This window comes from Hemiscyllium ocellatum, chromosome 5 (assembly GCF_020745735.1).
Source record: "Hemiscyllium ocellatum isolate sHemOce1 chromosome 5, sHemOce1.pat.X.cur, whole genome shotgun sequence".
In the NCBI taxonomy this organism is placed as follows: domain Eukaryota; kingdom Metazoa; phylum Chordata; class Chondrichthyes; order Orectolobiformes; family Hemiscylliidae; genus Hemiscyllium; species Hemiscyllium ocellatum.
In genome coordinates, this window is record NC_083405.1 from 63,283,748 (window position 1) to 63,427,926 (window position 144,179).

At 41.9% G+C, this 144,179-nt stretch overlaps 2 protein-coding genes across 2 annotated transcripts; one reads left to right on the forward strand and one right to left on the reverse strand.

Annotated features, from left to right (window-relative positions):
* Positions 1-25,064: 25,064 nt before the first annotated feature.
* sec61b (SEC61 translocon subunit beta) lies at positions 25,065-51,923 on the reverse strand. Its single transcript, XM_060824818.1, has 4 exons — positions 51,806-51,923; positions 45,541-45,644; positions 34,752-34,853; positions 25,065-25,438 (listed from the first exon to the last, which is right to left on the reverse strand). The coding sequence occupies exons 1-4, from the start codon at positions 51,806-51,808 to the stop codon at positions 25,351-25,353; spliced, it is 297 nt and encodes a 98-aa protein (XP_060680801.1). The 5' UTR covers positions 51,809-51,923; the 3' UTR covers positions 25,065-25,350.
* A 200-nt stretch (positions 51,924-52,123) lies between these two features.
* alg2 (ALG2 alpha-1,3/1,6-mannosyltransferase) lies at positions 52,124-61,121 on the forward strand. Its single transcript, XM_060824817.1, has one exon. The coding sequence runs from the start codon at positions 52,247-52,249 to the stop codon at positions 53,489-53,491; it is 1,245 nt and encodes a 414-aa protein (XP_060680800.1). The 5' UTR covers positions 52,124-52,246; the 3' UTR covers positions 53,492-61,121.
* Positions 61,122-144,179: the final 83,058 nt, after the last annotated feature.

Sequence of the window (144,179 nt, forward strand, 5' to 3'; positions counted from 1 at the left end):
GTTTAATGAGTTTCAGCTGGGCAGCTGCATTCAGAGCTTCCAACAGTATCGGTACAAGATTCATGGAGCTGACAAATTCTATCTTCAGGAGGAGCAGTGGGGAAAGATAATATATTCATCGTCATTGGAGCATCCTGAAGCACCAATGCCATTGCCAGTGTAGCTGTGATTACATTGGCATTCTACACCTAAACCATTGGTTTCGTTTCTGCAAGTGGCATTGGGGTGACAAGTGAGACCCATTAGTGTTCTCATGGTATTAAGGGTAGTGTTCAGAATTGCAATAGGGGTAGCAAAATGAATATGGTTAGCAGAGAGAGTGTTGTTAATTTCTGCTGTTTCGTGGTAATCGGGATTGTCTTATCATGAGTGGTAGTAAAACCATCAATGATACTGATGGTGGTAAATGATGACATGGTTGTCAGTGTAGGGGGAAGAATCATTGATGGGTATCTAACAGTCTCATTGTTTCAGCATGTGGCATCCTCTGAAGTATTGCTTCGATTGATAAAATTAATTCCTGTGACATTGTTCATATCAACAAATGCACATACTACCTTAGTCATTTCTCCATTTGATTCATTAGCATTGACACAAATTTCATTCATACAGTCACATTGGAGGTTTAGCCTGTCAGAGATATTACAGATGAGCAGATTACATCTGGGTACATGTACTTGGGTTGGGTTTTCATCGGATGATTGCACTTGTACTAATACTAGGATTGTGAGGGTAATACAAGCTTTCAATGTCCTTTGTAGAATCATGTTGAATATCCTTCTACTTTTACTGCAGTTACATTGTCAGAAGAACTTGATAAGGACCTTTCCAGCGAGGGCCCAATTTTTACTGATTAAAATCTTTCAATAGTATGTTGATGTCTTTAAACGTTGGAGCTTTTTCTTCTTCCTTCCCTGGTACCCAATAGGCTTCTTTGACCTGTTGATGATAAGACTGCAATGCTTTGGTTAGCTTAATCAGGTACCTGTGCATCTCTTCTGCCATGATATGCACATCAACAGGATGTTGGGCCATCCATGGTGCAGACCAGGGAGTCCTCACAGGCTTTCCATATATAGTACAGCTGCCGAGAATTCAATCTTTTTTCTGTTTCATGGTTCTCATATTAAAAGGACCAATTGAGAGTACTTGCAGCCAATTAAGACCTGTTTTCTCTTCCAACTTGTTTAGCTGGCCTTTCAAAGTACCATTGGCTCTTTCTACAATCCCCGTTGCTTGGGGATGGTTGGAACAATGGAATTTTTGACTCACATTCAAACTCTTACAGAAGTGGGGGCCATTATCAGAAAAGACCATTACTGGTATTCCAAACTTGGGTATGATTTCCCTCAGTAGAATTTTACAGGTAGTTTTTGCTGTGCAGTCAGTGCAGGGATAAGCTTCAGTCCATCTACTAAATACATCAATTATCACTAAGCAATACTTATAACAATGGCATCGAGGTAATTCTATAAAATCTAACTAGTTAGTATCAAAAAGAGCATTTAGCAGGGAGTTTCACCTGGTGGACACTTTACTCCTTTCCCAGAATTATACTTTTGGCAAATTAGGCAATTTTGTTTGTTTTGCTTTTTCTTGCAGGTGGGGATTCCATTAAGTCTGGAGAATTCTGTCCACCATTCTCTCCTTACTCCCATGTGTATGCGTATGAACATAATCAATTAGAATAGGCAAAAGCAAATTGGGCAGACATGTCTGTCCTACCAGCATAGCCCAACATTCAGTATAACTATTTACATAACAACTATGATTCGTCCATTTTTGTTTTTCCTCATCAGAGGTGTACCCTTGATGAGTCCGTATTTGCGCTAGGTCAGGCATGGTCGGGGTATCAGAAGAGGAAAAAGGAGGATCTTTCTTTCGTTTCCTGTTCATCATTTGAGTGACCATATCTCTTTGTTCAAAAGCTGCCTTCTTAACAGCTGTGTCAGCGGCATGGTGACCTTTAGTGACATCAGAAGCAACGGAGGAATGAGCGGAACATTTGATGATTGGCAATTGAGAGGCAAGTTGAATCTTGCAGGGGAGGTTGGCAATGTCGACAGCATTGAGGATATGGGTTCCTGATGAGGTAAGAAAGCCAAGCTGTTGCTAGAGTTGACCAAAATCATGGGTACATCCAAAGGCATAGTGGGAGTCAGTGTAAATATTAGCTGACTTCCCTTCAGCAAGTATGCGGGTACGGATGAGAGCAATGAGCTTGGCTTGTTGGGCAGAACTGGGTGGATCAATGGAATAAGATTCTATTGTTTGACAATTGCATATCCTGACATGTGTTTGCATAACAATTAGAGGAACCATCAAAACCTTGTAGGGCTTCAACATCATCTGAGATTTGAATGTCAAAGACATTTACAAGATTTGCGGGAAGCGATGAAACAGTGGCTCCAGTGTCGACCATGAATTCAATATCATGCCCATTAACGTTAAAGGCTATCATAGGTTCATCCTCAGGGCTAGCAGTAACCATGGGAAGATTCAAGGGAAAATGATGACCTACATCAGGGAGTCAGGTTCGGAAAGGGTTCTGTGCAGTAAAAGTGGCAATCTTCTGGGGTCCCTGGGGAGGGGGATCGGAAGGTTGCTGGCTCCTTCCATTCCAATGATCAACAGGGGGCTATCTCGGGAAAGAGCAGTTCTTGGACCAATGTCCTGGTTGATTACAATTGAAGCAAATGTCTAGTTTTTTGGGGGCTCTAGAAGGTGGAAGAGACAGAGAGGAATAGTAAAAGGATGTATGGGGGGTAAGGAGTATCATGGACTGTTGGGAAGGGTACATAGGAGAACCCCAAGGTCCATTGGGATGTTGTTGATATACGGTGCCAGTCCTATTGTCTTGCCAGACAGTAAGACAGTATGAGGGTTCCATTCAATAGCCTGGCTGGCCTTGCAGATGGGAAGATCTATTTGGAGTTCTGGCTTTAGGTCTAGCAGTTTGGACAAATTTGGTCTTGACCTTAACTGTTGAGGCCTTACTGTTGGGGTCCTTTAGTTCCCAGAAGTAACATACTGCTCGGCTGAATTGGTCAACATTGGCATCCTGCCAGTGCGTATTATGGATTTTAATAGCTTTCTGTACCTGGTCAGGAAGGACAGTCAATCATAAGGTATTAAATTGGGGTGATTGTCCTTGTGGGTACTGAGTGTCACCAGAGTAAGCACCATAACAGCCCTTAAAACGGACAAGGGAATCCTCAGCTCCTTCGCTTTAGCGAGGTTTACAGGGGAGGACCTTACTCATGTGGATTGCAAGGCACACTGCTTGATGGACGCAGGTAATAATCCAGTCTGACCTATTAAGTTCACCTGGATGCATAATCATGAGCTGGTATGATTATTACTTTGTAAAATCTCTAAGAACTTCGTCCATTCTATGAGGTTAAGTAAGTCTTGGGAGACTGCATTGTAAATGATCCTAGTCCTATTAACATAATTAACGAATCCTTCAGGATTCTTTCCATAGTCTGGAACCTTATTGATGATGCTAGAGAGTTCATGAGGCTTCCAATGTTGATAAAGATTAACAAGTGGATTTTGTCCCAGATTCTGGGCAAGTGGGTCGGGGACTCTTCTAGTCTGGAATTTTCCCCTTGGCCATTTCATATCAGGGTGACTGCGAGGACTAACATTAAGGTCCCTAAACTTTGACTGTCATTCATCAATGTCTTCAGGACTCATTTCTGGTGGGGCAGTGGCACTCAAAGATGCCTTCTTAGGATTCCCTTCATGTCCTAATCTCTGTTGATTCCTAGTGGGGGTGGTAATGGGATTATGGTAACCTCAATCATCCGAATTCTCATTATGCTGGACAGAAGAGGCCAATGAGGAGAAAAGGGTATGGGCCTTGGCACGTTCGTCCCCAGAATAGGAAGGGGGGTTCCAGCGCTTTCGTTTCATAGCACGTCTTTGCTTTGGTCCTACTATGTGTGGCTTTCAAGGAAGTCCCTGTTGGGGAATCGGAAAGGGTCGGTTAACAGGAGGGGGGGTGTGCATAATAAAAGATCTCCTCCTCCGAACTGATACAAATTCCTCGCTTTCAGGAGAATCAATGTCCTCTAATAATGGGTCTTTGGGATAGGTGGGGTCTAAGGAGTTGTCTTTGTTGCCTGTCTGGTCCTGTGCGGCTGCAGCTGCAGTCTGGTTTTTATTTACTGGTTTCTCTTTTCTTTGCGGCCTCTGAAGTTTCAGGTTGGGTTGGGGTTCTCTGCCTTCTTTGTTTTTTGCTATTTCTTTTCTCTAGCTAATTCTAATTCTGTTTTTTTAAATCATGTGCTTTACATTTGCCTTTTAGTTCTAATTCAAATCCGGTCTCAATTAATGGACTGATATTCCTTTTTAATACAGTTTAGTCTCCATGATGACTGGATGGATTTTTCCCATTTTTCTTTAGCTACATTTTTTCACACTGATATGGCTTCTTTCTTTTTACTCCCACACCTTTTTTCCGTATCTCTTGTTCAACTTCCATCAGTAGATTTAGATCATGTGTACCTCCCAGAGGCCAGTCCTTATTCTGTTTAGCAGCTGCACCCAATATTCCCCTTAATTGTTTCTCATTATTAGGATGCATACTCACTATCTCTGTTGAGGGACATTTGCCCTCTGTCTTATTGAGGGTCACACCCATATTTATCCTGTTTATTGTATACCTTCACAATATTCTTACCATTGTCTCTTACCTCCGCAAGGTCTCTATTTTTAGTGCCTATTTAAAAGGTCTCATTCAGGGTTTGGTCAGGGTATGTGTGAAATGGGGGAAGCGGCACACAAAACTGCAGACAGACAGCAACCAAGGTATAACCTTACCTTGTGGGCTCCTTGGTCTTGAGTACAACCTTCAAATGAAGCTCCTCTTTTCTAGTTTCACTCACATGTATCCTTTGTTGGAAGTCTGCTCACAGTTCCAAATTGTTAAAGAACCTATTCGAGATGGCTCAGGGAATTCCCGATGGACTTGACCTGTCAGCCTCTCTTGGTTAATTCCAGAGATTGTACTCTTTGGTAGCCTGGAGTATAAAACTCTTACAGACAGTTTAGTTTAAATTATTAGGTTAGACCAGGGAAACCCACGGATGTGGTCAATTTAGATTTCCAAAAGGTCTATGATAAGGTGCCACACGGGAGGCTGCTGAGCAAGGTGAGGGCCCATGGTGTTCGAGGTGAGCTACTGGGATGGATTGAGGATTGGCTGTCTGACAGAAGGCAGAGAGTTGGGATAAAAGGTTCTTTTTTGGAATGGCAGCCAGTGACAAGCGGTGTCCCGCAGGGTTCAGTGTTGGGGCCGCATCTATTCACGTTATACATTAATGATCTGGATGAAGGGATTGGGGGCATTCTAGCGAAGTTTGCCGATGATACAAAGTTAGGTGGACAGGCAGGTAGTACTGAGGAAGTGGGGAGGCTGCAGAAGGATCTAGACAGTTTGGGAGAGTGATCCAGGAAATGGCTGATGGAATTCAATGTGAGCAAATGTAAGGTCTTGCACTTTGGCAAAAAGAATAAAAGCATAGTCTACTTTCTAAACGGTGAGTAAATTCGTAAAGCCAAAGTACAAAGGGATCTAGGAGTGCTAGCCGAGAATTCTCTAAAGGTAAACATGCAGGTTGAGTCCATGATTAAGAAAGCGAATGAAATGTTGTCACTTATCTCAAGAGGGTTGGAATATAAAAGCACCGTTGTGCTACTGAGACTTTATAAAACTCTGGTTAGGCCCCATTTGGAGTACTGTGTCCAGTTTTGGTCCCCACACCTCAGAAAGGACATACTGGCACTGGAGCGTGTCCAGCGGAGATTCACACGGATGATCCCTGGAATGGTTGGTCTAACATACAAGGAACGGCTGAGGATCCTGGGATTGTATTCATTGGAGTTTAGAAGATTAAGGGGAGATTTAATAGAAACTTACAAGGTAATACATGGCTTGGAAAGGGTGGATGCTAGGAAATTGTTTCCGTTAGGCGAGGAGACTAGGACCCGTGGACACAGCCTTAGAATTAGAGGGGGTCTATTCAGAACAGAAATGCGGATATATTTCTTCAGCCAGAGAGTGGTGGGCCTGTGGAATTCATTGCCGCAGAGTGCAGTGGAGGCCGGGACGCTGAATGTCTTTAAGGCAGAGATTGATAAATTCTTGATGTCACAAGGAATTAAGGGCTACAGGGAGAATGTGGGTAAGTGGAGTTGAAATGCCCATCAGCCATGATTGAATGGCGGAGTGGACTCGATGGGCCGAATGGCCTTACTTCCACTCCTATGTCTTATGGTCTTATGGTCTTATTACCCTTATTTACCAAAAGCATCAATGTTACACTTTGACATACATACCTACAAGCCAGGCTTGAGCTAAGGTTCTAAAACCATTAGCAAAGTAGCGACGCCAGCACTTACCCCACAAGCTCTCTCAGGCTCCACACCTTATTGCTGCAAACAAGCTGCCTTTATACAGAAATTGCTATTACAATTACAAAAAGCCGCATGTCCTTAATCAGATAAGCAGCAATAAAATGGCAAAAGTGTGTAGAGGAAGAGAAACTAATTGCCAGGTCTGAGTACGCTGGACTAATTAACTACATACACATCAAAATGGGAAAACTTGCTCAAACCAGGCCAAATGGTCAATTGCTTTAGCTAGTACATCATAACGAGGGACTCGTCTAAACTATGTGGAAAAGGTCATGGGGTCACCTCCCTCAGCTAACATACCCAGTATCACTATCCTACAAAATGGTTCTTTCTTTTAAAATCATCTTAGATTCCCAGAACGCAAATTATATTCATAACATTCCCGGATCTTGAGCTCCAGAGAACAACACACAAACATTCAATCCATGACAAGCCTGCGTTCACTCAAATCAACCTACAAAGAGTTAACCTTTCCACCATCTTCCATTCTCTCTCTCTCCCTGTATCCCTTGAACCCTTTGATCAGTGAATGTAACTTACAGAACAATGTTTTCTCTCTCACACTCACACATGAACATCTTCCAACTTTCTTACTATGTCAGTTTCAGCCTTTGTGTTTTCCTAGCTTGTAAGATAAGATAATGAGACATTCACATTCCAGAACAGTCGAGATTAGGAAACTGAGCTTCCTAAATTCAAAATGTATCAGGGTTGTTGTGGTTCTGTTTGCCGAGCTGGAAGTTTTTGCTGCAAACGTTTCGTTCCCTGGCTAGGGAACATTATCAGTGCTATTGGAGCCTCCTGTGAAGTGCTGCTTTGATGTTTCTTCCGGTATTTATAGTGGTTTGTTCTTGCCGCTTCCGGGTGTCAGTTTCAGCTGTAGTAGTTTGTATGTGGGGTCCAGGTTGATGTGTCTGTTGATGGATCTTCTTGCCGTTTCCGGGTGTCAGTTTCAGCTGTAGTGGTTTGTATATGGGGTCCAGGTCTATGTGTCTGTTAATGGAGTTTGTGGATGAATGCCATGCCTCTAGGAATTCCCTGGCTGTTCTCTGTCTGGCTTGTCCTATGATGGTAGTGTTTTCCCAGTCAAATTCATGTTCCTGGTTGTCTGAGTGTATGGCTACTAGGGATAGCTGGTCGTGTCGTTTTGTGGCTAGCTGATGTTCATGGATGCGGATTGTTAGCTGTCTTCCTGTTTGTCCTATATAGTGTTTTGTGCAGTCCTTGCATGGTATTTTGTAAACTACGTTAGTTTGGCTCGTGCTGGTTATTGGGTCCTTTGTTCTAGTGAGTTGTTGTCTGAGTGTGGAAGTTGGCTTGTGTGCTGTTATGAGTCCTAAGGGTCGCAGTAGTCTGGCTGTCAGTTCTGAGACGCTCCTGACATATGGTAGTGTGGCTAGTCCTTTTGGTTGTGGCATGTCCTCGTTCCGTGGTCTATCTCTTAGGCATCTGGTGATAAAGTTGCGTGGGTATCCGTTTTTGGCGAATACCTTGTATAGGTGTTCCTCTTCCTCTTTTCGCAGTTCTGGTGTACTGCAGTGTCTTGTGGCTCTTTTGAATAGTGTCCTGATGCAGCTTCGTTTGTGTGTGTTGGTAGTATCACTACCAGGGACACCAGCATACAAACTGGCCAAAGAACTACAACAAAAACTGAAACACCTAGTCAGCGGATCCAAACACTCCATACAATCAACACAGGAATTCTTGGACATCATCAGGAATACACACATAGACAAAGAAGAAACCATGGTATCATTCGACGTGACAGCACTGTTCACATCAATTGACAGAAAAACAATAGCCAACCTACTGGACATACATTACAGAACACAGGAGGCCGAACCTATCAACAAGGACGGCATACTTAAACTACTAGACCTGTGCCTCACCACACACTTTACATTCAACAATCAGATATACGAACAAATCAACGGAACACCCATGGGATCACCAATCTCGGGACTCATAGCAGAGGCAGTTGTGCAAAGGTTAGAACATACAGCCCTACCACAAATCCAACCCAAACTCTGGATCAGATACGTCGATGACACCTTTGTAATCATCAAAAACACAGAAATAGAAAAAACACACCGAATCATCAACGCCACACTCACAGGAATACGATTCACGAGAGAAGAGGAAAAGGATAGCCAACTCCCATGCCTAGACGTGTTAGTAGAGAGAACACCCAACGGAGAATTCACCACAAGGGTACACAGGAAACCAACACACACAGACCAAGTCCTAAACTATGAAAGTAACCACCCCAACACACACAAATGAAGCTGCATCAGGACACTATTCAAAAGAGCCACAACACACTGCAGTACACCAGAACTGCGAAAAGAGGAAGAGGAACACCTATACAAGGTATTCGCCAAAAACGGATACCCACGCAACTGTATCACCAGATGCCTAAGAGATAGACCACGGAACGAGGACATGCCACAACCAAAAGGACTAGCCACACTACCATACGTCAGGAGCGTCTCAGAACTGACAGCCAGACTACTGCGACCCTTAGGACTCATAACAGCACACAAGCCAACTTCCACATTCAGACAACAACTCACTAGAACAAAGGACCCAATAGCCAGGACGAGCCAAACTAACGTAGTTTACAAAATACCATGCAAGGACTGCACAAAACACTATATAGGACAAACAGGAAGACAGCTAACAATCCGCATCCATGAACATCAGCTAGCCACAAAACGACACGACCAGCTATCCCTAGTAGCCATACACTCAGACAACCAGGAACATGAATTTGACTGGGAAAACACTACCATCATAGGACAAGCCAGACAGAGAACAGCCAGGGAATTCCTAGAGGCATGGCATTCATCCACAAACTCCATTAACAGACACATAGACCTGGACCCCATATACAAACCACTACAGCTGAAACTGACACCCGGAAACGGCAAGAAGATCCATCAACAGACACATCAACCTGGACCCCACATACAAACTACTACAGCTGAAACTGACACCCGGAAGCGGCAAGAACAAACCACTATAAATACCGGAAGAAACATCAAAGCAGTGCTTCACAGGAGGCTCCAATAGCACTGATGATGTTCCCTAGCCAGGGAACGAAACGTTTGCAGCAAAAACTTCCAGCTCGGCGAACAGAACCAAAACAAGGGACACCCGAGCTACAAATCTTCAACCAGACTGTATCAGGGTTGTTCTAGTATGTGCATATTCCACTCAGTTTAATAAATTCCAAGTTCTTTTCCTATTGAGTATGAGTTTTGTTACGAGTCCTTAATGTAACCAGTTAGCTGACATCCCACTGTGAAATATGTCTGCCTCCAGCTCCCAGCGTGAGAAGGAAGTATTGCTACACGTTCCACAAGTGAACAAATGTTATCACCTTATTTATATCGATTTATTGACACTAAGAACAGATGCCCCCAATTCTTCTGAACAAATGGGCCCCTCCATAGTCAAGCACTTTACCGCATTTACTGAGCAGGTGTGTAACATCTAAGGCTACAAGCTTTCTCACTTTTTTTAAGAACCTAAATCTTCCAGGCCCAACCTCCAAACAGGCATCTCTCCTAATGCCCCATTAACAGTGCAAAAGATACAGGAGGTGAAGCAACTTCAAAGTGGAAGGCACCTGGCCCTGATGATCTTTCTAGCGAATTTTACAAAGAATTTATAAATATATTGTCAGGGCCAATGTTGGGCATGTACAACTACTAGTACGGTTATGATTGCCTCCTGCCATCCTTGAGAGAGGCTAATATTTCTCTTATCCTGAAGAATGTTACTGTAATCCAATAATTATTAATACTGTCAAAGCATGGAAGGCAATACGGCAGAGCGAAGGTAACATGCCCAAAACATCTTTTCTTACGCCTATAGTTGGTATGTTGGGTTTCCAGCCTGGGACAACGGATCCTGGGTTTAAACTCTGGGCAGCTAGGGGAGTTTCCTGTTTGGGTTATTTGAGTGAAACATAATGATGCCCTTTGACCAAATAATCCATAAGTATGGACTATCTAGCAGAGACCTTTCTTGTTTCTTCCAGATTAGAGATTTTATCCAAAAAGAAACAATGCTTTTGACTGACTGAGAATCATAGAGATGTACAGCATGGAAATAGACCCTTCGGTCCAACTCATCAACCTAATCTAATCCCACCTGCCAGCACCCGGCCCATATTCCTCCAAACCCTTCCTATTCATATAGCCAACTGCTTTCTATAGACCTGATGTAGAGGAGAGGGTGCTTCATGCCAAGAGCACTCATCTGTTGAGGGCTGGCCCCTTAGATGATATTGAGTGACTACGTGAGGTTTGGGAGAGCAGGTTAGGAGTTGAGATTTCCTCTGAGGCATGGGAGGATATTTATGAGAATGTGAAAAAGATTTTGATTTGTGATAAGAACCAAGCCATGCAATTGCAGATTCTTCATAGGGTACATCTGGCCCCAGATCATCTCTTGAAATTTAAGTTGGGAGTATCTTCAATGTGTCCCTAGTGTAATGTAAGTACTGGTATTCTCACTCATTGTATGTGGTCCTGTCACAAGCTTTGTACATACTGGAGTGTTGTAGCAAGAATAATACGCAGGGTCTTGGTGGCCAAACCTAAGGTGGACCTAGTCTCCTTTCTCCTGGGCCTGCCCAATTTATCTTCTTAAGATACACAAGGAAGAAAACTTTTTAATATTCTTACTTTTTGCGCGAGGAAGGACATTTTGATGTGCTTGGTGTTTGAAAAACTCCCCAAGTCCGACGGGTTGGCGCAAGCTAATCATGGAATATATTCCCCTGGACTTTCTCACAAATATGGTGCACCAAAAACCTGAAAACATTTATAAGACACGGCAGCCCTTTTTGGGTTACCTGGAAGCAGATTTGTCTGCCATTTTAATTAGGGCCTTTGTATGGCCATGATGGTTTGGTTTGGCAAACTTGGTCTCCCAAGAGAAAGAATTTCGAATAAATGTGGGTGTAATATTGAATGCTCTTGAAGGTCAGGAGCTATTGTTTTGTGGTGCTGAGCTGTATTATTTATTTATTACTTTGACTGATTTATTGATCTTGTATATGTGTAGTTTCATTCTGTTTGTGTTTTTTTATATAGCATGTTTGTTGATTTATTGTTGTTATAATTTATAATTTTATGAAAAATAAATCTTCTTTTCAATAAAATATTTTTTAAAAGACATTGCACACACTACTGCCATGGAACATCAATAGAGGAGAGGTGATAGATTTATCCTAAGATGGTGTCAAACTTCTTGAGTGTTGTTGGAGTCTCAATCACACAGGCAAGTGCAGCATGTCCCATCATATACAAATGCAGAAAATGCTGAAGAAATTCAGCAGGCCTGAACAGCATCTGTACAGAGAGAAACAGAATTAATGTTTCAAGTCCAATATGATTCTTCTTCAAAAGTTCTGAAAACTTCACACCAGATTTAAAATATTAACTCTCTTTCTCCCTCCACAGATCCTGCTAGACTTGCTGAGTTTCTCCAATGCTGTTTCAGATCTCAAACATCTGCAAGATTTTGCTTTTATGTGAGTAGTCCCTCACAATCCTGACTTGCATCTTGTGAATAGTGGATAGGGTTTAGGGATTCTGGAGGTGTGTTACCTGCCAGAGACACCTAGGAGCTGATCTGCTTTTGATGACACGTTATTTATCATGCTCACAGACATGGAATGCTTCAGTATGAAGATTGTCAATGGTACTGGACATTGCTCATGAGTAAACATTCTCACTTCTGACCTTATAATGTAGGGAAAGTCATTGATGAAGCAGCTGCTGATGGTTGGGCCGAGGACACTCCTCTGAGGAATTCCTGCAGAGACGTCGTGGCGTTCAGAGGATTGACCTCCAACAAATTTATTTTAAGTATGAGTCAAAATAATGGGGAAGCCTTGCCCCAAATTCCACTGACTCTAAATTTGCTAGGGCTCCCTGATCCAAAACTTAGTCAAATGTTAGCTTGACGTTTAAGGGCGGTCACTTTCACCTCTCTCTCAAGTTCATCTCTTTTGCCCATATTTGTTTTGGAATAATGGGCAAAGGAAATGGGATGGGCTTGAATCCTGAATGTGGTGGAAGAGAGGTTCAGAACAGTTAGTCAAAATGAGGAAATAGCAGAGGGAAGGGAAGAGGCCCTCAAGACGGCATCAGTCTAATCATCTCTAAGTGTTGGCTGGTAGAAAACTCACTGGCTTTGAGTTCACCTAACACAGCTCAATTATTCCTTGTCCGATTACTCTCGGATAACGTCCAAAACAATGCATAGGGAACTCTGCTGAGACTACAAGTTCCACAGAATTGCGAATTGAACACTAGATGTTAATTTGATAAATCAATAAGATGTGAAGAAAATAAGGATATTGCTCCTTCCACAGTGGAGGAAATGCCCCTAACTCCCTGTCACGATCAACGCATGAAACATTCTGATATGTTTAGTTAGCTGATTAAGCTAGTCTCAATAAATAATGCAATAGATTAGATTAGACTTACAGTGTGGAAACAGGCCCTTCGGCCCAACAAGTCCACACCGACCCGCCGAAACGAAACCCACCCATACCCCTACACTTACCCCCCACCTAACACTACGGGCAATTTAGCATGGCCAATTCACCTGACCCACACATCTTTGGACTGTGGGAGGAAACCGGAGCACCTGGAGGAAACCCACGCTGACACGGGGAGAACGTGCAAACTCCACACAGTCAGTCGCCTGAGTCGGGAATTGAACCCGGGTCTCAGGCGCTGTGAGGCAGCAGTGCTAACCACTGTGCCACCGTGCACAGTGAAATTTAATTTTGAAAAACCTACAATATTTTTTCAGGTTCGACGTTATGGTTATATAGTCAGACAGGAAAGTTGTGTCTGTGATGTAGAGCCTCCCAGTTTGACCAGGAGGCTTTTCAATATGCTGTCCAGGGATGTAGCATTATCTGCTAATGTCAGGTCTCACCAATGAAAAGCCTCCTCTGGCACTAAATTGAATAGGTTTGGCACACCCCTGACACTTCAAATTTTAATTATAAATCATATGGGAACTGACAAAAAGAAAGCAGAATTAGAGCACAGATCTGTTACAATTTCAGTAATAACACAGTCGACAAAATTCCTCCTATTAATTGTTTTACTCCACAGATGCTGCCTAAACTACTGGGTATTTCGAGCATTTTTTTGCTTTTTCCTATTCATCTTTCACACTTGCTATATTCCAAATAATTTAAACATCAGCTCTGAGATGATTGAAACCGGTTTCTTAAAGGATTGGGACAAAATCATTACTTAAATGAGAAAATTAGACCTCAGTTGAATTAATATGCGCATTAAAATGACAAGGGAAGCCATCTCATTATCAGTCCCTTGAGGATATCCGGTATCAGTCTCTCTTCAAGGATGAGACAAAATTCATCAGTTTAATGATCAAGTATTTCAATGAGAATGAAATGCAATCTGTGCAGATCTGTTTTCTATCAGAGGTTCAAGTTGTTTATCAGGCTTCTAACATTGGATTGGTATTTACAAAAACTGCACACAATGTAGAAGAAGATTTCACAAGATTGAAATCTGATACAGGAGAAAACAGTTTTCATGGTTTTGCCCCATTAAAACTTAAGTGTCATTCACAAACTGGCTTTGAATCCAATGCATCATCACTTAAACTAACCAAGCAACATCATTCGTTGCTAATTATACAGCAACATTTAGGATACTTTCATTTTGCTTTCAGTGAGTAATTCTCAAACAAGGGCTGATTGTAGATATCGCAGACAACAGAAAATTGCAGGTTTTGCTCATGAAATCAAATAATTTGTGCTTAAGTGATAACCTCACTTTAGTTCCAAGAGATAAACATATAGCTATCATCATGGCTTAGTAATATATAAAAAAAGAATTGTTGGTGCTGGAGATTTGAAAGAAAAATAGAAATTGCGAGTAAAACTCAACAGGTCTGGCAGCATTTGTGGGGAGAAGGCAGAGTTAACGTTTCAGATCTGGTTATGCTTCATTAGAACTTCATCAGTGTCTTGGGGGGGGTCTATCTTTTTCCAATACTTGCCCAGAATTTCATTGCCCAGGAAGGTAAGTTTCCAACTTGCTTACGAGTCCATGATGATATTTAAAAGTTACTGATATGTTTTCAAGCTAAATTCTAAACAACGTAAAAACATCCTTAAGACGTCCCAAGACTTTCAACATCTCATCTATATCCAGCATTTCCTGCCCTTGGTTTGAGGTGGGGGATGTTTGGTGAATGGTTGGACAACTGACACATGGCCCCACAGACAGAGATCAGGGGGCTTCAATTTTACTGTGTCTAATTCTTTATTCATCAAACATCAACACTTGCATTTCCTCTTTCAGATTGAAGTTAATTAATTACGTGCCAAACCATTGTTAGTTTTCTTCTCCCTTACCCATAATATTTCATTGTTTTTAGTTGTTGCTGAACTTTAACTTTTCATCCACTGCAGGAGTAATATAGAGGTCATTCCTTTTGAACATTCTGCATGACTTAGATGCAGAAAGATGTAGCTATGAGGGGCAATGTAAACACTAGTGTGTATATGAACTTTCAAGGTATGTTGCTTAAAGCAGCAAATTCTCCCTGCAAAAAGGGTTAATACGCACAGTATCACTCTGGGTGGTGTTTGATTTTTGTGAAGCAGGGTGAGTTCACCAGTTGAAGATCCAAAAGCAACCCAGTGAAGGCCATTCTAACCCCCAGTCCTGGACTTGATAAAGCCCCAGTTAGCTAATTGTCTGTTTGCTGCAAGGATTGTTGGAGACTTCAGGGCAGGTCACGGGTAATGTCACTAGGCCAGTAATCAGACCTGTCGCTTAATGCTGTGAGGATATGGGCTCAAATTCCACCACAGCAGATGGTGAAATATGAATTTCTCATCGCCACACTATCAGAAGAATGTGGAGGCATTTGGAGAGGGTACGGAAAAGGTTTACCAGGATGTTGCCTGGTTTAGAGGGTTTGTTTTCACTTGAAAGTCTGAAGCTGAGGTGTGACCTGCTAGAGGTTTACAAAATTATGAAAGCTATGGATAGAATGGATACTCAGAATCTGGACCCTGGGTAGAAATGCCAATTACCAGGGGATATAACAGATATAAAGGAGATGTGAGAAGCAGATTTTTTTTTACACAGAGGGTGGTAAGTGCCTGAAGTGTGCACCCAGAGGTGGTGGAGGCAGATACAATAGCAATGTTTAGATGCATCTTGACAGACAGATGAATAGGTAGGGAATTGAGAGATAGGGATACCACAGAGGCAAAGGTTTTTAGTTTAGAAAGGTATTATGTGTTGGTGCTGGCTTGGGAGGCCACAGGGCCTGTTCCTGTTCTGTACTGTTCTTTATTCTCTTTGACTTCAAGAGCTGCCTGTACTGGCAGTGCCACCCACTGTGGTAGCTACTGCCTGCTGTTCTGTTCATAGGATGATGCTGTTAAACAGATTTGTACACATATATCCAGTATACCACTGCACTTACTAGTGTAAGATAGTCTGTGTACCAAAGCAACAATGTGTATCTTTCTGCAGCACATAACGAGATCTGAAAACTACATTCAACGTCAGCTCCTAAATCTTGTAAAATAGTGTGAACTTCTGGGAATCACAAGACATTATTCAAACGGACCTAGGAGCAGAACCATAGCTGGAGACCTGGAGAAAAGTAACTGAAGTCACCCTGACTGGTGTGGGCAAGGGGAACTGGTGCGAGTAAGGGGAACTGGTGTAATCGTGTCATCACTGAGCCCCATCAGTTAATCTGATGCTGCATTTGCAAACTTAGATCATTTAGATCTAATCGATGTTTTCACTTCTCACTCTGTGAAAAACATCCATGCATTGTAAGGACCCAGCACCCTTGTACTTAAAGGGTTAGATAACAACTTGCAGTGAGATGCTTTTGACTTTTTTCTGCTCTATGTGAATTTTTGAAAATAGTCTGCCGTGTTTCTGGAGATTCCTTTTTGCAGGCTGGAGTCTAAAATCATGGAGGATGCTGTAATCATTGGATCAGCATCTCACCCACAAACTTCAACAGGGTCCCTCCATTACTTATGCACAGCAGCACTGGGTGTACCATCTATAACATGCACTGTAGTTACCTTCCGTAGCACCTTCTAAACATGTGTGCTCTACAAACTAAAAATAGGAGAACAGATATACAAAAGCACCACAACCTGACAGGTCCCCTCTAGGTTTTATATCATCCTTCACTGTCACTGGATCCAAATCCTGGAACCCAATTCCATCCCCACCATAAAATGCAGTCATTCAAGAGAGTGGCTTACAACCATCTTCTTGTGGTCAACTAGGGATGAGCAGCAAACGCTGGCCTACCGAATGACATCAACATCCTACAAATTAAAAAGAAAACTGAAATGGAGTAAAGGCTGTAGGGAGGGGAAATACTTAACAAGTAGTACAAAGGACCCAATACCCAGCATGAGCCAAACTAACGTAGTTTACAAAATACCATGCAAGGACTGCACAAAACACAATATAGGACAAACAGGAAGACAGCTAACAATCCGCATCCATGAACATCAGCTAGCCACAAAACGACACGACCAGCTATCTCTAGTAGCCATACACTCAGACAACCAGCAACATGAATTTGACTGGGAAAACACCACTATCATAGGACAAGCCAGACAGAGAACAGCCAGAGAATTCCTAGAAGCATGGCATTCATCCCCAAACTCCATCAACAGACACATTGACCTGGACACCATATACAAACCACTACAGCTGAAACTGACACCCGGAAGCGGCAAGAACATCCATCAACAGACACATCGACCTGGACCCCACATACAAATCACTGCAGCTGAAACTGACACCCGGAAGCGGCAAGAACAAACCAATATAAATACCGGAAGAAACATCAAAGCAGCGCTTCACACGAGGCTCCAACAGCACTGATGATGTTCCCTAGCCAGGGAACGAAACGTTTGCAGCAAAAACTTCCAGCTCGGCGAGCAGAACCACAACAGGGGAAATACTCCCAAAGACCTTATTTGAAGTTGTTCTCCTACCTCCACAGTCACTAAGGCAGCTCAGGTTCAACAAAGAGGTTACTGAACTAAACCATTTCCTTCAAACTGGGAAATCGTGGAAGCCATTTAATCCGTACAAGGATGGTCTGTTATCTTCTCACTCGGAAGAGAAGCAAGATTAAAGGGCATGTGACCTCGGCAGGACAATTGGATTCCTAGTACAGCAGGGGGCCATTGGTTCTTTGCTGGTGGGTGTGCAAGCCCCAACCCACTCCCCTTTCCCCAAAGGTGAGGTACAGGAACCACAAAGGGTTCCAGTTCAGTGTAGGATAGCATTGTGGTTCAGTGGTTAGCAGTGCTGCCTCAAAATGCCAGGAACCCTGTATCTGTGTGGGTTTCCACCCAGTCTATGGATGTGCAGATTAGGTGGATTAGCCATGGTAAATTAACCATAGTGTTCAGGGATATGTAGGTAAATTTGCCACGAGTAATGAAGGGTTATAGGGATAAGGTAGGTGTGTGGATCTGGGTGGGATGCTGTTCGAAGGGTCAATGTTACTTCATGGGCCAAATGGCCTGTTTCCACCCTGTAGGGATTCTATGATTCAGTTGTGTGACAGTGCCAATGTCACATCATTAATGTTCAGCAACCTGGCAGCAGTGACATCTGCACATTGCTGATTAGCTACTCTGCAAGGTAGTTTCACAATAACAGTGATTAGATTAGATTAGACTTACAGTGTGGAAACAGGCCCTTCGGCCCAACAAGTCCACACCGACCCGCCGAAGCGCAACCCACCCATACCCCTACATTTACCCCTTACCTAACACTACGGGCAATTTAGCTTGGCCAATTCACCTGACCCGCACATCTTTGGACTGTGGGAGGAAACCGGAGCACCCGGAGGAAACCCACGCAGACACGGGGAGAACGTGCAAACTCCACACAGTCAGTCGCCTGAGTCGGGAATTGAACCCGGGTCTACAGGCGCTGTGAGGCAGCAGTGCTAACCACTGTGCCACCGTGCCGCTCAGTGCTGGCATTATATCAGGGTTACACATTTCCAATCAATCAGAATGGAAGCACTTAGAGTCATACAGCACAGAAACAGACCCTTCAGTCCATGCCGAACAAAATCCCAAACTAAACTGCCTTCACGTGGCCCATATCTCTCCAAACTTCTCCTATTCATGCATCTATCCAAATGTCTTTTAAAATGTCATAATTGTACCTGCATCCACCATTTTCTCAGGAAGTTCATTCCACACGTGAACCACACTATAAATGATTTATCCCTCGTGTCTTATTTAAATCCCTCTCCTCTCACCTTAAAAATGTGCCCCCGAGTCTTGATATCCCCCATCCTAGAGAAAAGACAACTATCATTTACTCTATCTATACCTCTCAAATTTTATAAACTTCTATCAGGTCGCCTCTCAACCATCTATGCCCCAGTGAAAAAAGTCCCAGCCTATCTAGTCTTTCTTTATAACTCAAACCTTCTAGACTCGGCAACATCCTGGTAAATCTCTTCTGATCCCTCTCCAACTTGATAATATCCTTCCTATAACTGGGCAACCAGAACTGGACTCAGTACTCCAGAAGAGGCCTCACTAATGCCCTAGACAATCTCAAAATGATTTCCCAACTCCTATACTCAAAACAGCTGAGCAAGGAAGGCAAGCATGCCAAACCATCCGGTCTATATGTGATGCAAACTTCAAAGAATTATGTATCTGCATCCTTAGGTCCCTCTGTTCTATAACACTATCCAAGGCCCTACCATTAATTTTATAAGCCTGTTTATTGTACCAAAAAGGAAAACGATCTGCCTTTTTTCAGCTCATTGACCCATTTTATTGAGATCCCTTTGTAATCTTAGAAAACCTTCTTCACGATCTACAATGCCACCAATTTTGGTGGCGACTGCAAACTTACTAACGATGTTGTGATACAAAAACCTGAAAACAGCTCCAAAAACATTGAACTTGCTTGGGGAAAAAAACCAGCTACATCAAGGTGCTTAATGCCAGAAATGCAGTGGGTTTATTTGGAAATTGAGACAATTTCTTCACAGGATTGGTATTGGGCTTTCAAATGTTTCTACCTTATATTCACAACTCGCATTCATAAACAATGAAAGTTGACAAAGTTCACTGAAATCAAAACTTCGGAATTATTGAATCAGCATCAGTTGTCCATAACCTAACGAGTTAAACAAAATAAGTAGTGGGAAGAACAGTGGACAGCGTAATTTAATATGACAATAAAGTAATATTTCACTTTTGGTTGATTAAAATTATGAAGCAATGGTTTATTTAGGATTGAAGGTTAAACTCCAATAAAAGTACAGGTTCTAGTTTCAAGGATGAAGGTTGCCAACCAACTTAATGCTGGCAACCAAAGCCCTCAAGTAAGTGCACATGGGCATCAGAAACAAGGTGGCGACTGTATAATTCCTGATGAGTACCATAAAGAAAGCAAGCAAAGAGATATAAAGTTAAAATTATCTCCTGGACCCCAAATCTGGTTGAAACTCTCACTCTCTTTTGACCAGGGCCTCATGGTGTCAGGAACAGGCCAAGAGGCAGCAGGGATGATGAGAGCAGTACTCCAATTCAGGCTTTCAGGCCCTCTCACTCTACATTGGTGACACAGCAGCCACAGTCCAGTCAATTTTAGTTATTTTCTTTTACAAGTTACTCAGACAGTGTCTCAGGTTGGAGGCTCCTTCATTCTCCCTTATCGCCACTGGCAGGCTAAACAGCCTCCTATTGGTGCTGCAGTCTCGACAGTCTCCCTGCCATCCATAACTAATGGCAAGATCATCAGCTGACCACCACTAACTGGCCTATTCAGGGGTGATCACTACTGAATACATATTGGGGGCACCTTACTAACCAATATCTGGGGGTAAATTATAGTGAAATTCTGAAAGCATAATGATATAACAAACTCAACATAACTGAGAGCTTTTGTTACACAGGCAACAGAGCAATAAGTGGTTTTATTTATTTAAAGTACTTGATTGAACAGTAACTATAAGACCATGAAAAATACATCACTGCACTTTCGAAAAGTATTGACTAGTAAGGATATTACTTCCTAAATATAGACTTTCAACAGACATTGTGTAGCCTGAATTTTGTTTAGATCCCATACTATGCTCGCACAAAACTTAAGACACATCTCTTCCATTTTTGACTGGAAGACCAAAAATGTAATGTTGAGCAATAGGTATGACTTAACATAATCTATGTTTTATTGAGTTATCGATAAACAGTAATATGTGGCATTTATATAGTGCTTTTAGCAGTTAAAATATCCCAAGATGCTTTACAGGATTAAACAAATAACTTTTAACATCAAGTTGCACAAGATAATATTAGAACATGACAAAATATTTTGTCAACAACATATTTTAAGGAATATCTTGAAGACACAACAGATGCTCAGAGTAGGGAGGGAACTTGAGAACAAGACAGCCGAAGGCACAGCCACCAAGCTGGAGTCAATTAAAACTGGAGACACCTTAAGAGATCAAAACTGGACAAGTGCAGTGATCTCTGAGCATAGTAGAACCGGAGAAACTTAGATAACACAGTGAGGCCAGGTCATGGATGGACTAAATAAATAAGGATAAGACTTAAAATCAAAGTGTTGTTAAAATCGGAATCAATGGCGATCAGTGAGTGAAGGCTGCTAGGTGAACATCTATAGACAGCAGAGTTTATAGAATAAGCTAAAGTTTATGGCCGGAGTCTAAGATGTGACATCAGTCAGAGTAGACTACAGTCAGAGCCCCGATCTTCTTAAAGGTGTCAAACCCATTAGCTAAATAGAACCAATCTAGTACATAATTCTTTAATCTGAAAATAGGGAGTTTATGTTTATCGCTGAAAATGTGTTGCTGGAAAAGCGCAGCAGGTCAGGTAGCATCCAAGGAGCAGGAGAATCGACGTTTCGGGCATGAGCCCTTCTTCAGGAATCCCGAAACGTCAATTCTCCTGCTCCTTGGATGCTGCCTGACCTGCTGCGCTTTTCCAGCAACACGTTTTCAGCTCTGATCTCCAGCATCTGCAGTCCTCACTTTCTCCTAGAAGAGTTTATGTTTATTATTAATTACCGAAAGATTACGGCTTAAACTTTCTGAATAGATCTACATCAGGGCAAGGCTTGTCTCAACCATTGAGATGCATGCTGACACTGGGAGAATTTACACGCAGTTTTTAGAAACTTAACAATGAAGCATACAGTGTGACCAAACTCTTAACAAAAAACATAAGGCCTTCTCCAGAGGCACCAGAACTTGGATTTCAGAGCAACACAAGCAATCTTGGATAGAGGCTGAATGGACAATAGGAAATAAATATAATCCAATTTGCATATGTATAATGTATTGGCATATCTTTATTCCATCACATCTGCTATTTGGAAAAAGGGATGGAGGAAACAAGATATGGTGGTGCATTTGTAAGCACATATCAAATCCTATTTGAAGACTAGCAGGGCACATTCATAAAGCCTACACTCATGAAATGAGAAAAAAACCCCACAGCTTTATGGAAGAGACCCACCTGAAATGTCACTGCTCCCTGTCAGATGCTATGTATTTTCCAGTATTTTGTGTACTGAAGTTGAATCCCAGCATTCACAATTTTTTTTGAGTGGAATAGGGAACTTCCCTTGAATTGCCTAATCTGAAAATCTATCACCATCTCTGAATGCCATTAACTACTGGTTTAATATTTATATTCCACATCTTAAAAGAACAAATACAAAACGAACATTCAGTTTTTCATTCTAACCTTCAGAGGGGTTCAGAACCAAGTGCAAATTAAAACATCATTTAGAATAGTTTGATGACTTTAAGGGAACCCCCAAAGATAACAATTATTCAATAATGATAATGATATGTCATTTCTCTATGGGCCAACAGTTCCCACAGGCATCATTATAGACTGTGGTTATTAATACCTTATAAGTTGGTGAGTTCACCTTCCTACCTGTTGCGAACCCTTTGAGGCAGTTCCATTTTCAGCACATGATTTTCTTTAAAACTGAAAGATTTCCTTTCCAGAAATCCAGTAGTTGAGAACTCATCGTTGTGGCTGAAAACCTAGTTATAAAGCCCAAATGTACAATGACAAAGAATACAAATGATATAGCTGAAAACCCAATTCTAAAATTATAGCACGATTTTTGTCTTATCTGAAGCCACTTGACGAACAATGACCGAGGTCAGTGAAGTAAAAATCTTGGGATCCAACTTAGCAAAACTGTATTACTGAAAATCAAAGCCACCTACAGATTACTTCCGATTGAAACAGCTACAGGAAAAAGGTAAATCGGTGCAACCATATTTGTAGTTAATCACGTTTACCTAAAGTGATTAATTTTAGACTTTTAAAAAATGTTAATAAAAACTGCTGGTCTCTAACCTATTTTGTACACTGTAATATGAAGGTGGAGTTTTCAGAAAGTACATTTTTTCAGTAATGTTCCAACAAAGTGAAGAAATGAGAGATTCTGGCACTATGCCAATAGACATGGAGGACTGGAAAATAATGACCAGAGAACTTGACTGTTAACATGGTACCATTGTTTAAAAAAAAAATGGATAGACCAAATAACAATAGACCAATTAAATTAGGGTTAGGATGGATAAATTACAGAAACATTTCTAAGGTACATTTTTAATTGTTATTTAGAAAGACACAAACTAATCAATGCCCTAATGAAGGGCTTTTGCCCAAAATGTTGATGTTCCTGTTCCTCAGATGCTGCCTGACCTGCTGTGCTTTTCCAGCACCATTCTAATGTTGACAAACTAATCAATGACAATTCGTTAAACCATTTGTGCTTGCTAGGAGATTCAGGAATCCTAGCAGTGCCACTAAAAAATACATCAACCCAAGAATATTCCTATAGTCATAGGTTTGTTTGCAGGGTGAATTGAGACCTTGCTATGCACATACACAAAACCACAAAGCTAGGAGCACAGGTTTAAAAAGAAAAGTTTAGTCTAATGTCAGCCTTTCATCTCAAATGTGATTGACATGCAAAAGCAAATAATCAATAATTTGCTTGTACATCTGGAGCCAACTTTATTTTTTTAACCTAAATATATTTCTGTGCCTATTCCCTTAAAGGTTAAAATGAGAACAGTGTGCATAAATGTATTTTGTACTCCCTTGAGTTCAGAAGATAGACGATGACTAATCAAGGTCTTAGGTGAGGGTATCCATAATGGGAGGTACATAATTTTAAAATTTACAATTAGGCCATTTAGAAGTCAAAGTAGGAAGAACATTTACACCCAAGAGGGTAATGGAATATCTTTCCTCCTAAATGCAGTGTCAAAGCATATATTGAACACAAAGATTAACAGATTTTTCTTCAAGTATGTGTGTCCACAGATATGCTGAGTATTTCCAGTATTTTCTGTTTTCATTTCAGGTTTTCTACATTTACAGTATACTTCCATTGCTAGAATTTAAATAGTGCTATCTTGAAAGTCTGTGAGCACAGGTCAGAGCAAATTTGAAGGCAGAAGATGTTGGATGGGGCATCATTTAAGAAAACAAATTGGATTCCTGGATTTGTTTATTTTATACAATGACAACATTTACAAAGTTTTACATAAACTTTAACAAATCACTGGTTAGGTGTCAGCCAAGGCCTTGAGTACAAGTCTGAATGCCAAGGCCTGGCAAAAGATTACAAAGGGCAGTATACCAGGGTGACATCAAGGACGAAGGGCTTGTTATGTGCAGAAATCACAGAAAATAATATTGCTCTCCTTAAAGCAGAGGAGATCTAATAAATGCATTCAACATTATAATAAGTTTTGACAGAGCAAGTACGGAGTATTTAATTCGTTTGAAGAATGGGTTGGGCTGGCAAGAAAATTGAAAGGAATTAGAATAACTACTATTTCAAAACTTAAAAGATCTTGAATACTCAAAACAATAGAAGGCACAACAATAAAAAAAGGCGACTGAGGATTTTATTCAAGAGGACTAGTGTGCAGTTACTATAGGAAACTAGATCTGGGACATAATTAGGCAGCTCTTGATCAAGCTTGACAGGCCAAATGATGCCCTTCTTCTCTGTTTAGAAATTCCAGGACTGTTACTTTTATTGAATTGAGACCTTACCATTTCTGCCAGATTAAGTGCAGAACTAATGAAATCAGTCCACATTCTCCAACAATATGCCTGAAACTGAGAAGGGCATTTCAAGCTGACGTATTCCAGTTGCCTCTCTTAAGGTTTGGTTAGACCTATGGCAACTTCATCTTTATAGGAAACTAAACAGGCAATAGATAAAAAGGTTATTTTCACTCCAGTAGCCTCGACTGGATTTAAACCCACATTTCAAGGATGAAATATCACTAGATCACACTGTCAACTACTTCAAGATAATTTTCAAAAGGAACCTTACCAAGAACAGGTTCTTTCCAATAATTATTTCAGATTGATGGAGAGTAAAAAATTTGCATTTTCAAACACTATAATGTCCAGCTGAACATTCAAAAGTGCTTCACATGCCACAATGTAGAGAGCACATTGTGTCAGAAATATGTTTATACTGATAAAACACAACATGAAATCAAGTAACAATTATTTTTATTGTTGAACATTAGTGTGTTGTTTTACAAAATAAAAGGTAAAACAAAGATAAGAAAGACCTTTCAAATATTTCAGAAATCTAACACATGGACTCTTTGTGAAAACTGGGAAAAAGGAGCGAGCTGTTACATTCTGCTCTTGAGAGAATCATCACATCAATTTTCATCAACGAAAGGCGAGATTTAATGTGTCAAAATTCAGTTCCCATAAAAACAGGCATTTGGTCCAGGACAAACGAGTGCGTTAAGTTGAAGCTGAAGTCTTATCTATGATCGGGTGTACTTGCCCCAGATGTGCAGCATAAATACTGAAGCGATGAACAGTAGGCTCATAACAAGCACTGGTACAGGCCCACTGAGGAGAGAGGAAAAGAAAATCAATAGAAGCACATTTAGCAGTACGTTCACCACTGCTTGCTTTTATAGTTTCAATGTCAATGCAAAGGCAGCAATACAAGGGACAAAAGGGACACCTAGTGGTACAGCAAGGGCACCCACACAATACCAATTTTGCTAGCACTGTTGGAGAAAAAGCATAATAAATATCCAGCAGAGTTATTGCTATTTCCTTGTTTTAGGAAGGATTTTGTTGTCAGAGTTGTATAGCATATATCATTCTATTCACTCAGTATAGATTCAGAAAAGCTACATAATACAACTATATTTGAAAAGATTTTAAATCCAAGTGAAAAATATCAGAAAATAAATCAGGCTTTCACAATTACAACCTTAGAGTGGAAAACTAAATTTCCTTGTTATTTTCATTTCTTCCTTCACCAAGTGAAGAAAAAAACAATGTACCAATCTGAATTGCACACAAGCTTCAGACATCAGGACCTATACCAGTTCTTCATCTTAATTGTGAAACTCCAACGCTACTTTAAGCTATCCACACAAAATGGTAGCTTAGATTACAACTTAATAACAAAGACAGTTACCATAACATCACACATTCTACACTATAGACACAAAACGAGAAGACTTGTTCACATTCCTGTCATAAGCAGAACTGTTCACAGCTGATTCTCAGTTTATGGAGAATTTGCATTTACACTAATTAAGCTAATTGTGAAAATTTGGAACCATTCTCTCACTGGCTAGTAATGGCCAGTAGCTCAGAACCAGAACATTTTTTTGAAAAACATCAAATTATTCCTGTAGCAAAACTAATTTGTCTTTTAGAAAACTTAACCCAAACAGCAATAAACATAAGGGCGCCTAGAGTAATATTTAAGTAGCATTAGCTTTGGTTTTAGTAAAGCTAAAATGCATTATTGTGCACTGCATAACCAACTTTTTCTTTTATTATAATGCACTCACACTAACCTTACCTCAAAGTGAGGGGCTAAAAATCAGACAGAAGCCTTTACCCCAACTCAGTTTAAAACCCAAAACGTTAAATACTTGAATTCAGAATCTTACAGCACAGGAAAAGACCATTCAGCTCATTTTATCTGTGAAAGAGCTACTGAATTATTCCCACTCCTCTGCTCTTCCCCATAGCTTTGTCATTTTCTTTTTTTTCCTGGTAATTTATTCAATTCCCAATTAGATGGCTATTAATGTCAGTATAAATTGGACATAGTGTGATCTCTTTAAATGTTCTCTATCATCACAACAATATTACTTGTATTGATCTAGGCAAGAATAATTTGCAACAGACATTTGCAAGTCCTAGTCTGCGACTATTAACTTAGAATTACGAAGACATTAAAGAAATTAGTAAATATACATTTAAACAACTCAGCTATATGAAGCCAAATAGACTGTGCACTTAAAGTCCAGGCTGTTTCCACACTGCAGGGATTCTATTCTCTGTTCAATTAACCAAAGAAGGATAGATTAAAAAGTAATTGATTGGCTTTTGTTTTCCTTTCAAAAGTTGAATTCTTTGGTTGAATTAGGAGCCTAAAAATATTCTGGATCTTAAAACAAAAGCAGTCAAATTGTTTTGATTACTGAATAATCCTTCAAATCCTAAACTCATCTATTTCACTGTAGTTATTGGATGAAGAATGGACTCTGACATAAAGCTCCAGTTTCATTTCCCATGTGTAAAATGAACACAAAGTATTGAAAGCCTCAGATCAATGTGTGCATATACGTTGAAACACAGTCAAAGCTGATAAACGCATCTACCACTGACATACATATCCAAAGTACTTTTTGACCTTCAAAAGAAACATGGGTGGAAATACCTGAGAAACATAATTTTTTACTCCAATTGCCAACTCATGCCATCTAAGCAAATTATTTAAAAGACAAAGCATGGAAAGAAACAACTCTTGAGAATTAACACGATGGTTGTTACTCTCTCAAACAGACAATATCAATAAAGCAGATAATTAGAGTACGTCTTTAAAACCAGACACACTGAGGATAAAATTCACATTTTTAATCATTTCAGCTAGAATGAACAAATAAAAAATGTGAACAAATAAAAAATGTGACAGAACACTACATCTATTTTTCCCCGAATGTGTTTGCCCCTTTCGTCATGTACAAAGATTTGTTGAAGATCTTGTATTTAAACAAAGGTTTGGAGAAGGTCTTCAATTTTCCTATACTCTCAAGAAAGGCACTTTCCCACATCCTGATGCAGCCTGATAATTTTAACAGATGTACACAATTGCAGGGTACAACTCTTTAATTTTCACATTAGCCTTTCGATAAAGAATACAAACACATTCCTCAATGAGGCACAATGAAAATTGGGTTTAACAGATTTGGATAACATACTCCTAAAATATTCCTAATTAACCTGATTTCACGTGCATAATATTGCCTGTCTCTGCACCTGCCTCAGTTCACTTGCTACCAAAGTCAACTGTGCTTTTGTTATCTTTACACTTCATTAAATCAATGCACTCCTGGCTGGCCTTCCACATTTCAACCTTCATAAATGTGTGGTCATCTAAAACTCTGCAGTCCCTGTCCTCACGTTCCGAGTTACACTGGCACTTGGTTAAGCAACATGTTGGTTTTAAGCTTCTCGTGCTTGTTTCAAATCCCACAAAGGATACTGCTCTCTGATCACATCAAGCCTCACAAACCTTGCAGATATTTGCATTCATCCAATTCTCGCCATTCAGCATCCCTGATTTTATCTGTTCTACACAAGGTTCTCAATACTTCAGTTACCCGAGACCAAAGTCCTGGACCTCCCTACTTTGACCTTGCTCTCTCTCTATACCTCACTTTTCTCATTTAAGATGCTCCTAAAAACACTGCTTTGACCAAGTCTTTGGCAGAACACACCAGTATTGCCTTATGTGGTTAGGTAATGATATTTTTTGATACTGTTCCTGCGAAGCACGTTGGGAAATTGTGTCGTGTAAAAGAAACTATACACAATCTTTTTATGGAAATTTAATGAATTAAGAAATTTAGTCCAATCTGTATGCCTTCTTCCATCCTCTTGTCACCTATGGATTCAAATTTAGTAAATAAATTCTAATCACAAAACAAAGCCATTCAATCTCAAGTTACAACATAAACCACAGTTAGAAATTTAGAATTTGGACAAGTTAATATCTAAACTTTCGTTACAAGAAACCCCTTTCCTTCTCCCCCAGTCAAGGCAGCATGACATGGTTAAAGGTCAGTAAAATGTCAAGTTTTACTTGAATTAAACTATTTTTTCTTGCTAAACTATAAAAATGGAAGAGTCACATTTACCGAAGTATTTCTTCTTGGCAACTTAACTCCTTCATACCAATAAATGAAACTGAGTCAAGAGTTAAATGGAAGCCCAATAAACAATATTCCCACCAGTCATTACTGTCAAAGAAATTTATTATTAAGTACAGTCATGTCTTATGATACAAAGCAGTAGTGGTGGCCTAAGTTTGATTATGTAGACACGAAGGTGATTTTCGTCCAGTTAAAAGAATTGATGGGTCACATGCATTTAGTTTTCTTTATTGTTTTGAATTCTCACCTCTGTAGCCCAACTCCCTAAAGACATGGCGTGGGATGTGATTTAATCAGATTATCACAGTGCATCTTATCTCACAGAACCTGAGGCAGGCATCACGTAGGAGATAATTTGCTTTAAAGCAAAGATAAAAAAGACCAAATTTAAAAGGTCACTAAATGTGGGAGTTAAGAGACAGTTGTCATTTTTTTTTCCCTGATCATCAAAAAGACTGCATTCTAAATTTCAGCTTGCAAAGCATCCTACTTTTCATCGTTTGAAACACAAGAGCCTGCATTTAGCAGGTTACTGCCCCAATCATAACCTGCTGCATAGTTACAAAGTTCAAAATGCAAAATAATAACTCAATTTATTTGTAATTATGCTGCAATTTAGTTGTCAAGTTAAAAGGTAGGATGCTTATGCAATTCTACTTTGCATACATTTAATACTGCAATGCTGATCATTTAATTATAAATTAATTCAACCTGTATAATATCTCCATTTAGTATCCAGTATGGTAAACTTGCAACAATGTACTAGGTTAATCAAAGGGCCAAGAGGCTGTTAAAAGTAGGAACGTGACTGATTGGACTTTTATCCAGCTAACTGTTAAATATGCCAGCATGTCAAACCATCCAACAGAATTAGACAGTCAACAAAAATCAACAGGATATTCATGATTAATTTAGTTGATGGGCACTACCTTACACAAAGTAAGGGAGGCATTTGTCACCTAATTTGAAATTGTCTCTGCACAAAGCACTCAAGGCAGTAACTAAAGTGGGCTGCCCACAGTAATGTCTCATGCTAAAGTAGTAAAGGCTTGAAACTATACATTTGTTCTTTCATTTAGTGATGTTATTTGAAAGTCATGAAGAACATTGCATAGAAATACTTAACAAATTACTCCATAACAGCAGTGTAATCAGAAAAACTTAAATCACAAGCTACTTGGAGTGCAAGTATCAAACGAAAATGAGAGAAAAGGGAAAACAAAACTAGAAGTTTTAGTGAAGTGAAAGCTTTGTCAACATCTATAAGAAGAAAACAAATGCTAACTGCCCGTTGCACTTTACAGAAAGTGACCTGCTGTGTACTTGCAGCATTTCCTGTTTTTATTTATGCTGGCAACAATTAAGCTATGAGCAGTTAAAGGTCAAAAGGTAGGATAAGAATAATTTAATATTTTCTTTTCAGCAAAGCCTGTCTTGCAAGATAAAATGTTTAAAATAGTCTTACTCTAGGATAGCTTCCTTTACAAAGCAAAAAGCAACAATCAATTAGACATGTTTTTCTCCTCCCTTTGTTGCTTAAACAGTCAATCCTGAGGACATCAAGACAGAGCTTGAAAGTGTACTTTTATAAGGAAATGAAGTCACTTATTAAAACAGGCCCAGAATTCCACCAGGGAAATAATGCTAAACCACTTCATTGCAAATTAAATCACAAGCAAAACTATACAATGTATTAGGGGTTAATTTTAAATATTAGAAGCATAGTTCCATCAAGGTCTCATAATTGTAGCAAGACTTACTTAATATTTAGTTTAACTAGCCTGTTCCGTGTTCACCCTCCCTACTTCCTTGAATGGTAGCGTTACATTCACTAACTTCACCAGTCATTGCCTGGTGTGTGTGGCAGGAATGCAGCGTGTAAATGGAACAGGGTTCCTGTGAAGCTTTGTTCTTCTCACATAATAAAGAAATAGGAACAGGATTTGACCATATGGCTCCTCAAGCCTACTCTGCCATTGGACTGATTCAGGCTTCAACTCCACTTTCCTTCCTTTTTCCATATCCTTTGATTCTCAGGGAGACCAAAGGACCTGTCTATTCCAGCCCCCACCCAAAACTCTGTCTCCAATATATTGATAATATCACCAGTGCTTCTTCTCTCTCAATTTGGAATTGCAAAGTTCATCGAATTCGATTTGAAGTTCCACCCTGCCCTCACTTTCGCCTGGTCTGACACCTCCTTTCCTGTCGTTGACATCTCGGTTTCCATTTTTGGGAAGAATCTGGCCTCAATGTCCACTATAAATCTACAGACTCCCACCTGGACTATACATCCTCACACCCTGCTTCCTGTAAAGACTTTATTCCATTCTCCCAGTTCCTCCATCCCTGTTGCATGTGTTCCAACGAGGCTAACTTCGACAAGGGAGCCTCCGAAATGTCCACTTTCTTCCACAACTGACGATTCCCCAACACCAGTATCAAAAGGGCCCTCAACCATGTTTGGCCCATCGCCTGCACTTCCACCCTCACCCCCTCTCCTCCCTCCCACAACAGCAATAGGGTTCCCCTTGTCTAGCATTTCACCAGTATCCACATCCAAAAGATCATCATCCACCATTTCCATTACCTCCAGCAAGATGTCACCAGCAGACATATCTCCTGCCTCTCCTTTGTCCACCTTCTGCAGGGGCCACTCCCTCCAGGACACCCTGGTTCACTCTTCCTTCACTCCTAACACCCCCCCACAGCACCTTCCCCTGCAACCACCGAAGTTGCAACATCTGTCCATTTACCTCTTCCCTCCTCAGTATCCAAGGGCCAAAACATACCATCCACGTGAAGCAGTGCTTTACCTTCTCACAATCCAGTCTAATGCAATCGCTGCTTACCATGTAGTCTCCTAAAAATTGGGGAAACGAAGCACAGCTGGGTGAACGCTTCGTAGAACATGAATGTCATGCCTGCAAAAAAGACCCTGACCTTCCGGTTGCCTGCCACTTTAACACAGTACTATGTTCCCTGGCCAACACATCTGTCTCAGGTTTGTGCAGTGTTCAAGCAAAGCTGGAAGAATAACACCTCATTTGCCGTTTGGGGTCCCTGCAGCCCTCCAAACTCAATATTGAGTTCAATAATTTTAGGGCCTGTACTCTCCCATGTCTATTCCCCTATCCCACACCAGGTCTTGTTATCACATAGTGCATATTGGCAGACTATCTATTGTTAGCTACTAACAGTCTCCCTTAACAGCTATTCACTCTCCTAGCCAGATCATTGTCCACTCCTTTGCCAGCCCAACTGTCTTCTCTCTCTTTGGGCTCTATTCCCACCTATCATTTACTACTTACCCTCTTACCCCCCACTCTATCTTCTGCATAAAATAATACATTTTCCTAACTACCATCAGTTCTCAGGAAGGGTCACCCGACTCAAAATAGTAAGTCTGATTTCTCTTCATAGTTTTTCCAGTTACTTCTAATTTTGTTTGATTTACAGCTTCTGCAGTTCTTTCGTTTTCTTTTCAAGATTCCCCAGCTAGGTGAAGGAACCTTCCAGTCTGTATCTTGTCAAGTTCCTTCAAACTTCATATATTTTAAATGAGAACATTCCTATTCTTCTTTAGTCCAGAATGCATAAGTGCGCAGCCTCTCATCAGAGGAAAGATTTCTTACCTCAGGAACCAATCTAGTGAACCTCAAGGTACTGCCTCTGATACAAATATTCTTCCTTAAACACGAGACTAAAAGTTGCGTGGTGTACTCCAGGTGCGATTGCAAAATCCTATTTAATTGTAGTAAGACTTCTGTAATAAGTTTAACTAATCTTTTGTCTCCTGCGTTCATGCTCCCTCCTTTCTTAAACGGTTGTGTTACATTTGCTAATTTCAATGGTCATTGGCTGGCACTTCCGCGACAGGAAAGCAACTTGCCATTTATCAGTGTAACATTTAAAACATTTCAACTGCTGGAGGTGCTGCAGATATAAATCCAGGAGTATGTCCCAAAGCAAGTCTGGTACGACTTTGGCTTTTCAACTCAAATTAAAAAACTGAGACAGAATCTCTAAGCACAGAGGATAGTGAAATGATGGAAGAGGTAAATTGAGCACTTCAATGTAACTCAACAGAAGGACAAGGGATTTACACATGCAAAACAATGCCAGATAACATCATTTCATTTTGTTTTGAAAAAGTGATCAAACGCAAATAATGGACTTCCAGGTTGGATACTGGAGGTAAAAACAAGTGAGTTTTGTCATTAAACAAGGGTAACAGAAGATTGTCAGATATGACTAAGATAGGAAAACTGACTGCTCTCCTTATCTATAAATATCTTGTGATAACTAGTCTTAGTAGTCAGAGGGAGCAGACTTTATAGCTCCTGATGCAACCTCTGCAAGGTTTCTTGCACATCAGCTTATGCAATAACATGTACAGGGACAATGTATTCTGGACCACAAAGTTGGCATACCAAAATAACAAATATAAAAATAGAAATTGCTGGAAAAGCTCAACAGGTCTGGCAGCATCTCAGAATCTTATAGAATCCCTACAGTGTGGATATAGGCAGTTTGGCCCAACAAGTCCACACTGACCCTCTGAAGAGTAACCCACCCAGACAACTGCACCAACCTGAACACTATGGGGAATTTAGCATGACCAATTCACCTAAACTGCACATCTTTAGATTGTGGGAGGAAACTGGAGTACCCAAAGGAAACCACGCAGACATGGGAGAGTATGCAAATTTCATACAGACAGTCACCAGAGGCTGGAATCAAATCCAGGTCCCTGGTGCTGTGAGGCAGCAGTGCCAACCACTGAGCAACCATGCCTCCCTGTGGAGACAAATCAGAGTTAATGTTTCAGGTCGAGTGACTCTTCCGCAGAACCTCAAACTGTTAGAAATGGTCACCAAGGCCACACAAATGACAGTGTAGCTTGCTACTTACCAGTTCAAGCCTGAAGTTGCCTAGGTTTTGCTGCAAATGGACATAGGAAATATTTGGGTTAGTAGCTTAACGGCAACAAAAGATGTAGTTGGAATTGGCTGGAATTGGCAGGATTGTAGAGATTACATCTGATTTGTTGGTCATGATATTGCTCAGCTCTGTCTATCACATACTATTTATGCTGTCTAACATGTAAGTAATCACGCTGATGCCTCTTTTTTTTAAGATACGCCTTGACTCGTCCACTTCAAGGAACCAGGATTGATCCCTTGGCTTGATAGCAATGATAGAGTGGGGCTACAAGCTTACGGATTGCAATTAAATACAATTCTACTCTTCTGAAAGTCCAAAGGTCCTCATGGTATACCCAGTTGTGAATTGCCAGACTGATTCGAAGTCTAAACCATTTAGCATGATGGTAGCACCACACAACAAGATGGAGGATACCCTCAATATGAAGACAGAACTTTGTCTCCACAAAAGCTGTGCTGTAGCCACTTTAGCCAATACGGTCATAGACAGATGCAATTATGAGAGATAGAATTAGGGAGGATAAGGTCAAGGAAGTTTTGCCCTCTTGCTAGCTCCTTCACCTACCACAGATCTATTCTAGTACCTTGAGATCTCAATCAGCTCAGTCTGTAGTGGTTCCCCTGAACCACTACTGGTGATGGTCACTGAAGAACCATCCAGAGAATTTTCTGTGCTCTTGTCACCCTCAGTGCAACAGAAGACATAAAATTGAAGCATTATGTAAATTGCATGATTAACATAAAACAACAATATGATGGATGTGAAGAGATTCACTCATTATCCTGGATACCTTTAGTATCAAAATGGATCAGTACAACTCCATCATACAGGTTCAAAACTATTCCTAGGTAGTTTGCACAATAATGTCATCAGCAAATCACCATTTAATAAATAAACAAAATTAAATGAATACTAAAACATAAAGAGAATGTTACAAACATTAAGACATGAATAACACATAAGCTGATTGTACAGCTACTCAATTGCAGCTAAAAGATTGCAACTCAGTTTCCACAGAAAATACTTACACTTTAAGCCCAGGAGAATCCTCTGTGTAGAACCGCCACATACCCCCAGTGCCTGTTGAGGTGGTTCGACCAGCACGGCTCACTGCACTACTGGTAGCTTTTCTGAAACAGAAGAGTAAAAGATGAATAAATATTAATATTAAAGGGCTGCAACTTGGAACAGCATGCTGTTAGCAGGAATCTACTTAACCCAAGATTAATCTTGGTTCAATTAAAACCATGTCAGACACAAAACAATGGATTTCTTGACTGGGTTTTCAGAATTCTTATCCTCACAATTCTTTTTTGTTTGCTTTTCTCCCTAACTGACAAGGTGTAGAAGAAAATATTAGATATTGTGAACAGCACTTCACTAAAACATACCTCTTCATTCTAGATTTTTAAAAAGCTGCATGAGAAATAATATTTTAACCAAGTGATTTGGTAGCAAAGTTCAAACCGCTTAACTGAAAGTTAAGAATGTGCAAGGAGAAAAACAGATGGCAGCAGTATTCTCACATTCAGTGTGTGGGAAGGAAAGAAGTAACAGATCGGGGTAGCTTTCACCCCCTTCTGTCATATAGGGGACAAGAGGAGAAGTGTAGCTCTATCAGGTCACCACTTAACTGGCTATTTGGTGACGTTAGTCAAAATCGGGAATTAAATTATAGCAGAGGACTGTGTGCGATGTTACCAAATTCTGTTTTAATGAGAATAATTGGTGTTGAAAGATATCAAATGCTTGACTATATTTAAGTTCGCTATTTTACCTATTTAAACAACATGAAAACGTTACAGACATTTCTTGAAATCTTTAGATAATGAGGTATTATATCAAAATATTAATTAGTTTAAGACCTAGGAAAGAGATTATTGAGTACTGAATGCAAATACAATATATTAACTACTGCTATTACAGTGGTTAGTAACATTAATTTTAATGCAGATTAGTGTTGAAAACATTTCCAAGGTTGTCTTTTTTAAAAATTAATTTTTATATGTAAGAGAATCCACACTTTGACTTCCTTTTTGTTTTAAATTTGAATTGTCCAACAGATAGATACACAAATTTTTATACATTTTGATTGTATGAAGCTTGCAGAAAGATCACATTTATAGATTTAGTTTCTGGAACTGACTATTGTAGAAGTAATGTAAATCACAGGCAGCCAGTTTTGGCCAGCTTCCACACGTTAATTCAAGGTGTGGATGGATCATAAGGGTAGGTAAGAAGAAACGGTCATTCGGCTAATGGAGTCTGTTCTGTTATTCGAGGAGATCAGGCTGATCTGATAAACCTCAACTCTACTTTCCTGCCTTTCTCCCCTTAACCCACCACTACTTTTCTGTATCTTTCTCAAAATCAGTATGTTGGTCTTGAAAATTCTGAACAATCCAATCCCTGTGGAGAATAAATTCAGCTCGGTCTTAAAATGAAAAACGCCTTATTCTGAAGTTATGCCCTCTGGTCCAAGACTCTTCGGAAGAGGAAACAAGCTTCCTCCATTGACCCTGTCATGCCCCCAAAGAATCTTACACATTTCAATAAGGTCACCGCTCATTCTTCTAAACTCTTCATGAGTACAAGCCAAACCTTCTCGATTTCTCATCATAAAGAAATCCTACCAAGGTCAAGATCAATCTGCTGAATTTTCTCTGGACTGTCTTCACTGTCAGTATATTTTCTTTGGATAAAGGGACCAAAATTGTTCACAGCATTCTAAGTATGGTCTAACTGGTGCTTTATATAGTTTTAAGAAGACTTCCCTGTTTTTATATTTTCTTTCTTTTTAAATAACAGCCAGTATCCCATTTGCCTTCCCTATTACCTGAACTTGCATGCAAGCTTTTTGTGATTCATGCAAGAGGACCTCCAAAGCCCCATACTGGAGCCTTCTCTATTTAAACAAATCAGTTCCTATTTTCTTCCTGTCAAAGTGAAAAGCCTCAATTCCCCCACATTACATTCCATTCTGTCAAGTTTTTGCTCACTCACCTATCCTGACGTTACTCCTCTATAGACTCTTTTTTCCACCCTCACCCTCCCACCTAAATTTGGTAGTCATTCTAGCTGTAATTACTACCTTGATATGGGGAAAGCTCAAATCTAAGTAACTGTAGCCTTGGCCCTAACCATCAAGTAAAGCATAAGGTTGGGAAAGTAATCCCTATAAATTACGTTAGATAGCATACCACTCACGTTAAACCAAAATAAAATGGATCATCGGATTATGCAAGTTTTCTAGGGAGAGCTATACTTTTCTTTCTACTATCCAGATGACCAAGACCAGCTTTCCCAGTATGGACAATATCACTAATGACAAATGAAGTGGCATCTCTCAAACTCTAATTCTTTTTCTAACAGTCATCCTCCTGGGACACATCGTCCATTCTCTAACAGTCACTTCAATCAGGATTTGTTCCTGTTCAGTAATTTACACCAGAAACAACTGGAAGTGCACTGACTTAAAAATAAATAGAATACCCATACTTGAACTCTGTCTAATGCACCATGCATTTGCCCAGCATATAAAATTTATATAAATAGCACGCCAAAGTAGTCCTGCATCAGTTGTTGTGGCTGCTTGTGTTTTAGCCAATAATGGAGGAAACAGTGCAACAAAGAACTCAACAGATACAACGCAACATTCCCTGTAACATGACAGACATTACAAGAGCCAACTGTATTTAAACTATTCAGATAGCAATTTACTTCACGTTATCCTGTGGGGTTGCATGGTATATTTCTTGATCAAGATTTACTGACATTACAGAATTCATGCTCTCAGCTGGACTTCATTATTGTTATGTAGAAATTGCACTTGTTTAATTCTCCATCATAAAAGGCTTAGATCTTCAAGTAATAAAAGACGAAGCACAAACTATGACCAATTTTCAACAATACTCTATGTAGGTAGAAGGTACAACTTTATCATGAAGAATAATTATACTGAAGACAGTGACAGTAGCTCAATTTGGGGTGGTATTGGGCAGAAAGAAAAAAAAATCAAAAAAGGAAACTAGGAAACCAGGTCATTGTCAAGCTACTCAAACACCTCCTAGTGGTTAGGATTGGCATCGATGGTGGTTGCACTGCAATGTCAAGGGCAAATCACTTAGAATCTCACTCAGCAGTCAAGCCAACTGTGTCAAAGCAGACTGTGGAGGAGGGGGTAAGACAAAACAAAGTTTCAGACTAAGTTCCCAAGAGGGACTTAATCACTCGGAGAGAGTGAGAGAGAGAGTGAGAGAGAGAGTGAGAGAGAAAAAAAAGGAGCGAGCACTATACTGCCCAGGTTTAATATAAACTGCAACCCAAATATCACATTCACCAAAATTCAGAATAGATTCACTGAAATTAAGGATTTCAATAGCTCTTTCCATAAGATTATAACAAATGCATGAGAAAATTACTCCACTCCTTAAGCCTGCATTGCCATTCAAAAATATCAGGTGATCTGATTGTAGCCACTATACCACTTTCCTACCTATTCCCCATAATCCTCAATTTCCTTGTTGATCAAATCAAACTCAGTTTTCAATAAATTCAATAACCAAACCTCCACTGCTCTCAGTGGACAAGATTTGATCAGAAATACTAACAAGCAGATCAGCCATGATCTTACTGAATGGCGGAGTAGACTCAAGGGCTGAATCCTGTTTCATTTCGTATGTACACAACCCATCATGAGAAGAAATTCCTCTTCACCTTCATACCAAATGGTAGAACCCTTATTTTAAACTGTGCCCCCTAGTACTAGGTTCCACTCCCCACCATCTAAGATGAAATAGCATCCCATCATCCACTTTGTCAAGCCTCTCAAAATCTTATCTTCCAATTAAATCACCTCTCACTTTTCTAAACTGCTACTTCCCAGGAATCAGTCTGGTGAAGCTTCTCTAGACAGCTTTTATAAAATTATGTACCTCCTTAACAATGTGACAAAAAATGTATAGAGTACTCCAGTATTTACATCATCCTCCGTCATTTCTGCCACCTACAAATGGACCCCCACCACCAGACATATATTTCCTTCCCCACTCCGATCTGTAAAGACAATTCCCTTCGCGACTCCCTTATCAGGTCCACGCCCCCCACCCTCCCCTCCCTGCCCAGCACCTTGCCCTGCCAGCGCAGGATTTGCAAAACCTGCTCCCACACCTTCCCCGTTCAAGGCCCCAAAGGAGCTTTCCACATCCATTGGAGTTTTACCTGCTCTTCCACACATCATTTACTGTATTCGTGGATCCCGATGTGGTCACCTCTACATTGGGGAGACTGGACGCCTACTCACAGAGCGCTTTAGAGAACATCTCCAGGACACCTGCACCAACAACCCCACCACCACGTGGCCAAACACTTCAACTTCCCCTCCCACTCCGCCAAGGATTTGCAGGTCCTGGGTCTCTTCTATCGCCACTCCCTAACCATCCGATGTCTGGAAGAAGGATGCCTCATCTTCTGCCTCAGGACCCTCCAACCCCACGGCATCAATGTGGATTTCACCCCTCCCCCCACCTTATCCCAGATCCAACCTTCCAACTCATCACCAGCCTCATGACCTGTTCCACCTGTACTTCTTCCTTCCTACCTATCCACTCCACTCCACCCTCCTCTCCGACCTATCACTATCACTCCGATCTCCATCTACCTATCGCATTCTCAGCTACTTTCCCCCAGCCCCACTCACCTCTCATTTATCTCACCACCTCCTTGGCTCACAGTCTCATTCCTGATGAAGGGCTTTTGCCCAAAATGTCGATTCTCCTGCTCCTCGGATGCTGCCTGACCTTTTGCAGCACCACACTCTCGACTGTAGTCTCCAGCATCGGCAGTCCACACTTTCTCCTAAAGTACTTTAGGTGTTGTATCATCAATGCCCAATATAGTTGCAATAAGACTTTTCTACTTCCAGCTCCCTTGCAATAATGACTTTCATTCTATTTGCCTTGAAACAATAACCAAAACTGGTGAAACTCAGCAGGTCTGGCAGCATCTATAAAGAGGTAGTGGAATTAGTGTCTCGAATCCTGTACATATGCCAATTCAACCCAAGACCCTTTGCAGACTCTTTGTACCCTTGTAATGACTTGCTTTCCTACCTATCTTTGCATTGTCAACAAATTTGGCAGCAGTCTGTCTCTTCATCTACATTAATATAAATGGTCAGTATTTGAAACCCCAGCACTAATCCCCTGTAACATTCCACTAAGTAGTTTTCAAACCTGAATTTGACCCATTTATCCCAACTGCCTGTTTCCTGCTAGTTAGTCAATCTATGCTAATATATCACAACGAACATGAACTCTTATTGTGTGTAATAACTTTTTATGTGGCACCTTATTGAATACCTTTTGGAAATCTAAAACATATTTACTGATCTCCCTCAATTTCAAAAGAACTCCAATAGATTTGACATGCACAATACCTTTTTCAGAAAACCATTTTGAATTTGCCTGATTTATAAGATCCTAATACAAAATCTTATTACGACCACGTTAGCCATGGACTGAGACATTTTCCTATGGTAGATGTCAGAAAAACTGACTTTTACTTTCACATTTACTGTCTCCGTCAATTCTTGAATAATGATGCTAAATTGGTATTATCCCAATCTACTGGGAACTTACTAAAATCTAGGGAATTTTGAAAAGTTACAACAAGTGTATTCACTATCTTTGCAGCCATTGTTTTTAGATATCTAGGACATCTGGTCATAAAACCTCAAACAGATGTAGAAATTCTCTCCATACACAAATTGAAACTGGGATTTTTTTTTCCCATTACCAGATATGCTAATTGAATTTACACTGATAGTTCTATACAATCACACAAAAATGAACTGTGCCAGAAATGGCCTTTTATTACATATCATTGGGCATTTATGCAAGTCAAAGTTTACTGAAAATCAGTATTTGCTTCATTCAATTTTTGAACAACCATTTTGTTGAAATGAGTGAAATGTGGACTGATCAGATAATTTTTTTAAAATTCTAATTACCTTATTTTGACACTGAAGCATCTACAAGCCACGATCAACATTCTTTACAGAATAGTTTGTTTTGCTTCTAAGGTTAATAACAGCTGCCTTGAAATGCACAACTTCTGACAATGCAATGTTAACAGCAATGAAAAAAGTAACAGCTAATCACATGGTGCAGTATTAATTATCCTTTAACACTTTACAAGCAGCTAACTAGTCAATTAACCAACGTCAAATGTTGAAACTTGTTAATCCAGTCATAGCTAAAATGGCTAAATGTCAACACAACAAAGCATGACTCAATTAAGAGTCTGTGATCAATGGAAACTCTCATACACTAAACTAATAACATTCTCTTTAGTCATGGACAGCCTTTAAAAATGTAAAGACAACTCCAAAGTATGGCAATACGAAAAGAAAGATATAATGCTTTAAAAATTTATTTTACTTAAAGGAATGGAAAATCAGCTGTGAAACATCTGTGTGTCATGAAATATTGACTAAAGTTATACCATGAAATATTTTAAATTAAAAATTACAAAAGCAATGCATGTTCTATTATCGATAGGATAGAAAAAATATAATGCAGGAAGGAAAGTGTCTGGGAAAATCACTGTTGCCCTCTCACAGTCCTACTGATCAAATGTGTGGTGCTGGAAAAGCACAGCAGGTCAGGCAGTATCCGAGGGGCAGGAGAGTTGATGTTTTGGGCAAAAGCCCTTCATCAGCAATGAGGCTGTGCGCCAAGGGGATGGTGAGATAAATGGGAGGGTGATGGGGCTGGGGGGAAAGGTAGCTGAGAGTGCAATGGACGGATGGAGGTGGGGGCAAAGTGATAGGTCGGAGGGGAGGGTGGAGCAGATAGGTGGGAAGGAAGATGGAGAGGTAGGACAGGTCATGAGGGCGGTGCCGAGTTGGAAGGTTGGAGGCAGCACGATGGCTCAGTGGTTAGTACTGCTGCCTCACAGCGCCAGGTACTCAGGTTCAATTTCACCTCGAGTGACTGTCTGTGTGGAGTTTGCACATTCTCCACGTCTGCGTGGGTTTCCTCCGGATGTTCCGGTTTCCTCCCACTGTCCAAAGATGTGTAGGTCAGGTGAACTGATCATGTTAAATTGCCCAGTATTAGGTGCATTACTCAGGGGTAAATATAGGGTAGGGGAATGGGTCTGGGTGGGTTACTCTTCGAAGGGTTGGTGGGGACTTGTTGGGCCAAAATAGCCTGTTTCCATACTGTAGGGAATCTAATCTAATCTGGGATAAGGTGAGAGGAGGGGAAATGAGGAAACTGGTGAAATCCACATTAATGCCATGGGGTTTGAAGGTTCTGAGGCAGAAGGTGAAGCATTTTTCCTCCAGGAGTCAGGTGGTAAGGGTTTGGCGATGGAGGAGGCCCAGGACCTGCATGCCCTTTACAGATTGGGAGGGGCAGATGAAGTGTTCAGCCACGGGGCGGTGGGGTTGGTTGGTGCGGGTGTACTGGAGATGTTCTCTGAAGCTGACAAATAGGCATCCTGTCTCCCCAGTGTATCAGATGCCTACTCTACATTGGGGACACAGGACACCTCCTCGCAGAGCGCTTCAGAGAATATCTCCGGGACATCCGCACCAACCAACCCCATAACCCTGTGGCCGAACAGTTCAACTCCCCCAACTTGGCCAAGGGCATGCAGGTCCTCCTCCTCCTCCGTCGCCACTCCCTAACCACCCAACAGTGGAGGAAGAACGCTATCCAATCCCATGGCATCAATGGGAATTTCACCAGTTTCCTCATTTCCTTCCACCCACTTTATCCCAGATCCAACCTTCCAACTTGGCACCGACCTCATGACCTGTCCCACCTATCTGCTCCACCTTCCTCTTTGACCGATCACCATTACCCCCATCTCCACCTACCTATTGCACTCTCAGCTACCTGCCCCCCAGCTCCAACCCCCCTCGGCTCAAGCCTCATTCCTGATGATGGGCTTTTGTCCGGAACGTCGACTCTCCTGCTCCTCGGATGCTGCCTGACCTGCTGCGCTTTTCCAGCACCACACTCTCGAATCTAATCGCCAGCATCTGCAGTCCTCACTTTCGCCTATGATCAAATGCCATTGGTGGACCTAATGATCTTAACTCAACTCATTCCATGAGGGAGTCATCATGGGATTTGTTGGGGAAGGTTATGTTCAAGACATTTGGTATATGGAGAACTGAGGGGAATGCAGAACTAATAGAGGTGGTGGAAGTGCATCAGTGGGATGGGAAATGATTGAGCAAATTCAAGAGCTTTTGGGAGAGAATTCTGAATTGTATGCTAATGATGGTTGAAGACACCAAGGGCAGAAACAATAGGATTCGAGTAGGGGTATAGGCTGAAAATCAGATGCGAGCTGAAACAATGTCAATAGGGGACTGAAAATATTGATGAAAACTTTTGAGAATTAACATGTTCAATGGGGCACAAGGAACATTGAGCAAGAAAGCACTATTAAGTACAGCAGAACAGAATGCTATATAAATTCAATAATAATTGTTCTAATCAGAAAAGATGTGATCTTTTCTCACTATTCTCTTTAGCTCCTACCAGTACTGAGAGACATGAATCACTACATTAGCATTTTTCACTTCCCACACACTACATGACTTGTCACAGAACAGTTTCAACAAAATGAACAGAGGAAGGAAAGTAATTGATTTTCTCTTATTTTTACACGGAATAGGAAACAGAACAGATTTTTATGAATACTTAATAGTTCTAAAATGTGATTTTCAAATTTGTATTTCAGATAACTAATTACTAAACATCACAACTTAGACAATTTCAGACATAACTGTTCAAATAAACTGCACTCTTTTTCATTAAAACAAGCAGTATTTGTTGATATGCCAACATTTTGCCATTTCACAATGCCATCCTCTATAAGTCAATAGCTTATTGAGACTGATTTTCCTCAAAGCCAAATACTTTAACATAACGTATTAAACATTTTCACTCATCTACTAAAGAACTGAGTTAGCACTTTAGAACACTAATTATCAAATAGTGGAGAGGTTCTATAATAGCAATGTTACTAGACTAGTAATCCGCAGGCTCAGACGAATGCACTGGGGGCATGAATTCAAATCCTACCATCACAGCAATTGGAGTTTGAATTTGATTAATTAAAATCTGGGAATATAAAGCTTGTCTTAGTAATGGTGTTTATGAAATTATCATTGACTTTTATAAAAAATGGTTGTCCTTTAGGGAAGTGAATCTGACAGAATCATAGTAATGTGGTTGTTTTAAAGAGTCCTCTGAAAGGACCCAAAAGTAAATCAGTTCAAGGGCAGTTAGGTTAGGGTTACAAATATTAGCCTTGCTAGTGACACCCACACTCAAAAGGATAAAAAATAAAGCAACTGAATTAAAACTTCAGTCAATAAAGATCTACATATTTTTTCACAATTTACCATCTCTTCTATAATATGGAAACTAGTCTTCTGAACGATCCACCTCACATAATTGTAATATGATCAGTACATATTGCTACATCCAATAGGTCTCCCTAAAGATGTTAAACATTACGCAAATTAACTATCTCTATGAAGCAATCATTTTCTAAGAATGCGAAAATCTAACTTTTTTTGTTTCTCCTAAAGCTAATGATTCTCTATGTGGTATTGTTCCTATCTACCCAGAAACCTTAATTGCTTACCACAAATATACGTCACCCAGGAATGGCAAGATAATTATGTGTTAGATTGTGGAAGTATCAAAATCATGAGAAATCTTTTCCTCATAATGATTTAGAGGTGCTGCTGTTTACCTCAATACCAGTTTAAAGTCGAACAGGTTTACTTGGAAACACTAGCTTTCGGAGTGCTGCTGCTTCATCAGGTGGTTGAAGGAGCAGCGTCCCGAAAGTTAATGCTCCCTAATAAACCCGTGGACTATAATCTGGTGTTGTGTGATTTTTAACTTTTCCTCATCAGGCATCCAAATGCATGATCCCACTATGGTCTCATTTACAATTGTAAACAAAACCCCCATTTCAACAATGTAACAATGACCAGAATCAAAGAACATTGGTTTAAGTAATGGTTCTATAGTCGGAACAGTACAGACCAAGACTCAATGAATGACTTTCTGTTTGGAATGACTTGTTTCTGTGTCAAGCAATGTGTTTATTCCTTATGCAATCAAAGAACTCAATGCTTTTACATATAAAAGCATTTGGCCTGAACAGTTCCCTCATAACATACAACATATTGCTCACTGCCATTAAATATATTTTTAATATTAGTATCATATACATTTCACTGCTACAAAAAAAATGACAAATGCTCATTAGAATAATTACATTTATTTAAAATTAACACAAACTGATGCAGTTATATTCAAACTTAATATTTTGTCATTAATTGTGTCTTGCAAAAGCTCAATTTGATTTTTAATTTCATTTCTAAATTGCAAACAGATATAGTATAGATGACTGAAATTAAATCCCTTTATAATACTCACCTTACAAATTCCTTAATGTTCACACACGCCTTAAAATTAATCAGCAAAATGAGTTCAATTCACCTCAAGTGCAAACGTTTGGGATTATTTATGTATGTGTATCTCAAGTATAAATCTTCAAAGTTCAAAGTGTTTTTAAGGGGATCTTTTAATAGACATTGGTAGACTTAGTACCTAAAGACTGCTGACTTTTCCAAGAACATTTTAAATAACATTACCAACAATCAAATCAAGATAAAAAGATTAACCACAGCCAATTTCCAATCCATTGTCATGTTGCATCTTACTGAAAACAAATGCGAGCTCACATGTAGTACGTCATTTTTATGTTACTTACCTCTGCCTCACTGTGGAACCACCACCAGCATTCCGAGGTGTGACAGCTTTGCTGGGTGATCGGCTAGAGGCACCGACATTTGTTGCACTTGCAGCAGGTCCAGGCTAAACAATGCAAATCAAAATGTTAGCATTGAGAGAATAAAATACTCTTATTATACAAAATGTACAGTGATTCAACCTACCAATACAATTGGCACTGATCATTTTGACTCAAACAGTTTTTTGATCTTGTGTGTTAAGGCTTAAAAACAGTGAAGTAAAATGTAGTAGCACCATATAGTACATTGATTTATACTTTAATGTCACCCTGAACCCAAATGGTTTCAACGCTCAAGTTTCTCAACACACTGAATTTGTTTTAAGGGATTAATATGGAGTTTGTGCCATATCTGCAATGTAATCTTAGTTTGTGTCAAGATAAATGCATAGAAATAGACCCAAATAACAGAAATAGCTGGAAATATTTCCGAGGACAGAAAAATGATTAATGTTTGAGATTGATTACCTATTATCAGAACCACCATTATTCATTTTCACAGACAAACGAATATACAGGTTTCACTTCCAGAAACTTAAATGAAAAGCACACTATGTGTCAATTTAACATTTCACATCAGAGAGCATGCCCAATATATAACATACTGCATTGAAGTGTTAACCTAAATTTAGTGACAAGAGTGGTTTTGGAATCCTCACTGTTAGGGAAAAAATAAAAGTCAATATGACAATGGACTTACATATCTCTCCCTTATATGCTCTCATGAAGTCTTCTAAAGCATTAAGAAACTGGGGTAGCTATTTACGATTTTGGAGATGATGTTTAGCTCAGATTGTGGATCAGATTGTACGTTTGCTCACTGTGCTGGTATATTTGTTCTCAGACGTTTTGTCATCATGCTCGGTAACATCATGAGTGAGTCTCCGATGAAGCGCTAGCGTTTTGTCCCACTTGCTATGTGTGTCTTAGTCTGTTATGGTGGGTGATATCACTTCTGGTTCTTTTTCTGAGAGATTGATAAATCAATATATTTATTAATGAAGTCCTGGTTTAAATGCCAGGCCTCTAGGAATTCCCATGCATTGTTTAGCCTGTCGCAGGATAGATGTATTGTCCTAGTTGAACTAATTTCCCTCTTCCTCTGTGTGTATGGATACTAGTGATAGCTGATCATGTCTTTGGGTAGCATGTATTCTGGTGGCTAGTTTCATGCCCGTTTGTCCAATGCAATGTTTGTTGCAGTCCTTGCAGGGTATTTTGTATATGACATTCGTTCTGCTGATTGTTGGTATGGGTCCTAGAAATTCATCAGGGGGTGTTTCAGCGTGGTGGTAGGTTTGTGGGCTACCATGATGTCTAGGGACCAGAAGTAGTCTGGTCATCATCTCAGAGATATCTTTATGTATGGCTGAGTGGCTACAATTTCTGGGCAAGTTGTGTCTTCTTGTTTAGGTTTGTTTTGTAGGAATCGGTGGATTGCGCTTATCGGGTAGTCATTGCTCCTGAATACATTGTACAGGCATTTTTCCTCAGCTTCTCTTAGTTCCTGGGTGCTGCAGTGTGTTGGGGCTTGTTTAAATAATGTCCTGATGCAGCTCCAGTTGGGATGATTGTTCCTGTAGTTGAGTATCTAGTCAGCATGTACAACTTTCCTGTAGATGCTATGTAGCTCTCCATTGGCTTTGCGTTCTACCATGATGTCTAGAAAGGGGAGTCTGTTGTTGTTCTCTTCCTCTTTGGTGAACTTTATACCGGTAAGGATGTTGTTTATGTGTTTGTGAGTTTCTTCCAATTTGTTGCATTTCACGATGAAAAAGTGTCATCCACATAGTGGACCCAAAGTTGGATCATGGGAAGGGCTGTCCGTTCTAACCTCTGCTAAGAGTCCTAGTATTGGTGATCCTAGAGGGATCCCAATGATTTGTGTGTAGGCCTTGTCGCTGAAGGTGAAGTGGGTTGTGGGCTGTCACATGGAAGGAAACCATGACCTCGTTATCCTCTACCTTGGTTCTTTGATGATTCTAAGAAATTCCTGGATGGAGTGGCTTGAGTCTTCTATTAGTTCCTTTGCTAGTCTGTATATTGGTGTACTGGGAAGTGAGACTATAGGTCTGAGAGGGGTACCTTCTTTACATACCTTTGGTAATCCATCGAAACGGGGTGTGTTGGATCCTTCAGGTTTCATTGTTTGGAGGTCTGTCTTGTTAATTTAACCTGTCTTGTGAAGTTTCCTCAAGGATGCTGTAATACAGTTTTCTAGCTGTGGAGTCAGGTCCATTGTCACCTGGTGGTCAGAATTGGTATCTGCGAGTATTGCGTTTGCTTTTTCAATGTACCAAGGAACCTTGATTATCCAAAGGACGCAGATGGAGAGTATTTCATTTGGTTAATTGAATTCCGGATAATCAGATGCCGGACAACACTGTTGAGCCAAGCACTGGCACCTTGTGATCTTGCTGGATAATCCGATGTTCAGATAATCAAATGCCAGATAATTGAGGTGTTCCTCTACATTGTGTTCTATTCAGAATGACGGCCATGTGCCCTTTGTCTGCCGGTAGGATTATGATATTTCGGTCTTTTCTGAGTCCTTCCAAGGCTTTTCCAGGGTAGCTAACCTTACATAAGTTATGAAGTACAGAACAGGATTCAAACTTTCCTACCTCTCACCAATCTTTTTGCAATGAGTCATTTTATTTCCATAGTTCTAATGTGAAGATAATAAAAGCCATTGCAATAAACAAGTTAGCACAAAAAAAAATTGCATTGGGTGAAATCAAAATTCGGAGAATGAAAACTACCTAAACCAGTTCATATTTACACCAATCCACCAAGTTATAACAATTATGTTGTAAACCTGTTCCATTTTATTCAATTAGAAAACATTTCAGAAAGTCAAAGATTTTGCAGCACAGAAAAGGGCACTTCAACCCAAAATCTTTTCCCTCACAGCTTTGTTTACCTCGATCAGGTCCCCTGTCTAGCCTTCCCTGTTCCAAGGAAAAAAACTTCAGCATATCTAGTCTCTTTTTGTACCAGGATTGCTACAGCCCAGGCAATATTCTGGTGAATCTTCTTAATACTCTCTCTAATCACATCCTTCCTATCATGTGACAATAACTGCACACAATAGAAGATATAAAATATAGGGAAACAGGTGGTGACATCTTGAAAAATGTCCATATTAGAGAAGAGGAAGTGCTCGATGTCTAGAAACGCATAAAAGTAGATAAACTCCCAGGATCTGATCAAGTGTACCCTAGAACTCTGTGGGAAGCGAGGGAAGTGATTGCTGGGCCTCTTGCTGAGACAGTTGTATCATCGATAGTCACAGGTGAGGTGCTAGAAGACTGTTTAAGAAGGGTGGTAAAGAAAAGCCAGGGAACTATAGACCAGTGAGTCTGACGTCAGTGGGGGACAAGTTGTTGGAGGAATCCTGAGGGACAGGATGTACATGTATTTGGAAAGGCAAGGACTGTTTAGGGATAGTCAACATGGCTTTGTGCGTGGAAAATCGTGTCTCACAAACATGATTGTGTTTTCTGAAGTAACAAAGAGGATTGATGAGGGCAGAGTAGTAGATGCGACCTCTATGGGGTTCAGTAGGGTATTCGACAAGGTTCCCCTTGGGAGACTGGTTAGCAAGGTTAGATTTCATGGAATACAGGGAGATCTAGCCATTTGAATACAGGACCGGTTTAAAGGTGGAAGACAGAGGGTGGTGGTGGAGGGTTGTTTTTCAGACTGGAGACCTGTGACCAGTGGAGTGCCACAAGGATCGGTGCTGGTCCACTACTTTTCATCATTTATATAAACGATTTGGATATGAGCATAAGTTTGCAGACGACACCAAAATTGAACATGTAGTGGATACTGAAAGCTACCTCGGATTACAATGGGATCCTGATCAGATGGGCCAATGGGCTGAGGAGTGGCGGATGGAGTTTAATTTAGATAAATGCGAGGTGCTGCATTTTGGGAAAGCAAATCTTAGCAGGACTTATACACTTAATGGTGAAGTCTTAGGGAGTGTACTGAACAGAGACATGTTGGAGTGCAGGTTTACAGTTTCTTGAAAGTAAAGTCGCAGTTAGGTAGGTTAGTGGAGAAGGCTTTTGGTATGCTTTCCTTTATTGATCAGAGTATTGAGTACAGGAGCTGGGAGTCATGTTGCGGCTGTACCAGACATTGGTTAGGCCACTTTTGGAATATTGCATGCAATTTGGTCTCCTTCTTACTGGAAGAATGTTGTGAAACTTGAAAGGTTCAGAAAAAATTTACAAACATGTTGCAAGGGTTGGAGGATTTGAGCTATAGGGAGAGGCTGACTAGGCTGGGGCTGTTTTTCCTGGAGTATTGGAGGCTGAGGTGTGACCTTATTGAGGTTTATAAATTCATGAAGTGCACAGATAGGGTAAATAGTCAAGGTCTTTTCCCTGGGGTGGGGGAGTCCAGAACTAGAGGGTATAGGTTTAGGTTGAGAGGAGAAAGATCTAAAAGAGACCTAAGGGACAACTTTTTCAAGCAGAGGGTGGTACATGTATGGAATGAGCTGCCAGAAGAAGTGGTAGAGACAAGTATAATTGCAACATTTAAAAGGCATCTGGATGGGTATATGAATAGAAAGGCTTTGGATTTGTACACCTTGTGTCTCTCACTGTGTCTCACACCTGCAGACACACAACATGGGTGCTGGGGAAAAAATAAGCACTACCGCAGTTAGGCGGTAGTGTGGGGGTTAGCAGTAAAAACAAAGAAAAAAAAACAGGAGATTTGGAAAAAAAAAGAAAGGCTTTGGAAGGATATGGGCCAGGTGCTGGCAGGTGGAACTAGATTGGGTTGGGATATTTTGTTGGACCAAAGGGTCTGTTTCCATACTGTACATCTGACTATGTGACCCAACTAAAATTACATATACCTCCTTACATTTGTGTTCAACCTCTTGAAAAATAAACTCAAGTATCCGAAATGCCCTTTTATCCATCTATATAATATGCTGTCTTCCAGGATCTACAGATACACACATTAAGGTCCCTTTAATTCCCTGTACTTTGAGCTTCCTACCATTCAACATGTACTCCCTTGCTTTGTTAGTCCTCCCAAAATGCATCACTCCACACATTTCAGGATTACATTTAATTTTTCACTCTCCAGTCCATCGATATTGCAGTATAAGACCTTTCTCACTATTTAACATACCACTATTCTTCATGGCATGTGAACTTACTGATTATTTGTCCTACAGTCATGTCTATATCATTAATGTACACCACAAACCCTATGGTACAACATCGGACATGGTTCCAGTCACAAAAACACTCCAACCACACTCTGCTTTCTGCCACTAATCTACTTTTGGATCCAATTTGCCAAATTGCCCTGGATTCCATGGGTTCTTAACGAACCTATCATGGAAGACCTTGAGGCATCCAGACTACATCAACTGCACTACCCTCACTCACACAGCCAGTCACTGCCTCGAAAAATAGAAATTTGTTAAATTTGATCCCTGCTGAAAATGTGTTACTGGAAAAGCGCAGCAGGTCATGCAGCATCCAAGGAGCAGGAGAATCAACGTTTTGGTCATGAGCCCTTCTTCAGGAAATGAAGATTTGATCCCTCCCAAACAAAGCCATGCTGTCTAGCTCTGATTCATCCTTGTGGATGCTAGAAATCTGAAACAAATACATAAAATGATAGAAAAACTCAGCAGGTCTGGCAGCATCAGTGGAGGAACAGAACTGACGTTGCAAGTCAGTACGACCAGAGCTGAGCAGACTCGAAGCTGAGTTCCTCCAGCGATGATTAGCCCAAGTGGATATTAAATCCGCCCCAAAGAACATTTGTTCCAGTACTTTCCCGACCATGTTTGATTCACTGGGGTGTAATTTCATTACTACAAACGCATTTAGCTCAGTTCGAGGCATCCGGGTTTTGAACACTGCTGACGTGGCGTTGTTGTTAGTCAGAAACCCTGCGATGAGTTCAAACAAACAAACAAACTCAAACACTGGAGCACGGACGTGTGCCATCCACGAGAAGAGAGATCAGGGACAGGATGGATGTATTTTCTCCTGCCTTGGGAGATATTGAACGTGCGGCAGTCAGAGAAGTTGAAGGCCTTGGTGGGCCCTACCACCTCTCCATTGCTTTGTAACCGTCTCCAAGCTGCACGCTCCCCCTCGCACTGCCCTGCTCTGGAACCCCCGCCTAGCGGCATAGCGCCTGCCGGGAGGTGCTCGCGCTGTGGACAATGGGTTATTACCATATTGTTCTGCGACACCGGGCCCCTCTGCTTCACTTCACTCCGCTCGAGCCGTCGCCCTCTCCTAATGTGGCCACGACACTCAACTCAGGACCCCGCCCCCAACTGCTGTTTTGGTGTCCTTACACCGCCTGACAAAAGAAACACAGCGCAACGAAGGTAAAACACTTCGCGAAATTCTAAAGAGGAAGAAAAAAAAAATAAATGAAAACCCCGCAGCGATTACAACATTAACTCGCTGTATGATATCAATAACTGACACGACTGGGCGGATAGCGAGGGGTGGGGGGGGCTTTTAGACATTCAGGCTTGAGTGAGGACAGCCTGCCTGTTCCGGGGAGGAGGAGAGGAGTGTCTGCTCACTGACACTGTGGACACGGTAAACCCAGAGAGCGGTGAAGGCCTAAACGCGTGAGTGTTTGTGACTGCGAGAGAGAGACGATGGTGGAGGTGGTATTCCTCCACCCGGACCTGGGGATCGGCGGCGCCGAGCGGCTGGTGGTGGACGCGGCGCTGGCCCTGCGCAGGCGCGGTTGCGGTGTACAAATCTGGACGGCTCACTTTGATCATGCGCACTGCTTCTCGGAGTGCCGGCGGCCGGCGCTGCCTGTTCACTGTGTTGGGGACTGGTTGCCCCGGACGTTGCTAGGCCGCTGCTCGGCCCTGTGCGCCTACCTGCGGATGCTGTACGTGGCCTGGTACCTGGTCTTCCTCAGCGGCGTGGAGTTCGACGTGGTTTTCTGCGACCAGGTGTCGGCCTGTATCCCCGTGCTCAGGTTGTGCCGGCGAGCCAAGCGGGTCCTCTTCTACTGCCACTTCCCGGACCGGCTGCTGCAGAGCGGCAAGCCTGGCCCCCTGCAGCGGCTCTACCGCCTCCCCATTGACTGGCTGGAGGAGTACACGACAGGCCTGGCCGACCTGGTGCTGGTTAACAGCAAGTTCACAGCCGGAGTCTTCAGGCGCACCTTCCGCTCCCTGTCCCACCTGGAGCCCGATGTCCTGTACCCGTCGCTCAGCTTCGCCGAGCCGGCGGGCGGCCAGGAGCAGGGCCAGGGCCAGGAGCAGGAGCTGCTGCCGCTGTCCCCGCCGCCGATCGGGCCCGGCCGGGATTTCATCTTCCTTTCCATCAACCGCTTCGAGAGGAAGAAGAACCTGGGCCTGGCCCTGCGGGCCCTGCACTGCCTCCGGGACCTGTTAGGCCAGGAGGACTGGCAGCGGGTTCACCTGGTGCTGGCCGGGGGCTACGACCCGAGGGTGCTGGAGAACGTCGAGCATTACCGGGAGTTGCAGGAGATGGCGACCCAGCTGCAGCTGGCCGATAAGGTGACTTTCCTCCGCTCGTTCTCCGACCAGCAGAAGGTCTCTCTCCTCCGCCGCTGTCGCTGTGTCTTGTACACTCCCAGCAACGAACATTTCGGCATCGTGCCCCTGGAGGCCATGTACAGTCGGCGGCCGGTCATCGCCGTGAACTCGGGCGGACCCCTGGAGTCGGTGGTCGACCAAGTCACCGGCTTTCTACGGCAGCCGTCGCCCAGCTCCTTCGCTGAAGCCATGGAAAAGCTCGTCAGGAGTCCCGATTTGGGAACAAAAATGGGAGAGGCTGGAAAAAGTAGAGTCCTTCAAACATTTTCTGTGGATGCCTTTACAGAGCAATTGTATCAGTATATCTGCAAGCTCACACAATGAATGTAGAATAACAGCTGCAGTGTTAAAAATGAAGATTAATTTTGCATTGCACAAAATGAAATTTGACACTCCCTACTTCAAGGAATGCATAGTTATTTTGTTTTGCGAATATGGGTTGGGGTATATGTCTCTTAAGGTATACGCACTGAGTGGAGAGAAGTTTGGGACCCAGAATAACGTTGAGCGTTGGTGTATTAATCAGCTGTTTAGGAAGACGTGAGAAAAAAGACAGCTCAACCTCGAGCTGGGAATAATGAATCGGGCTGTCACACACAGCAGTGGTCGTCTGCTGGTTAGATTGTGTAATAGTGACACACATGAAATATTATCCAGCAGCAATTCTTACAAATTCTTAATTAAAAATTCTTATTATTTCAATGCAAATTGCAAACAAAAAATTTTGGCCTGAAAATTCCAGATTGGTAATCTAATGGTTCCAGCGAGATGCCAGATTGGCATTCAGTAGAAACTCCAATGACTTTTAGAAATAATTTTGAGGAAACAGATTTGCAAGAGTGAGGGCTAAATAAACTGGAATTACAACAGTTAGATGTCATGAGGTGGAAGGAGAATCATTTGGTACACAAACAGTGAATTTGGTCAGTCAACTACATAGTCTGTTTCTATTGTTTTTAACCATTGACCAGGAAATTCCCTGGTGGAGTGCTGAACCAAAAACAAGTCAAACAGTTTTTGGAAACATATCAAAATTAAGTTAAAACCTGATTTCTGGAGGGGTAATGACAGGCTCCAGCTTTTCCAGAGGTTTCCAGATAGGTTGTTCCTATGTTGTGCAACATTGGAAGTTGACCAGCTTTGAATATTGTATAATATTCATGTGAGGTTTCTTGGTTACTAATCCATTTGGAAACAGATCCTTCAACCAAAAGTTTGGTTATCACTGCTTAATACATAGTGCTACACTTTCTCTGGTACGATATGCTTCAAATGTGTGATCTACTTATGTTTGATCTCTGACTAATGTCAGAACACTGCAAACATATAGATTGTGATCACATGCATTAAACAGCAAGGTGGCTCAGTGGTTAGCACTGCTCCTTCACAGCATCAGTGACCCAGGTTTGATTTCAGCCTTGAGTGTCTGTCTGTGTGGAGTTTGAAGATTCTCCCCATATCTGTGTGGGTTTCTGTCAGGTGGTCTGGTTTCCTCCTACATTCCAAAGATGTGGATTTTCTGTGCTACATTGCCCTTAGCATCTGTGGATGTGCAGGCTAGGTGGATTAGCCATGGTAAATGCAGAGTTTTGGGGATAGGCTAGGTTGAGGTGTGATGTTCTTCAGTGGGTTGATACAGCCCTGACGGGCCAAATGCCCTCTTTCTGCACTGTAGGGATTCTATGATAATGTTAACAAGTCATGTTTTTTGTATGTGTAGAGCCATTTCAACTTTCATTTTGGATGTGAAATTATCTAAAGCAATTAGGCAAGAAATGAGTCTTTTCTGCTGGAGATAATCTCTTATTACTTCAGTTGTAATATGGCCACAATGCAATTGCCATTGCTGTAAAGTAGAATTTCACAAGGTCCAAGGTAGCAATTTTTAAAACATTTTGAATTCATTTCATGTAAGCAGGGTCAAAAGATCAATTTAACTGCTCTAGTAAAACTTAACAGACTTTCCCAGGACAAATGAGGAATGTGCTACTGAAAATATAACTGTCCATCTATTTTGTTATAAACATACCAATACCTAAAATGATGATAAATGGGCCTACAAAAATACATCAGCGCAAGAAATACTACTGAATATTTTTCTATTGATATTTTATAGAGAATAAGTCAATCTTGGAGTGTTGGAAAATTTGTACAAATAAAGAGGCAATGTTATAGAACAAATCAACTTCCATTTTCATTTTCTGATGAAGTGTCTGTCCTGTATTTTTAAATTCGTCCATGGCTCAATGCGTAGTTGCATGTTTGTATCAATTTAGTCCTTACAAAGTAATCTGAATCACAAGGTTCTGGGTCTAAGTTGCTCATTGGGGCTTGAGCAGAAAAGTCAAGGTTGACAATCCAGTAGTACTGAGCGAGTTCTGTATCCTAAGGTCCTGTCTTTCAGATGAGACATCAAACCAAATCTGCCTGCTCAGATTATACAGTATTATATGGGTAAAGAGCAGACAATGGAGTATTTTCTGAAGTACAGTCACTGTTGTAATGTAGAAATTACAACAGCTAATTTGAGCTCAGGAAACTCAAACAGTAATATGATAATGACTAGATAATCTGTTTGTTCTGATATTCATTGTGGAATAGATATTGGTCAGAATACTGGATTAACTCCCTAGATCATTACTGAAATCAAACCATGAGATCTTTGGCATCAACACTTGTAGGCAGATGGGGCTTTAGGTTTAATATCTCGTTTGAAAATACTGCACTTCTGATGGGGCAGTGCTCCTTTAGTATACTTGACACCAAGGTTTTTGTGTTCAAGAGCTGAAATGGGACTTGAACCTGAACCCTTCTGCTTCTGAGGCGGTGAACTACTAACTGAGTACCAGCTGATACATCAATAAAGCTTGGTACTTGTTGCAATTATACCACAGCTGGTGAAATGCTGATTTGACATGATCCTCCTTCCCTCAAGTATCATTTTGTTTTGTCGTCATCCAAGCTAAAGCCACTTTGAATTAAGAGACTGAAGGATCTGTTTCCATGCTATACATCAGACTCTAAAAGTTGTAGCACAATTAGCCTATTGCCAAATAAATGTCAAACAGTGGAGGCAGAAGAAAGAGAACAGAAAGTTCCCGAAGTATAGAGCATTGAGGTATTGCTTCAGGGAATCCTTTACTGAAGGTGAATGGAAATGTCTGCTAAATATTTTCAAATTAGAATTAACATCTCTTTTCACAATTCAGTAAACATTATGCAATTTCATGTAAATTTCAGTAGGAGAGAGGGAGTCAGGAAACTGAGCAGACTTGGGATCTGTTGGGATTTATAAACAATTTCAATTGCAACTTACATTTATTAGTGTAATAAAAAGCAATAAGTCCCAAGGTGCTCCATAGGTGGATTCTGTGAAATTTGATAGTGACATGTCACACAGTGACATGAAATGACCAAAAGCTTTACTCACTAGCCAATTTTAAGGACTGTCTCAAAGAGAGACAGATGCAAAATAATTTAGGGCATTCTAAAGATGCAAAAGTTCAAGACACCTGAAGGCACAACTGACTATTCTGTACGATTAAACGTGATAATAGAATTGTGACAGTGGAGATAAATATTAGTGGGCGGCACGGTGGCACAGTGGTTAGCACTGCTGCCTCACAGCGCTTGAGACCTGGGTTCAATTCCCGACTCAGGCGACAGACTGTGTGGAGTTTGCAAGTTCTCCCCGTGTGTGTGTGGGTTTCCTCCGGGTGCTCCGGTTTCCTCCCACAATCCAAAGATGTGCGGGTCAGGTGAATTGGCTATGCTAAATTGCCCGTTGTGTTAGGTAAGGGGTAAATGTAAGGGTATGGATGGGTTGCGCTTTGGCGGGTCGGTGTGGACTTGTTGGGCCGAAGGGCCTGTTTCCACACTGTAAGTAGTCTAATCTAAAAAAAAAAACGTCATCATTTGGCCCAACGTGTCTGCACCAGCTCAGCATCAAATTGAGATGCTTGAGTTTCAGTTGGAGAAGGGTTGTCGGAATGGTGGAAGTCATGGGGCAAGGCAATGCAGAGATATAAAGATAAATATTAAACTTTTGATGTTGCTATACTGGAGGTTATGTAGGTCAACAAGCATAGTGATAATGAGCAAATTGGACTTGGTGTGATTTCAGTACAAGCATCAGAGTTTTTAAAATGAGCACCCTTTTATGGAGGATTGAAGGTGATGGATAGTATTGGAATAATTGGGTCTATAGGTTAAAAAAGGTATAACTGAGAGCTTCAGCAGCAGATAAGCTGGGCCAAAAATACATGATGTTATGGAGGTGGAGATAGACCAACATGGTGATAAGATTGCTGAAAGTTTGGAGCTCCTCCCTGAGCCAATTATAAGAATCAAGGGAGGGGATGATCTCAAAGAAATAAAAATTTCTGCAAGAAATCTGAAAATAAAACGGTAGTGCTGGAAATACTCAGCACGTCTTGCAACAAAATGTTAATTCTGTTTTCCTCTCAATCTGTGAAGTTCAGTCAACAAACTGGGAGAGTGATTATATCAGTGACTAGGCAACGGGTCATAGACAATAATTACCTAATACTTAGCGCAATATGCAGCAGCAGTAGATTGAAGTGTACTATCTAGTCACATATCCGAGTGCCTTGAAGGTTTAGGAAACTTGTCTAGTTGAACTAGTGTGTTGTGAACAGACAGAGATTCCATTCTGACTTAAAGTGAATACTTCAATATTGCAATCATTTGCCAGTTTGATGAGTGTTTAATTGTATGTGCTGTAACTGGAAAAGAAACAGACCAGTTTCATTAAGTTTTAAAATGGAGAATTATATGTATTTATACTTTAATTTAAAAATAAAAAAGTGCTCCCACGTACATGAGCAAATGCATTCTGGTTCATATACAAAATTAGGGTACAAAGTGGGATAAAATATTATTAATAATTTTAAAAGTCCAGTGAAGATTAAAGTGATATGAGTTCTTCGAGTTTGATGTTTTGGGATGAATCCAAGCTGGGAGTGGTGGATCTTCTACTTTCGCCTTTTGAGGCAGTGTAGAGGTGTCTGTCCTTCTGGGACAATGCAGTTGCTGTGTTAAAGTAAAAACAGAAATGCTGGGGAAACTCAGCAGATGAGGCAGCATCTGTGGAGAGATGAAATAAATAAAGAGAGTCTGGTATGACTCTTCAGAGTTGTCTTCCTTTGGATATTTTTCTGCCTAGTAAGTATACAGCATCATTCTTCGAAAACATTGCTTCATAACAGTAGTCACGAAAACAAATGCAAACATTTAAAGTCATTGGAAAAATGAACTGATATTGATGGGAGTTCAATGAGTCAAATTACCTCCAATGCATTTTCAACAGATTGAGTAGCTTCCAACTGGCCCTCTGAGCGCTGGAGTACAATTTGAGCCAATCTAGTCTCTAAGGAGACCAAAACTCTACACTCTACTCTAGGTGCAGTCTCAACAATGTCCTATACAATTGGAGCAAGATGCCCTTACTTTTATATTCTTTTCACTCCCATTTCCATTCATGCCCTCTTTAAGCTTATCTTGCTCATGAAATGTATCTCTTTGTCTCTTGACCCTATTAACAATCCAACTTCCTTTCCTGCCTCTGTCAGTGGATAGGGCTTTCTACTCATGCGCTGATCCCCTCTCCTTGGAGAGTCAACCCTTGACTCCTCCATCCTTGGAAACTGACCTCCATCTCCAATTTCCCTTTCCTATCAAAGGACCTTGAGCATGTTGGCCTTTACATTGATGCTCATCTTCCTCCATGTTTGAATGTCTACAATCAGGTTCCCAGTTCTTGACTCATCCTTAAACAATTTTTAAAAAAAGAGGTCACAATGGGATCCTGTATCACTGTGACAATGGTGAATTACTCATCTTTATACTTCTCAACCTATGTGTGACTTTTGACACAGTTGATCACTGTCTCTGACTATGACTGAATATCTATGGTCATCCTTCTCCAATATAAATTCACTGTAATTCTGCTGAGTGGGACTAGTTCCTGTCTTATTTAATTCTCACTGGACACTCTTAATCAATGGTTTCTGTTGCAGCACTACTTGTGGTGTCCTCCAAGGATCCATTGTTGGTTCCCATGTATTTCTCAACTCTTGCTGCCCTCTATAACATCATTTGAAAACACATTATATTTCAAAGTAAATTGACAGCACTCAGTTTTGCCTCACAATCACCTCTCTTGATTCGGCCCATTAATGCTTTCTGTGGCTACGTAGTATGCAATGTTTATCTGTCTTGCCCTACCCTTACACATCCACATACACCTCTGAAACCATTCTCTAATATTGTCATCCAGCTATGTCAGGGTCAACTTCTCTTTTCACTGCCCTCCACTTTGATCTCTAGAATAGATCACTGTAGTTTTTCAGCTCTGATGATCAACTTAGAAGTAACTTCTCATTTTTCTGTACTTCCAAAGTTTCGTCCAGGTTTTTGAGTCATCAGGGAGATTGATAGAATGTAGCATTGTATAAATTGCTTGCTGTTAACATATTCTGCATCTTTGCAAAATTTCTCTGGATATCTCCATCATCAGCCTATACCAACTGGCAAATATTAGGCTAGAAAAGGGATACCAGATGTCTTTCAAGTGAAAGGAGGAGTATGTCAACTACTGTCACCAAAGTTATTTAATTTGTACAATGGAACATAATTAGATGTGCTTCTATAGGTAAAATTGGAGGCAAGAACAGACTGTTCATTTGACATCTAGTTCTGGGTGAGCAAACATTTCCTCAAATTTATATTGGGAAGATTGGAGTCACGTCTTTGGTTCACAATACAAACACAGTACAGACCCAGCTACCATTTCCATCCTTCTCTCTTGCATTTATCTAAAGGTGGCCAGAATGTTTGACCCCAATACAAGCTTCCAAACAGATATCCATGTGATCACTAAGACCTCATATTTCCATCAATGTAACAACACCCCCATGTCAGCCCCTGCCTCATTTTGTCTGCTGCTGAAATCCTCGCTCATGCTTTTGTTACGTCCAGACTTGACATCCCTCATTCTTTCTTCTTTAAATTTCCAAACCTTGTCCATGTCCTACCTTGCACTAGATCCTATTTACCCATCACCACTCACTGACCTATGTTAGCTTCCACTTAAGCAGTGCACTGGTCTTTGTATTCCTTTCTATTTTCTTCTAATTTTCTAGGCTATGATCTCTCCCTCTGTATTCTCCAATCCCACGTCCCTCCCATTCCTTCATTTGTGTAAGACTGGCATTTGAATATCACTGATTTTAACATATTGATAGTTGTGCTTTCAGCTGCCTGAGACCCAAACTCTGGAATTCACTTCCTAAACCCCTGAATCTCGCATTCTTTCTTTAATATATTCCAAAATACCTAAGCTTTTGGTTATCTGTCTTACTATCATTTTTTGTTACTTAGTATCATTTTGTTTCATAATGCCTCTGAGAAGAACCTTAGATCAGTTATTATGTTACATTTGTTATAAAAATACAGGTCTGTGGGATTGATTTTAAAATAACGAGTTTAAACTGAAATATTAAATTTATCATGATGCAAACATGCAGGGACTATCTCTTTTAAATCCGTATACATGGTGCATTTCATCTTGTGAATTACATTAGGATTAGAAATTGTATGACAGGGACCAGGGCAAGAATTATTTTGCTTTGTTTAATTTATGTAAATGAGCCCTGTCATATTCCATGGGTGACATGCTTTCTGAATACAACCAGGTGCCTTTGTTTTTAATTCATGTAGATAAGTCAGAATGTATTCAGCAGGCAGTGTGTTTTTTTCCTTCTTGGCAAATGAAATATGAGATGAGATTCTTCATTCGTTCGCAGCTTGTCTGCTGACTGGAAAAGTTGTGTTTCACAGCCTCTGGAGATGACTTTCATTTAATGTTCCATTAAAAATATTAATAGAAAAAGTAGATTTGAGAGTTTTAGGATTTTTTTGTTGTGTACTATGTAACAGGAAATGTTGCAACATGCAAATAAGGTAATTCTTGGCATATGTACATTTTTATTAAATGTATTGGCTGTCCGGATGTATGAATACTAGATAAATAACTGTCACATTTGTACCAATTTGCATTTGTCTGTTATTTGAAGGAAGGTCTTAATCTGGTTAAAATATTCACCAGAGATGTTCCTGAATGTAGCTAAATGCATGTGTATGATTATGTCACACAGCATGTTTTCCAGACATTAGAGTCAATTTTCCAAGATTTTTTTGCTGGGTTAGTTTCACTTGACAGGATTGTCCGTCAGGAGGGGCAGGTGGTGTTATGATGAGAATCTCACTGGACCAGTAGTTCAGAGCTCTAGACTGTTGCTATGTGGACATCCAAATAATTCAATTAATAAACAATGGCAAACCTAGCCTTGAAATCCACCTCATTAAATTTTGGGGCTAATGCCAACATTAGGAAAGCTATTATACAGATTAGTCAAGCAAAAACCTGAGGTACCCATGGGATCATACCATACACAATGTCCCAGACACTGCCATCATCATCCAGGATGTGTCCTGTCCCACCTGCAGGACAGACTCCAAAGACATGGCAGAATGTTGGTATATAGTTGAGATAGAGTTGTCCTGAGAGTCTTTAATGTTGACTCCAGATCCTATGAAATGCGATTAACCATGGGCAAGGAAATTTCCTACTGATAAACTCATTACATCAATCTCATTCCCACTCCACATACATGTATTACCTCAGCTGAAGAATCACTACTCCATGTTGAATACCAATTGGAGGATACACCGAGTGATCCATTCACAAGAGTGGCTCAATAGCACCACTACTGATTCCTAAAGGACAAAGTCACATGATATCAGGTTATAGTCCAACAGCATTATTTGAAATCACAAGCTTTCGAAGCGCTGCCCCTTTGTTAGGTGAAGTAAAGAAAAGCATACCAGCACAAAATTTATAGACTGAGAGAACAAAAGATCTCACAAATTGAATTGCAGATCTTCCCCTTTATTTGCTATTCAGCTGTTGACAGTTTGCTCGCCCTATCTGGCACTTTTGGTCACCTGCAGAGACTTAATTATTCAGCCTATGGACACTGCTCTCTCATCATTTGTATGACCTTTCGATCTCTATGCCCATTGATCCCTCTGCCTATAAATTCTGTGCTTGTATGCTTTTCTTCACTTCATCTGATGCAGGGACAGTGCTTCAAAAGCTTGTGATTTCAAATAAACCTGTTGGATAATAACCTGGTATAGTGTGACTCCCGACTGTCCACCTGCATATCATGGATCCCAAAGGACCTAGCTGCTAGAATGAATCTGCAGGAAACTCAAGAGGAAAAAATGTGCTTGATCTCCTGCTCACCAATTTATCTGCAGACACATCGGGCTGTGGCAGTTTTGGGAGGAGTGGCCATTACACAGTTCTTATTGGAGACAAAATCATGTCTTCACATTGAAAATAGTTTCCACCACACTGTGTGGCACAACCACCATATTAAGTAGAATCAATTACAAAGAGATTATAATACCTTAAAACTGGGCATCTATGAAATACTGCAGGACATCAGCAGCAGAACTGTATTCAGTTGTAATCCTCACAGCCGATATCCTCATTGGCTAACAGATTCAACTTCCCATGTTCAGGATTGCATTGCCCTAGCGTCAAAATAGCTAACAGAAAGGGTAGTTGTTTAATCCAGTAGCTACGTAGAGAGGTGAAACTCAGAGAATCTTGTTAAAGATACAAATGTGCTATGAAAGCAGAACACAGTACACAGATGGTGTACAAAATACATCAAAGCTGAGAAAAATAGGAATGGGACAAATGATGCCACTGGGAAGTCTTAAAGAAGGAATAAATATAATCCTTTTAGAGGAATATTTATTACATTATTCATTACTGAAAACTTGCTGGGAAATAAAATAAAATTATTCAGTTGCTGGTGTCTCCATTTTACTGCTGTTATATCTGTACTGCTGTAGATCATTACTAGCCAAACTTTCTATAGTGAATGAATGTAAACTTTTATAGCAGCTATAAAGCATTTTAATTCTTTAGTGTATTGTTAAGCTTCAATATTCCCACAAATAGAGGAAACTAGTCACTAATAAGTTGATTATAATTGAAATAATTCATTTGATTTTACTTTAATGCCACAGAGATAAGATTCAATTTTTCTTAAATGAATCAATTAATGATAGAAAATGACATTGCATTTTTAAGAGTATTTATTACCATTTTGTGATGTTGATTTTGAATGAATTTGTATGTATAAATGTTCTTCCATTTACAATGGGAAAGATGTGAAATTATCATCTTAGAGGAAGTTGTCTCAGTAGCAGTGTGATATTAATGTGTACCACATGAACTGAGTAGCATAAGAACATGTAAGATCATGGCTGGTCTACAATCTGACTCCATCTATCTACCTTTTGTTTTGTTTCTTTGTAGGGGCTGTTGGCTTCGCTGACATTTAATCTCACTCCTAATTGTCTTTGAGAAAGTGGTGTTGATTTGCAATCTGCAATCATTGCAGTCATGTGGTGCTGGAACAACTATAGCACTGTTTGGAAGAGAGTTTCAGGTTTTGAATGCAGTGTCTGTGAAGTGGTGCTGATGAAGTTCCAAGTCAGGATCATGTGTGGCTTGAAACAGAACTTGTAGGTGGTGCTGTTCCCAGGCTGGTCTTGGCCTCCTAGATGGTAGAGGTTGCACATTTAAAAGGAGTTATAATAGTGGTCTTGGAGGAGAAAGTGAGGATTGCAGATGCTGGAGATCAGAGCTGAAAAATGTGTTGCTGGAAAAGTGCAGAAGATCAGGCAGCATCCCAGGAGCAGGAGCATCGATGTTTCGGTCAACTGTAATCACTAGAATGTTGAAAGTGGAGATTTAGCAATGGAAATGCCATTAAATGTCAAGGGAGATAGTTAGATTTTCCGTTGTTAGAGATGGTAATAATGTGGCATGAATCTTCCCACTTATCAGATCAAGTGTGAATGTTGTACAGACCTTGCTGCACATGGACATGGAGACAGCTTCAGTATCTGAAGATTCATGAATAGTTCTGAACAGTATGTTGTCATCAGACATCATCCCCACTTCTGACCTTATGATGGAGGGAAGGTTGTGTTAATGAAGCATAGTCGATTGAATCTCAGATGGTGACAAAACAGACTACATGCGGAGGTGGAAGATCTGGAAAAATGGTGCACTGAGAACAACCTAGCTTGCAATGTCGGCAAAACCAAGGAACACATTATTGATTTTTGGCAGGATGTTACTCATGCTCCCCCCCCCCCCCCCCCCCCCCCCCCCCCCCACACACACATATATATACACACACACACACACATTAACAGCACAGAGTGGAACAAGTGGAGAGTGTAAAGCTCCTGGGAATGGTCACCCATACCAAGCTTTCTTGGACTCTTCATGTGGACACACTAGTTACAAAGGCACAACAATGTCTCCTCTTCCTCAGGCAGCCGAGGAAATTTGGCATGACGGCGAATACCCTTGCCAATGTTTATAGTTGCGCCATCGCGAGCATTCTGTCTGGATGTATCACTAGCTGGTATGGCAACTGTAACATTCAAGATTGGAGACAGTTACAGAGAGTGGTGAACTTGGCCCTGACAATCACAAAGGTCAACCTTTCATCTATAGAATCCATCTACCAAGCCTGCTGTCAAGGAAAGGCCTCTAGCATTCTCAAAGATCCATCCCACCCTGGCAATATTTTTCTACACCCTCCACCATTGGGGAGAAGGTACAGAAGCCTGAAAACATGCACCAGCTGGCTTCAAAACAGTTTTTACCCTACTGTTGTTGGAATACTGAATGGATTCGCAAACTCTTAACCTTCGCCTGAGCCCTTGTTTTTGTTTTTGCTGCTGTTTACCTATCATTTACTTATCTATGCTACTTAACTCTGATCTGCCTTATTGCTCGCAAGACAAAGCTTTTCACTGTGCCTTCGTACATGTGACAATAAATTCAGTTCAGTTCAATTCAATTCAATTCAAGCAGAAAGATGATGGTTGGGTCGAGGACACTGACCTGAGGAAGTTCTGCAAAACTGAACTCTCACTGAGATGACTGACCTCCAACAATAACAACCATCTTCCTACGTACTAGGCATGACTCCAACCAGTGAAGAATTATTCTTCGATTCCCATTGGCTTGAGTTTTGCTCCTCCATATTCCTTAATACCTTCAGATAATACAAGTATATCAATCACAAACTTAAAAATAGTAATGGACCCAGCATCATGTGCCATCTATAGAAGAGTTCCAAACTTTTGCCACCAATTAGGTATAGGTGTCTTTCCTGACTTCATTCCTGAAACGGCAGTCTCTAATCTTCAGGCTCTGTCCTTAATTCTAAATCCCCCAACAGAAATTAATGCTCTCAATTTACTCTCTGTTCCCCTTAATACCTCAAACTTTCATCAAATTACTCTTTAATTTTATAAATTCCAGGGAATACTATCTTTGTTTGTTTCATTCCCCTCTTCACCACCTCCCCCCCCATCCCCCCACTTTTAATTTAAACTTTGAGGTCCAGAATCTAGTACTTCACTTTCTTTCTAACCTGTCATGCCCAGAACAGCTTACAGTGCTCCAGGTTCAGATTAATCAGGTCTTCATAAGCTGTAACATATGGGTTCTTACTCTGCTGTATTCTGGACCTTTTTGTACAGTCCAGCATTCCACGAGCACTGTTGGTTGACAAAGGGTGTTTTCACTTATCATCATTAAACTCTCAAAATGACTCCAACATATTATAAACACAAAGATAAAATTTAAAAATCCATTCATAAAACCAATCTTCTTTTATTCCAATCATACCAATCTGTATAATTGCCAAATTCAGTTCCTTCCCTGTGGGGACTCTCTTCTTCCAAAAAATTGTTGAGACTAGGTCACTTGAAAATTTCAAAATAGATTTTTGTTATAAGAGGAGGAAGGGGTAAGGAATAAAAGCAGATAGATGGAATTAAGGTGCAGATCAACCAGGATCAAATTAAAAGGTACAAGAGGCTTGGGACTCTGAATGGCCTGCTCCAATTTCTGTATTTCAATGCACCATACAACTCAGTATTAACTTTTCTGCTAAGTTAAGGACAGTGAAGATGGATCTATTACAACATGCTCAACAATTTGTATCTGGGTCATGTAATTTAACATCTGGGTGGCTATCAAGTACGAGCATTTTTCCATACTTGACTCCTCTTCCAGCTTATAAATCACTGCTTCCTCCTCCAAATCCAAATTGCTATTTTTAGGATCAATGGAAAGAACACACCTGAGTTAACTGGTAAGCATCAAAAGTGAGACGAACGCAAGCAAAAATACTGAGGTGAAAAAATGTAACTTTTCTGCTGGTCAGAGTTTTGAGTCCAAACCAGTACAAAATACACAAGTGTCAGTAAGAGCATAGCTTATCTGAACTGATAAGAGTTCTCCAATGAATGGACTGCAACCCTACAAAATTCAATACTGGGACTAAATCGCATGCTAATATAATATTCCAGTGCATGGTGAGGCTGCAATTGTATATTGTGCAGAATTATGAAAGACCAATTTCCATTCTATGGAAATCAGAGCTCAGTCTCTCGTGTGCAGCAGTCCATCCTCCCAAATCCCCAATCAGAGATCAAAGATACACTATAAACCCAGTGTCTGGCAGATGCACAAATGTCAGAAAGGTTTATTTCTTAATTAATAAATATTCTGGTGACTGTATGATCTACTGCCATGAAAGCTTCATGGATATATCAGAGGAGAAAATTGCTTAAAACCAACGCCTGAACTTTTGTTAGTTTGTCCCCTTTCAATAATGTTAAACAAATAAGGGAGAACAGAATGAATTCATTCATCGATTGATCAATGACAAATGGACGATAGGGACAAAATGTTTTTTTATTAAAGGTTTGAGAATACAAGGACACAGATATAAGATAATTTGCAAAAGAAGCTCTCGTGATGTGATGATCAAGTAGTTAGGGTCTAGAATGTTCTGCCTGGAAGCGTAGTGGAGGCAAGTTTAATTCAGGCATTCATGTGGGCATTAGAGATTATTTAAATAGAAACATTATCCAGGATTATAGAGAAAAGGCGGAAGAATGGCACTGAGTTGTGCTGCTCATTCAGACAGCCAATACAGGCCGAATGGCTTCTTCATTATAATAATTCTGTGAAGAAAAATGGAAGGATATTTGTCTGTTTTGTGATCTGACATTAACAGAATATTTTTGTCCTTAATATGTCTGTAGTTTTAGTCATTGCATGTCACAAAGCCTTTATATATTTCTACAACCTTGTATCGTGCATTGTTTTGCTTTTCAGATTGAAGTCAAATGTTTGTATCTTTCTTTCTCCAGGATCATTATACTAATATAATGACGTGAGTTCCTTGTTAGATATGGTGACAGGTAATTTATGTTCACATTGTGCTGTGCATTAGGCTGTCAGTCAAGTGCTTAGTTGATGCTTGGTTGTGTGGAAGAAAATGAAAAATAGAGTCATCAGGTAAACTTTAAACCCTGGTTCCTAGGGTTACTTGAAAGGTGTTGACAGGACACCCAGACACCATTAATGTGGCAAGCTTTTCAAAGGAATAACATGAATGTCTCATCAATGATCCACAAAGTTTTCATTTCCACTTCAGTTTCAGACAGAGCCTTTGCTTTAATTGTGATACCTCAAATTGTTATCTTTGAGTCAAAAAAGAAAACTATTACATTGATGTAGTGCCTTCCATGTCCAAAAATGCTTTACAGCCATCAAAGTAGTCTTGAAGTGTATATATTTGTTTAATGAGATCCTGCGGCAGAGCTGAAAATGTGTTGCTGGAAAAGCGCAGCAGGTCAGGCAGCATCCAAGGAACAGGAAATTCGATGTTTCGGGCCGGAGCCCTTCATCAGGAATGAGGAAAGTGTGTCCAGCAGGCTAAGATAAAAGGTAGGGAGGAGGGACTTGGGGGAGGGGGCGATGGAGATGTGATATGTGGAAGGAGGTCAAGGTGAGGGTGATAGGCCGGAGTGGGGTGGTCAGAAAGAAGATTGCAGGTTAGGAAGGCGGTGCTGAGTTCAAGGGATTTGACTGAGACAAGGTGGGGGGAGGGGAAATGAGGAAACTGGAGAAATCTGAGTTCATCCCTTGTGGTTGGAGGGTTCCCAGGCGGAAGATGAGGCGTTCTTCCTCCAACTGTCGTGTTGTTATGGTCTGGCGATGAAGGAGTCCAAGGACCTGCATGTCCTTGGTGGAGTGGGAGGGAGAGTTAAAGTGTTGAGCCACGGGGTGGTTGGGTTGGTTGGTCCGGGTGTCCCAGAGGTGTTCTCTGAAACGTTCCGCAAGTAAGCGGCCTGTCTCCCCAATATAGAGGAGGCCACATTGGGTACAGCGGATGCAATAGATGATGTGTATGGAGGTGCAGGTGAATTTGTGGCGGATATGGAAGGATCCTTTGGGGCCTTGGAGAGAAGTAAGGGAGGAGGTGTGGGCGCAAGTTTTGCATTTCTTGCGGTTGCAGGGGAAGGTGCCTGGAGTGAAGGTTGGGTTGGTGGGGGGTGTGGACCTGACGAGGGAGTCACGGAGGGAGTGGTCTTTTCGGAACACTGAGAGGGGAGGGGAGGGAAATATATCCCTTGTGGTGGGGTCCGTTTGCAGGTGGCGGAAATGACGGCGGATGATACGCTGTATATGGAGGTTGGTGGGGTGGTAGGTGAGAACCAGTGGGGTTCTGAACTGGTGGCGGTTGGAGGGGCGGGGCTCAAGGGCGGAGGAGCGGGAAGCGGAGGAGATGCAGTGGAGGGCATCGTCGATCACGTCTGGGGGGAGTCTGCGGTCCTTGAAGCAGGAGGCCATCTGGGCTGTACGGTAGTGGAACTGGTCCTCCAGGGAGCAGATGCGGTGGAGACGAAGGAATAGGGAATATGGGATGGCGTTTTTACAGGGGGCAGGGTGGGAGGAGGTATAGTCTAGGTAGCTGTGGGAGTCAGTCGGTTTATAGTAGATGTCCGTGTTGACTCGGTCGCCCGAGATAGAAATGGAAAGGTCTAGGAAGGGGAGGGAGGAGTATGAGACGGTCCTGGTGAATTCGAGGTCGGGGTGGAAGGTGTTGGTAAAGTGGATGAACTGTTCAACTTCCTCGTGGGAGCACGAGGCAGCGCCGATACAGTCATCGATGTGGCGGAGGAAAAGGTGGGGGTTGGTGCCAGTGTAGTTGCGGAAGATGGACTGTTCCACATATCCTACGAAGAGGCAGGCGTAGCTGGGGCCCATGCGGGTGCCCATGGCAACTCCTTTGGTTTGGAGTAAGTGGGAGCACTGGAAAGAGAAGCTGTTCAGTGTGAGGACCAGTTCAGTCAGTTGAAGGATGGTGTCAGTGGAAGGGTACTGGTTGGTACAGCGGGAAAGGAAGAAGCAGAGGGCTTTGAGTCCTTTGTGATGGGGGATGGAGGTGTACAGCGACTGATGTCCATCGTGAAGATAAGGCGTTGGGGACCGGGGAAGCGAAAGTCATAGAGGAGGTGAGGGCGTGGATGGTGTCCCGAACGTAGGTGGGGAGTTCTTGGACTAAGGGGGACAGGACCGTGTCGAGGTATGCAGAGATGAGTTCGGTGGGGCAGGAGCAGGCTGAGACAATGGGTCGGCCTGGGCAGTCAGGTTTGTGGATTTTGGGCAGGAGGTAGAAACGGGCAGTGCGGGGTTGTGGGACTATGAGGTTGGAGGCGGTGGATGGGCGATCCCCTGACTTGGACTAAGGGGGACAGGACCGTGTCGAGGTATGCAGAGACTTGGACTAAGGGGGACAGGACCTGCCAGTTTGTGCACAGTAACCGCCCAAACAGTGATGTGATAATGACCAGCATTCCCGCTTTTGTGATGTCGACTGAGAGGTAAGTGTTAGCTCAATTATGTCAGGGATTGGCTCAAACATCAGAATGAAATTAATTAAGCATATAACTGCAGCATAAGAACAGGCCTTTCTGCCCACTACATCTGCGCTGACCTCAATGCCAATCCAACTTAATCCCATCTGCATGCCTCTATTCCTTGCCCATACACATGTCTGATGAAATGCCTCTTAAGTTTTGTTATTGCACCTGCTTCGACCACCCCCCCGGCAGTACGTTCCAGGTACCTATAACCCTCTGCAGAAAAAACTTGCCTTTCACATTTCCTTTAAACTTTTCCCCTCTCACCTTAAATTTATGCCTTTGTAGTATTTGACATTTCCATCCTGGGAAAAAAAGCTCTGAATATCCACCCTATCCAGGTTGCTCATACATTTACATACTTCTGTCAAGTCACCCTTCGGTCTCTGATGTTCTAACAATTCAACTCAAGTTTGTTCAACTTCATAGCCAATACACTCCAATCCAGGAAACATCCTGGTAAACCTCTTTTGTATTGTTTCCTTCCTAAAGTTTTGCAACCAGAACTGCACACAATACTGAAACTAAAGTTTTATACAGCTATGACATGTCAACTTTTATACTCTATGTCCCAACTGATGAAGGCAAGTGTGCCATATGTCTTTTTTTAATCACCTTTTCCACTCATGTTGCCACTTTCAGGAAGCTATGGATTTGCACCCCAAGATTTCTTTATATATCAATGCTCTTAAATATCATAGAGTCATAGAGATGTACAGCATGGAAACAGACCCTTCGGTCCAACTCGTCCATGCCAACCAGATATCTCAACCCAATCTAGTCCCAACTGCCAGCACCTGGACCAAATCCCTCCAAACCCTTCCTATTCATATACCCATCCAAATGCCTTTTAAATGTTGCAATTCTACTAGCCTCCACCACTTCCTCTAGCAGCTCATTCAATACATGTACCACTCTCTGCATGAAAAAGTTGCCCCTTAGGTCTCTTTTATATCTTTCCCCTCTCACCCTAAACTTAGGCCCTCTAGTTCTGGATTCCCGCACCCCAGGGAAAAAAAATTGTCTATTTATCCTATCCATGATTTTGTAAATCTCTACAAGATCACCCCTCAGCCTCCGACGCTCCAGGGAAACAGCCCCAGCCTGTTCAGCCTCTCCCTATAGTTCAAATCCTCCAACCTTGGTAACATTCTTGTAAATCTTTTCTGAACCCTTTCAAGTTTCACAGCATCCACTCATTTGATTTTTTTTTCTTAATTTGCAAAACAAACCTATTTTGTGATTAGTGCTTATATTTCAGTGACAGACCACTTCACTAAATTAAACTAAACAAAATATAAGCTATCATGCTAGATTTCAGAATGGGATTTGACTTGTCCAGTATTAGCATCAGACGTGGTCATAATAAGAACAGGAATAATCTACTGGTGGAAGTGTCCTGCCATTTACTGTCTACTTTCCTTTTGCATTGACCGCCCAAAATGCATCAACTCACATTTGTCCAGACTAAACTCCATCTGCCATTTCTCTGCCCAACTTTCCAACTGATGTATATTCTGCTCTATCCTTCAACAAATTCCCTCATTATCCACAGTTCCACCAATTTTCCTATCATCTGCAAAATTACTAATCAGACCACCTACGTTTTCATCCAAATTATTTATATATATATATATATATATATATATATAATATTACAGACAACAAAGGTCCCAGCATTGATCCTTGCAGAACATCTCTGGTCACAGAAAAGTGACCACAACTATCTTCTGTCTTCTATGACCAAGCCAATTTTGGATCTAACTTACCAACTCACTGTGGATCCCATGTGACTTAATCTTCTGGACCAGGAGGAACCTTATAAGATGCTTTAGTAAAGTCCATGTAGACAAAATTCACTGCCCTACCCTCCTCAATCTTCTCTCACTTCCTCAGAACAACTCAATCAAATTTGTGAGACAAAACCTCCTCCCACAAAGCCAAACTGACTATCCTAATAAGTCCATTTTTTTCCAAATGCAAGTAGATCCTGTCTGTAAGAATCTTCTCCAATAATTTCCCTATCTCTGATGTAAGGCTCAGCAGCCTATAATTTCCTGATTATCCCTGTTGCTTTTCTTCAACAAAGGAATGACATTAGCTATTCTCCAGTCTTCTGGATCCTCACTTGTGGTTAAAAAGGATACAAAAATCTCTGTCAAAGCTGCAACAGTCTCTTCCTTTGTCTCCTTCAGTGTCCATCAGATTCATTCAGATGTTGGGGATTTATTTAACTTAATGTTTTTCAGGACATCAAACACCACCTCTTTCTTAATATTGACATTCCCTAGGATAAAAACATACCCCTCCCTGATCTTGCCATTACCCATGCGCTTTTCCTTGTTGAATGCCAATATGGAGTTCATTGTAGGTAAGTGTGAAGTGATTCACTTTGGTAAGAGTAACAAGAAGATGGCGTACTGGGCTAATGGTTGGATACTTGGTAGTGTGGATGAGCAGAGGGATCTTGGTGTCCATGTACACAGATCTCTGAAAGTTGCCACCCAGGTAAATAGTGCTGTGAAGAAGGGACATGGTGTACTGGCTTTTATTGGTAGAGGAATTGAGTTCCGGAGTCCTGAGGTCATGTTGCAGTTGTATAAGACTCTGGTGCGGTCGCATCTGGAGTATTGTGTGCAGTTTTGGTCGCCATAATATGGGAAGGATGTGAAAGCACTGGAACGGGTGCAGAGGAGGTTTACCAGGATGTTGCCTGGTATGATAGGAAGATCGTATGAGGAAAGGCTGAGGCACTTGGGGCTGTTTTCATTGGAGAAAAGAAGGTTTAGGGGTGACTTGATAAAGGTGAACAAGATGATTAGGGGTTTAGATAGGGTTGACAATGAGAACCTTTTTTCACTTATGGAGTCAGCTATTACGAGGGGGCATAGCTTTAAATTAAGGGATGGTAGGTATAGGACAAATGTTAGGGGTAGATTCATTACTCAGCGAGTCGTGAGTTCATGGAATGCCCTGCCAGTAGCAGTGGTGGACTCTCCCTCTTTATGGGCATTTAAACGGGCATTGGATAGGCATATGGAGGATAGTGGGCTAGTGTAGGTTAGGTGGGCTTGGATCGGCGCAACATCGAGGGCCGAAGGGCCTGTACTGTGCTGTATTTTTCTATGTTCTATGTTCTATGAAGTACTCATTAAGGACCTCAACAACTTTCTTTGGAGAAATGTTCACACAAGAGAACATCATCATTTCTCAGATGTCATGCATCTAGCTATTACATAATACATAATTAACCTATTTACCATTCATCAAAATTGATCCTACCTTCTGCCTAAGGCATTGTGTGGTTATCCTTCTCCACAAAGTAGCAGAAGCTTAGACTAATTACCAATAAGAAAGATTGGTGATGGCGAATCTACTCTAATATCCAGATGGTGATCCTGCCAATATGGGTTTACTATTTTACATTTCCTCCCCACAAATAACATATCCAGCAGGGGCACGTCATATTCAGTCCTCAGAGTTGTAAAGGACTTTGGTTAGATTTCTGTTCAACTCATTCTGTCTGGAGGCAGATCAGTTCCTATTCCTTGTGAATGAAGTACTTTCTCTGTTAGGAATGATTGTAGTGTATCAAATTTTCCAGTATGTATCAATATTGCTATGTAACTAAAATGCCAGAATTTGTTTTTTTTATTTTCCAACAATTTCAACTCAGTTGTTCATCAAATAATCTTGGGCCAAATTTAAAAAAACTTTATTCAGGTAAATTTTTCAATACAAAGGTTTTCTAAATGGAATGTCTTTGATTATTGAAATGGAGAGAGAGAAGTAAACAAAGTGTACCTGTTGTTTGATGATCTCTAAACATCATAGAGAGTATAAAAGGAGAGAGCAAAGCAGGAGTAATTAAATTCTGTCAATTATCACAGAGTCATAGAGATGTACAGCATGGAAACAGACCCTTCCAGTCCAACTTGTTCATGCCGACCAGATATCCCAACCCAATCTAGTCCGACCTGCCAGCACCTGGCCCATATCCCTCCAAACCCTTCCTATTCATATAGCCATCCAGTATGCCTTTTAAATGTTGTAATTGTACTAGCCTCCACCACCTCATCTGATAGCTCATGCCATACACGTACTACCCTCTGCATGAAAAAGTTGCTCCTTAGGTCTCTTTTATATCTTTCCCCTCTCACCCTAAACCTATGCCCTCTAGTTCTGGACTCCCCCACCCCAGGGAAGAGACTTTGTCTTTTTATCTTAACTATGCCCCTCATGATTTTTTAATTCAACAGCACCATTGAAAATATGGCACAACAGGACTTCTGCACACCAATCTGATGCCATCATAAGCTTCCCACTCATGGCCTTTGACATCAAGGCTATATGAGTGAGACATGACTCAATGGGAAACAGGGAAAATGCATTGCTTGTTGGAGTCATACCTGACACACTGGAAGATGGTTATGGTTGTTGGGGTATAATGTGGGAAAGTGTGAGGTTGACCATTTTAGAAGGTAGAACATGAGTGCCATAGATAAGGTGAATAACAAAGGACTTTTCCCTAGGGTTGGGAAGTTCAAAACTAGAGAGCACAATTTTAAGGTCAGAGTAGAAAGATTTAAAAAAGAACTGACAGATAACTTTTTCAGACAGAGAGTGGTTCATATATGCAATCAACTGCCAGAGGAAATGATAGATGCAGGCACAGTTACAACATTTAAAGGTTATTTGGACAGGACACAAATAGGAAAGCCTTAGAAGGTTTTGGGCCAAATACAAGCGAATGGGACTAGTTTAGTTTGGGACACTTGGTCGGCGTGAATGGGTTCGACTGAAGGGTCCGTTTCTTTGCTTTTGACTCTATAACAGTATTATTTAAATGGAGAAAAGCTGCAACACAGGATTTTTGTGTACATGTGCAAAAAACACAATAAGCTAACAGACAGGTGCAGCAGGTAATCAGGAAGGCTAAAGGAATGCTAGTCCTTATTTCAAGGGCATTGAACTATAAGAGTAGGGAATTCTCACTGCAATTGTACAAGGTGCTGGTGAGACCACATCTGTAGAGGTTTTGATCTCCCTATTTAAGAAAGATATTATTTCGTTGGATGCAGTTTAGAGAAGATTCATAAGGATGATCTCTGAAATGGAGGGATTGTCTTATGAGCAAAGGTTAAACAGGTTGGGACTGTGCTGTTGAAATCTAGAACAATGAGAGGGGATTTCATTGAAACATATAGGATTCTTAAGGGGTTTGACAGGGCAAATGCTGAGAGTCTAGGAGGATGATCTTAGGCATAATCTCAGAATAAAGGGGCACCAATTTAATACTGAGATAAGGAGGAATTTCATCTCTCAGAGGGTTGTGATCTTTCAAACTCCTTGCCACAGAGAGCTGTAAGATTTAAGCATTGTGTATTTTTAAGGCTGAGATAGATAGATTCTTCGACAGTTGTGGAATCAAGAGTTGTGGGGAAAAGGTAAGAAAGTGGTGGTAAAGAATGTTCAATCACTCAAGGGGCCGAACAGGCTTAAGGGGCTGAGCAACCTACTCCTGTTATGGGTCAGCTTCAATTCTTAAGGGTCAGCTCCAAGATATCTCTGCAGGAGTTCCTCAGGGTAGTGTCCTAGGCCCAACTATCTTCAGCTGCTACATCAACAACCTTTCCTCCATCATAAGATCAAATGTGGATGTTTGTTGATGATTGTACAATATTCAGCATCATTTGCAACTCAGATACTGAAGCAGTCCATGTTCAAATGCAACAAGATCTGGACAATATCCAGCCTTCTGCTGACAAATGGGAAGTGATATTTGTGCCACACAAATGCCAGACAATAACCATCTCCAACAAGAAAGAATATAACCATTAGCACTGACATTCAATGGTGGTACCATCACCAAATTCCCTTGGTGGGGGTTACCATTGACAAGGAGCTGAACTGGATTCATCATCTAAACACAATGGCTACAAAAGCAGGTCAGATTCTAGGAATACTGCAAGAAGTAACTCAATTCCTGATGTCCCAAAGCCTGCCCACCATCTACAGGGCACAAAGCAAAAGTGTGATGGAATGCTTCCCACGTGCCTGGATGGGTGCAGGTCCAACAACAAGCTTTACACCATCCAGGATGAAGCAGTCCATTTGATTGATACCATCTGGATGTCCCTAAGATCAGAGACTTTTCTTTCCACTGGCATCGGATTATTTGAACCATGAAGGGAAATTCAGTTTAAGCAAGGAATTATTTAAAATATGGCCACGTAATGAAGCCTGTGAATTACATTAGGTTGGAGAATCCCTTGTCTGAATGCTCCCTTTTCCCATGAGCGATCCTTCCACCAAAGGCATCTTGTTTTCCCAGCGAGTGTCCACTTAACTCCTCTATCTGCCTTCCCTCATAGTTACCACTTGCTAGTGGAGGTCCTTACACAACAGCCCGATTGAATACTGTTGTAAGATGTGACTTCACTGATTACTAACATATTGTATGGGCTATCTGGCAAATTTGTTGCTACCATCTTCTTTCATGGTAGAGATCAATAGGGCTTATGAGGACTAGAGTAGAACATATATCATACAACATTGAACATAGAACAATAGAGGGCAGATCAAGCCCTTCGGCGCTCAATGTTGCGCTGACTTGTGAACTAATCTAAGCACATCCCCCTACTCTATCCATACATCATCCATGTGCTTATCCAAGGATTGTTTAAATTTCACTAAAGTTGCTGAGTGAACCTGCCTCTGACATCTACCTTGAATCTATCATCCCTCAATTTGTAGCTATGCCCCCTTGTACAAGCTGATGTCAACAGCCTAAGAAAAAGACTTTTACTGTCTACCCTATCTAATATTCTGATCATCTTGTATGTCTCTATCAAATCTCCTCTTAGCCTGTTTCTTTCCAATGAGAACAGATGCAAGTCTCTCAACCTTTCCTCATAAAACCTTCCCTCCGGACTAGGCAACATCCTGGTAAAGCACCTCTGCATCTTTTCCAATTCTTCCACATCCTTCCTGTATTGGGGCAACCAGAACTGTACACAATATTCCAAGTGCGGCTGCACTAACGTTTTGTATAGTTGCAGCATGACATTACGGCTCCGGAACTCAATTCTTCTACCAATAAAATCTAATGTACTGTATGCCTTCTTAACAGCACTATCAACCTGGGTGGCAACTTTCAGGGAATTATGTACACGGACTCGAAGGTCCCTCTGCACATCCAAACTACCAAGAATCTTTCTATTGACCCAGTATTCTGCCTTCCTATTATTCTTCCCAAAGTGAATCACGGTGGCACAGTGGTTAGCACTGCTGCCTCACAGCGCTCAGACCCGGGTTCAATTCCCGACTCAGGCGACTGACTGTGTGGAGTTTGCACGTTCTCCCCATGCCTGCGTGGGTTTCCTCCGGGTGCTCCGGTTTCCTCCCACAGTCCAAAGATGTGTGGGTCAGGTGAATTGGCCGTGCTAAATTGCCCGTAGTGTTAGGTAAGGGGTAAATGTATGGGTGGGTTGCGCTTCGGCGGGTCGGTGTGGACTTGTTGGGCCGAAGGGCCTGTTTCCACACTGTAAGTAATCTAATTGAAAAAAAAATTGACTTCACATTTCTCTGCATGGGCAGCACAGTGGCTCAGTGGTTAGCACTGCTGCCTCACAGCGCCAGGGACCTGGGTTTGATTCCAGCCTCGGGTGACTGTGTGGAGTTTGCATGTTCTCCCTGTGTCTGTATGGGTTTCCTCCTGGTGCTCCGGTTTCCTCCCACAATCCAAAGATGTGCAGGTTTGGTGAATTGGCCATGTTAAATTGCCCAAAGTGTTAGGTACATTAGTCATGGATAAACGTAGGGTCTGGGTGGGTTAACTCTTCGGAGAGTCAGTGTGGACTTGTTGGGCCAAAGGGCCTGTTACCATACTGTGGGGAATCTAATCTAATCTATAAACTCCATTTGCCAACTCTCAGCCCAATTCTGCAGTTTATCCAAGTCCCCCTGCAACCTGTAACATTCTTCCACACTGTCCACTACTCCACCGACTTTAGTGTTATCTGCAAACTTACTAACCCATCCACCTCTGCCTGCGTCTAAGTCATTTATAAAAATGACAAACAGCAGTGGTCTCAAAACAGATCCTTGTGGCACACCACTAGTAACCAGACTCCAGGCTGAATATTTTCCACCAACCACTACTTGCTGCCTTCTTACAGAGAGGCAGTTTCTAATCCAAACTGCTAAATCACCCTCAATCCCATGCCTCTCCATTTTCTTAGCTTACCATGTAGAACCTTATCAAAGGCCTTACTGAAATCCATGCATACCACGTCAACTGCCTACCCTCATTTACATGTTTGGTCACCTTCTCAAAAAACTCAATGAGGTTTGTGAGATATGACCTGCTCTTGACGACAGGCTTCGTGATGAAGGGCTTTTGCAGAAATGTTGATTTTCCTGCTCCTTGTATGCTGCTTGACCTTCTCCCTAGCTTCCCAGAGAATCCTCGGATAAATGCCATCCAGCTCAGGGATCTTGCCTACTTTCACGCCTTCTAGAATTGATAATACGTCTTCCTTACTGACCTTGATCCTTTCTAGTTTAATATCTCATATCTCATTCTTCTCCTTGACAATATTCTCCTTTTCCTGAGTGAAAACCGATGAGAAATATTCATTTAGCACCTCTCCGATCTCCACAGGGTCCACACACAACTTCCCATTTTTGTCTTTGATTGGCCCTATTTTCCTACCCTTGTCATCCTTTTATTCGTCACATACCGATAGAAAGCTTTAGGGTTCTCCTTTATTCTACCCAGTAAAGACTACTCATGTCCTCTTCGCTCTTCTCAACTCTCTCTTAAAATCCTTCCTAGCTGATCTGTAACTCTCCCGTCACCTCATCTGAGCTATCTTGTCTCATCAGCACATAAGCCTCCTTCTTCCACTTAACAAGAGATGCAATTTTGATAGTAAACCACGATTCCTTACCTTATCACTTCCTCCCTGCCAGAAAGGGACATATCTATCAAGGCAATATCTGTTCCTTAAACCAGCTCCACATTTCAACTGTCCCCATCCCCTGCATTTTGCTACCCCATTCTATGCATCCTAAGTCTTACCTAATCACATTATAGTTGCCTTTCCCTCATCGATAATTCTTGTCCTGTGGCATGTACTTATCCCTTTCCATCACTAAATTAAATGTAATCCAATTATGATCACTTTCTCCAAAGTGCTCACCTACCACTAAATCAAACACCTGGCCTGGTTCATTACCAAGCACCAGATCCAGTGTGGCCTCCCCTCTTGTCGGCCCTTCGACCTACTCTGTCAGAAAACCCTCCTGCACACATTGAACAAAAACTGATCTATCCAACGTACTAGAGTTATAGCATTTTCAGTCAATATTGGAGAAGTTAAAGTCCCCCATAATGACCACCCTGTTCCTTTCACTCCTACCCAGAATTGTTTTGCCAATCCTCTCCTCCACATCCCTGGAACTCTGCGGAGGCCTAAAAAAAATTCCCAGCAATGTACCTCTCCTCCTGTTTCTAACTTCAGCCCTTGCTATCTCAGTAGACGAGTCCTCGTCAAAAGTTCTTTCAGCCATCGTTATACTATCCTTGATCAACAAAGCCACACTTCCTTCTCTTTTTCCACCTTCCCTGTTCTTAATGAAAGATCTAAACCCTGGAACCTGCAACATCCATTCCTGACCATGCTCTATCCATGTCTCCGAAATGGCCACAACATCGAAGTACCAGGTACCTATCCATGCTGCAAGCTCACCTATCTTATTTCAGATACTTCTGGCATTGGAATAAACACACTTCAAACCAGCTTGTTGTCTGCCAGCACATTCCTGTGACTGTGAAAGCCTGTCCATGCCCTCCCTACTCTCTTCCTCTTGTGCACTCGAACTTCACCACAGGTTCCCATTCCCCTGCTGTGTTAGTTGAAACCTACCCGGATAGAACCAGCAAATTTCCTACCTAGGATATTAGTAACCCTCTGGTTCAAGTGAAGATCATCCTGTTTGTAGATGTCCCACCTTCCCCAGAATGAGCCTCAATTATCCATATACCTGAAATCCTCCCACCTGCATCATCCTTGCGGTCAAATGTTCAGCTGATATCTCTCCCTGTTCTTCGCCTCGCTATCACGTGGCACGGGTAACAAACCAGAGATAAAAACTCTGTTTGTTCTAGCTCTCAGCTTCCACCCTAACTCACTGAAATCCTGCCTTACATCCCTATCCCTCTTTCTACCTATGTCGTTGGTACCTACGTGGACCACGACTTGGGGCTGGTCACCCTCTCCCTTCAGGACCCTAAAGACATGATCTGAAACATCATAGACTCTGGCACCTAGGTGGCAACACACCAAGTGTGAGTCTCTTTCATTCCCAACAAACCTTCTATCTGACCCTCTAACTATTGAGTCTAACTAATGACTGACACTCTCCTCCTTTCCCCCTTTCCCTTCTACGCAACAGGGACAGACCCGGCGCTAGAGACCTGCGCCCCATTGCATCTCCTCAACAGTATCCAAAATGGTATACATGTTTTCAGGGGAACGACCACAGGGGATCCCTGCACTGACTGCTTTTTCCCCCTTTGAACAGTCACCCAGCTTTCTTCATGCCTAGGAGTAACTACTTCCCTGTAACTCCTATCTATCACAGCCTCTGCCTCCTGAATGATCCAAAGTTCATCCACTCCTGCTCCAGTTCCCTAATGCAGTCTTGAAGGAGTGAGAGTTGAGTGTACTTCCTACAGATGTACTTGGATGGGACACTAAAGGCATACCTCACCTCAATATCATGCAGGAGGGACATTCCTCCCTCTGCACTACCATCCTTGCTAGTCCCCTTATCAAAATGTAAAAAGGAGAAGCTTACCTGATGTGTCCCTGGTGTTTAAGGTTTGGGTGTAGTGGAGGAAATCAACTTGGTATTTAACAAGACGAGCCTCTTGTCTTACGTATAGGGTTAGTTTATTGCATGATAGTAGCTAGGTACAAGTTACATTAGCCTGATAGACATTAGACTGAGGAAGACCAGGTAATAGAAGTTGCTCATTTGGGATCCTGAGCTGTTTATTCAACAAGTCCATATGCCATTGTCATAGTGGGTGGTGTTTAAGGCAGGATCTGATCCCACCATTTGGAAGGTGAATGTGATCAGACAAGTTACAGACTCAAGAGTAACCTTCATTTATGCACCTGTACTCCTGCATGATTAGTAGGCAGCAGACTTTATTTCTAAATTGTAGCTTTGTCCTTCCTATAATTTGTTCTGGCCACATTTTGAGGATTGGAACACCTCAATGCATTAACTCAACCAAAATTTGACAAATACATAAGATTGGGTACAGGGAAGGTAGGGGATTTAGGTGGCTAAGTAATTGCTTGAAAGACAGTGTGACCCCTTCACTGCACTCAACACCTTGCCAACCACCCATCAATCCCAGCCTCATCCAATGCCCACTAAGAATCCAATAATTTCACTTTGGACTTCATGTTTTAATACCTGTGGTTGTGAAGAACAAGTCCTTTGAGGAATCCAAAATGCCCAGACAGGTTGGAGCATAATATTGCAAAATGCAAAGTAACCAGGTCTTCAGTCCATCAGATGTTGACAGATGTGACAGCGGCAGTATCAACCTTTTAAATGAAGGAGCTGAGGGGGAGGTCATTATAAATATGCTGGGTCAAAAAAAAAATAGAAAGTTCAGAACACTTGCACACAATGGTTTGATCAAATATCAATGACAATGAATCTGACTTATCAGTGCATACAGCTTGCTTGTCATAAATTATTGATGCTGTGAGTAAACTTAAAACCTTTGTTTCCATAAAGATTGTTCTTACTTTAAGAGCACTCATGTCTCTCTATCGGCCTGACTATTGGGCAGCAATGTTTGTCCACGCTGAACACCTGGCACTAGACAGCTGATATTTCAAGAAAGGAGCGGAGACATTTTTGTTTTTAAAAACTCACTGGTTACAGGATCAATGTGGGCTTTTACAAGTGTGCAAAAGGATCAGGAAGTCATTGACAATACTTTGTGAATCTCTCTTGTTAGATCAAACCCCTCAAACATGATAAGAAGAGAGCCTTGGCCTAACGTTTTCTTATTTTAAAGGCAAGTGCTGGGTGTTGTGTTCAGGATGGAACTGATGTGTCAAATTACCAGGCTTGAAGCAAAATATACTTTATTCATACACTATAGTTTAAAGACAACAAAAGAAAGAAGAAATTGGACTAACTTTACCCTATTAGAGAACTTAATAGAATAATAGATTATTTAACTACCAAACAGTAACTGTTCCACTATACAAACATCCTATAAACACACCATTGGCAAAGGCAAATTCAGTAAAAATAGATTGTCTCACATGAAATTCTCCAGTCTGGGAGTAAAAACATCAAGGGAAAACTTTGAGAGAGAGAGAAAGTCGCAGGGAGAGATGCACTGCAGCTTCCAAACTCAGCTTCAAGACCCCAGCAACTGCTACTGAAAACCTTGGTTCTGTGGGAGCTTGACCCCACTTTTTCAGGCTGTTCTATTGTTGCATCTTTAAAAAAAAAACTCAAGGCCTCACAAGCTGTTTACTTTTTTAGATTCAAAAAACAGTTCGACACTTCTGCTCTTAAAACCTCTCTTCCAAAACAAAAGGACAGAAAACATCTCATAAATCTAAAGTATTGTCTCACTCTGTATAAATCTGTATTTAATGAACTTCTTATGTTTTTTCTCTCAATTCCATCTCCTACTTCCCAGAACCATGATGAGGTTCCACTTGTCCTGACTTTCCACCCCACCAGCCTCCACATTCAAAGGCTCAGCCTTCATGATTAGTACTACCTCCAGCGTGACACCACAGACCTAACATATTCCTGAATCAGCCCCAATACCTTGCTCCCTTGCTCTTGGTACCTTCCCTTGAAGTACCTGCTCTATTATCTTTTACCTCCTCATTGTCATGCTCCAAACCAATGTTCCAGATCCCCTTTTGTTGCTGCTGTACAGACCTGGAGGTCTCCAAAAAGGAGGGATATGAAATGCCTTTACATGAATCTTTGACATAAGGACCACATTCTGATGAAAGCAGCACCAACCAAGTCACACAAATACAAGAGGAGACTGGAAGTGCTGTACCTTGCCCTGCCACCCAACCCTGTATCAGCCAAGAAAGGCAGCCTTGTGTGTTGATGAATACTTTCAGTTCTAGGTGAGGGCGAGTTAGTTCTGTGCCTTGAGTAGTCTGTGAGATCTTGGAATGTCCTTGTGAATAGTCGTCGACAGGCGCCACTTGGGAAGGTCACCTTTGATCATTTTTACTTCACAAAGATGACTATCTTAAATCTGCAATGACCAGTGACATGGTCAAACAAAGAGACATAGAAAATAGGAGCAGGAGTAGATCATTTGGCCCTTTGAGCCGACTCTGTCATTTGTTATGATCATGGTTGATCATCCAATTAAATAGCCTGTTCTCGTTTTTCCCCATTTCTTTGATCCCTTTAGCCCCAAGCGCTATGTCTAACCCTTTATTGAAATCATACAATGTTTTAGCAGCAACCAATTTCTGAGGTCATGAACACTACAGGCTCACCATTCTCTGGGCGAAGTAATTCCTCCACATCTCAGTCCCAAAAGATTTATTCCTCCTCCTTTGGCTGTGATACTTGGTTAGAACATAGAACGCTACAGCGCAGTACAGGCCCTTCAGCCCTCATTGTTGCACTGACTTGTGAAATTAATCTGATGCCCACTTAATCTACACCATTCCATTATTATTCATATATACGTTCAATGCCAATTTAAATGCCCTTAATGTTGATGAGTCTACTACTGTTGCTGACCAACCATTCCACGCCCCACCACTCTCTAAGTGAAGAAACTACCCCAGATATCTGCCCTAAATCTATTACCCCTCAATTTAAAGCTATGACCCCTTGTGTTAGCCTTCACACCCTATCTAACCCTCTGATTATCTTATATGTCTTGATTAAGTCACCTCTCAAACTTCTTCTCTCCAATGAAAACAACCTCAATTCCCTCAGTGTTTCCTCATAAGACCTTCCTTCCATACTAGGCAACATTGTAGTAAATCTCCTCTGGACTCTTTCCAAAGCTTCCACTTCCTTCCTATAATGTGGTGACCAGAACTGTATGCAATACTCAGGGTGTGGCCTTATCAGTGTCTTGTTCAGCTGAAACACGATGGCGTGGTTCCAAAACTCAGTCTCTGTACCAACAAACACCAACACATCATATGCCTTCTTAACAACCCTATCAACCTGGTAGCAACCTTTAGAGATTTGTGCACCTGCACACCGAGATCTCTCTGTTCATCTACACTGTCAAGAATGTTACCATTTGCCCAGTACTCTGCAATCCTGTTACTTCTTCCAAAGTGAATCACCTCACACTTTTCTGCATTAAACTCCATTTAGCACTTCTCAGCCCAGCTCTGCATCTTATCTATATCCCTCTGTAACCCATAACATCCTTCGGCACTATCCACAACTCTGCCTACCTTAATGTCATCCGCAAATTTGCCCATCCTTCTATGCCCACATCCAGATCATTTATAAAAATGACAAACAACAGAGACCCCAAAACAGATCCTTCTGACACAACACTGGTAACTGATCTCCAGGATGAACATTTTCCCATCAATCACCACCCTCTGTCTTCTTTCAGCTAGCCAATTTCTGATCCAAACTGCTAAATCACTTTCAATCCCGAAACTCCGTATTTTGTGCAATAGCCTACCATGTGGAACCTTATCAAATGCCTTACTGAAGTCCATATACATCACATCAACCATTTTATCTTCTTCCACCTTTTTGTCACCTTCTCGAAGAACTCAATAAGGTTAATTAAGCACGACCTACGCTTCACAAAACCGTGTTGACTATCCCTAATCAAATTATTCCTTTCCAGATAACCTTTTCCAACACTTAGAATCATAGAGTCATAGAGATGTACAGCACGGAAACAGACCCTTCGGTCCAACTCATCCATGCTGACCAGATACCCACCTGCCAGCAGCCGGCTTATATCCCTCCAGACCATTCCTATTCATATACTCATCCAGATGCCTTTTGAATGTTGCAATTTTACCAGCCTCAATCACTTCCTCTGGTAGCCCATTCCACACATGCACCATCCTCTGCATGAAAAAGTTGCCCCTTAGGTCTCTTTTATACCTTTACTCTCTCACCCTAAACTTATGCCTCTAGTTTTGGACTCCCCCACCCCAGGGAAAATGCCTTGTCCATTCATCTTATTCATGCTCCTCATGATTTTATAAACCTCTATAAGGTCATCCCTCAGCCACTCCAGGGAAAACAGCCCCAGCCTGTTCAGCCTTTCCCTTAGCTCAAATCCTCCAACTCTGGCAACATCCTTGGAAATCTTTTCTGAACCCTTTCAAGTTTCACACCACCGGAAGGAGACCATGCAATATTCCAACAGTGGCCTAACCAATGTTCTGTACAGCTGCAACATGACCTCCCAACTTCTGTATTCAATACTCTAACCAATAAAGGAAAGCATACTGAAAGTCTTCTTCACTATCCTATCTACCTACGTCTCCACTTTCAAGGAGTTATGAACCTGCACTCCAAGCGGGTTCAGCAACACTCCCTAGGACCTTACCATTAAGTGGATAAGTCCTGCTAAGATTTGCATTCCCAGATTGCAGCACCTCACATTTATCTAAATTAAACCCCATTTGCCACTCCTCAGCCCATTGGCCCATCTGATCAAGATCCCATTGTAATCTGGAGGTAACCTTCTTTGCTGTCCCCAACCCTCCAATTTTGGTATCATCTGCAAACTTGCTAACTACACCTGCTATGTTCATATCCAAATCATTTTTATAAATGACAAAAAGTAGTGGACCTAGCACCAATCCTTGTGGCACTCCACTGGTCACAGACCTCCAGTCTGAAAAACAACCCTCCACCACCACCCTCTGTCTTCTACCTTTGAGCCAGTTCTGTATCCAAATGGTTAGTTCTCCCTGTATTCCATGAGATCTAACTTGCTAACCAGTCTCCCACAGGGAACCTTGTCGAACGCTTTACTGTAAGTCCAAATAGATCACATCTAAGGCTCGGGAGGACATAAACTAGTAAGGTGAGGGGGTGGGACCTAGGGTGATAGTGAGAAAAAGGATCAATCTGAGACTGGTACAGTTGAGAACAGAAGCGAGTCAAACAGTCAGGGCAGGCAGGGACAAGGTAGGACTAATAAATTAAACTGCATTTATTTCAATGCAAGAGGCCTAACAGGGAAGACAGATTAACTCAGGGCATAGTTAGGAATATGGCACTGGGATATCATAGCAGTTACAGAAATGTGGCTCAGGGATGGACAGGACTAGCGGCTGAATGTTCCAGGATACAAGTGCTACAAGGAGGACAGAATGGGAGACAAGAGAGGAAGGAGAATGGTCTTTTTGATAAGGGATAGCATTACAGCTGTACTGATGGAGGATATTCCCAGAAATACATCCAGGGAAGTTATTTGGGTGGAACTGAGAAATAGAAAGGGATGATCATCTTGTTGGGAATGTATTACAGACCCCCTCATTAGTCAGCGGGAAATTGTGAAACAAATTTGTAAGGAGATTTCAGTTATCTCTAAGAATAATAGGTGGTTATGTATGGGGATTTTTAACTTTCCAAACATAGACTGGGACTGCCATAGTGTTCAGGGTTTAGATGGAGATGAATTCGTTAACTGTGTACAAGAAAATTTCCTGATTCATTACTTGGATGAAGGTTGGATTTTAATCTGTGTCCCCAGAGAATTAACTAATGACATTACCTGAATTAACTATTGACATTACCACTTGCCGCTAAATCAATGGAATTTAAAAACAAATTAATAGGGAGTAAGTAGTAAGTAGCACGGCATTTTTCACAGAAAACTGAATCTTTAAACCAACAACACAATTCAAAATTAGTTTTTTGGAATTTGTTGTCGTCTTCTCCTAGGAGTTAAATGCACAAACATTACAAATCCACAAAATAGCTGCAGAACAATTTGGTTGAAGGTTATAACTGCTAGGCTTGTTTCCACTGTAACAGACACTGAAAAAGCTGGAGAAATTCAGAAGGGTCATACTGTACTTGAAAAAATCAACTGTTTCTCGATCCAAAAATGTTTGCAGACATTACAAGCAAAAGTGAATTGATTAAAAGAACCCTCAGAAAACGGTTCTCTTTGCAAAAGAATAAAAAGGAAAAAAGTGTGAAATTCAAGGACATAAAATATTTACTTTAGGTCAATTGTGAATGCCAGGGCAGGAAACAATTTCAGTTGTTCATACTGACAATTGGTAAAGTAAACTAGTTATATAAGTGTTAATGAAACATACAATAGCAGGTTAGCCACAACTGAGAAAAAATAACATAAAAAGGCTACGTTGCATCTAACATTTTAGTGAATGAAAATAGGGAAGTTGAGACAGTAGAAAAACACATGACAAAGCCGTGAAATGTTACGCCTTAGTAAGTTTTAGGTTGTTAAAAACTTATTTAAAGGTAGTCAGAAACAGATATAACACTCTGATAACTTGTCTTGTTGAGCTTCACTCCTATTTCATGTCTCATTTTTCCATCTTCTCCTTCTCCTGCGTTGCAACCTTTGTCTTTTAACTTGCCTTTTCATACAAATTTGGGGTATGGAAGGTTCTCATTTAACATGCAATTGAAATCAAAATTGTTGCAGAGGTGATATTTCAAAAGAATGCTGCTCAAAGTGATTAGTAATGCTGTCAAGCTTTAGTATAAATAGGTCTCACTTACACAACCTGGGATTGGCCAACCATTCTGTTAAGGAAAAGTTTAGTTAAATATATTATTGCTTACTAGCGATTTCTAATAGCTGTTGCATAATATATATATCATAACTTAATAAAAGCCTTAATTGAAAATATTTCAAACACAAATTTATAATCTTAAATTTCTACAGTTACACGAGTGAACCCCTCAATTCAATTTCCTCACAGTAGAAAGAATCAAATCCATAGCTATAAAAATAAAAACAACAGCAGGCACTCTTATAAAGATGTCCAACTTAGTGATCTAAATAACTTAATTTGCTGTCACTGGAGTGCCCCAAGTAAGAAATTTTAAGAAATGATTTTCATTATTATTTTTGGAATAAGGTTGTTCCTGAACTCTGAGCTTTTTTCACATTTTTCAGCACATTTCAAATTAATCTTTTAATATTTAAGATAATATCAGCACAGAATCACTTCAGGCAATTATTCTGAAAATTATTCCAGCATAGATTAGCAATCTAATGTACAAAGAGTGATGTGTATGACAGACCCATTGCAGTTCCTTTCCCTGCAATCTGTCCTCCCTGCAACACAAGCAGGACATTTATTCTTCCAAAACATCAATACACTGACCACAAAAATATCACTTATCCAGGAAGGAATAAAATTTATTTCAGGGACAAATGATATACAGTTGTGCATCTTCTAGAGATTGGTTACAGGGTGACATGCGCAGACAATTGAACACAGATGATCAATCCGCCCATAATGTTGGAACAGGGGGCTAAAAAGGAGAGTTTTTTCATTCAAAAATGTGTTATGTATGGTAGAATAAAATTAAAACTTTTGCAGAAAATACTCATTGGATGATGAGGTGAACTTATACAGATTAGTCATGTAATACCTAATTGTACTTTAACAGGAAAATAGCTGGAAAAGGCCCACACATTTGACAAGTTCATCGGGCTCTACAAGCAAACTGTCAAATCAACATTTTTACAGAATAGTAAAAATCATTAAAGTGTATTTCATGAAGAAAAGAGTAAGCATCATTTGGTTGCTGGGTGGACAGCCTACTGGCCAAGCTGTGTTTGGAGAAACCTTTGGCTGCCAGTTTGCTCCTCCTGTCAACTTCCTTTCTGAGGCATTCCATTGAAGGTTTTTTCCTGGCCCATAACTGAAGTAAGGCTCACTGGCCTATAATTACCAGGGTTATCCCGACTCCCCTTCTTAAACAAGGGAACAACATTTGCTATCCTCCAGTCTTCTGGCACTACTCCTGTCAACAATGATGACATAAAGATCGAAGCCAAAGGCTGAACTATCTCCGCCCTGGCTTCCCAGAGAATCCAAGGATAAATCCTACCTGGCCCATGGGTCTTATCTATTTGCAGATCTTCCAAAATTGTGAAACCTCCTCTTTGTCAACCTCAAAATCATCTAATCTTGTAGCCTGTATCTCTGTATTCTCACTAACATTGTCCCTTTCCAGTGTGAATACTGATGAAAAGTATTCATTACGTGTTTGTCCTATGTCCTCAGATTCCACACACAACTTTCCACTACTATCTTTGATTGGTTCCAATTTGATTCTAGTCATTCTTTTATTCCTGTTATACCTATAGAAGGCATTAGGGTTTTCCTTGATCCTATCCACCAACAACTTCTCATGTCCCCTCCTGGCTCTTCTTAGCCCTCTCTTTAGATTTCTTCTGGCTAACTTATAGCTCTCAAGCCCTTAACTGAGCCTTCACGCCCTATCCTTACGTAAGCCTTCTTCTTTCACTTGACAAGAGCTTCAACTTCTTTAGTAAACCATGGCTCACTCTCTCAACAACTACCTGATAGGTACATACTTAAAAAGGACCCTCAGTAGCTGTTCCTTGAATAAACTCCACATTTCAAGCGTGTCCATCCCCTGCAGTTTCCTTCCCCATCCTATGCATCGTAATCTTGCCTAATCGCATCATAATTGCCTTTCCCTGCAGTATATACCTATCCCTGCCCATTGCTATTGTAAACATAACCGAATTGTGGTCACTATCGCCAAAGTGCTCACCTACCTCCAAACCAAACACCTGGCTAAGTTCATTCCCCATTACCAAATCCAATATGGGGCATCGCTCCTTGTTGGCCTGTCCACATACTGTGTAAGAAAACCCTCCTGCACACATTGAACAAAAACTGACTCATCTAAACTACTTGAACTATAGTATTCCCAGTCAATGTTGGGGAAGTTAAAGTCCCCCACAACAGCTACCCTGTTACTTTCACTCCTGTCAAGAATAATCTTTGCTATCCTGACCTCTATATCCTGGAACAATTCAGTGGCCTATAGAAAACTCCCAACAGGGTGACCTCTCCTTTCCTGTTTCTAACCTCAGCCCAAACTGCCTCAGAGGATGGGTTCTTAAACATTATCTCAGCTGCTGTGTTATAACCCTTGTTTAACAATGCCACACCCCGCCCACCTTTTACCTCGGTTCTTACTGAAACAGCTAAATCCCGGCATCTGCAACAGCCATTCCCGTCCCTCCTCTAGCCATGTCTCTGAAATGACCACAACATTGAAATCCCAGGTACCAATCTGTGCTGCTAGTTCACCCACCTTATTCCAGATGCTCTTGGCAGTGAAGTATACACATTTCAAACTAGCATCCTGATTGCCACTGCCCTCTCACGACCTTGTAGGCCTATCTCTGACCTCACTACCCTGAACCTCCTATACACTGGAACTACAATTCAGGTTCCCATCCCCCTGCTGCATTAGTTTAATCCCCCCCCCCGGATATTAGTACCCCTCTGGTTCAGGTGAAGACCATCCTGTTTGTAAAGATCCCACCTTCCCCAGAATGAGCTCCAATTATCCAAAAGAATTCTGGACTCCCTTGCCATCAGGAACATCCTTCCTGCATCTACCCCAGTCTAGTCCTGTTAGAAGTTTACAGGTCTCTGTGGGATACCTTTTCATCCTTCTGAACTCCAGCAAATACGATCCTAACTGATTCACTGTCTCCTCAGACATCAATCCCGCTATCCCAAGAATCTGTTTGGTCGACCTGTGCCATACTCCCTCTATAGCAAGAACATCCTTCCTCAAATAAGTTGACCAAAACTACACCCAATATTTCAGGTGTGGTCTTGCCGAGGCCCTGTATAATTGCAACATACCCTGTTCCTGTAGTCACATCCTCTCACTGCGAAGGCCAATTTGTCTTCTTCACCACCTGCTGTTCCCTCATCTAGATCATTGATATATATTGTGAATAGCTGGGGTCATAGCACTAATCTTTTTGGTACCCTATTGGTCACAGCCTGCCATTCAGAAAAAGGTGCTTTTTTTTCCTACTTTTTTTCTGCCAACCAGTTTTCTATCCAACTCAATACACAACCCTAATCCTCTGTACTTTAATTTTAAATGCTATTCCCTTATTGGGACTTTTGACAAAAGCCTTCTGAAAATCCAAATAACTCACATCAAGTAGCTCCCCCTTATCAAATCTATGAGTTACATCCTTAAAATATTCCAGTAGATTTGTTAAACATAATTCCCCTTTTGGAAATCCATGTTGACTCTATCCAATCCTGCCATTGCTTTCCAATTGCTAAGTTATTAACTCTTTTACAATGGACTCTAGCATTTTTCCCACTAGGTACTAGGGTCAGGCTAACTGGTCTATAATTCCCAGTTTTCTCTTTAACTTTCCTTTTAAATAATGGGGTTTCATTAGCTACCTTCCAATCTGTAGGAATTGTTACAGAGCCTACAGAATCTTGGAAGATGATCATCAATGCTTCCATGGTTTCTAGGGCCATTTCCTTAAGTACCAAGATTTGTATCCATATAGTTTGTCAAAGAAGAAATTTCACATGCAGAATCTATGACTATGGATGACTTTAACCTGGACTGTGGAAGTGCCTGGTTAATGCAATTGCCCCTTGAAAGGCCACACATTGCTTCATAATGAGAACCTATGCCCTAAATCAGCAAAAACATTTCCTCTGCCCAGTCTGGGTGTGGTCGCAGCCACCTACCATTTCCAGTGTGCATCTATCATTAGGCTGAGGATGGAAGGCATCAGAGGCCATGCTTGGCAAAGTGAGTAGCAGGCTCAGCCTGGTAGTCAAGGAGTGCTCCTTCCCCCACCTCACAAAACCTCCATTCTGTTTATTTTTTGGGACTCTCTCTATCAATCCTATCAGTGCTGAACTTCCATATATCCATACAAACCTCTTACAATTTTGACTTCAGCTCTCAACCTTACCTCAGGACTCCTGACCTGACAGCTTAGTCATTTCAGTCATCCTGCTGCATTGCCCCCATCAAGGCTAGGGTCATTGACCCCTAGTCAAACAATACTGCATGTCCTCCATTGCTCTACTGTCTGCGTCTCTCCCCTTAAATGCTGAGTTTTCCCCTTTACAATTGTTGCTCTTTCTGCCTCCCAGCATGTTGCCTCCAATCCTCAGGACTGACTACCGTAGCTCCCCTACCACAGTGGTGGAGTCGGATAACTCCAGTTGACTTACATTGAGTTGATCCCACTGACCGTGGCCCACTGCTCTCACCAACTTGGATGGACAGTGTCTGCTGTTGAGGAGCAAGTAAATAAATGGCAGCCAGAGCCTAAAACATATAAACAAGTTGGAAGTGCTCAGCAAGTCAGACAGTATCTACAGAGAGGTTATCAGAATTAAATTTCCCATTTTTTGACAAAGTATTTTCTCGGGAGAGATCCTTAGTTCCCTCTGTGCCATTGCCCACAGTGACTTTCTGAATCCACTCCTCTGGCCTCCTTCCCATTAATTATGCCCCCGGTCTCTTCAGTGCCATTTTCATGGAAGAGTGGCTGGAGAGGAACAGAGACTCACATGTGTCATTTCACACCATTGGTGCCATATTTAAACCCAACCTGTTCACCATTTCAGACTCTGTGTGCCAGGAACTGGTCCTCATACTGTGACCTTGTACTAATATCCTGAAAAAAATGGTCTAGAAAGGCAAGTTAGATCCTCAGTTCACTTACAGGGACTGGGAGGTGCTGATGCACAAGGTGGTGGAAAGGGGTGCAGTGTTGTTTCTTGCTGAACATGCTAGCAGCCTGTGCCATCCTGGACCCAGGTCACATCCTGGGTTCAAGGGCAGTGTGCTGGGTGAAATTTTATGACAGTAGTGCAGGAACAGTACAAGTTAATGATCTTTTGTTGTCTGCATCTTCTCCCTGCTGCCTCACCCTGATAGTGCCAGTACACACTCTAACAATGTCCACTGTACATGGCTCTCCCCAAGGCTCATGGATGATAACTCTCACTATTGCATATGTCATGTCCACTCAATGGGCAATGTCCACCTCATTCTCCCAAACTGCTAATCCTTTCTGTTCTCACTCACCAAAACACCTCACAAGATCACCTGCTATCTGCTTTTCCACTGCCTGCCGTCATATTTAATCTCTCCCTTTGTCACATTGCAGGAAGAGCTGCACAGCGAATTCCAACATGGTGTGCTGGCAGAGCAAGGTCTTTGTCCAACAGCAGGGGTGATTGTGATGGTTGGGGAGCAGCCTCCTGCTACAGGGACTGGGACAAAAACACACACACATACTGTTGTTCCCAACCTATCACAGTTCCACCCTCACACATCCACAGAGCACACTGCCAGTCTTGCTTGCTTGTGGTTGATATTAGAACAGAGAGAGAACTCTATATCACTCAGTCCCTGGAGGATCAGCTAAGACTGGTTACTGCCCCAGCAACAACTGACTGCAGGCTTCACAAATGGCCCGTGTGCTGACTGCACTTGCACCCTCTGTGTACTCCTACTTCCCGGCATCACAATCCAGGCTGTGGGCTCTCTCTTTCCAGGCTGAGAACAGGGCCACCTCTGTCCTCATTGTTTTGAACTCAGTCAATCACTTATTGCCTTGAATTTGATCGGAGTGACAGGGTGACAGTGCTTGCTGCTCCCCCAGTATGTCCTTGCTACCTCTGCATCTCTTTTCTCCTCACTACTGCTCTCGCTGTTTCCTTTTGCTTCGCCACTGAATGAGAACACTGTTAGGCATCTTTTAAAAGATTGTGAAGCCTATGTTTTTCTAAACAAGTTTACAAATAAACCAACTACAATAATATAAGGAAAGCATTGCATTTACATAATGTCTTTTAGAATCTCAGGATGTCCCAGAGAAGTAGTTTTGGAAGTGTAGGCACCATCGTTATGTAAGAAACATGAAAAGTAGGAGGTGAACAGCAAATTCCAACTAATGACCAGATCATTTATTTTGGGGGATATTGATTAAGAGATAAATATTAGCCGGGGAGAGATCTTTCCTGGTCATAGTTGCCTGACCAATCATTCTCATCTTTGTGATTAAATCCATTGTCACCCACACTAATTAAACTTTTAAAAATATATTTTATTAAACAATACACAGTTTACAAAACAACTAACATTAACAGCTGTATACAGAGAAACAGCAAGTTTACAAGGGAGAGGAATGGCAAAGTCAGGCAATTAAACTTTATTGAGTTTCCAGTATTAGCTCAGTTACTTTCTTTTCATTGAAGAATTTTAGTGAAATATGACTTTCTAAAATGCATTTGTTCAGAGCAAATTTTGCATTCAACAGTGTGCAAATATGCAAAAGCTTGAGGAGAAAAATCCACAACTCAAAGATAGCATAATTTTGGCACGATTGCTGATCACACCCAAAGCAGAAAGTCAACTGACAACCTTTATTTAACGTAACATTCTGTTTAACCATCAGGGAATTTATTTTTATATATAATTTGGGAAGAAATGTTGCCCAGTTTCTGGATATGAAAAGTGTTGCACCACGGAGTTCAGATATTGACTGCTATCCAGAGTTACACACACTGTTCACCATTGCACCATCAGGATGGCAGGCAACTTTACCTCGAGAGGAAGGAGGTTGTCAAGAAGGTGACTAAACCCTTTCATCCATTAGTTAAGTGTTGAATACACAGTGACGCTGGAGAAGAATTGTAGTCAAAACAATTCACCTTATTCACCTTGTCTATCACAAAACAGACAATAAAGATAAAATGGAGCATGGGACAAAATAATAGAAAAGCTTTCTAAAAGGTTACAAGAAAAATATTATGACTTTGAAAAAAGCTTCGAGACTTTAAAGAAGTATTATTCAATGGCTGGCACTGAACTTTAGTGAGCAGTGAATTAACAATAATTCTGTCAACAGCTTGGAAGACCATGTTAATGATATGAACAGTTTTCAAATTCACTAAAGGGCTATCAGAAAAGCAGGTTTAGTATTAATAGCCAGAAACAGCTTAGTCCAAAAACCCCTTTTGATGGATGTGGGAACCAGTTGTCCCTGTAGGTGTTGTATAAGGTAATGGATATGAAAGGGTTAATTTAAGCTTAGGTAAGCTCTGCCCACTCTGATATATAACCTGGCCACTGTGTGGAGCATCAGTACCTTAAGTACCTCTTATTAGCAACAGATAATAGGGTTCAATTTTGATGCAACCTCTAGCACTATCACTGTTTGGCGGTAGTGTGGGGTTTAAAAAAAATCAGGAGAAGGCGTTTGACAGGGTCAAAAAAATTAATGCAACCTCTTTAAAGTTACTACTATGTAATCAAGTTTATTTTTTCACCCAGGACAAGTGCTTTTATTCTAAGTGATGACACTTCTTTTTTAAATGGAGCTCCGACATTAAGACAGGAAGAAGGATTTGTGACAGCACTCAAGGTGCCCAGGCCTGACTGTCCTGATTATGACACAGTGTAGTAGTGGTGCAATTCTGATACCCCATAGTGAAGAGACTAACAGTGAGAAGAATTTGAAGTGAAAGGAACAGAGAAAATACAGCAAAAAAAACTTTGAAGAAAAGCTGAGCTAGACAGTCAGCAGCTGAAAAGTGTTTAAATAGAAATCAATCAGCACAGGCCCTGGGGGAGCTGAATCACCTCACAGCTTCTCTCTGAGGTGTAAAGTCAGTCCGGCCTGAGGTGAAAACCCAGAGGAGAAACCAGTGTCAGCTACAGAGAGTCACGTGAACAATGAAGGATTTGGTTCGAGTTTCAATCCAACACAAAGCAGACAATGTTGGGCTCAGGATCTAAGTAAACCGTATATGAGAATTCTCAAAATGGAACACAGGCAAGGACCTGGTGACTTCATCACACTGCATGCTCCAAAGAATGTCTGTGTTAAACACTAGGCACCAACACCTCAGGGCACTGCTCACATGCACCTCACATCCATGCACAATGGCCATCCAAAGCATCAGTTTCTAAAAAAAACCTCATCTCTGGTCCACTTACTGGGTGTTTCTGCATTTCCATTTTACATGTCTGGTCACAACGGAGTCATTGTAATGTTGCAGTAAGAGCATACAGCCAGCTCAGAGCCTGGAGCAGGCAGCATCTCTGGCCTGCTCACTTTCCCTCTTAATGTTCACTCCCTCAGAACCTGCCTGGATGCTTTGTCTTGCCTATTTGCACATTTCCCCTCAGCCTGAGAGATACCAGTTTTAGAGCATTGCTATATTGCCTGATATTTAGAGCAGGCACAAAGCCAGGCAACGTGGCATGGTTTTTAGCTGTCAGTAGTCCATGGTGTGGCACCATTCTATGTCAGTGTTCCACCTGCCCCTTGTGCCCGCAGCTGATATGGCAATCATACTGCATGTGCTTTAATCAAATGACCATGTTTCCATGTTGGAGGGGATTGTGTTCAGTCACGTCAATGGAGATGCTCCTTAGTCAGAGGGATCCCACTGAGTGAATGAATTGGAAGTGTTAGTGCTGGTGTGAGTGATGGAAAGGTGGCGAGGGGTCCTGAAAAAGTGAGTACACAGCACAGAGAGTATGCAGGGTTAGTACATGGGATGTTGGGTGTTGGGGGTGGGGCAAGGGTGAGATTGAGTCAAGGTGGAGCATGTAACAGTGAGCCTTCACAAAGTTCAAAAGGTCTATGCAGACAAGACACAAATTAGGCAAATATCAGTTACCTTTGTTCAGCTGTCAGCTTTATTGGGTTTCACAAAGGATTTCTCATCAAATAGCCTTGTGAGATTTTTCACCATATCTTACCAAACTCGCCTCATTAAATACCAACTCCGCCTCATGATACCCCTCTTGTCTAATTCTAACCCTATTCTACCATTTGCTGTACTTGGAATAATGCCCCACTGCAGGGTTAACCTGGTATGGACTGGTGCCATCTTTAAAAGGCCATTGTGCACCTGAACAGATAATGTCTGTCGAGAGCCACTCTTGCATAGTTCCTGACATTTTTCCTGGTGTGCTGGACAAGGGGGAATTGGTGCCCAGTCTTGTAGGCTGAAACCTGGAATTTCTGGTGGACATACTGGGATGGAGGCAGGCTGTCCTGCCCTGGGACTGGCAGTGGAAGCCACAAAACCTGAGGTTGCCACTGGTCAGTGGAGTCTCAGCTGTCTGGAGGAACATGCGACAATGTCAATTGGAGATTGATTATCTTCTCTGCTCTGCCACTATAACTGTTACTGCCTTGTCTCCGCTACTTACACTCTATCTCTGCTACTGTATCAACTTCCTACCCAGACTAATGCTCTCTCTTGCTTTCACTATTGCCAACATCTTCCCCACTCACTGTCCCCCACTCCAATTCCCCCAACACCATTCACGCTGTTTGCCCTCTGTACTGCCTACTCATTCACTTTTGACATTTCTCTTGCCATGCCAACAGTAATAGCTGTGCCACCCATTGTCTTCACCATTAACATGTGCCCATCTCTCATTCCAGCAGGAGATCAACCCACAATCAGGCAGAAAATGGCATGATGGGTGATTGGCTCCCTGGCATTTGACCCCCTCCTTTGGAGAGGGTGCTGTCTGTGACTGCCCCGAGTGGCTGAGTGACTGTGTCCAAGCCCCTGACCTGGTATCAGAGGCTGCCTTCAACTGATAGTGCCATGACCCCTGACCGAAGGCTACCCCACCTTGGTCTGATGATTCTTACTGACAACCCTGAGAAGTTTTCTGGCTCTGTGTCTGCTCTAACTGACATGGTAATCCAGCAGTGCTAAGAGCCTGGGGTACTTGGCTGAGGGCTGAGGCACAGTGAGGGAAAGCTGGGCATCCAGGCCGGCTCAGACAGAGTGAGTGCTAAGAGAGGAAGCAAAAACAGGCTGGAGGTACAGCCTAGCCCAGTCCATAAGCTGGCTGCAGGTTCCTGAGTGCAGTTTCCTTGCTGCAGCATTACAATAATGGTTGTTATTGTGTTCAGATGTGCAACGTTGAAGTGCAACTGGATCAGATATGTGCCAAGAGGGTTCTTAAAAGTTGGCACATGTCAGGAATCAATACCTGTGGATGTGGGCTGTGTGTGGTCTCCATTGTGCGTGCCCTGACATGTGGTGCAGTGAGCAGAGCACGAAAGTCACTAGGAACTGGCTGTGATGTCCATGTGGAGAATTCTCAATATCCAATTTGTTTACGGCGGATGGTATAATGGAAAGCTGCATTTAATGAGGTGAAATATGCAGTTAATAAGGTCAATAACAAGCAACAGACACCTCCACCTTCTCCCCCAAGCAACATCTCACTGCTGCCTAGTGAAAATGTCATCTCGAATTCTACAACTAAGTCAAGAGTTGTTCCTGATGTAAAGATAGGCCTCACTGGACTACTTTTACCAGTCTGTCATTTTTTCTGCCATAGCCCATGTCATTCCGGCCCCCATGAGATTCCACCCATGTTTACCATTATGTAATAAAACTGATCTTACAAAGATGTGTCTCTTCTGCTGAGATCTACTTATGGTTCATTCTTCATCATTAACTACAAGAAAGTCCCTAGCATTGCTAGGACAATTGGTGTCAGCATTCTACCCTAGGAATGATGATGCTTACCATAAGGAACTAGATTTGCTGCACTGCTGCTGATTTTCATCATCTTAGTCTTAGCTTACATGAAATGCAAACATCAAACAACCTTAAAAGACCATTTAACCTCCATACAGCAGGAGGTATAAAGTGGCAAATGTCCCAAAATTGGAAAAGAAAACATGCCAAACCCATCAATTACAAAGTCTCTTCAAACTATGATTTGGTAATATAGCAAACTAAACAGATGATCGATCACCTTCTTCAGATGTTACAATAATCCCACTTGAAATATAAACTCCAGTTCCCTTCATCTCAGCCGCATGTGAAAAGTGAAAATGTATTTCTACTTTGAGATTCACAGCATCTTTCCTTTAAGTGCCAGTCTCTGTAATTGAAAGGAGGCCTATATTGATTCCTGATAGGAGCTGTCACTGGCCCCTGGGATGTGCATCTGATTTCAGTCCAATAAACAGCTCAGTCCACCGCTGGCCATTGTCCAATTGCCATCACTTAATAATCACCACATCTTCATTTAGCCCTGAACTGACATGCACAAAACCCCTCAGAATATTCATCACACATCTGTGCAGACCAGATTACACATTAGCAAGTCAAATCTGTTCAAAATGCATGGCTGCCTCTGCAAAGACGTCTGTTTGGGTGAGTTGTATTGTTGGCTGTGATGGATAATAATGTAACTGAGCCCAATCAGGAAGAACAATCAGCTCATATCTAGGGAGGTGAGGGACAAACAGCAGCAGTGCCCTGGTAGCACTAGAACAATGGGGCTGTAATACACTTGACACCACTGGTAATGAAACCCACTTTTGATTAGCAGTATTGCTTTGTGCCAATCACTGGGCGTTCTTCCATTATTCCCTGGTTCCCCAACATAGTTTATTTACAGGAAACAATGGCTTCCCTCGGTATGAATACTACATGGAGATTTCAAATAGATTGAGCTGTCAGCTCCACAAAGTAGACGAAGATTAATGAGCAGTCCAGACAATAAATATGAAGTAACTATCATAAATATGCTAATAGGTCTTATCAATATACAGTATAATTGCTACCCAAAATGAGAGGATGACGTGGCCATGAAAGGCTGGGAGGTGACAGATTGATTATCTAAGTTGTCTGAGAAACATAACCGTGCAAGGTTCACAACAGGTTTAGACAGAAATTAAATACTAAACAGTTAATTGCTTAGAATTCACTTTCTAGGTCTTCCCATTATTTTCCAAGAGGGGAGATTATCATAATAAAAGATGTTTATGAAGATTATATTATGGTAATTTTAATTGGGTAATAATGAGCGAAGACAAGAACATGTGAAGTTGCGATGATAGGAAACACGATCAATCAAAATGACCCCAGTTTCTCCGTTGAGCTAAATATGGTCAATTGCAATCCAGCAAGAGTGTCATAAGTAAATATTTCTGGTAGCAAAACTGGTAACATAGTACCAGGAGTAAGCCATTAAATAGTTTAAATTTGTCCTGCCATTTTCAATGGGATTAAGGTAGCCCTGTGACATATTAGTGCTTTAAGAGGTGTGTTGCTTCAAGATTTTAAGATGCTAATGAGCTAAGGACTGGGATAGTGACCACAAGACCAATTATCAAGTGCAGTCTGGCAAGAGGCTTGCTGCAGAGATTGCATAGAGTAACATATGACTGCTGGTTTAAACTAAACTGTTAATAAATCTTTGAGGTTTTCAAGTAAACGGAATCCATGCTAGTCAATTTGTGTTACTTACCCATAACGCAATCTGCATCCTAATTACATGTGCTCAACTTTGCTCATATCCTTTATTAGTTTGGCAAATTAAAAATCTATCAATTTTAGTTTTAAATTAACTGTTGATCTAACTACCATTAATTGCCATGTACAGAAGAGAATTCCAATCTAGCACCAGCCTTTGCATGTTGAAGTGTTTCCTATACAAATCCCAAAAGGCTCAGCTCTAATTTTTAGACAATGGTGCAGAGCTCTAGACTCCACAATTACTGGAAAAAATTCCTCTTTGTCTACCGTGTGTGTGTCCCACAATGCTTTCAATAAAAGCACCTCTTAATTTTCTAAATTCTAGAGAATGTAATCTTATCGGGCTAGAACTTGTGCTTTTTTTGGCTATGTGTGCGTTGGGTCAAGTTTTGGATAGTTTCTCACATCAGACTTCGTGAAATCTCTCACCCTATCTTTCCAAAATATTCTCAGTAGCTACCTACTCTGCTCCTAAGGCGTTCCTCATGCCCCATCTCACCACAATCATCCCCAGAACAACTCACCACTCAGTAGAGATCTGCCACAAAACTGGCAACCCTGGTACTTGTGCCATCATTAAAGGTTCACCTCGGCGAGGCCTGGCATTCATAGCTGTCTTGCTTCTGTAACTCTCCTGTCTAGTCTAGGATGTTTTCTGCAGTTATCAGAGAAGGGGCTATAGCATCATAATTCCCCAACAGGGACCTGGAGCACTCAGTCGAGGGGGTTGTGCAAAGCAGAGTAGTCCAATTCCTGGAGATTTCAAAGGAGGCCATGTTACCAGATCCTGGCAACCCAGTCTGAGGTCCCCACATGGGTGAGTGCTGTCTCCAGTGTTCCCACCCACAGTGCCATGAGAAGCTCAATGATTATCTCCACTGCACACAGTAAATGCTACATTCTTCTTTTTGTTGTTTCATGCTCATTCCATCCCTGTAACTACATCATCCCTATAACTACATCATCTCCATAACTACATCATACCATAACTACATCATCTCCATAACTACATCATCTCCATAACTACATCATCCCCATGATTGCATCATCCCCATTATTATATCATCCCCATAACTGCATCAGCTCCATAACTACATCATCTCCATAATCACATCATCCCCATAACTGCGTCATATCCATAATTACATCATCCCTATAACTGCATCATCTCTGTAACTACATCATCCCCATAACTGCATCATCTATATCCCCATAACTGCATCATCTCCATAATTATATCCTCATAACTGCAACGCTGTCTCTTGCATCCCCTCCCTCCAGCTCAGACACTAACACCTTGGTGAAAGTGCTAGGCAAAGAACGCGAGACCACAAAATGATCCTGGAAAGGTAGGGCTTGTCATACAAGGAACAGTTGGGGTCTCTGGGTCTGTACTTGATTAGATTAAGAAGGACAAGGGGGGGATCTGACTGTAACAGAATATTGACAGGCCTGGATAGAGTGGACATGGAGAAGATTAGGAGGACAGTCTAGGATTCATGGGCATAAAGCGATGATGTAATTTAGATGAGGAATTTCTTCAGCCAGAAGGTGATGAATCTGTGGAACTCATTGCCACAGAAGGCTGTGGAGGCCAAGTCATTGAGTGTATTTAAGACAGAGATAGAGAGGTTCTAGATTGGTAAAAGGATGAAGGGTTATGGGGAGAAGACAGGAGATTTGGGTTGAGAAACATATAGCCAGGATTGAATGGCAGAACAGACTCAACTGTCTGTATGGTCTCATTCTGCTCATACATCTTGTGGCCGTATGATCTTCTACAAATTCCTTTTCTTGAGATCTACTACCAAACCTGATTGAAGTCCTCCATGGTTATTACAATAGTGCCTTTCTTACATGCCTTTTGTATCTCCTGATTTATGTTCTGCCCACATCCTGATTACTGCTAGGAGGCCTGTACGTAACTTCCATCAGGGTCAATTTTCCTTTGTGGATCGTCATCTCTACCAACATAGATTCTATGCCTTCTGCAAGTAAGTTAATTTCATTTCCTACTAAAAAGGTAACTCTACCCTCTGCCCACTTGCCTGTCCTTTTGACAGAATGTGTATCCTTGGATATTCAGCTCCCAGCTCTGATCCCCTTGTAGCCACATCTCTGTGATACGATCAACATTGTACCCGTTAATTTCAATCTGCATGACAAACTCATTAACCTTGTTTTGCAAACAGCGCACATTTAAGTACAACTTCTCATAGTTGTCCCCACATTTGCTGTAACTGAAGTTAGATTCCTGATCTTTTCCATACTCTATTATTAGTTCTGTAAACTGTAATAACCTCTACTGAGCCTTCCCCGCCCATCCCACCAACCTTTAACATTTTCCATAATTTTCCATGCAGCTGAACTCCTCCCTCCACTATTTAGTTAAAGGCTGATCCTGGTAACCCTTTCTCTAAATCTCATAATATGGAGGTGTCGGTGTTGAAGTTGGGCGGACAGTTAAAAATCACACAGCACCAGGTTTATTTGGAAGCACTAGTTTTTGGAGTGCTGTTCCTTTGTCAGGTAGCTAGTCATCTGTCACATGAGCCAGTCACACTGGCTAGCTGACAGGAGCAGCTTTCTGAAAGCTAGTGCTTCCAAACAAACCTGTTAAACTATGACTAAGTAATAGAACTGGCTGTGACCTGCTCCTTGAACTGCAAAGGCATGGGCACACTTTGTCCAGATGCCTGACCATGGCCAGTCCCCTGGACTCATATCTGAGACTGTCCTTGACTGACTGTGCCTGAAGCCCCTGAATGATGGAGTCTACTCCCTTCAGTCTGGCTCCCTGCTCCCTGCCTGTTCACTGTGAAAGCTGCATGGTGTAATTGTGCGATTGGTTTAGCACACTCTCATGAAGCAAGAGGACAGCTGACCAACAAGGTAAACTGGCTGGTGTTTGACAGTTCAATCCATGTGCAACATGTCAGCCTTTCAGGGCCCTGCAAAGTCGGTCTGCGCTTCCTAAATGGACTGCAAGTGGATCAGAGAGGTACCATGCTAGTCTTGAGGTTTGGCAAATGATGGATGCCACGGATCATGCCCTGACTATCCTAGCCCCAACCATCTTCACTGTTTCAATGACCTTCCCTCCATCACCAGGTTAGAAGTGGGGATGTTCACTAATGATTGCCCAGTGTTCAGCATCATTTGCAGCTCCTCAAATACTGAAGCAATCCATGCTCAAGCTCTGGACAATATTCAGGCTTGAAATTGTGTTGCTGGTCAAAGCACAGCAGGCCAGACAGCATCTCAGGAATAGAGAATTCGACGTTTCGAGCATAAGCCCTTCATCAGGAATAGGAGAGAGAGAGAGCCAAGCAGGCTAAGATAAAAGGTAGGGAGGAGGGACTTGGGGGAGGGGTGATGGAGGTGGGATAGGTGGAAGGAGGTCAAGGTGAGGGTGATAGGCCGGAGTGGGGTGGGGGCGGAGAGGTCAGGAAGAAGATTGCAGGTCAGGAGGGCGGTGCTGAGTTGAGGGAACCGACTGAGACAAGGTGGGGGGAGGGGAAATGAGGAAACTGGAGAAATCTGAATTCATACCTTGTGGTTGGAGGGTTCCCAGGCGGAAGATGAGGCGCTCCTCCTCCAGCCGTCGTGTTGTTATGTTCTGCCGGTGGAGGAGTCCAAGGACCTGCATGTCCTCGGTGGAGTGGGAGGGAGAGTTAAAGTGTTGAGCCATGGGGTGGTTGGGTTGGTTGGTCCGGGCGTCCCTGAGGTGTTCTCTGAAGCGTTCCGCAAGTAAGCGGCCTGTCTCACCAATATAGAGGAGGCCACATCGGGTGCAGCGGATACAATAGATGATGTGTGTGGAGGTACAGGTGAACTTGTGGCGGATATGGAAGGATCCCTTGGGGCCTTGGAGGGAAGTGAGTGTGGAGGTGTGGGCGCAAGTTTTACATTTCCTGCGGTTGCAGGGGAAGGTGCCGGGGGTGGAGGTTGGGTTGGTGGGGGGTGTGGATCTGACGAGGGAGTCACGAAGGGAGTGGTCCTTGCGGAACGCTGATAGGGGAGGGGAGGGAAATATATCCTTGGTGGTGGGGTCCGTTTGGAGGTGGCGGAAATGACGGCGGATGATACGTTGTATGCGGAGGTTGGTGGGGTGGTAGGTGAGAACCAGTGGGGTTCTGTCTTGGTGGCGGTTGGAGGAGCGGGGCTCAAGGGCGCAGGAGCGGGAAGTGGAGGAGATGCGGTGGAGGGCATCGTCGATCACGTCTGGGGGGAATCTGCGGTCCTTGAGGAAGGAGGCCATCTGGGCTGTGCGGTGTTGGAACTGGTCCTCCTGGGAGCAGATGCGGCGGAGACGAAGGAATTGGGAATATGGGATGGCGTTTTTACAGGGGGCAGGGTGGGAGGAGGTGTAGTCCAGGTAGCTGTGGGAGTCAGTCGGTTTATAATAGATGTCTGTGTTGAGTCGGTCGCCCGAGATAGAGATGGAAAGGTCTAGGAAGGGGAGGGAGGAGTCTGAGACAGTCCAGGTGAATTTCAGGTCGGGATGGAAGGTGTTAGTAAAGTTGATGAACTGTTCAACCTCCTCGTGGGAGCACGAGGCAGCGCCGATACAGTCATCGATGTAGCGGAGGAAAAGGTGGGGGGTGGTGCCAGTGTAGTTGCGGAAGATGGACTGTTCCACATATCCTACGAAGAGGCAGGCATAGCTGGGGCCCATGCGGTTGCCCATGGCAACTCCTTTAGTTTGGAGGAAGTGGGAGGATTGAAAAGAGAAGTTATTCAGAGTGAGGACCAGTTCAGTCAGTCGAAGGAGGGTGTCAGTGGAAGGGTACTGGTTGGTGCGGCGGGAAAGGAAGAAGCGGAGGGCTTTGAGTCCTTCGTGATGGGGGATGGAGGTGTACAGGGATTCGTGATGGGGGATGGAGGTATTATATTCAGGCTTGGGCTATCAAGTAACAAGTAACATTCATGCCAGGCAATGACAATCTCCAATAAGAGACTATCTAACTACTGCCCCTTGACATTCAATGGTGTTACCATCACTGAATCCCCACTAAAATCATTCTCAGGGTTACATTGACCAGAAACTCAACTGGATTCTCTACATAAACACAATTATTACAAAACCAGGTCAAATTCTACAAATAGTGCACAAGTAACTTACCTCGTGATCCACCAAAGCCTGCACAAGGCACAAGTCAGGAATGGGATGGAATACTTCTCACTTGCCTAGTTGGATGCAGTTCCAATAACACTCAAAACGCTTGACACTATCCAAACAAAGCAGCCTGTTTGACACTACATTCACAAGCATCCAGCCCCTGTATCACTGATATTCAGTAGCAGCAGTGTATACTATTTACAAGATGCACACAGAAATTCACCAAAGGTCCTCAGACAGCACCTACCGAACCCACAACCACTTCCATCTGGAAGGACAAGGCTGTGATATATGGGACCATGACCACCTGCAAGTTTCCCTTCAAGCTGGTCACCATCTTGACTTGGAGATATATCACTGATCCTTCACTGTCGCTGGGTCAAAGTCCTGAAATTCCATCCCTAATGGTATTTTAGGTCAACCTACAGCACATGGACAGTAGCAGTTATGGAAGGCAGCTTACCACCACCTTCTCAAGGGCAACTAGGAATGGGTAACAAACGCAGGCCCAGCCAGTGATGCTTATGCCCAACAAGTGAATAACAAAAATGCTGTTTGACGTTGAGCAACATGAAAGTCCTTCAGAGCAAACAGCAAGCAGAAATCATCTGAAACACTCTGATTTTTTGTTGATATTTCTTGACATCTAGCTTTTCAGTGTGTTTGATAAGATAGGAAGCTGACTGGTAATGAGGTCAGATGGGTCAATCGTAACATGTTTGATAAGCAATAATCTTTCTTAACTGCCACCTTGTCTTTGCATAGTGAGAAACTGATGGTGTGATGGAGAGTTGGTTAGTGTATTGTGCTGATAGGCTGGTTTGCAACACAGAGTGATGACAACAGTGCAGGTTCAATTCATGTACTAGCTGAGGTGACTGTGAAGGTTCCTCCTTCTCAACCCCAGTCCTTGCCTGAGGTGGGGTAACCCTTAGGTTCAACCACAGTTAGCTGTCTGTCCCTGTTGAGAAAGTGGCTCTCTGGGACTATGGTAACTTTACTATGTGCAAATTAACTGCCATGTGGTGACTGTAAGTAATGGAAATTCATAGAAACTCACCTTGCTGCTCAGTAAAAGCATAAAAGATGCAGCACGAGGCTCACAACATCAAGATAGGCTTTGCCAGAAATTTTGTCTGATTATATACAAATCCTGCCAAAACCTACGTCACTCAGATCCCTACAGTATTATACTCAGTATGCCTGATCTGTCCCTGTAATGTCATTTCAGCAAATCAGGGCACTACCTCCAAAATATATTTCGTAAAATTTGGTAGTCAGTGTTGCCCACACTACCCGGGGTGTGGTGTTGCCAGAGTTTTATACATAGCTGAGACATCACTCCTGTCCCTTTGTAGTTTTGTACTCCAGATCGAAAGGACAGCATTACTGAACCATTTCGATTTTTGCCATCTATCCTGATTTATGATATTTTAATGATCCTTTGATTCCAGATCCCAATTTTCTTTTGGAAGACTCATGCTTCCAGCTTTCCACTGTTTAGAAAGTACAGTTTACCATGTTTAATGTTTTTAGATCCAAAATGGATAGCCTTGTATTTGTCTAAGTAGATGTCCAATTGTCACAGTTTCGCCAATTCCCCTAATCTGTCAATATTTCACTGCTTCCATCTTCATTTCTTATTATGCCACATATCCCAGTATATATGACAAATTTGGATGTGTGTTTTATCCTTTAATTTAAATCAGTAGCAGGGTGGCATGGTGGCTCAGTGGTTAGCACTGCTGCAACACAGCACCAGGGTCCCAAGTTTGATTCCAGCCAGTCTGTGTGGAGTTTGCACATTCTCCCTGTGTCTGCGCGGTTTTCCTCCCACAGTCCAAAGGTGTGCAGGCCAGGTGAATTGACCTTCTAAATTGCCCATAGTGTTAGGTTCAGAGGGGTATGGGTGAGTGATTCTTTGGAGGGTTGATGTGGATTTTTAAGGAAGAACAGACAAAAGAAGCACATGGTGGGGACAGTGCAAGAGAGAGAGAGAGAACCTGCACAGTTACTGTCTTTGCTGTTTGAATTCATGTACCGCTGGACATCGGAGTGTGTCTGGGAAAATTAACAAACAGTGAATTTCACAACTGATCTTGGAGGAACCTGGTTGGGTGAAGTTCACAGCAACAGACTCAGATAAGTTAATTGTTGTTCTAAGTGTGTCTAATAGAAAGGCTGCAGTAGTGAGTAGAGTGGGTTCTTTCTTGATTATATGTTTTTGGAGATATGTCTCTTGATTAAAATTAAAATATAAGCCATAACTATTAATTTAACCTGGGGCAGTGTTTTGTAGAGGAATAAGACAATGTTATTTTCTGCATCTGTAGATTGTGAAGGAGCAACAATGGTCTTTGCAGTGACATGTACTTCTTGTCAGATGTGGGAGTTTAAAGAGAGTTTAAGGGTACTGCAGATTATATCTGCCAAAAGGCTGTTGAATGCGAATCTTATCAAATCGAATGGATCAATTGGAGAGACAGTTAGAAGCGATGAGGAATTTGCAACAGCAACAGCATGTGATGGATGGCAGTTATAGGAAGGGGGGAAAGTCTCAGATACAGTCACATAGATGGGTTAACTCTAGGAAAGGTAAGAGAGGTAGGCACTTAGAGCAGGAGTATTTTGTGGATATACCCATTTCAAACAGGTATGCTGTCTTGGAAAATGTAGGGGGTGATGGATTCTCAGGGGAATGTAGCACCAACAGCTAGTTTTTTAGATTTAGATACTTACAGTGTGGAAACAGGCCTTTCGGCCCAACAAGTCCACACCGACCAGCCGAAGCACAACCCACCCAGACCCATTCCCCTACATTTACCCCTTTACCTAACACTATGGGCAATTTAGCATGTCCAATTCATCTAACTTGCACATTTTTGGATTGTGGGAGGAAACCAGAGCACCCGGAGGAAATCCACACAGACACGGAGAGAATGTACAAATTCCACACAGGCAGTTGCCTGAGGTGGGAATTGAACCCGGGTCTCTGGAGCTGTGAGGCAGCAGTGCTAACCACTGTGCCACCATGTTGCCCGTATTGGTATTGAGACTGGCTCTAATGCAACGAGAGATACGTCAGCTTCCAAGAGATCAATTGTGTTAGGGGATTCTGTAGTCCGATGTACAGACAGACGTTTCTGTGGCCATCAGAGAAAAAGCAAAATGGTGTGTTGCTTCCCTGGTGCCAGGATCAAGGATGTCTCAGAGGGTACAGAATGTTCTCACAGGAGAGAGGGGCCAGCAAGAGGTCATTGTCCACATTGGAACCAACGATATAGGAAGGGAAAAGATTGAGACTCTGAAGGGAGATTACAGAGAGTTAGGCAGGAATTTAAAAAGAAGGTCCTCAAGGGTAGTAATACCTGGATTACTCCCAGTGCTATAAGCTAGTGAGGGCAGGAATAGGAGGATAGCGAAGATGAATGCATGGCTGAGGAGCTGGTTTATGGGAGAAGGATTCACATTTTTGGATCATTGGAATCTCTTTTGGGATTGATGTGATCTGTACAAGAAGGACGGATTGCACCTAAATTGGAAGGGCACTAATATACTGGCAGGGAAATTTGCTAGAACTGCTTGGGAGGATTTAAACTAGTAAGATGGGGAGGTGGCGGTGGGACCCAGGGAGATAGTGAGGAGAGAGATCAATCTGAGACGGGTACAGTTGAGAACAGAAGCAAGTCAAACAATCAGGGCAGGCAGGGACAAGGTAGGACTAATAAATTAAACTGCATTTATTTCAATGCAAGGGGCCTAACAGGGAAGGCAGATGAACTCAGGTCATGGTTAGGAACATAGGACTGGGATATCATAGCAATTACAGAAACATGGGCTCAGGGATGGGCAGGACTGGCAGCTTAATGTTCCAGGATACAAATGCTACAGGAAGGATAGAAAGGGAGGCAAGAGAGGAAGGGGAGTGGCATTTTTGATAAGGGATAGTATTACAGCTGTTCTGAGGGAGGATATTCCCGGAAATACATCCAGTGAAGTTATTTGGGTGGAACTGAGAAATAGGAAAAGTGGGATGATCATCTTATTGGGATTGTATTATAGACCCCCCAATAGTCAGAGGGAAATTGAGAAACAAACTTGTGAGGTGATCTCAGCTATCTGTAAGAATAATAGGGTAGTTGTGGTAGGGGATTTTAACTTTCCAAACATAGACTGGGACTGCCACAGTGTTAAAGGTTTAGATAGAGAGGAATTTGTTAAGTGCGTACAAGACAATTTTCTGATTCCGTATCTGGATGCACCTACTAGAGAAGGTGCAAAACTTCACCCACTCTTGGGAAATAAGGCAGGGCAGGTGACTGAGGTGTCAGCGGGGGAGCACTTTGGGGCCAGCAACCATAATTCTATTCATTTTTAAATAGTGATGGAAAAGGATAGATCAGATCTAAAAGTTGAAATTCTAAATTGGAGAAAGGCCAATTTTGACGGTATTAGGCAAGAACGTTTGAAAGCTGATTGGGGCAGATGTTTGCAGGTAAAGGCATGGCTGGAAAATGGGAAGCCTTCAGAAATGAGATAACGAGAATCCAGAAAAAGTATATTCCTGCCAGCGTGAAAGGAAAGGCCGGTAGGTATAGGGAATGCTGGATGACTAAAGAATTGAGGGTTTGGTTAAGAAAAAGAAGGAAGCATATTTAAGGTATAGACAGGATAGATCGAGTGAATCCTTAGAAAAGTATAAAGGAAGTAGGAGTATACTTAAGAGGGAAACTAGGAGGGCAAAAAGGGGACATGTGAGAGCTTTGGCAAATAAAATTAAGGAGAATCCTAAAGGTTTTTACAAATATTAAGGACAAAAGGGAGAGAATAGGGCCCCTCGAAGATCAGCAAGGCGGCCTTTGTGTGGAGCCGCAGAAAATGGGGGAGATACTAAATGAGTATTTTGCAACAGTATTTACTGTGGAAAAGGATATGGAAGATATAGACTGTAGGGAAATAGATGGTGACATCTTGCAAAATGTCCAGATTACAGAGGAGGAAGTGCTGGATCTCTTGAAATGGGTAAAGGTAGATAAATCCCCAGGACCTAATCATGTGTACCCTAGAACTCTGTGGGAAGCTAGAGAAGTAATTGCTGGGCATCTTGCTGAGATATTTGTATTGTCAATAGTCATAGGTGAGGTGCTAGAAGACTGGAGGTTGGCAAACGTGGTGCCATTGTTTAAGCCAGGGAACTATAGACCGGTGAGCCTGATGTCGGTGGTGGGCAAGTTGTTGGAGGGAATCCTGAGGGACAGGATGTACATGTATTTGGAAAGGCAAGGACTGATTAGGGATTATCAACATAGCTTGGTGCATGGGAAATCGTGTCTCACAAACTTGATTGAGTTTTTTGAAAAAGTAACAAAGAGGATTGATGAGGGCAGAGCAGTAGATGTGATCTATATGGACTTCGGTAAGGCATTTGACAAGGCTCCCCATGGGAGATTGATCAGCAAGGTTATATCTCATGGAATACAGGGAGAACTAGCCATTTGGATACAGAGCTGGCTCAAAGTTAGAAGACAGAGGGTAGTGGTGAAGGCTTATTTTTTAGACTGGAGGCCTATGACCAGCCACAAGGATCGGTGCTGGGTCCACTATGATTGATGCGAGCATAAGAGGTACAGTTAGTAAGTTTGCAGATGACACCAAAATTGGAGGTGTAGTGGACAGCAAAGAGGGTTACCTCAGATTACAACAGGATCTTGACCAGATGGGCCAATGGACTGAGAAGTGGCAGATAGAAATTAATTCAGGCAAATGCGAGGTGCTGCATTTTGGGAAAGCAAATCTTAGCAGGACTTATATACTTAATGGTAAGGTCCTAGGAAGTGTTGCTGAACAAAGAGACCTTGGAGTGCAGGTGCATAGCTCCTTGAAAGTGGAGTCACAGGTGGATAGGATAGTGAAGGTGGCATTTGGTCTGCTTTTCTTTATTGGTCAGAGCATTGAGTACAGGAGTTAGGAGGTCATGTTGCGACTGTACAGGACATTGGTTAGGCCACTGTTGGAATATTGCGTGCAATTCTGGTCTCCTTCCTATTGGAAAGATGCTGTGAAACTTGAAAGGGTTCAGAAGGATTTACAAGGATGTTGCCAGGGTTGGAGGATTTGAGCTACAGGGAGAGGCTGAACAGGCTGGGGCTGTTTTCCCTCGAGCGTCAGAGTCTGAGGGGTGACCTTATAGAAGTTTACAAAATTATGAGGGACATGGTTAGGGTAAATAGGCAAAGTCTTTTTCCTGGCGTCGGGGAGTCCAGAACTAGAGGGCATAGGTTTAGGGCGAGAGGGGAGAGATATAAAAGAGACCTAAGGGGCAACGTTTTCACGCAGAGGGTGGTATGTGTATGGGATGAGCTGCCAGAGGAAGTGGTGGAGGCTGGTACAATTGCAACATTTAAGAGGCATTTGGATGGGTATATGAACAGGAAGGGTTTGGAGGGATATGGGCTGGGTGCTGGCAAGTGGGACTAGATCAGGTTGGGATATTTGGTCAGCATGGACAGGTTGGATCGAAGGGTCTGTTTCCATTGCTGTATATCTCTATGACTCTAAATATTGTGAATAGTTGAGGCCACGTTACAGGGCAACATATGTTTTCTCCTACCTGTCCTCTCTGATCTATGTTTCCTCTCATTCTATCAACTTCTGAAGCAGATCAATACGTTACCTCCAATTCCATGGTCATAATTCATTCCTCAGAAAGAACGTTTTCGCAACTGGTTACTCTCAAGTGAGAACTCATTCTGTCTATCATTCTTTGTACAGCAAATTCCAGGAGCTTATGCTTTGGGTCCACGCTTACTGAGATCAAACACCTCCTGGGTCTCTGGAAAAGCAGCTATTTAAATATACTTGCTGATCAGATCTTAAAGGCACCAGCTCTGGCAGTACAGAATAAGGGTTTGTTCACCTGTTTATTTTGTGCAATACCTGTCAGTATGACATGAAAAAATATCTGCTGGGGCATCTTTTGATACCATCCGTAATTCAGGAACACAGGCAGTTGTTCAAACCTGACCAACCTGCTGTACAAACAAGACATCATGGCAGGAGAAGAACAATGATGTACTATGATCATTGTTCACCAATATTTATAAAAACCTATAAACAGGAAGGCACTTTCTCCCTTTGCATTCAAGTTTTGAATTCAGTTTCATCCATTCTGTCCTGCTGTTGTCACCCACTATAAGCATTTCATGTACAAGATAATGCCTGGAATTATTCCAAGGCAGTAATTGAATCAAGTGTTTAAGATGATGTCATAAACTGCAGAAGTGAATCAGGAGCAGGTCAGAGCATTTTGTCTTAAGCATTGAAGCCAGATTACAGCCTTGATGTCTCTTCTTATCCTTTGTTTATAATCTGTGTGAAGGCAGAGGGATATTCAGTCTGGCTCACATCTTGTGCCTGCAGCAACTGTCAGTACCAATGCCAACTGTCAGCACTCTGTAATCATGATGACGTCTGCACAAGGAGACAGAGTGACTGTAATGAAGGTACTGCATGCTTAATGAGAAATAATAAGCAGTTGAATATTGGAACATTCCATCTCTGAGATATATTCTAAATCCTTAGCTTCTGGTACATTATAGCTTTATCTTGATTTAAATGATTTATACTAATAGCAATATTTGATTATATGTGGGTGAGTAGACTAGCAGCCATTTGCAATGTTAAATTATGTGATCTGATGCTTACCAGGCAACTCTAGGTTTGAAAGTAAGAAGGACTTGCATTTAGTGCTATATATCTCAATAAGCCTCAGATATTAGGAATTAAGTTGGAGTACATTGTCTGTTGTTCATGTAGATTCCATTATTTACTCAGTGAAATTCTACAAGTAACATTAAATCAAATGTCCACTTAACTATTTTTGTTGTGGTTTTAATTGAGAAACTAATCTTGGCATAGACACTAAGAAAATTCCTTTCCATTGAAAGTATCACATGAGATCTGTAATATTTCACCTCAAAAAACATAGACAAAAGTACTGACTAAACTTTTAATTGAAGGGCGAGACTTTGAACCATGTATAAATTGCTGCATTGGAGTGTCACCCAGGTTATATGAATAAATTGTGCTTAACTCCGATTGGTAATACTTTTGATATGATATGAAAAATGTGTGCCAACATACACTGAATGTGGGTGTGGCAGCTGTTACAAGTGACCATTGACATTGGCAAGAGATGTGAGACAAACTGATGCTGATGCCTTTTAAGATTTTGATTGGCGAGATGATAGTGCTATTTTGTGTTTGTTGGCAGATCATTGGTTGACCAGTGGGAACCAGGCTGTGATGGTCCATTTCATGGCATCTACTTCTCGTAGAGGAGGGACGTGGTTTTTTAATCATTGATTTGACTCCTTGCTGTTGTGTGAGCAAGGTCTCTGGGTTGTGAGCACAAATAGCAAGGTAGCATTTGTTGTCCATCCCTAATTATCCTTCAGGAGAGGGTGACATGTTACCTTCCTGAACACTGCAGTCCATCCATTGCTGTTGCCCCCACAGTGCAGCTAGGAAGGAAGGACCAGGAAGTGGACCAGGACCACTTTACCCAGTGACAGTAAAGGAATAATGTTATAGTCCCAAGTCAGGACACTGTATGACTACACAAGAGGAGCTTGCTGGTGGTGGTGGTACTCTTATACAACTGCTGCCCTTGTCCTTCTAGGTGGTAGGAGTGATACATTTTGAAGGTCCTGTCAAATGACCGTTGGTGTGTTGTTACAAGGCATCCTTTTGATGTGAAACACTGCTACCACTGCCAGTGATGGAGGGAGTAAAGGAGGTTTAATGAGATGGACATTTGGATGGTTTTAGTATTGATTGTGTCAAGCTTCATGAGAGTTGTTGGAGCTGCACTCATCCAGTCAAAGAGAGATTATAAGGCAGGGCATGTGCCTTATAGAGGCTGGACAGACTTTAGAGAGCCAGGAGGTGAATTACTCACTGTAGAGTTCTTGGCGTCTGGCTTACCTTTATGGCCATTGTATTTATGTGGCTAATCAAATTCAACTTCTGCACTCCCCCACCCAATAAATTGATAATAGGGGATTCAGTGACTGTAATATCATTGTCAATAGGAGATACCTATTGTGTGCATGGCACAAATATAACTTTCCATTTATCAAAGCAAGTCTGAATGCCGTCCAGCTGTTGCTGCATTTTGACAAAGACTGCTTCACTAACTGAGGAGTTGCAAATACTGCTGTACTATTCAATGATGGTTGCACAAATTCCTACTTAAAGTGGAGGGAAGTTTATAAGACCCAAAGATATAGGAGCAGAATTAGGCCATTCAGCTCATTGAGTCTGCACTGCCATTCAATCATGTTTCTCAATCCTCTTCCCCCTACTTTCTCCCAATAACCCTTGATCCCCTTACTGATCAAGAACCTATCTATTTCCGTCTTAAATACACTTAATGACTTTGCCTCTACAAACTTCCAATAAATTGCACAGATTCACCATCCCCAGGCTGAAGAAATTAATCCTCATTGCTGTTCTAAACGATGCTCCATTCACTGTGAGGTTGTGTCCATGTGCAATAGTCTCTCCTACTAGTGGAAATCCTTCTCCATGTCCACTCTATCAAGGCCTCTCAGGATCTATAACTTTCAATCTGATCCACTCTCCTCATATTACAAGCCCTTAATTCCCAGGATTATTCTTGTAGACTTTCTCTGGATCTTCTCCAACACCATCGCATCTTCCTTAGATACAGGGCCTAAAAATTCTCATAATATTCCAATCACAGTCTGTCCAGAGCCTTAGAGTAAAAAGTGAGGTCTGATGAAGGGCTCTGGCCCGAAACATCGAATTTCCTGTTCCTTGAATGCTGCCTGACCTGCTGTGCTTTAACCAGCAACAAATTTTCAGCTCTGTCCAGAGCCTTACACAGCCTCAGCAGTACATCCCTGCTCTTGTATTCTCGCCCTCTCGACATTTGCCTTCCCAACTGCCAATCAAGCTTTCATGTTAACCTTAAGAAAATCCTGAGCTAGGGCTCCTATGTCCCTTGTGCTTCAGATTTCCAAATCCTTTCCCCATTTAGAAAATAGTCTATGCCTCTATTCTTCCTACTAAAGTGCATTTTTCCACACTGTATTCCATCTACCATTTTGTGAGAAACAAAGTTCACTCACTTCAATAATTTCAGTCTGAGACAAGTAGTGTCATTTATTTCTCACTTGCAAGTGGGTGTGATGTCCACAAGGCAGGGACAAAACACACTGAATTCAACAAATACTCGATATTTATACAATTAGGTTCCTACATTTTTTTTCTTATTTCATTGTTTCCCCCCTGTTTACTTCCTCCACTTCCCTAAGATCGGTACCCATTACTGCTGTTTATCTCGTCTTATCCGGCCTTGTCTGTGACAAAATGCTTATTTCTGGCCTCACAAGGCCATTTGACCTCATCCTGCTGTGGGTTATTGTTAGGCATTTCTTGCCTTACCATTATCTACTCCCTCCATCTGTGCTGCCCCTCACAGCATCTTATCACTAAGCCCTTTTAATTGGGGTTTGTTCCTGTGTTTCTGTAAAAGTGGGAAACAGATGTTTAGACCTACTGTTTATACAGGCATATCTAGTTTAACTGCCTCTCTTCACAGCATCTTATCTAGTGCCTGTATTTCTACCATTGTTTTGCAGTCCCATTTCTTTCTTGCATACATTTTTAGCTAATACAAAGAAAACAATTACGTATTTCCTTCACATAGTTTCCATTCTTGTTGACTCAGCTTTTGGCTGAAACAATTACACACTGATGTGAGTTCATTTATTTTTATGTAATCAATTATAATTGCAGAATTGCAGAAGTAACATTAATTTACCTATATCCCACAATTCTTTTCCCCACTCTCCTAGCCTACAGCCTCCCCATTTCTCCAACACTACCTGTCCCTCCACCTATCTTTGTGTCATCTACAAACATAGCAATGGTGCCCTCAGTTCTTCATCCAGATCTTTAATGTATAATGTGCATAGTTGTGGTCCCAATACTGACCCCTGCGGAACACCATTAGTCATCGATTGCCCATCCTGAAAAAGATGCCTTTATATCTATACTTTGCCTTCTGCCAGTCAGCCAATGCTCTAAACTTGCTCCTAACACTATGAGCTCTTATCTTATTTAGCAGCCTCCTGTTGGCACCTTACCAAAGCCTTCTGGAAATCCATGTAGATTATGTCAACTGGCTCTCCTTTGCCTAACTTGCTTGTTACCTCCTCAAAGAATTCTAATAGATTTGTCAGGCATGACCTCCCCTTGACAAAGCTTTGCTGACCCAGCCCTACTTTACCATGCACTTCCAAGTACTCTGCAATTTCATCCTTAATAATGGACTCTAAAATCTTCCCAATGACTAACGTCAGGCTAACTGGCCCATAATTTCCCATTTTCTGTCTCCTTCCCTTTTTTAAACAGGATATTACATCAGCCATTTTTCAGTCCTCTGGGACCCTATCTGACTCCAGTGATTTATGAAAGATCATCACCAATACCTCCAGGTCATTGATGACACTGCTGAAGATTGATGGGCCTAGGACACTATTCTGATGAACTCCTGAAGAGATGTCCTGGAACTGACATGACTGACCTCCAACAGCCACAGCCATCTTCCTATGTAGCGGGCATGACTCCAACAAACAGACAGCTTCCCCTGATTCCCACTGATTTCAATTTTCTAGGACTGCGTCACATTTTTCAAATTTTCAGGCATTGATTTTCAGGCACTGGAGACCCCCTTAGGTAAGCTGACCAGGAAGTGAGGTAAATAGTTCACGGGCAGAGATTTGTTAAATATTTTGTTAGTACAATCTTCACAAATTCTTTCTTCACTCTCTGTTTCATAGTTATTTCAATTAGCCTGTTCGGATATATTGTGGTACACTTCCAGAATAGACAAGACTTGAATTTGGACTTTCTGGCACAGCAGGTTGGGACACTATCACTGTGCTACAAACTTTCCCTTTTATACTGTGACTCCAAAGGAATGAAAGTCAATACCATGTGATGTTGTTATGCAACCAACAATTGAACATAGGAACAAAGGGATGTGCAGCATCTATCTAGTTTAACTTCACTCATCCTTCAAGTATCAAAATCCAGCAGCACTCAAGTTGGTCATTCATCGTCAAAAAAATCTCGAGCATTTTTAATTAATCTCAAGACAAAGTCCTGTGATGGAGGGCTTTAGAAACTGGATATCCAATAACATCTGTTCCTCCAAAGCAGTTTTTCTTACCATGTGTAAAACTATTACATCCAGATCTTCCCTATTCTGATACTTGTTACTTCAGGGCAATTTTTTAAAAAAGCTCATTGTGTTCTTGTTTGTGGCCTGACAACATAAGGAAATGAAATGAAATATTGCACAAATTAGCAATTGCTACAAAAATACACCTTTCCATAAACAAGTCCTCTAACAATAAAATTAATAATGTTTGTTATTCATTCAGGATGATTGTCAGCTAATTTCTCAATATAAGATGTCATTTTTAAAGTTTGAACAACCTCTTTTGGATGTGAAACACAAGTTAGTGACTCAATGCAAATACATTCTCCCATAAGAAAACTACTTCCAAACACAATGCACCACTTCAAGAAAAAACATTTTTGTCAAAAGGAAAGAATGAATGCTGAAGAACGAATGAACCCTGAAGTAAAGATAGCATTCTGATTATGGCATTTTATGTTAGTAATTTCTACACAAAATGGACCCAGTCATGATGAACCTTTTTAAATAGCTATTGGTCAAATCAAATACTAATCATGCTGAGTTCATGAATGTAACTAACAATGCTTATAGCCAATAAATAACATCTTGTTGACATTGATTTCAATAGTTATGAATTTATCTGATATTTATACATTTTAAACAATGTGATTAAATTAAATCAGTCTACAGATGACTGATATGTTGTAAGTACCAAGGTTATGATTGTGCACCAGGAGACTAAGTGGATCTTTAACAAACTGCAGGCAATTTCCACACCACCTGCAGAACAGCCCGGAGGCTGTGACAGCATGGGAGATTACTGCAGCCAGGAACAGATTATAAAGACATTGGTATGTCCCACAGTAGCAGCTAATAGTATCGAGACATAGAAGGATGACAGCACAGAAGAAGGTTATTCAGCCCGTCATATCCATGCTGACTCTCTGTGAGAGCTACTGAGCTAGTCTCAAGCCTAAATAATGTATTTTTGGTTCTAACAACTTGCTTGCTTTTACCTTATGCTGCCTCTGGGTTCTTGCTAATTCTTTTAAATCAGCGTCTTCGGGTTTTTGATCCTTCTTCCAATATAAACTGATTTTCCCTTTCAACTCCGTCCAACCCTTCATGAATGCAACACTTCTAGTAAATTGTGATTTGATTTGATTTGATTTATTACTGTCACGTGTACTGAGGTACAGTGAAATGTGTTGTCTAATGTGCTTGACAGGCAGATCATGCTATACAAATGCATCAGTAACAGAACCTAGTGCAGGATACAATGTTACAGCTGCTGAGAAGGCGCAGAGCAAGATCAATATTAACATTAAAGAGGTCCATTCAAGAGTTTGATAACAGCGGGGAAGAAGCTGTTCTTGGGTCTTCTGTCAAGTTTCTCCAACGAGATCAATGGTGTCATATCAAATAGATTTGAAGTTCAGCAAAAGCTATGAAGGGACACTGTTAATACAATTAAGTGGACAGAAATCGCTGAGTGGAATTAAATGTCAGTGAATGTGAGGTGGAACATTTGAGTGAGAAAATCATGTTAAAATTAAAATTATATTTTAAATGGAGAAAGATGGTGCATGTGGTCCAGCAGAGAGATTAGCAAGTTCAGTTTCAAAGATGTTAAAATCAGACCCTAAGTGAATAAAGCCAGTAAAAATTCACTGAAAATACTACATCTTTTGGCAAGAGTTACGGAGCATAAAAATTGAGAAGTAATATTAAATCTGTAAAACAAAAATCAATAAAACACAAGACTAGAGCATGCAATTTGAAGCTCCAAACCATAATGTGGAAGCAATAGAGATGGGGAGAATAGATTGACAAGAGTAATTTCTGCAATGAGGAAATGCATATACAAAGGAATTCTTGAAAAATTCGGAGTATTTTCATTGGAATGGAAGCGATTACATGGTGGTTTGCTATGCGTAATTTAAATTCTGAAAGTTTGGAAGAGATAAACAATAGATTGTTTACAATGCTTGAGAAGTTTAAACAAATGAATGTAGATAAAAATTACCAGTAAGAGATTCAATAATGACAACAATATAATTACATTGTGCCTTTAGCCATAATGAAATGGCCTAAGGCACTTCACAGGAATATTATACAGCAATGTATTTCACCAAGCCTCACAAGAGGATATTAGGTTCAATAACAAAAATCTTAGTCAAAGAGGTAGGTCTTAAGAAGCGTCTTAAAGGAGGAAAACAATGTAAAGGGATGGAGTGATGTATGATGGAACTTCTAGAGCGCGGAGCATAGGATACTTAAGGTATACCACCAATTATGGTGCAAATATGATTGAGAATGCACAAAAGGCCAGAATGAGAGGAGAGCAGATATTTCAGAGGGTTGTGAAGTTGGAGGAGTTCCAGAGATATAGGAGGGTTGAGGTGATGGATTGATTTAAATACAAGGATGAGAATTGTAAAATCAAGGTGATGCTTAACCAGGAGCCAGTGAAAGTTAGCAAGCATGGGGTAACAGGTGAGTGGAACTTGTTATGAATGAGCACAGGGCTTTGCATAACTTCAGGTTTACAGACAGTAGAATGTGGGAGGCCAACCACTAGTACATTGGAATAGTGAAGCCCAGAGCTAACAAAGTGTCACAACCATAATAACTATAATATTTATATCATATATTTTGTAAAATAATCTCTATTTAAATACGTACAAGGTGTTCAAAAACATGGCTCCAAATAATCTGACAACTATCTATTAATTCATTTCGACCAGAAAGGTAGGCAGACTGACCCATTATCTCTGCATTAACTATAAAGGGAGACATTTTGAATTTGTTTCACACGGATGATCCCTGGAATGGTTGGTCTAACATACGAGGAACGGCTGAGGATCCTGGGATTGTATTCATTGGAGTTTAGAAGATCAAGGGAAGACTTAATAGAAACTTAGAAGATAATACATAGCTTGGAAAGGGTGGATGCTAGGAAATTTATTCCGTTAGGCGAGGAGACTAGGACCCGTGGACACAGCCTTAAAATTAGAGGGGGTCAATTCAGAACAGAAATACGGAGACATTTCTTTAGTGGTGGGCCTATGGAATTCATTGCCGCAGAGTGCAGTGGAGGCTGGGATGCTAAATGTCTTCAAGGCAGAGATCATTAGATTCTTGATGTCATGAGGAATTAAGGGCTACGGGGAGAATGCGAGTAAGTGGAGTTGAAATGCCCATTAGCCATGATTGAATGGCGGAGTGGACTCGATGGGCCGAATGGCCTTACTTCCACTCCTATGTCTTATGGTCTTATGGTCTTATGGTTTAACCTTTGGAAAATACAAATCCTTCTAAAGGTATGAAAATTCAACGCTTCTGAGAAAAACAAGAGATTGGAAGGATGCCCTTAGGGAATTTCAGAATACCAACTTTGCTTTCTGGAATAATGATTCATAAAAAATTAACAAAGCAACTGATCTCAAATTTGATTAAGTTTTGAGCTTTGAAAAGCAGGGTCAGAGAGGAGGCTGTCAAGAAGGAGATGGAAAAAAGCCAAAGCAGCTAACAATTACTAGACTGAGCCAGTCTACAAAAACACCATAAATGCTTCAGTCTTCCCAATACTTCATTGGAGGAAATTTCTTCTCATCTAGAAGCAGATGTCAGATAAGCAGGTTTATAACCTAACTACAGTGGAAGGACTGAGAGTACAGCTGGGTCAGGACAGGCAGTGAAATGCGAGAGTGTAAGCACATAACTTAGGAAAGTGAATTAAGGAACATCCATGCTAACAATTGAGACAAAGTTAGGTAAGTGGCTGGAGATAAAGAGATTTGCGGGCCCAGAAGGCTATGTTAACTGATATTGTGCAAGATAAATGTTGACACGGGGTATATGGACCAATTGCCAGTTTCTGTCCTGTATTGTCTAAACAGTTCTAATCAATTTCTCACACATTTGTCTTTGCTACAAACATAGTGGTTGTCACAATATGTGGTATTCAGTTTCATGTATAGTACCAAGCTTTAAAGATCTCCACCCCCTCTATTTGGACCTCCATGGTTATTGTTCTCTGTAATTCCTGCTGCTCCTCCTACCATTTATCAAACAATAGATTTAATGCTGCATGCAGCTTGTCTAAGCCTCCAGTAGTCAATAATCATTGTGCCATGTTGTTGACCAGCTGACCTTTGCCTGTTCCCTGAGAACACTAACCTCCAGTTAAAGTGGAAGTGATCAATGAAATATGAAAGGAGAAATTCTCTTGGAAATTTGCACATTTCCCCTTGAATTGATGTTTATCGAACGGCTAACATTAAAAACACAGCACCGTATGTATACTGTGTGTGACATCCTTTAGCTGTGATTAAGCATGTCTGGAGCTCCACTATTTTTTACTGAAAGATCGTGAATTCAATCTTCAAAATATGGTAATGTGTCCTATTGTAAATAGAGCGTGAACATAAAGGAATTAAAAGTACCAGGGTGTCAATGTAAATTGTGCAGTAAGCATTTTAAAATATCTTAACTATTCTATGCCAAGCATACCTAATATCTCCTCTATAGCAGGGGGAAAGGTCATTGCTCTTTTTACAGCATTTCTCATACCAGTTATAAACATTTGTTCTCCATCCATTCAGATTTGCCATCTGTAACAAAATATCTTTGTATTTAAAACTGGGGAACATCTATATGTGGAAGTGTTGTGTTTAATTATGATTGGAAAATTCAATCTAATATTTATAATCTACAAACCAACAAATGCGCATTAACTGAAATAGAACTGGTGACACAATAGCAACATGACAACTACCATTTGACAAGTCAATAAACATTCCGAGATTAAAAATATTTGCAGTTGTAAGTGGAGATAACCATGTTTTTTGTGTTCATTTTAGCTGCACAAGCTGCGCAATAGATGAAAAATATTTGTTTTGGATTTCCTATTGCATACTTTCAGCATTATCTTAGCTCCATAATTCATGTTGTGAATGATCACATCTCTCACACAGCTGTCTTCTGGTTAATCTATGAGGCCTCCTACTGGTTGCAAAGGAAATCATGCCAATAGACTTACTTTTTACAAAAAAAAATCCACCACTTAATTATTGAAACTGTGCAATTAGTCAGCGGGGAATGAAGACTGATACGTCCAAGACTGTGATCAATAACTTTCTCCAATCAATCGTCACCCAGAGGCTGGTTTAGAGCTTCATTATCTTCATAGAATGTTAAGAGAACAACTATTGATAGATGCATAGGGACACTGTTGAGTACAATATTTAAATATACCATTTCTCTGAAAATTACAGCAGTTGTCTACCTATTGCTGGAATAACTACCTGCAGTTTTACCACAGGAAATATTGAAGCGACAAACAGAGATGACTGGAGAACACTTCCTGACGCTGTCCCCTCTGGCTGGTTGCCGACAGACACATTTTATTTGATCTGCAGTCATGGCTTGCAATTAAATGTCATTTAACCATGCTAAGTATAGCGCTTTCAAAAATAAAATAATGTAAGAATTAGTCTATGTTCTCTATTGCTCCAGTATTTCCCCAGTTTAGAAACCTATTTTGTTTTCAGGTACATAAGCAACCTGCACAATTGCTCATTAACCTCTTTTACACTACATTCCAGGCTAAAATAAGCCATCAGACTCAATGTGGGATATTTAATTGACAGCGGCGCTTTGGGAATGAACCTATGAATCCTATTAGAGCCAAATTCATTATTTTAAGACCACCCTTAGGATGCAAAGCTCATAATCTGATCCTCAAGAGGATGCAGCTTAGGGGCTTCATAACATCGCAGGCTCCAAATCATCAGATTTGCTGTAATTAACCTGAACTAATTGTGTCAGGCATCAGGTCGGCCGCCCAGGCCTGGTTTCCAGCAATACTCCTGTCTTCAGGGTGGTATTAACTGAAAGCACTAATCACAATGTGCAACTTGACATTCCATCCGCTTTTCTCCATCTCAATGAGGCAAAATCTTGCTTGTTGCACAGTTAAAATTGCTATGATTTTCTGAGGTTGAGTATAATTTAAAATATTCAGGCATCAAAATAAAATCCACGGAAGAATCTGTGACAGTGATTTCGTACAGCATCAGATAAGTTGGGAGACATGGAATTAAATCTCAACCTGGATTCTTTTTCTCCTTCCCAGCTTACATTGTTGCTCACCAACTCAGCTGCACCTTCTAGCAATTAAATAAAACTGAACAAACAAAAGAGATTTACAGTTTTGGGGCTGGTCAGATTATCATGGAAAACAGGGATTGAATCGTGTGGAGATGACAATGATAGAGCAAGTGGGAGCCCTGCATTTCCTCTTTTTGGGAAGGCTAGCAGCATCTTACACCACTCAGGCACTAAATATAACACCACTGAACCCTTTCCCTGGATCCAGAACACCAGAGAGTGGCATACCCTGTCTGCCAAGAGCTGTAGAGAACCAGAGGCTGGCAGCTCTTCTACACCCAGCATGCCAATGGGGAGGCAGTCTCATACCCATCAGAGAGCTCAGATTGAGGAAGGACCCAGGATCAGGCGAGTGATGGTGGTGAGTGGGTCAAGAGATGGGATTTGCAGGGAAGGAGGTTTCAGCAGCAAGACTAGGATCTCATAGTGGACTCTACTTCCCAATTCTGGATCAGTGGTGCTGGAAGAGCATAGCAGTTCAGGCAGCATCCAACGAGCAGCGAAATCGACGTTTTGGGCAAAAGCCCTTCATCAGGAATAAAGGCAGTGAGCTGGAAGCATGGAGAGATACTTCCCAATGCCTGGATCAAGCAGTGAATGCCATCTAATTAGGGAATGCTGCCTCCAACTGGGAACCTGGAAGGACACACACCAGGAGGAAGTGAGGTCTGCAGATGCTGGAGATCAGAGCTGAAAATGTGTTGCTGGAAAAGCGCAGCAGGTCAGGCAGCATCCAAGGAACAGGAAATTCAACGTTTCGGGCATAATTGAAGGGCTTATGCCCGAAACGCGAATTTCCTGTTCCTTGGATGCTGCCTGACCTGCTGCGTTTTCCAGCAACACATTTTCAGGACACACACCAGGGCAAGTTCCATGCTCTTCTCATAGCAAGCCCCTCACCCCTAGCAGCAAGATGCCAAAGGCCCTTAATTGCCAGCAGAGTAGGAAAGTCATCCATACACCATCCTCCCCAGGATTTAATTGGGGTGGAAGCAGGAAGCACCTTCCTGCCCAATTAAATGCCCCCTGTCACCAAACACACCCATTGGGAGTGGGCAACTCAGGAATCTGCCAATAGACTTGGGGGAATGTTGAATTTGCAGGAATGGCCAGTAATTTTCACACAATTGTATATGAATCTGACAGGGTTTGGAAAGATTGATACTCAATTGAGAGCAATAAACGGCCCCCACTGTGGTATAGACTTGGTCAAAGTAAAGAGGAGCTAGTTGGAGATTGCACCCTCCTAATAGTTTCTGTACTAATGTCAATCATAGCTGAAAATGTGCCGCTGGAAAAGCGCAGCAGGTCAGGCAGCATCCAAGGAGCAGGAGATTCGATGTTTCGGGCATAAGCCCTTCTTCAGGCTTATGCCCGAAACGTTGAATCTCCTGTTCCTTGGATGCTGCCTGACCTGCTGGGTTTTTCCAGCAACACATTTTCAGCTCTGATCTCCAGCATCTGCAGCCCTCACTTTCTCCTCTAATGTCAATCATAGTCAAGTTGCCTAGCAAAAACTGCAGTAGTGAAATGAACATGATATTACTTACTCAAGACTGTTCTGTTTAGACCAGAAAGAATTTCCTAATTCATATGTGACCACTTGGATTGAAGAAACTCACATACAACATGGTAGCAATAATGGTCTGTGCCACGATAGAGTGATCAGCAGTGAGCAACATTCCTTCAAAGCTGTGCGAGCAGCCACCCGGATGTTCTACGCATGGGGATCAGCATTCGGCACGCTGTTTGTGTGATTAACTTCCAGTTCGGGAAGTTGCTGCTGTGCACAGACCCAGTTAGAAAATTAGAGAGAATATTGGCAGTGACCAAAACTTTTTGTAAATAGTACCAGCGATGACAAACTTAAAATCAGAAATTGCTGGAAAATTGCAGTACGTCTGGCAGTATCTGTGGAAAGAAATCAGAGTTAACATTTCGGGTCCAGAGACCCTTCTTCAGAACTGATGGAAAAGAATGGGTTTTATGCTGAAGATTGGGTAGGGATCGGGGGACAGTAAACACCAGGTGGAGGTAGAGTTCTAAAAGAGAGAAAAAGTGTTGGACAGATAAAGGAATGGTTAACAGTAATTCTGGGAGAGTGAATACTTGCTAATGGGTGTTCTTAGTAGCTGACAATGGGTAGTGTGTGACAGCAGCCCATGTGATGCCAAGGGCTGGTGTGTGGGGTTGGGAAAAAGCATGGGGAAGGCTGCTCAAGCCTTAAAGTTGTTGAACTGGATATTAATTCAAGAAGGCTGTCAAGTTCCCAAACAGAAAATGAGGTGCTATTCTTCCAGGTTGCACGGAGCTTTGCTGGAGCACTGCAGCAAGCCTGAGATAGAGGTGCTGGCCAGGGAACAGGGTGGTGTGATAAACTGGCAGAAGTCAAGATTAGAGTGGTGCTGGAAATGCGCAGGAGTTCAGGCAGAATCCAAGGAGCAGGAAAATCAACGTTTTGGGCAGGAGCCCTTCATCGGGAATGAGGCTGGAAGCCTTGAGGTTGGAGAGATAAATGGGAGGGAGTGGGGCGGGGGAGAAGGGAGCTGAGATTACATTAGGTGAATGGAGGAAGGGGTAAAGGTGATAGGTCGGAGAGGAGGGTGGCGAGTCTGTTTCGGGACATGGTTGAAGAGCTTCAGGGCAGAGGAAATGACCTCGGGATTGCAGTGAGAGAGGGACTCACTGAGATCTTTGTAGGGTGATGAGGAGAACTTCTTCAAAGTAGTCATCCTTGCAAGATGATTCGTAGTAAGGTTAAAATCAACTAAGTGGAGATGAGGACTGCAGATGCTGGAGATTAGAGTCAAGATTAGAGTGTTGCTGGAAAAGCACAGTAGGTCAGGCAGCACGTGAGGAGCAGGAAAATTGACATTTCGGTCAGGGGCCCTTCATCAGGAATGCGGCTGGAAGTCTTGGGGGTGGAAAGATAATTGGGAGGGAGTGGGGTGGGGGAGAAGGGAGCTGGAGTACAATAGGTGGATGGAGGAAGGGGTAAAGGTGATAGGTCGGAGAGGAGGGTAGCGAGTCTGTTTCCGGTCATGGTTGAAGAGCTTCAGGGCAGAGGAGATGACCTCGGGATTGCGGTGAGAGAGGGACTCATGGGCAGGCAACTGGAAGCTCAGTGTTTTTTGTATGGGCAGAATGTAAATGTTATGTGAAGTGTTCACCTAGTCTATGCTTTGTTTCCTCAATGTAGAGAAGACCACATTGTGAGAGCATTGTGAGAGACTGGATTGATGGAAGGGAGAGAGTGAGCATGCCGATGTTGAGGATCAGATTGAGTGAAATGCAGCTTTTAGATTGAGTGAAGTGCAGATAAAGTGCTGCTTCGTCTGGAAGGCACATTGGGCCTTGGCTGGTGAGAGGATGGAGGTGAATGGGCAGGTATTACATTTTCTACAGCTGCAGGGGAAGATGCCAAAGGGCTGTGGGGGAGTGTTGGGAGTGAAAGAGGAGGGGACCATGGTGTCCAAGAGAAAACAGTGCTTGCAGAATGCTGATAAGGGAGGGGAGGGGAATGTATGTCTGAAACTTAATGAAAGTTGTATTCATATGACATGCAAATTTTGCAATAATGGAATAAGTTTTATAATTATAAGTAGTTAGAGCATAAAAATGAATCTCTTATTCCATACTAGTGTGGTAAGTTATCCTTATGATCTTCACTGAGATCTACCTTTCCTTTTCAAAGTGAGGATTTCTCTTTGCCCCATGGACTATCCCTCATGGACTGAAATTGATTCTGGAAGCCAAACTGCGTTTTATGGACCAGCTCATAATCATCAGCCACTTCAGCTGCTCACCTTGTTATTTTAACTCTCTGCTCTTCCACATGAGTTTGCACTACTTCAGGCAGTGAATTTTTAAAATCCTCCAAAATAATGACCTCTCTAAGGGCATCATAGGTTTGCTCGATTTTTAAAGCTTTTATCCATCTATCAAAATTACTCCCTTTTATCCTTTCAAACTCAGTGTATGTTTTACTTGGATCCCTCAAGCTCATAGACACTTAAAATGGCTTTTTTTCACCTCCTCACACTCACCAGATACCTCCTCTGATAGAGATGCGAATACTTCACTCGCCCTTCCTACAAGCTTCATTTGGATCAACAAAACCCACATTGCCACTGGCCACTGCATTTGTTTAACCACCTTTTCAAATGAGATGAAAAAAGGCTTCCACGTCCTTCTCATCAAATTTAGGCAACGCTTGAACATACATAAACAGTTTCTCACTCGGCTTCTGTCTACCAAGGGCTTTCTCACCTTCACTCTCTTCCTAACTAAGGTTACCTTCAGCCTTCATCTCCAGCCTTTATCTCCAGCCTTTTAGGCTGACTTTCCTTTTGTAATGTGTCAGTTTTTGAAGTTCAAAAGCTCTCTTTTCCCTCTCTTCTGCTGCTCTCTCTTTTTCCTTGTCTTCTGCTTTTAATCATAACTCAAACTGTTTCATTCCTGCTCCCCTTTCCTTACCTCTTGTGTCTAACTCAAACTGCTTCTTTTGCAATTAAATTCTTGCCATCTGTACAGGTTCTGATGATTTCCCCAGCAAGTTTCAATGCTGAGCTGCTGCTATAATTATTTTTCCTTTCCTCACAGAAGCAGGCACGTCCAATTCCAGCTTGTCTGTTAATTCCTGCAGCTTGGTCTTATTCACGTCTTGCAAAACTTCCAAGTCACCAAATCCACTTCCAGAAAACCTTTGGCGACTGAAAGACCAATTACTATCCCAAGCTTTGTCTACCCAACCAAGCCCACACCCGAAACAAAGACACTAGCACCTTCCACTCGCTGTTTAAGATCCTGCAAAGAGCCCCCATCTGTTATGGACTAGGCCAGACCACTCAAAACACTCTTGAACAGGCAACCCAGACCATAAATTTATAATTTGTTTCAATAAGTGTACAATGAAAAGTATCCAGAGTCAGTTAGCTCGGTTGACTACCAGGTTTTAAAACAGACAAAAGTGCATTCATAAAATTACTCAATGAAACCCAAAGAACAGAATAAAGAAGCCCGACAGAACTCAGTCGATCCAAACTAGACTTAATTATGCTGTTCCGAATATACAGAAGTCACACTAAGCAAGCCCCCTTTAAGAAAAAGTAAAAATGGAACACATGCTTACAAGTTGAAGTTAGAAGAGCAGAAGGGGTTTGCCATCTGTTCCCACACAACTCACTGTTGAATTCCAAACTAGTTCTGGACTGAAATGTTCGGCTAGAGAGCTGACCACTTCCCTCTCACTATACAGGTCACTTCTAGAGCATGACCATTTTGGCCTGAAGTCTCATCTGTTTACATGAAAATAAAAAGGCCTCTTAATACCCTTTAATCTTTGTACTAAACCTGGGAAAGGTTTATGACCCCTCTGAAAAGAAACAAGGACATCGTATCCTTGAGAAAAGGAACAGTTTTTAGAAAAAAAGGGACCAGCTTTGTGACACTAGACCATTTTAGATTAAAGGGCTGAAAATGTGTTGCTGGTTCCTGATGAAGGGCTTTTGCCTGAAACGTCGAATTTCCTGTTCCTTGGATGCTGCCTGACCTGCTGTGCTTTAACCAGCAACACATTTTCAGCTCTGATCTCCAGCATCTGCAGACCTCACTTTTTACTCGAACATTTTAGGTTAAAGGAACTCACATACAACAATTTGCACTTAAGGTACTACCCATTCTCTCAGTAATGGTGAACATGAGGAAAGCCAATTCATCCTTTTGTTTTGAATGGATCTCCTAAAGATTAGACATTTGGCAAAGAACAGAGGAGCAAAAAAAAAGCACTTAAAATTACTGTAAAGATAATTTGTTTTGAACCTGAGAAACAACTTTGAATGGAACATGACTGCATTATGACAGTTTTGATTATAACATTAAAAAATCTCTTGTGTATTGGTGGGAGGAACGTTATACTTAAGTAGTGCCAATCTGGTATCCCATCGTGGAAGTATCCACAATTAAATGTAAGTTGCCAATGCAATTCAGAAAATCCTTAAAGATTTGCACTGGTGTAATGGAATGTGTTGTTCTAAGGGATTAAATCTTATTCAGGGCTCACAACAAAGGACAGACCAATATACCCTAAAATCCGCTTTACACTGCAATCAAAAGAGGTCCCTTTTCCCAACAGAATGGGCTGGTAAAATGACCAAAAATATAGTAGACATTAAATTCACAGTAAACACCAAAGCAAGGAAAACTGTTTAAATTTAAAATTTTACAATTAGTTCGGATTTATGTAAAAATATTTAGTACACTTTCTAGATTTTTTTCAGTAAACTCAGTTGTAAGGGGACAATGTTTCTGACAACATTAATTTCACTGAATAGTGATGTAGTATGCATTACTGCCTGTTAATCGTAACCAGTACAAACACTCAGCCTGGGAATTGGATTTGGAGGTCAGTGGCAACTTGACATAGTAGTAGAGTTGCTCCCTCCATCCCTTCGATTTAATCACAAGCAGATGATGATGATGTTTTGAGAATTGAACCTTATTTTAAAAACCCTTATACAGAGGAAGCTCGATTATCCGAAGGACACAGGCAGGAAATATTTTGTTCGGTTAACGAAATTCCAGATAATCAAATACCGGATAATATAGTTCAGCCAAGCATTGGGACGTTGCGATCTTGCTGGATAATCCAATATTGAGATAATCGAATGCCAGATAATCAAAGTTCCTCTGTCTATTGATGTTTTGAGTTTGCCCATGTATTTTGGTCCTGCATTTTCAGTTTGAAATTTTTTTTTAATTTCAAAAATATACTTTATTCATAAAATTATTTGGACCACTATACAATTGGTCACGCCATTCTTGTACACACATTACATTGCTTTACATACAGAGATTGAAATTTATTTTTCCTATATACAAGTCTGTACATTTACTATCCAGCTCTTCTGCTGAGGTGTCAGTGGAGCCCAAATGACTGGGTTCTTCTTAGGCAGGCAGATGTTACACGGTGGTCTTTTCCCACCTCGCCTTGGTGGCAGCTGCTCCAAACTTCAGTGCGTCCCTCAACACGTAGTCCTGCACCTTGAATGTGCCAGTCTGCAACACTCAGTTGGGGTCAACTCCTTCAGCTGGAAGATCAACAGATTTCAGACCACCCAAAAGAGCATCTTTCAGCAAGTTGATGATCCTCCAGGCACAGTTGATGTTCGCCTTGGTATGCGTCCCGGGGAACAGACCGTAGAGCACGGAGTCCCGCATCACAGCACTGCTCGGGACAAACCTCGACAAACACCACTGCATTCCTCCCCAGACTTCTTCTGCATGGGCACATTCCAGAAGGAGGTGTGTGACAGTCTCGCTCCCCCCCCCCAGGCGCTTCGAGGGCAGCATGCGGTGTGGCTGAGAGTCCGGGCGTGCATAAAGGATCTCACAGGCAGAGCCCTTCTCACCACCAGCCAGGCCACGTCTTGGTGCTTGTTGAAAAGTTCTGGCGATGAGGCATTCTGCCAAATGGCTTTGACAGTCTGCTCAGGGAACTGCTCGATAGGATCCACCCTCTCCTTTTCCCGAAGGGTCTCAAGGACACTATGCACCGACCACTTCCTGATGGACTTGTGGTCAAAGGCATTTTTCTTCATACATTTCTTCATGAAGGACAGATGATACAGAACGGTCCAACTACTCGGAGCGTTCCGCGGCAGCGAGGCCAGGCCCATCCTTCACAACACCGGGGACAGGTAGAACCTCAGTACGTAGTGACACTTGGTGTTTGCGTACCGGGGATCCACGCACAGCTTGATGCAGCCACACACAAAGGTGGCCATCAGGGTGAGGGTGGCATTGGGTATATTTTTTCCCCCATTGCCCAGAATTTTGTACAGCAAGTCCCTTCGGACCCGGTCCATCTTTGATCTCCATATAAACTGGAAGGTGGCCTGGGTGACTGCAGTGGTACAGGTTTTGGGAATAGGCCAGACCTGTGCCACGTATAACAGCAATGACAGTGCCTCACACCTGATGACCAGGTTTTTTCCCGCGATGGAGAGTGACCGTAGCTTCCATCTGCCCAGTTTCTATCTCACTTTGCTGATAGTGAATGTCTGTTAAAAACAAGTCCACTGTAGCTTATGGCTGCTCTCAGTAAGGCAAAATCATTCACATTAAGGTAAGAGTTTCTCAAAGAAAAAGCGAATAACAAAGAACTGCCTGGATCTGGCTGTACATGAAAATCCTGTGGAAAAAGTAGAAGCTGTTGAGAGCCTGGTTTTATTTTATAATTATGTTATACTCATTAGTTTTTCAAAACAAACATTTGATATTGAGAAGCCAATGCAGTAATAGGAAGTTATTGATTAGCATTAAGCCACTGTCAGAAATCACAAGAGCTGGCAATGATCAATTTAACTGAGTGCACCTTATACCAGGAGAAACTAAAATATTAAATTTAATTGAAATGTCCATCAGCAGTTTCAAGATTTTATCTGTTTTAACATCTGTTAATATTGAGGTTATTGATAATTGACACCCAGCCTGCTTGTGTGACCAATAACTTTATAGTTCTGAAAGATAAACATCTGGAATTGCAGAGACTGAATTCATGCACCAAGCATTCGGTCAAATTTATTGTACTACAATCCCAAGGCAGTGTACAAGTTCAGTGTTTGAGCAGTATGACGGCTTTGATTTCTGCCCCACCTTAAACAGGCTACAGAATAAGACAAAACCACACAGATCAATAACTATCCAGCACTTTTATTGCAAACTAATCCCTCAGGCAAACATTTCATCACAACCTGCCATTTGTTCAGGTTCCAGTCGCATGAAGTTTTAAATAAACTTGGCCCTGTGTTATTTGAGTTTGGAAAACTGTTCAATGAAAAGTCACCAGTGAGTCAGAAGGACTTTATGTATAAAATACCAGCAGTAAATGTTTACTGTTCCCACTTTCCTTGTTTTTTCAGTTGTCCTTTGTTCCATCTTCCCATAATAGAACCAGTGAAATTCTTGAAACAACAGTTTGGCCAGCACATAGTGAGAATTGGCCGAACACTGTTGCTTTATTCTGGACAAAGTGGCAATCTTGTGTTTAAATTTAACCAGACAAAAGGCCTTAACCCTGAAGCAGCGAAAACAGCCAGTCCATTTCAGAAATGAAGGAACACCTCCAGAAACAATTAACTGGCCAATAAGGAAAAACAAAGCAAGTAGCAGTGGCCTTAATATCAAACCTTCCTTGGAAGAGAGTCAGGCAGGATTATAAAGTGCAATGCACAGAATGTGAGTCTGCCCTGCCATTTTCCTGGCAGCAGATAGCAGGGTGGCCAGGTATCCTAGCACGCTTCACTGACAGGTTGAATTGTGTCGCCACAGAATGCAGAATCAAAATATACCGATTTCTCCAAATCCAAGTTTCCCCAACATGAAATTGAGGGCAGCATTTTCATGCTACTCCTTATGAGAAAGTAGGAGCCAAAGCTACAGTCGGCAAAGAAGGTTACCTCAGAGTTTAACAGGATCTTGATCAGATGGGCTAATAGGCCAAGAAGTGGCAGATGGAGTTTAATTTAGATAATTGTGAGGTGTTGTATTTTGGAAAGGCAAGTCAGGGCAGAAGTTATATATTTAATGGTAAGGTCATGGGGACTGTTGCTAAACAAAGAGACTTTGGAGTGCAGGTTCATAGTTCCTTAAAAGTGGAGTCGCAGGTAGATAGGATAGTGCAGAAGGTGTTTAATGTGCTTTCCTTTACTGGTCTCTGTGTTGAATATAAGAGTTGGGAGGTACTAATGTAGTAGTACAGGACATTGGTAAGGCCACTTTTAGAATATTGCATTCACTTCTGGTCTCCTTGCTACACAAAAGAAGTTGTGAAACATGAAAGAGTTCAGTGAAGTTTTCTAGGATGTTGTCAGGATTGGAGAGTTTCAGCTATAGGGAAAGGCTGAATAGGCTGGGACTGTTTTCCCTGGAGTGTGGGAGGCTGAGGGGGAACCTTTCAGAGGTTTATAATATCATGAGGGGCATGGATAGGTTAAATAGACAAAATCTTTCCCCCAGCATATTGGAGCCCAAAACTAGAGGGCATAGGTTTAAGGTGAGAGGGGAAAGATTTAAAAGGAATCTAAGAGGCGGCTTTTTCACACAGAGGGTGGTGTATGTATGGAAAGAGCTGCCAGAAGAAATGATGGAGGCTGGTACAATTACAGCATTTCAAAGGCATCTGGATGGGTATATGAACAGGTAGGGTTAGAGGGATATGGGCCGGGTGCTGGAAAATGGGACCAGATTAATTTAGAATATCTGGTCGGCATGAACAAGTCAGACTGAAGGGTTTGTTTCCGTACTGTATGTCTCTGTGAACCAAGACTCTTCCCATTCCAGCCCTGATTGTAGACCATACCCCCCACCCCGAACTGCAGGGCTGTGCTTTTGTTAAAAAAAATCACCCTCCATCCCCCGATCACAGGCTTTTTTCCCATCCCAATTGCCACCTCCCCCATCTAATTATCTCAACCACTGGCCTTCCCCTCCAAATAAAACAACTTTTCCACTTCCCTCCGTGGTAAACAATTGTCCTGTACTTTAAAGGATTCTCTATTATTTTGAGTGTTGGTCTCACATCCCTGAAGGATTGCCTTTTGTCTCTTGGTTCTATAACAGGTTGTGCAGACCGAACATCAGATCTCCTTCATTATTGCTTCTTTTATTATCCGTAAGCACATACATTAAGGCCATTAGCCAGCAGTGGGCATTATAATCACTAGACTCTTCCTTCCCAGCTGGCTTTTATTATGTCCAGAAACCAAAACCTCACCCCCATTGCGGTTCTCATGGTCACCAGAAATTGTACCCTCACCCAGCTCGATAGTGACATTAGACCGTCCAAATTACTCTCATGATTAACAGAAGACATGCCCTCTGATCCTTATGGTCACGAGCAGCACCCAGCTCAGATCTTATGGCTACCAGAGAGCACTGGCCCCCATTGGCACAAGCAACCCCATTCTTATGATAATTTGTCCCAGAGTCATTTATCCTATTTTGGTCATCCATGATCTCTGCATGTCTAGACTAAGCAACACCCTTCCTCCTTCACCACAAATATCGGCACTGTTATATTGACTTTCTCCTTGCATTCTTTGTCTGAAGACAGGGATATCACTACAATCCCATGATCTCACCCACGGTGAGAGAAAAAAGGCAAGTCCTGAATCCACCCTGGCTTAAACAAGGATTACCCAATAAGGTGTTGGTGCCAATCTAATTCACACTGAGTGGTTCAGCCAATTGATGACAAATGGCTCATCCCAAGGAGTTTGGTGTTGCTGTGACAACGTACATTTTCCATGCATATTGTTGCCTGGAGCTATGAATAACGATGGTCGAGGCTCTAATTCCTATGACCTGAATGGAAATATGCTGGCCATTGGAGTGTATTGGTAGGATTTACAAATTGATAATCAGCCCATACGGCCACATTATGGACACACCTTCTATGATCATCAAGTCTCAGAGTGGGATTGAACCTTGAGATTCTGGCTTGGAGGCAGGGTCTCTATCTAGTGGACCACAAAACCTCCTGTATGTTAATAAACTTGTTTAATTGTTCTAATTATACCTTAAAGTGCTGTAATTGGAGGGAAAAGAGATAAATATTTCCCTGTTTTCAACCAACTCTACAGTATGGGCACAGTTTATACAGATATTGCATTTGCTTAATGTTTAATTGATCTAATGTTCAGACTGACCCCATTTTGTGCCTCCAGGGATTTAACAAAATTATATTTCCCACAGCAGCCCACTACTTCACAACTGCCAAACCAGTAATCAATCAGGTCGTGTGGGAGGTAGGGATATAGAGAGGAGGCCACTCACTTCACAACAAAGAGGAATCAGAGGTTGAATGGAAAGACTACTTGAGGCACACATTGCATTTGTTTTCATTGACAAATGTGATGCTGAGTTGCCTCAATGGTAGATAACTGCCATACCAAAACTGCATCCATACTAGTTAAGACAGAATTTGGTCAAGTGAGCATTGGTGCTCTTAAAGAAGCTCTGGCTGCTGTACATCTTTATGACACTATCTGCAGCCAAGCCTGTGGGAAATATTTATTCTCTCCAGACCTTTCTTGACAGTATAATGTTCTGATTTACAGCACCGGGACAACTACTTGGATGTTATTTGATTTACTTTGGATCTCACTCACCTTGGTTGACATTTCCCTGTTCTCAGCCAACACTACAGTATGGGCACAGTTTATACAGATATTGAACTGGATTATACACTCAAGGAGGAGCTCCGACTCCTATCAACCCTTTGACTTGTTGCAGGAAGACCTGCTCAGTGGAGCTGGAGACCTCTGCATGTTGCTGAGATTGCTCTGCCAACACTAGAAACAGTGAGGCCATAAATCGGCATGATGGCTCAGTGGTTAGCAATGATGCCTCACAGCGTCAGGGACACAGGTTCAATTTTTGCCTCCGGTGACTGTCTGTGTGGAGTTTGCACATTCTCCCCATGTCTGCGTGGGTTTCCTCTGGGTGCTCCGGTTTCCTCCCACAAGCCAAAAAGGTGCAGGTCAGGTGAATTAGCCATGCTAAGTTGCCCGTAGTGTTAGGGTCAGGGGTAAATGTAGGGGAATGGGTCTGGGTGGGTTGCGCTTCAGCGGGTCGGTGTGGACTTGTTGGGCGGAAGGGCATTTTCCTTAACTGTTGGGTATCTAAACTAAAAATCAGCCTTTAAGACCTCTGATGGCATTTGTCAGCTGTGCCTCTGTGTACAGCTATTGGAGAAATGCAGCCAAATGAATCAAAGACCACAAAACGAGGATCGCGGTGAAACTGACAAGCAGTTTATTGAACAAAACAATATCGCGGAGGAGAAATTGGCCAGGCTGATACAGAACTGATCCTCTGCACAGATGGAAGGTGCAGAGAATCAGCTTTGTAGGGGTACAACACAAAAGTGATCATTGTAAAGCAGTTACAGTATAATCGTGAAAATTGTAAATCGATTAAAACAAGAATAAACTGAACGGAAAGTAATCAAGAGTCTGGCAGTAGCAATTCATTTGTAATTGACACAGGAGATTCCAGTCATTTCCGTGTGTGGGTGAGAATGTCTTCTAAAGGATTCTTCATTGTATCTCCTGCCCACGCAAATATGTGTAAATGTTTCTTCTCCTGGCATCCAGGTCTGTCCATTGTGTTCCTCCTGTGAACAAAGTCTTCAGGGCCTCTCGGTCTGTCTCTTTGTTTATGCAGTATCAGTTTCTATGGGAAATGAGCCTGGCCTTAGGGTATTGGGACTGCAGCACTAATCGGGGCTGGGAGCTTTACTGTGAAGGCTGTTTGGGAAATGTATTCTGTGGTCTGAGAGTAGCTTGGCCATGTCTGGTTTCTATGTTAGCCTGTTTGGCCAAGACTGGGGCATTGTGGGTGTGTTCTGTATGTATTGGCAGGTTGATTTCTGTGTTTCGCAGACTTGCTCCTGTGTTTTTTATGTGGTCATGCTTTCTTTTATTTCAAAAATATGCTTTATTCATAAAATATTTTGATGATCTGTACAGTTGGTCATGCCATATATACGTAAACATTCCATTTCTTTGCATACAGAAATCAGAATTTATCATTTGTATACACAGGTCTGTACATTTATCAATCATATATCCATACATTTAGCTGAGGTGTCAGCAGAGCCCAAATGACTGCGTGGGCCCCCTGTTCTTCTTAGGCAGGCTGATGTTACACGGTGGTCTTTCCCCACCACACCTTGGTGGCTGCTGTTGGAGGGTAGGGTTAGCAGATCTTTTTTGCACAGTGGCCCTCTCGTCTGTGAGACTACACTATGTGCAAGGCAATCTCAACATTCTTCATAGTCCAAACTGCTTTCAAAACATAGTTAATGCAAGGAATTCTATAATGTACACAGATGGAAATAACGTCTTGGAAATAATATTTAGTAAAGTAAAACCTTAAAAGCAGAGTTTATGAACTGCCATTTGGGTTCTTTCTCCTGGGGCTAATGTGACACTTTTATGGAGAGCGAATTGCATCAATCTGCTTCAGTTTTTCCACTGTAATTGGCTTTAGCATACACCCAGCACAGTGATATGTGTAGGAAGGGCGCCCTCTGCAGTTAAACTCAGCTAGTGGAATTAGACAGGGCAAGGTAAGAATCACTATAAACTACAAAAATATTGAAACATAGCAGCAAGCATTTTTGTTCACAAAATACTTGGGAGAACACCAGAATATGCATTGAATATTATGATGCACCTTTGGTTCAGTCCTTATGATATTAGGAAATGGATGCAACAAAGTCTAGGGGTCCTCACAAGTCTCAGCAGTAGAAATGAAGCTCCAGCTGTACCCAGCCAAGACTCCAATTCTGGCCTTTGTAGGATGTCAAAATTGTTCAAGTATGTCCTGACAGTAAAAAAAAGACAAAGGTGAAAATGAGGACTGCAGATGCTGGAGATCACCGTCGAGAGTGTGGTGCTGGAAAAGCACGGCAGGTCAGGCAATATCTGAAGATCAAGAAAATTGACGTTACGGGCAAATGCCCTTCATCATTCCTGGGCTTTTGCCTGAATTCGATTCTCCTGCTCCTCGGAAGCTGTCTGACCTGCTGTGCTTTTCCAGTACCGCACTATCGACAATAAAAAAAGACAAATCCAGCCCAGCCAAATATAGCATACCATCAGTCTAATCTTGAAAGTGATGCAGGTGCTGTTGACATTGCTATCAAGCTGCATTTACTCAGCAATAACCAGGTCACTGATGCTCAGTTTAGGCTCAGCCAAAGCTACTCAGTATCTGCTCTCATCACAACCACAGACTAAAGAGCTGAGCTCATGAGGTAAAGTGAGAGTGACATCAAGGCAGCTTTTGACTGAATGTGATATTAAGAAGCTCTTCAAAACCTGATGGCGATCAAGGCAAACTCTCTATGATTGGAGTGTTACTCAGCACAAAGGAAAATGATAGTGCTTTTAGAAACCAATCTTTGCAATTCCAAGACACCACTGTTGGAACTACTCAGGGTAATGACCTATAAGCCCAAACATCTTCAGCTGTTTCATCAATGATATTCTCTCTCCATTGCAACATGAGATCTGGCCTAAAGAATATGACTGTGATATCATCAGGAATGCAAACATAACCAGGTATCCTCTCAATAATCCCTGCCATGCACTGTCGGAATAGAATTTGCCTTTTTGATCACCTAAAGAGCAATAGTCAGAAACAGTACTACCCGATGTCAGCCCAAATATCACAAGCTTTTGGGATTCATCAGCTAAATGGACAGACCAGCATTCATGCTTGGAAAAGAATGTAGGTTCAGAAAATTTAGAATTCAATTATCCCAGCATTGATATTTTATGTAGACACCTTTTAAGAGAATGGTTAAGGCTCTTTGGAAAGAGGCATATTGTTATGGTGTCATCCTTCTTTCATAAGGAGCTTGATGGAGTTACACAAATCTGTGCAAAGGTTGACTTTCTAACTTACACCACTTTGCTCCATTACATTCAGTTCCACTTGAAACTTCTCTTGAATGTACACACTGCATTTCTTTGGATGAGCGATAAATGGGGTTGTGCCACCCTTAAGCTGCAATATTGCATCACTCATAAAATGATAGATGTATCAAATCAATTTGGGTAGTAGTATTTGAGATCATGACAGATTTGTTGGGTGATGTATGGTCTATTTTGTCACTGCGTGTGTAGTCTAAATATCACATGTTGTGAATATATTGAGGTGTGTGCATATTGATCATCCTGCCACGACTGGGCCATTGGTATCAACCAGGAAGGAGTTCTCAGGAAGACAAGATAAACCTACATATTGTCATTGCTGTCTGGTTCTATCAACACAAGGAATCGGTGATCTGGTATACCCTGTGAGATGTCTCTCTTGGTTTTTAGTTATGGAATGTCATGTGCTGAGGTCCATGTCTTTCATTTTAGCGTTTAGTGTTTGCTAGCCTCGCCCTTTCAGGGGATATGATATTAATAGAATCATAGACTTTTACAGTACAGGAGGCCATTTAGCACACTGCGTCTGTACCAGCCCCAAAAGGGCCAACCCAGCAAGTCCCATTCTCCAGCCAGCACGGTGGCTCAGTGGTTAGCACTGCTGCCTCACAGCACCAGGGTCCCAGTTCAATTCCAGCCTAGGTCTGTGTGGAGCTTGTACATTCTCCCATGTCTGTGTGGGTTTCCTCCGGGTGTTCCGGTTTCCTCCCACAGTCCAAAGATGTGCAGGTCAGGTGAATTGGCCAGGCTAAATTGACCATAATGTTAGGTGCATTAGTCAGAGGGTAAAGGGGTTTGGGTGGGTTACTCTTCAGAGGATCAGTGTGGACTTATTGGGCCAAAGGGCCTGTTTCCACACTGTAGAGAATCTAATCTAATCTATCTCCATAGCCCCCTAACTTCATCATTTCAAATACATATCCAATTCTCAACTAAAAGCTCTCATGGAATCCACTTCCACCACTCTTCCAAGCAGCCCATTCTAAATCCTAATAATTCTCTGAGTGAAGATATTTCTCTTCATCTCAGCTCTTTTGCTCACAATTTTGAAATTGTGACCCTAATTACTGATATACCAACTAATAGGAATGGAATCAATATATCTTTCTTTACTCTGTCAAAATTGTTTATAATTGTGAACACCTCAATAAGACCATTTCTTAATCTTCTCTGCTCCAAGGAGAAAATAAGCTGCATTTCTCTAATCTTACCTTGTAATTAAAATCCAGCATTCCTTGTATCATTCCAGTAAATCTCCTTTGCATTTTCTCCAGGGCTTTAACATCATTCCCTAAACAAGATTCTCAGAACTAAACACAATATTCCAAATGTGGTCTGACCAATGATTTGTAGAGGTATAGCATCACGACTTTGCTTTTATACTTTATGCCTGTAATTATAAATCCAAGGATCCTAAAGCCCTTCTTAACAGTTTCAATTTACTTAGCCACCTTCAGAGAATCGTGCACATGAACCATGAGGTCCCTTTGCTCCTGTCCTCCTCCCAGAGTTGTAACATTGAGCCTGTATTGTCGCTCCATGTTTCTTCTACTAAAATGCATTACCTCACAGTTCCCTGTATTAAAACTCATTGGTCAAGTGTCTACCCATTTGGCCAACTTGTCAATGACCCTCTGAAGTCGCTCAGCATCATCCTCACAAATCCCTTTTCTCTCTGGCTTAGTATCATCTGCGAAGTTAGAGTCCTTGCCTTCAACACCCATCTCCAAATCATTTCGTATCTTTTAGCCAACTTCTAATCCATGCTGACAAGAATCCATCAATCACAAATATTTCACATTTGCTAATTAACCTGCCATGTGGCACCATATGAAATGTTTGTTGGAAATCCAAATATACAACAGACACAGCAATACCTTCATCCACTATCTGCGTCACCTCGACAAAGAACTCAGTTAAATTTGTCAGGTGTGACCTGTCATTGACAAAGCCGTGTTGAATGTCTATAATTAACTTATTTTTTACAATATGTACATTTACCTTATCCCATATTATAGCTCCCATCAGTTTTCCCACTGTTGATGTCAAGCTGACAAGTTTGTAAATTCTTTTGTTCATTTCTTAAACATTGGTGTCACGTTTCCAATTCTCCAGTCCCCTGGGACTAATCCTGTGCCAGAGAGGCTTGGGAAATTTCTATCTAGCTCTGCAATTTACTTCCTTACTTTTCTCAGCAATCCAGGATGCACCCAATTTGGGCGTGACGAACTCTTTGCCCAGAATGCTGCCTCTTTCACATTTCATCTTCATCATTTTCAGCTCTGATCTCCAGCATCTGCAGTCCTCACTTTCTCCACCTTCATCCCCACACCCATTCACTCATTGTATTCTTTGCTCCCTTCCCCACCCTCCTCTCTAACCTATCACCTCCATCCCCACCCCCACTCATCTATTATACTCTTTGCTACCTTCTCCCCAGCCCCAGCCCCCCCAACCTCCACATCCCACTCCCCCACCGCCCCCCAACCCCCACCTCCATTCATCTCTCCACCCTGGAGGCTTCCTGCCTCTATTCCTGATGCAGGGCTTTTGCACAAAACGTCGATTTTCCTGCTCCACGGATGCTGCCTGACCTGCTGTGCTTTTCCAACACCACTCTGTTCTAAACAAAGGTCTGGAAATATACAGTTCCAGAAGGTTCTCCTGCTCACATTGCAGAAATTTCTCCTGAATCATGCCATACACTCTACCTTTTTCCTGGTCTAGTAATTGAAATCACTAACTATTGTAACCCTACCTCTCCAGCAGATTTTCATAATGCTATCTTCTACTTCCTCCTCATGTTTGCCCGGACTAATCATCCAGCAAGGTCACCACTCCCTTCCTGTTTCTCGCCTCCAACCATATAGATTCTAATTCAGGAAGTGCATCTTGTTCGAGGGCAATGATACTATCTTTGACCGAGATCACTACACCGCCTCCTTTTTTAACCAACTCTGTTTCACTAAAAACCTTATAACCCAGCATGTTAAGCATCAAGTCCTGGTCTGGCTTGAGCCACATTTCTGTCAATAGCTACTATGTCACATCCCCCTACAGCAAATACTGCTTCCAGTTCCCCAGTTGTGTTCACCATGCTTAGTGCATTTTCATAAATTCAATTTAGCTCTGCCCTTTTTTGATTTGATTTACTTATTGTCATGTGTATTTTGTTGCAAAACCCAGTGAAAAGTGTTGGACAGTGTTGCCACTCTCCGGCATGATCCTAAAGTGCAGAAAAATAAACCAAAACGTAGACTATAAAGACAGAAGGCTAAAGAAATAACAAAACAGTTTTCAACTTTATAGTGCCTTCATATTAAGTGTTCCACCATGGCCCATGGGCCTGGAGACCCCTTCGCAATGCCACCGCTGGAATGAGAGTGCCATCTTGCCTCCACCAATGCCCTTGCCACTATGGGCTCTCGCCAGACCTCGCCAATTCACTGCCACTCATGCTGCTGGGTTCCGCACCAGCCCAAACTTAACTCCGCCGCCGCCATAACTCCACTTCGGGTCCTCATCGCCGATACAGCCACTGCCTGTGCTGCCAAGTTTCATATTGGGCCCAAACCTGCCTCCAGCATTGCCGCCTTGACGCTTCAGGGAACCCAAACTCGCCTCCACTGCAGCAGCTTTGATGGAGAAGTCACCGGGAATTCAAACTTGCGTGTTGTACCACTACTGTGAGTCTGCACTGGGCTCACATGAGACGGTGCTGGGCCCACACAAGTCAGCGCTGGGATCACACGAGATCGCACTGAGCCCACAAGAGTCCATATTGGGCCCACACAGTCCACATTGGATCTACACGAGTCCACGCTGGGCTCACACAAGTCAGCAATGGGCCCACACGAGACAGCAGTGGGCCCACATGAGTCCACACTGGGTCCACATTGGTCCATGCTGAGCCCACACTAGTCTGCATTGGGCCCACATGAGTCCACACTGGACCCACTCGAATCTGCACTGAGACCACATGGATCCACCCTGGGTCCACATGGGTCCACATTGGGCCCACTCGCGTCCGCACTGGGTCCACATGAGTCCACGCTAGGCCCACTCGAGTCCGCACTGGGCCCACTCACCACGGCTGTTGCTGCTGCTGCAACTGAGCTCAACACGAGGCAAGTAAAATAAAACAGAATAAAATAATGAAAAGAACAGAGAGAAAGAAAAGAAATGAAAAGAATGCCAGAGAATGTTCAATTGAGTTGAACACCCTTCAAGGCAGGCAGTCAGGTCATGGTCAGATCCACAGACTGTTAATGCCTTGATCTTGGATGACTCCAGGACACCGTGTCAACTAACTTGTTCACATTTTATGAAGTGTTATGATTGATCATCGGCATCAGGAAAATAAATGTCATACAACTGTCTGTCAGCATTCACAAGGTGATGCTTGAAATTATTAATACCTTCACACACCTAGGCTGGATAATCAGCAGCTATCTGTTGCGTGGTGTGGAAAAAAGCACACATTGAAAATCCCTCATGTCCAAACTAAGAGAGGGTACAGAAGAACACCAAGCTGTGAGTTATCAAGCCAAGGTCCTCAGCGTACTCCTTGACAGTTGGGGGCTCTAACAACAAGTGCTAAAAGACTGAAGTTTCCACCTTTGTTCCTTAGCCATATCCTCAGCATCTCTTGCATCTC

Bases quoted from the DNA above. Each gene is read 5' to 3' on its own strand.
- alg2 (XM_060824817.1), top strand. From the start codon at position 52,247: ATGGTGGAGGTGGTATTCCTCCACCCGGACCTGGGGATCGGCGGCGCC.
- sec61b (XM_060824818.1), bottom strand. The intron at 34,854-45,540 runs GTAAGTAACATA...CTTCTGTTTCAG, and splicing joins GGTTCCACAGTGAGGCAGAG to AAAAGCTACCAGTAGTGCAG. The intron at 25,439-34,751 runs GTAAGTATTTTC...CTCTCTCCTCAG, and splicing joins GATTCTCCTGGGCTTAAAGT to TGGGCCTGTACCAGTGCTTG.